Raw genomic sequence first — 106,240 nt, forward strand, 5'->3', positions numbered from 1 at the left:
AGCTCATGAATATTTAATATGACGTCATAGCAGCTCGCGCTCTCATTGGATGATTTTCACCGACCAGTTTTTGGTCGGTGAATTGGTAAAAACAATAAAAAACAAAAGAAAGTCGGTGAAATTCGGCACAGATGTCAAGAGGCCCTGTCTCGCGGCGCTCTGCTTCGCTCTCTCCCTTGCTTTGCCATGTTCGCTCGGAAAGCAGCCGACAGGGCCTCGACAAGAGGCTAGTGTATCCTGAGCCTGATGTGACCAATGTGAAGATATGTTATGCACCATATACTCAACCATCATGTAAATTATAATTCAGTTACCTTTATAAACCTTTGTGGAACACTCCCCCCCCCTGCATGAACATACACACACCCTCACACACAGAATGAAATATCCCAAAGCAGACATACAAAAAGAAAATTTAACTCACATAATCTAAAATGCATGTATACGCTAAAGAACGACATCAAAAATTGTTTATGTTATGAATTTCAATTCAACAACAAAAAAAAGAAGTTTATTTTGAGACATCTTTCACAGCAAAGACAAAATTGCACATTTACATGTATATTATATGCTCAGCTTCAAGACCATAATTCACACTGAAACATTAAAAATTGCATATTTAAGATTCAAGATTATTTCATTGGTAATATATGCATACAAAGAACTTCGGTTTCCAATGACTTTTAAATACTTACCGGACTAATTCACACCCAAACCACCACTTGTTCTATAAGCATTAGAATAAATATGATCATCAATGAGAGCATTCATTAGATAAATATGAGAAAAATTGATAATTTTACAGCCTACTGTAAAAGCACGTAGATGATAAAATCATGGAGGTAGAAAAAAAAGTATGATAAAATTGATTTAGAACTCCCTTCATACATTCCATCTTTAGGAAAAAGAGGTACATGTATTGCTTGTACTTTTTTTCCTAGAGATGGAATGAATAAAGCTCTGCTTTATCATTTTCGAAGTACAAGTTCGAGATTGAAGAAGAAAGAAGTGTCTTAAGATGGCAAGAGCTGACGTGAATACAGATACTATTGCACTAAATATTTTGATGCATAATGTATATTTACTGACCATCGACAAAACTTCTAAATAGAAGATATACTGGTAATGTTACGATACTGCAACAAATAACAATGAAAATTTAGTTTTAAATTTGATTTCCTTTTTTTTTTATTACAGGAAATAGATCATTCAAAAAAAAAAATAAACAATGATCTTACATGTCTTGAAGAGTTAGATGTGCAATCTAAGGTTATGATATAAATCCAATTCCAAGTCAGTTGGCGAAGATTCCTTTAATGAAAGTTCACAATTATGGCGATGATGTAATTGATGTTGAAGCACGATGAAAAACAAGAGTCACTGTAACGAGTTGCAATGTCTGTGAAGACGATGTTGATGATGATTAACAGTCAATTTCAGCAATCCATGGGTTGAAAAGAATTCATTAAAACAGCTTGATGATCTTGATGAGAACTGATAATTCCTCTCTCAGAGTAACTGCAAACAGTTCTTGATGGGGTGCAAATAATTTCACAAAAGATAAATGTTGTATTCCAGTTGGAAATAAACTATGCTCTGACATAAAGTCTGGCGTGAAACTCTTGAGTTCTGATCTGATGTGATGATGTCCTTGAAGAAAACTGCCAGCTTATATACATACATTTCCACTATTCTGGAAGCTTCTAGTAAAAAGAACATCCTTTTTTCTAGAATAGTCCTCTTCTAGAAGACTCTTGGATGACCTCAGTGAAATTAACAATAAACAACATAGCTAATCCTATTCTTTTCACTGCCACTAGCAGTCTATTGTCTGTCTTTGGACATTACAGAAATAACAAAGATTATTCTATCTCATTAAATAGCATGCCTAACAAAGCTTTACTGAGACATTCTGGAATATTCTTAATCATTATATGCTATGAATATCTTTAAAGGACAAGTCCACCCCAACCATTAGTTGGCTTGAATAAAAAGAGAAAAATCCAACAAGCATAACACTGAAAATTTCATCAAAATCGGATGTAACATAAGAAAGTTATGGCATTTGAAAGTTTCGCTTAATTTCACATTACAGTTATATGCACATCATGGTCGGTATGCAAATGAGAAGACTGATGACGTCATCCACTCACTATTTCTTTTGTATTTCATTATATGAAATATGAAATATTCTAATTTTCTCCTCATTGTCAAGTGAAACAAAGATTAATTCCTCCCTGAACATGTGGAATTAGTATTGTTTTAATACTACATGGTTTAGGTCAAGTTGGTCCTTATTGTCAAATCTGTAAAAAATGAAATATTGTATAATTCAAACAATAAAAAACAAAAGAAATAGTGAGTGATGGACATCATCGACTGTCTCATTTGCATGTCACTGAGATGTGCATATAAACTGTTTTGTGAAAAGTAAGCGAAACTTTAAAATGTCATAACTTTCTTATTTTACATCCGATTTTGATGACATTTTTAGCGTTTTGCTAGTTTGATTTTTCTCTATTCATTCAAATCATCATTTTTCTGGGGTGGACTTGACCTTTAAAGAGGAAATAACCAAATAAATGAATGTAATTGCTCTTACAACTCTACTTATATATAACAGTAACCCATTCAGTTTTACCATAATGGGACTGGTAGTGCATTTGACCTTTGAAAGATATTTACTTTCTAACCCATATGCTTTAAGAAAATAAGAATATTAATCTACAAAGATCAAATTTCACTGTCACTCATAGGAATCAAAACATTAAAAAAATGATTAAGCACCTGGTAAATGTTTACCAATCGTGTGTCTAGTTGTGCGTAACTTACAAAAAGCTTTATAAAACACAACCTTGTTCAACATATGCATTAGGCTGTGTATACATAGAAGTATACTGTTCGATATACAATGCACGTTTTTGAGGGTCACACGAATAGCTTGAATCGTACATTTGAGTGAACTATTAGGAAACGCTGTGTAGCTGCGTAAAGTATAGTTTAGTGGGAATCAAACTTATTTGATTTTCGTGCAGCATTTAGTGTCCAGTTTGTGGCAGCAGTTGTGCTGAGGTGAAATATGGTAAAAGTACAAATAGAATAATTTCTTGTTTCTCATTATAGCACATGTCATAATTAAGTTATCTGGCAATTTGGGATTACAATGTCAAATGACCCCCTTTTTTTCAATTGAAAGAAGATATCGTACATTTTACTCGATTTATGTGGTCTCCTCATTTTGTTTCTTTTGACCTTAAAATGATTGAAGACACAAATTCAAAATAGCTGAACTAAAATAACTAACCAGCTGCGCTGTTTAGATCTTGTTGTGCATATCTAATTACTTAATTATTCTTACAATAACCTGAAAATAATGAGGAAATACATTAAATTGAAGAAATTTTTATCTATAAATAGGCCTAAAAATGATTCCTTTATTGTTTACTTTTTATATGAGTTTACATAGCTGGGATGGGGCAGTAGAATTAAGCTACCCTTGCCATAAAAATGACGACATCAAAGCTAAAATTTAAATAATTAGGCTGATACATGTTTGAAATGTTAATTTGATAACATAACCACAGTATTTCCTACCACCCCCCAAAAAAAAATATTTAATTTTAATTTTTGGTATGTAATATATAACTCAACCCCATCTCCATCAACTAACCACATTAATAAATCATTATCAGTTGTGATAAACTGAGGTTCAATAAATTGCAAAGGTGATTTCTCTGCTTGAAGTTATTCCAAAACAAGTTTATTTTTTAATACTAATAAATTATGCGTAAAAGATGGTGTCTTTTCTTTTTTTATAGAAATAAACTTCAGGTATGAAAAAATGCTTAGTGTCATGATTGTCTTAAATTTAAGTCCAGATGAACAAACATAAAAATTACAGATACAATTTCACATAAATCATCGGCGGTCATCCGAACCGCAAACCCATTTCAGAGAAAATTTACTTCAAAATTTACTATAATTTTAACATGTAGTTCCCCAGCCGTACAACATATTCATTGCTAGAAAAATACATGGTTGGAAAGACCAAGACAATTACCTGACAATCGTATCCTTATTTTTACACAAAACCATGTAGGATCAGAAAAAATATCGCAAAAGAGCTCCATGCTTGTAATTTTGGTTTGAGCGGTTTAGATTTCCCCTGTATAAAAACGCCATAGGAGATACAACAACACTGACCGCAATTTCAATGTGCGCGGTCAGTCAAAACGTATCGCTTTTCACGTGCAAAGTCAAGCAGTGTCGATGACCGCGTACGACAGTTTGGCTGACCGCGTGCATTGGAATCGCGGTCAGTCAAAACGTATCGCTCTGCTACATTACACGTTTCCAATGGGATTTGCGCATTTTATTTAAAAAATTTATGTCATCGCCGTGAAAATCACCTCAGAAACTAAAATAAATTATCTCAGAAACTAAAATAAATTTTGTTATTAATAGAATAGGACTTGTACTTTCATTTTCTGCAAAAATTTCAAAATCGATTTTTTTTTTTTGGACCGAAATTGACTGATACAACAGTTCAGATGAACGCCGACGAAATGATAAATGACAAAGCATTATATTTTCCTTATTTTAAAGAAGAGAAGAGTCAAATCTTCATCTAAGGTATCCAATCAGACGGCGCCAAAAGAATATAAAGGACACACGTGCTACTTCATGTGACACTCCATGTTTGTATAGCATATAGTGAGTAGCGAACAGCAAATACCATATACCATGTGAACTTGGCCTTACAAACATGTTCCTAAAGTGTATGCTTAAAGGATGGTTCGGGCTGAAAGTATTTATATCTTAATACAGTAAGTAGATTTCACTGAGCAAAATGCCGAAAATTTCATCAAAATTGGATAACAAATACAGTAGTAAAGTTAATGAAGTTTAAAGTGTAGCAATATTTTGTGAAAAGTCATCATGAATATTCATTAGGTGGGCTGATGATGTCACATCCCCACTTTCTGTTTTCTTATGTTATATAAAATAATTTTTTCATTATTTCATACTTGTGTGGATAATATGTCTCCCTTATAATGAAATAAGTTGCAGCTATACATATCTAGTGCACTAAATTAGTTGTCAATCCAATTTTTCTAGTTCTTGGAGGAAAAAAATTGAATAAAACCTAATTTCATATATTGAAATACAAAAGAACAAGTGGAGATGTGACATCATCAGCCCACCTAATAAATATTCATGATGACTGTTTTCACAAAATATTGCTAAATTTTAAAATTTAATAACTTTGTTATTTGTTATCCGATTTTGATGAAATTTTCGGTATCTTGTTCAGTGAATTCTACTCTATTTATTAAGCTAAAAATACTTTCAGCCTGGACCATCCCTTTAACAGGGAACCTGTGAATATGGTTCATTCCCATCACAAGAAATTCTAACTTGTGTCTTTGATTCTTTATTTTCATGTTTTAGCTTTCTGTATTGGACAAAATTCATGGTAATGGAAAACAAAATGATGAGTATTAATATACAAATAACTATAATATATCCCTGATGGCTTGCATTAATAGAATCTAGTGCGGCAGGGGAGATGGGAAAGGAGGTAAGATCTTCTGATGCAGATTCCAGGAGTGGTTTTGATTCTTTTGTAGGTCTGGAGGGCACGGTAGGAGAACAAGGTCCAGTGATATTGTAGATTGGTCCATTTTTAAGAGGGCGCCAGAGACAGTCTTTGCACTCACATCTGTCTTTAACATGATCGATTACAGAGGAGCAGCAATACACAGAATCTGTTATGTGTAGTCTTGCCAGTATGACCTGACTAAGTGTTCCTCCATTTGATTTTGGTAAAGTTTTTGAGGGCATTTTCATTTCTCTGTCATAGCATAAGATCTCTCCTGGCATGGTTCCTTGTGGAGCCGTGCAGCGCAGTGATACCCACTCTCCGTCATTATAATCATTGCTTACTTCACATGATGCTTTGCCGGGAGGATAAGCCACTCGCAAACCGATCCTTGGGTAATCAGGTAGCATGATGCCATTCTTATATGCTGTAAGACCGAATGTCCCTTCATCATCTCTTGATATTGGCTTGATGGTGAGTTGTACAGAGCATACATTTCTTGTACTATCATTTTGGTTGGTTACAAAATATCTTGCAGGTATTTTCGTAGATTCTGAATCTGTTGAATCATAAAAGGGTATTTTGTATCCATGTCGCAAGGTGGCTTTTGTCGATTCACATGGATATGGAAAGTTCAGTTGTGCATTTTGCCCCTCAACTTCATATTGAATTTTAGCATCACATGCAATCCAACAGCCAAATATTATAGTTATGACAGGAATCAGTGAAGACATTTCGAAATTGCAGGAATGAAACTTCGGCTAACTGTAGTGGAGATCCAGATGACAAGGGTAGTGATAGTAAATGTCCTTGATCCAATTATTACAATTCTACAATAGGATGTTGCTTTTCTTCAGTCCACTGAAAAAATGATAACTTCACCATAAACTGTGTTATCATTTTTTTCCTTAGAAGACTTGATGATGAATATTGTTTCAAACCAAAAGTTTATAGATTATGCTTTCCCAATACTAAAGGACATCAAGCAGTCAAGTAGACCATTGTATGGTTCCTGTTTTCAAAGAGCTCTGTTTAGCTGAGAAATCTGTGGGAAAATAAAATCACAAAATGCAATGTTGAGCAAATAATGTTTACAAATTACCCTTCATAGTTTGGCACATCACTTCTACGCTCACTTATGTAGTCTATTTGCAGAGATAAGGAAAGACAAATTTTGTTTTCTATGAAAAGGCCTCAAATAAACATGAATGGTCATGTTTCCCCCCCCCCCCCCATGGCACATATTTTCATTCTACTGTAAATCAAATAGGTATCACTTAACTTTAATATGTATCATAATTGATTTACTTGAGTCTGAGATATCAGTGAAACAAGACACCAAAAGGCTATTGATGACCAAATTGGAGATTGCCAGCTTCATATGACACCCTTTTTCACTTACTGCGGACTTGGGGCTGATGGATGATTTTTTATTATAAAACATTTATTCATCCTGATGACATTTTAAAGTTTCGCTTATTTTCACAAAACAGTGATATGCACAACTCAGTGATATGCAAATGAGAGAGTCGATGATGTCCCTCACTATTTCTTTTGTATTTTATTGTCTGAATTATACAATATTTCATTTTGTACAGATTTGACTGGACCATATAGTATTAAAACAATGCCAATTCCACATATTCAAGGAGGATTTAATCTTTGTTTCACTTGACAATGAGAAAATTAGAATATTTCATATACAAAAGAAATAGTGAGTGGATGATGTCATCAGTCTGCTCATTTGCATACCGATCAGGATGTGTATAACTGTTTTGTGAAATAAAGCGAAACTTTAAAATGTCATAACTTTCTTATTTTACATCCCATTTTGATGAAATTTTCGGTGTTTTACTTTTAATGGAAAACAAAGTATCACTGATAAATGGCATTAGGTATGTATGATTTTAATATTTAAATTTTCACAGAGCATAGGCAGTTGAGAAGAGATAAAATGGCTACTACTACTAGTACTACGAAGTTTGATGATTGGAATGCTAAATGATATGTTCCGCATTTTTTACCCTTTACCATAATTAAAGACAGGCTTTAGTTCACAAGATGCCTTTCCTAGATGATAAGCAACATGCATGCATCAATGCATGTAAACTAATTCTTGGATAGTCAGGTAGCAGAATGCCAAAATAAATGTCATGAAGGTAGAAATGCAAAGTGAGGTGGTATATATTCAATTTTATTCACAAAAAGTCTATTATTTTTGTGCAAATATGCAACTAAAATTTAAATTTGAAGACATGCACAAAGTCTACCTTGTGTATCAACTGATCATGATTATTTTCAGAGTTACCGAAAATGAACTTACCGTTATATCAGGCTTCTGGAGAATGAACGTTGTCTTACAGCTGTAAGACAATCATTGAATATTCGTTTTCATGAAATGCTTCCCAATCGGTTGAAGGAGAATTTCTTATCGATCGTTTGACAACAGCAACAGCAAAAAAAAAAGGAATACAAAGTTTATGAATATGGAGTTCTCTGTGCATGATTGGTTAATTGGTTAGATATTAACAGAGGAGGAAAGGGGAATGTTATCATCTCCCTCTACATACTCCCCCCTTCCATGTTCTATATAAACCATCAGGTCACAAAATACAGGAAGGAAATGTTTGTGTTCATTAATTAACAAATATTCTCTGACCCAATCGATCTGATGGTTTTAGTAGCTTCTAACAATGCAATAGTGAGTGAAAATTACTGACTATAATTATTTTCATAAATTGGTTGAAAGAGAATTTCAACCATTTTATACACTTTATCAGGAGTAGAAATTCTGAGCAGTATTTCTTAGCGATAGTGCGACAACAGCAACAATTTAAAGGCAAGGAATATGAAATCATGACTGTTTGAAATCCCATTTTCTTCAGATCCTATCACTTATACTTCAAATGGGTTATTCCTTACAACTTCGTTTTATGCATAATGATGGCAATACTTTTTTATAAGAGTTTGGAATTTTTATCGGATATTAATCTCCAAAGAGTAGAGCAAAGAAACTCCTACTCTACTAGAAATATAAGTCATGTTGCCAATAATGATCTTAGGTTCTCCTATGTCTATTTTAAAAAAGATCCTGTCAATGATTAAGAACAAAATCATTGTCCTTGCCCCCCCCAAAAAAAAAAATCTATGATAGTGCTTGTGCTTTTCTGCATCTGAAAATAGGTATATGATATGTAATAATTTTTATTCTCTGTCGAAAGAAAATATGAAAGAAAGGAGGTTAGGTAAAAATATGAAAAAAATAGATAAAAATGTCAGTCTCATGCATTTGTATGGTATTGTTTAATAGTCTGATTATATCCCATTGATTTGAAAGATTTCATCCTCATCCGTTAATAGACAATCAATAATCTACTTCTTTGTTTTACTGTTTTGAAAATTTGAAAATCTCTCTCAAGCTTTAAAATTAAACTAGTTGAAAGTTACTTGATTAGTAGTCAGTCGGGAGTAACTGATATGTCTCATCATTTCTTACTAATTTCTAGTCAGACATGAATGTGATCTAGTCATATCTGAATAGAAAAAAAAAATCAAATTTGACTAAAAACTGTTGCAGTTACATGTAGCTGTTTCCTTCTAGTCATTTTCAATGAGGTTGTTTTTTGTTTTCTTTTAATTAGTGCAGCTCTCTCTGGTTTATTACCCCCCCCTCCCCCTCTTCTCTCTGTCTGTCTCTCTTTCTCTCTTCATTACTATTTCATCCTTCTGTATACTTGACATTCTCCATCCATTTATCTTTTCTGAGCTTCTACCTGCCCCACCCCTTCCTCTCTTTTTTTCAACTCTCTCTCTCTTACCCCCCCCCCCCACACATACACACCCTCACACACTTCTAATGAATACCATTTCTGAACAGTCAGTAGTTCTGAATTTCCAATAATGATGAGTCACAGGGCACAGTTTCTACTTTTGTCTAAGTAGATATTCAGTGTCTTTTGCTGCACAGACTAAAATCCAGTATAACAGCACCACATAATACACAATCCATTTTTTTTTTTCAAAAGGAAGACATTACAAGCCTCCAGCTTTATTTATTACATGTATAGGAGAAGGCCACTATTTGGTTTATACATAATTACAGCACAAATAGCCATAATAATAATAATAATATTTGAGATTTATATAGCGCATAATAGTCAAAAGACTCTCTATGCGCTTTACAAAATATATTTAATAAATAATACATTAAATCTTATCTGAATTATACAATAAACCTAAACTTTAATCCTAAAATACTTAATACAATTTAGAACAAATTCAATCAATACATAAAGTTACATCACTAATGAAATGAAAACTTACAATATTTAACAACATAATATATTTATCATTATCATTATAAAAGCCATGGCCAAAAATAATTCCATATGATTCCATTTGCATAAAAATGAGCAAGCAAATGCTTTTGCTAGTACATGTAAGCTCAAGCAATTGCTAACTGCCTGCTAGTGTTTGCTTCACGTTCAGGCTATTGTTAAAAAAATATGTATAAAGCTATAAACCCTTTGCTTGTGTTTTTAAGCATTTGCTTGGGCGTTTTTTCAAGCTCCGTTAGAGTAGCTTGAGTGTTTGCTTGATCAGGGCTTATGCATTTTATAATGATATTCAAGTTCATTTATTAAAACCAATATAAATATATATATAATAAACAATATAAAATCAATTACAAAACATATACATGTATCATAAGATGGTTAGGACCAAAATGAAGCCGAAGCTTGGGAATATTGGCCCTTTACATAAAATATATAAAATACATTATGAAAACAATGTCAACAAAATAAATTAACATGTAATCGATTAAGAAATACTTGCATACATACACAACCTAGAAACACCCATACACACACCCACACAGGGACACCCCCACACACACATACAAACAAGGACCCTATATTTCATTAAGTAATTGCTTTTTTACAGATTTTTTAAATCTAGATAAAGTAGTACTTTCCTGGATTGAGTTATGTAAATTATTCAAATATTTGATACTATTGTAGGAAAGAGATATTAATGACGAGGTTAAACTTAATTTGGGAAGATGAAATTGATTTTTCTGGCAAGTTGAATAGGAATGGACATTATAAATATGAATGAATAATTGCAAAATTTTAGAGGAAACATTTTGTTTTTGATTAGATACATAAATATTAGTGAATTAAGAATAGTAATTTTCTGAATAGGCAAGATGTTTAGTTCTTTAAATAAAGGGGTAGAGCTCGTGTTAATACTAGATTTAGTAATATAACTCGTACTGATTTCTTTTGTAAAATATGTAATTTGCCCAGGTGGGATGAATATGTATTCCCCCAGATATGATTACAATAATTGATATATGGATGAACAATAGCATAATAATTAATTTTCAACACTTTACAAGGTAGTAGTACAAATGTTAATTTTCGTAGAATACCAGCACCCCTAGCTATAGATTTAGATATTACAGATATATGTGGAGTCCAATCAAGATATTCATTAATTATGACACCTAAAAATTTTACATCATGTAATTGTGAGATTGGAACACCATCAATTAATAATTGAGGTAGTGTTTGTGGTACCCTTCTCTTTCTTTTTCTAAATAATAGATAATTAGTCTTATTTAGATTCAAGGCTAGTTTGTTAGCCTTGAACCATAAAGACACATTTGAGATTTCCCTGTTTGCTGATGAGTAAAGTGTATGTAAATTTTTTTGACTCATCGTTGCTACAGTGTCGTCAGCAAACGGAAAATTTGAAATAACCAGAAGAATGGATGATATCATTGATGTAAACAAGAGATTTGGACCAAGAACAGAGCCTTGAGGAATTCTGTGCTCTATATTCTTTACAGATGATTTTACACCATCGACCATCAACATATTGTTTTCTATTGTTAGGTAACTTGCAAACCAGTTATATGCTATTCCTCTGATTCCATAATGTTCAAGTCTTTTTAACAAGATGTGATGGTCGATGGTGTCAAAGGCCTTTGATAAGTCCATGAAAAATCCAATAGTGTAATTAGATTTTTCCATTTCCTGTTGAATACAATGAGATAAATTGAAAATGGCTAAATCAGTTGAAAATTGCCTACGAAAGCCAAATTGTTCATCTATTAATATATCATTATTTTGCAAAAATTTATTAAGACGACAATAAATTACTTTTTCAATAATCTTCGAAAAAACAGGAAGAATTGCAATGGGTCGATAATTAGACATATCACTTGAATCTCCTTTCTTATAAATGGGTACTATTTTAGAAAGTTTGAGTTTATCAGGCACTTCTCCACAACATAATGATCTATTAATACTATAACATAGAGGTTCTGCAATATAGTGAAAAGAAGACTTAACAACCCTTGATGATATCTCACCTGGCCCTGTGGACTTAGATAGTCGAATATTTGAAGTAATTCTAATGATTTCATATACGGATGTAGGATTAATAAAAAATGATGTTAATGCAAATGAGAGAGAACCCCCAGGGTGTATAGTCGACTACATGTTCATGTTTTCTTCATCGCAAGTGCAAACAAAATGCCAACTATATAAATTTATTAGAACCGAGCTAAAGGAATAGTTTAGTTTGACAGCAGGGGGGCGTTTCATGAAAGGACTTGTCAGACGTTTTATCCGAGAAGTCCCATTTTATCCGACAGTTACCATAGGAACAGTGCCTTTCAGCCGATCAAAATCATGGAAAGATGTCAGATCTGACAACTTGTCGGATGAAAATATTGATGAAACGCTCCCCAGGTCTAAGGAAAAAGGTAAAGAAACAGGTATTCACACTGCCACATTATTTGCTTTTGAGTCCTGCTTTGTTCTGTGAGTCAGCATGACATCGCTGTTGTTCAGAGTGCTAGCAGTTGCTTTCTGAATGCAAGAAAAAGGTTTAAGCACAAGTAAAGGGTCTACGCGTATGAAATAAAGCAATTGCTAAGGCATGATCTTTAGCTCTGCTAGCAATTGCCCGCAAGAAATTGCTTCTTTATATGCATCTGACCTAAATGAGACCATCATTTCATGGCTTTTTCTCCATAATAAATCTGCATCCAGTTACATCATCAATCAACTTCAATGCAACTTCAATTTTAGCCTCATGAAGCACAAAGAAGCACAGCTTGCTATCAGGGGCCCCTCCAATTAATATACTCTAACAAGAAATAACTATGAAAAAATAAATATTTACCTGGGGTGGTATTCTGAAAACGTTCTTATCTTTGTTCTTATCTTTGTTCTTATCTCAATGAGATAAGAAGACGCTAAAATCATTGCAAATCGGTATTCTGAAAATCTTCTTAACGCGTTCTTATCTCTGTAAGGACTGCCTCCTTCTTATCTTCAACACGCCCATTTTTAAGATATTACCAATCAAAATGCGCTTTATATTGGCAGTTTGACCAATAGAAGGGTTCCTTATGTGAAGAGAATAATGGGGGCTGCGCGTGCACCGTTTCTGGCGCATTGCGCGAAATAGGCATTTTATACGCAATGACTGATTATTATTTCGAGACACGTGCACAAAATAAAGAAAGAAAGAAAGGAAGGAAGAAAGAAAGAAAGAAAGAAAGAAAGAAAGAAAGAAAGAAAGAAAGAAAGAAAGAAAGAAAGAAAGAAAGAAAGAAAGAAAGAAAGAAAGAAAGAAAGAAAGAAAAAAGGTAAAGAAAGCAGTTACGAATAAAGAATAAAACAGGAAGAAAGAAAGTAAGTAGGTAATTAAGAAGACAGAAAATGGTCATAATGAAGCAGAAATTTAAAAAAAATGAAAGGATCAAAGCAGAAAACAATGAAAGAAAGAAAAGGTAAACGAAAGAAAGCAAGCAAAAAGAACTTATTAATAAAAGAAAATTAAAAAATCAAAAGAAATAAAAGAGGAAAGAATACAAGAAAGAAAAAGGAGAAATGAATAGAATGATAATCAATGATAAAATATTGAAGGAAAAATAAAGAAGGAAAAGGAATAAAAACTTAGAGGAAAAAAACCGAAAAAGGACAAAATAGAAAGATTAAAAAGGATAAAATGAAGGAATAAAGAACCAAAAAAGTTAGAAAAACGAATGAAAGAAAGTAAAAAAAAAAGAGAAAAGGAAGGAATAAAAATGTAAAAAAGTGAAGGAAGAGAGAAAAAAAGGAAAATGAAACAAAGAAATAAAGAAAGAGAGAGAGAGAAACAACGAAAGAAAGAGATAAAAGATGAAAGGAAAATTAAAGCAAAATTGAAAACTAAATAAAGGTAAAAAGAAAGGTAAATTCAAAGAAGGAAAGACAAAGAAAGGGAAATTAAAAGGCAGGAAAAATGAAGAAAGATTAATGGAAAGAATAAAGAAAAAGATTTTTAAAAATTAAGAAAGAGTAAATAAAGAACGAACGAAATAAGAATGAGCAAAAAAACATAAATAAGAATAAAGAAAGAAGAAAGTATGCCTAAATAAAGCACACATTTAGTTTCATAAAGCAGAAATAAAAAGAATGAAAGAAAGAATAAACGAACGAGCGAAAAAAAAAAAGAACCACAAAAAAAAAATTGAATTATAAGAGAAAGAAAAAAAAGAATGAGCGGAAAATGAATAATTAAGGGAAGGAGGAAAGAAAGAAAAAAATGGTACAAATAAGATGAATAAAGAAAGGAGAAAAAAAAAACAAATATAAAGACGAAAGAAAAAGAATGAAGAAGTAAAAAGATTAGAAAAAATAAAGTAAAGGAAGAAAGGAAAAGAAAAACAGAAAGAGAGAGAAAATGGGAAAGAAAAAAATAAAAAAATAGTAGAGAAAAAAAGGACAAAATCGAAAACGGAAAATAAAAAAGGAAGAAAAATAAAGAATAAATAAAATAACGCATAAGAAAAACAAGGAAGAAGTTAAAAGATTCAAAAGAATAGAACAAAAGATATAAATGAAGAAAGATAGAAAGGAAAAAAGACAAACAGATAGAAAGGAAGAAAAAGAGAAAATAAATAAATGAAAGAAAGAAAGAAAGACAGAACGAAAGGAAGAAAGAAAAAAAGGGATAGAAAAAAGAGACGGGCAAAATAAAGGGTGACATTGCTCACGGACATCGCTACCGATTTTCGACAAAGACTGCTTTGTCATGAAGGGCTTTTGACAAACTATTCTCTGCTTTCCAGAAGGCCTCTGCGTAGTGGTTGCGAAAAATACGTATGACTTTTTGGAACCGTCGCCTCATGGTGTTCATAAATCTTTGTTACGAATATACTTTGGATTATTAAAAGAAAAGGTAAACAAAAGAAAGCAAGCAAAAAGAACTTAAAAGAAAAAAAAAATTAAAAGAAAGAAAAAAAAAGAATGAATAAAAGAAAGAAAAAGGAGGAATGAATAGAACGATTATTAATGATAAAAAGAGGAATAAAAAATAAAAGAAAATAAAGAAGGAAAAAGAAAGAAACTTTACAAAAAAAAACCAAGAGGGACAAAATAAAAAGATTAAAAGGATAAAATGAAAGAATAAAAGAACCCCAAAAGAAAAAAAAATAGAAAAAACCGAATGAAAGAAAGTAATCAAAAGAGAAAAGGAAAGAATTAAAAAACTGTAAAAAGTAAAGGAAGAGAGAAAAAAGGAAAATAGACTAGAAATAAAGAAAGAGAGAGAGAGAGAGACTCGGAGAGAAAGAAAGAAAAAAAGGAAGAAAGAGAAAAGATGAAATGATAATTAAAGCAAAAATAAAGACTAAAGAAAGATCAAAGGAACGAACGGTAAAGAAATAAAGAAGAAAAACGAAAAAGGAAAATAAAAAGGCAGGAAAAATAAAGAATGAATAAAAAAAAGAAACGAATTAAGATTGATGGAAAGAATAAAGAAAAAAAAAGAATAAAAAATAACAAGAAAAAGATGATAAGAGAAGGAAAACAAAGAAAAATAAGGAAAAAAGAATTAAGGGAAGGAAGAAAAAAGGAACAAACAAAATGAATAAATAAAACAAATATAAAGACGAAAGAATGAATGAAAGAAAGAAATAGAATGAAGAAATAAAAAAGATAATGAAAAAAAAATAAAGTGAAGGAAGAAAAAAAGAAAGAGGGGAAAAATAAAGACTTAGTAAAGAAAAAAAAGGAAAACAAAGAAAAAGAAAAATAAGGAAGAAAAGAAAAGATTCAAAAGAATAAAAACAACAGATATAAATGAAAAATGAAAGAAAGGAAGAAAGAAAGACAGACAAACAGAAAGGAAGAAAAGGAGAAAATAAATACAGAAAGAAATAAGAGATAGAAAAAGAGACGGGCAAAATAAAGGGTGAATGAAAGAAAGGGTGGAAAGAATACTTGTTACTACCAGTGGCCATCGATTTTGAGAAAGAAAGAACGCGGACATCCTGAGATGTGATAACCCTCTAGCTATCTTAAATATTATCATAAATATCGTAAAGAGATAAGAAAGATAAAAGATAAGAACGTTTTCAGAATACCACTTATCTTTATTTTGTTCTTATCTTTTAGCGCGCTTTTGTATTATATGCGCGAGTTATAAATTTACGCGCTCAGCATAGGAGGGAAAGCAAGATAAGACAAAAGATAAGAACAAAAGATAAGAAAAAGATAAGAACGTTTTCAGAATACCAATTTGAGAACATGACGTAGATAAGAACAAAATTAAGATAAGAACGTTTTCAGAATACCGCCCCAGGTATTTGTATGAACACAAGGTAGTTGTATAAAGACAGTATTTTTTATAAAAGCACATCTACAGAAACATAACTCACACACAAGCACACACCCATACGCACACCCTGACATTAGTGACATACAAAAATGTACACACTCACACTCCAAACATGGCATCCCAAAGTGCAACTGAACAACTTGTCTTGAATTTATGAAATAGGTACAGTATGTTTGACATAATTTCTTAAACCGAGCCAGGGAGGGTACCGCTACTTTATATCAGCAGGTAACATATTCCATTCTTTAACACAAATTGTTTTTGAAGGATTTCAATGTAGAATTAATCATAGCAAAGGGTTGGTGAACAAGATGTCTCTGACAAAAAAATGTATTCAATTATTCTACAAAAATCAAAATTTAGAAAGTTATCTTATCTGAAACAATCAAATCTCCATACTATTAATATTTGAAGTCATAAATTTAAACCAAAAGCTAGATGAAAGGAGTTTATCTTATTTTCCTGTAGAGCATTCAAAACTTGGTGGAAAAACCTACTGAATCTGAAGGATTCCCACACATGCAGCATTCCTTTTTTTAAATACAATTTCATCAATGTGATAAAATACATTTGTCGTCTTTGGGGTATACATATAATAGTGATGCTTCTTATAAAGTGCTTTAATTTTTAACAAGTAACAAAGTGCTATACAAAATGACAAAAAACATATACAATGGGTAAAGGCGTAAAATAAAACTACACAAAATGAAATGATTCTTGCAATATATCAAAACAAAGGAGACTGGAGCATCTTGAACACATAGCTGGGCACTGTTAGTGTTTATGAGGCAATGCATTCCAATATTTTGTGGCAAACACAGAAAATGATTTATCACCTATTGATTTGAGTGTCTTGTGGGATGTGAAGAGGGATATAATGTATGACGATGGCAAGGGGGAGGGGGACCTGGTGGCTCTTTGATGAAGCTGTTTTTGATTTATGAATGACTTTATTAATGGTCGGTGATGCTTTAATTCTCCTGCTAAATGATATGCTGATCAACTTAGCACCTAGAACCTGTCCCAGTCAGTTGTATAGGTGAGACTTTACAAACAGCTTCACGAAACACCACATTGATTTTTCAATATTAATGCTAAAACAGTAAATTCAGTAAATATAGATCTTTACTGTTGTCATTTTAGCACATTTCAGTCTTGATTTCTCCAATAGGTATGCCTATACACCAGTATTATGATCCACTTCATACATGTGTTTGTTTTGCTCTTTGTGATCATCATCATCTACCTGTATCTGGGCATCATATTGGAAGTTTAAATATCGCTTCCACAGTATGAAATTACATACAAAGGAAATTAAAACCACCAGAATTAAGATTCCAATAACTATGTACAAGTATTTTGAATTTCCTGAAATACCAGTTCCTAGGTTGAAAGTGGTATTGGACTTTAGGGAGGTGGGAGGATACATGTATGTTATATCTACCAATGTAGTGCTGGAATTTGATGTTGAGCCTTGTGTTGTGTCATAGGGAAAGGTGGATGGGCATGGGTCTGGTACATTGTTTATTGGTCCATTTTGAAGAGGATCCCATAGATAATCATTGCACTCACATTTATCGTTAACCTGATCAATTGCAGAGGAGCAGCAATACACAGAACCTGCTTTACTTGCAAGTATTGCCTGGCGTAATATGTTATTACTCACTTTCGGTGAAGTCTCTGAAGGTAATCTGCTTCTGTTTTGATAACATACAATCTGTCCTTCCACAGTTCCTACTGAAGCAGTGCACCGAAGTGATACCCACTCTCCATCATTATAATCATTGCTTAATTCACATGTTGCTGTCCCTGGAGGATAAGCCACTCGCAAATTGATCCTTGGGTAATCAGGTAGCATAATGCCATTCCTGTAAGCTGTAAGACCGAATGTCCCTTCATCATCTCTTGATATTGGCTTGATGGTGAGATGCACAGAGCATACATTGCTGGCAGTACCATTTTGGTTGGTTACATGGTATCTTGCAGGTGTAATTGTAGATTCCAAATCTGTTGAATCATAGAATGGTATTTTGTATCCATGTCGCAAGGTTACTTCTGTCGATTCACATGGATATGGAAAGGCCAGTTGTGCATTTTGCCCCTCATCTTCATATTGAATATTAGCATTGCATACAATCCAACAACCTAATGTTATGATTATGATAGGAATCAGTGAAGACATTTTGAAACTGAGTGGAACTTCAGCTGACTGTACTGATGATCTAGATGGACAATGGTGATATTAAATGTCCTTGATCCAATTATCACATCATTATGCAGTTATAGATTACTTTATCCCAATGAAATGTATTAATGACATCAGGAAGTCAAGTAGACCATTCTCAGTATGATGTCTGTTTTCCAAGAGCCCTGTTTAGCTTATAAATCTGTAGGAAAATATAAAATCACAAAATGCGATAATAAGCAAATGATGTGTGACATTTCACTTCTAGGCTCACTTAAGTAAACTATTTGGAGAGATAAGGAAAGACACAAATTTTATTTTTCTCTGAAAAAGCCCCAAATTATCATGAAAGGACATGGTCCACACCCCCTATGGGTACGTGTTTTTATTCTACTTGAAATCAAAGAGGTATCACTTAACTTTATGTATAAAATTGTTTTACTCGAGTCTTAGAAATCAGCGAAACAAAACACAGACATGTGATTGATGACCTAATTGCTGATTGCCGGCCAGCTTCATATGAACAGAAATGTAAAACAGCTGAAGAAAACACAAGTTAAAGGAAATATACAAAATGGGAAAATGTCAAAATAACCATCTTACACTCTCTTATGACACACAACTCCGCAACCATAATCCATTTTTCTCCCAAACTTGGGTTGTTGATGTATAGGAGACCTGCATGTTATTGTGTTCAGAGGTCACATGGTAAGGTCAAAGGTCATTTTGAGGTCAACATTAAATTTTAGTGCAAGACTCATATGTTATTCCACCCCAGTTATTTTACAACATGAACTTTTGATACAAATCTGTTGCGTGCCCTCGCAAATCACAATATTTCTGGTTACTTTCACAAGCGAGCGAGACTGTCAGACACAACGTTGCTTATGCTGTGTTTGATATTTTACATCCTTCATTTAAATTAAAAGCTGTTTCATGGCATACTCCTTCATATAATCAAGTGATGAATTGGAATAGTGACACATACTTGTGACAGGATTTACCAAATCTTTCATTTGGTAACCACCTGTGACAATATATGGGCGATACACTCAAATGCATTGGCTTTTTGTTATTTCTACTATCCCTCATTCCTGTCTGTAATGGAATAGGACACACAAGCTACCTGTGCCAACAGTCTAATAGTTTCTAAAGCTACATCAGGCTAGAAAGCTTTCAAAATTTGTGATTATAATGAGGACAAAGGATGAAAGAGCATGCCATCAATACGGGTACCGGCATTATGATGAATGACATTTCAAAAGCAATAGCATGCGACTGACTATCGAATTATGTAGACATGGAGAATTCAACCTACCGCTTTAATAATTCCGGAGTATGGATATAAAAATTCCCATACATGTAATAATGAAGTTATCAAAACTTACCGTTTATCTGTGAATAAGGTTCAGCTTTTTTAGGTAAGAATTCCAGCTATTTCTTGGAGTATATTGACTGCGAAAGTGTACTCATGTAAATTGCGACGAGTCCCAGCAATGTACACGTGTAGGTTTTTTATTGTCCCATCTAGGTAAGCTGTGGGCATCATGCGTGCGCACAAATCTGGGCGGGCCAACGGATATCATGTGCACACTCCAATCGTAACCATTAAAATGGACGGTCCGCCCCCGTAATGTGTAGGTGTTTCGACCTTTCCATCTAGGTAATCGGTGCGCATTGTGCGTGCACACAAAAGCTGGCTGGCTGCTCTGCGTATTCCTCGCCACTCTCCAATCATCTGTAAAGCATAAAATTTAGAAACGCTCTCATGAGATAAGCGCTATAAAAAATATTGTTTTTCTTTTTGCTGTTGAATGCACCTATATGTACAGAGCTTGACAATAGATTCTGATTGATTGTATGGTATCAAACGGTGATAATTCAGCTGAATAAGTACCGCTTTTTGTAAATTTTTTTCAACAGAGGAAAATAATTTTTTGATGTCTCATTATTGAAAAGCTGTTATTCGCCTGAAGCTAGGCAGAATTTATTTAAAGTCTGGGGGAGGATTTTTAAAATTCTCTCTCTCTGCCTCTTCTGTTTTATATTTCTCTTTCTTCTCTGTCTCTATCTCTCTTAGCCTTCCTATGCAAATATTTCTATATTCCTTGTAACCCTGTCTAAAACTTTGGTAAAGTTATATGAATTATGCATTCGAATATCATCTCCAGGGTTCCCAGCCCATCAGGGAAATCAGGAAAAATTATTTTACTTTTTTCCAGTCAGGGAAAAATCAGGGAATTTGATTAAAAAATACCTCAAATCAGGGGGAAATGCCTCAAATGAGGGAAAAATCAGGGAATTTTTAACAGCCCAAAAGTCAAAAGCACGGTAGTCAGACTCTGTTGTATTTTGTTGCATATCAAAACAACATCCATTGAATGACTGGTTATGTTTATACTGACAATGCATATAAATCACTGCAACAACTTAGAAGAAATGCGAAACTGGAATAGGATTTAAATGATTATCAGGGAATTTTTAAACTTCATCAGAGAAAAATCAGGAAATTTTGTTTTCTTGAAAAGCTGGGAACCCGGCATCTTAGATTCTAATCTCACAAAAGTGCAGTGCGGTGATTCTTCGTTTTAACTTGTTTTGTTTTTAAATTTTTGATGTTTTATAGCACCCTCTGTCAGTAAAATTATTATCAAAAGAGGTCCCTTTGACGTTAAAGATCAAAGGTCATTACATGCATGAAAATAGCTCATTCTCAATATAAATAAAGAACCATTTGATGGCTGAAATTCAAACTTGGCTCACATTTGCATTGATCTGACAGGATTTAGTTTAAATGTCATTTATGTCATGGCACATTTGTCACAATAATTAATAGATCCAATTTATTAGTCAGAATTAAACTTTGGTCATGCATGCCTGTGAAGAAGAAATGATCTGAGGAGGCAATGTCACCTTTATCATTTGCAATATTACAAGTTATTAAAATGTGCAATACATTTCACACCTTGCTATGACAAGTGCATAAATGTTGACTGTGCACAGTGAAGAATCCTCGTTCATATCTCAGTTCCATCTTCAACACAATAAACCTCTTTGCTGTTTCACAGCCTTCAACAAGTCCCCGTTACGAACCAATTTGATACAAGAGTTGGTTAAATCTTGCACCCACAAACATGAGTAGTGTTTATCCCGTAACCAATGACAAATTATTGAATAGTTGTGGTGAATTGGTCAATTGTAGGGGGGTATGTGTATGACAATGCATCATTGACATTGTTTTTTGTATTATTTTTATACAAGAGAAGTCATCCTTGTTAAACCTCTGTAAGATGACTGAATTTTTATATGCATGAGGGAAAAAATTACATGGGGCCCCAGGGCTGTTTTGCCCCCAAAATTCCTAAAAGAGCTCTGGAAAATTCCCATTCACAGCAATGCTAAAAGCTTCTCCAATGCTTAAAGCTTCTCCAATAGTGCAGATTCAGTCAGTACATGTAGGTTGGAAAATGTTCATGTAAACTGGGGGGGGGGGGGGGGGCAAATTATTATTACTATAATTTTTTTTTGCCTGATGTACTTATTATTTATGTGTTCTTATGTGGGAATTATACATACATATACCGAGGTTTTTTACCTGACTGCTGAGAAAGCACGAATGCCTGTGAGCAAGCAACCAGGGGACCAAAAGCTTAAGGTCCTCTCCGAGGGACCTGGTAATGAGGATAAAATATGCCTTACCAAAGGGCACTAGCGCACCACTTGGGAATCGAACCCGGGTCACCGTAATCCGAAACCCCCGCTCTACCGACTGAGCTATCCAAATGATGAGTGCTGTTAAAGGTTGCATAGTGGATGTTGGGTTTATAATACTGTTTTACCATATTTCTCTTTTTTTTTTCTCGTTATCTCTTTCAGGAGGAAACTCGTAAGATGAGGGAAGATATCCAGCGTCGACGACAGGAAGCGGAGGCCAAACGCAAGAAGGCGGAATCAGAAAATCAGTCAATCTACTCCATTCCAAAGTACAACATTGCTGTGAGTACTTTAGCATAATAAAAGCATGGAAGAGTATAAAATTACATTATATGCTACTAATCCAGTTCTTATAGCGCCCATTACATAAGAGAAAAGAGTTATCATAGCACCCATTACAAAGTGAAAAAACTTTTTACTTCTTCTGAAAAACTTTGGATAGTCTAATTATGGCATTGGTTCCAAGTTGTAGTGATCTTTGCAATTAATAAATCTTACAAACAACAAGATCAGGTAAATATTGTATAGTATTTTCACCTTCCTCCTCTTCTTTTTCTTATCTATTCTTCTTTCTCCTCCTCTTCTTCTTCTTCTTCTTCTTCTTCTCCTCATTCATCTTCTTCTGCATCATCTTTATTATTATTATTATTATCAGCATCATCATCATTATTATTTTTGTTTTGGCTATTAAAATCAAAATTTACTATATATTTGAACAGGTTAACCAAAAATAATAAAGAGGAATTCAAAACAAGTCTAATCTGAGAAGAGTGTCGATGGCAACACATGGGCCAGGGCTCACAATTTTTTTTCTGTTTATCCAGATCTACATGTAGTATAGCATATATATAACCATTTCAGAATTAAAGAAATATAAGTCTACAAACCCATCAAGGAATAGGAAGTTTCTTGCCAGTACACCATTACATGTGTTTCAAATTCAGAGGAAATATTGTGGAACTTTTGAAACTATTACCGTGTTTACACTTGATCGGCTTTTGGTTCAGAACCAAAAGCCGATGCAGAATCGGCTTTGGTTTATCTTGCACTGCGTTTACACGCTGTTACAGCTCGCGGTGCAGAATCGGCTCGCGTGTCAAAAACCTGAAATGATACGCACACCAACAATATACGTCATAATAAAGACAACGCTGGATCCGTGCGCTTACAATTACGTCACAATGGTAAAGTAAATGAAATGCGCACCAATTGCCAAAGCAGAATCGGCTTTCTGTTTACACGTAGTAAAAAGCCGATTCTGCTTCGGCTCGCGGTTCTGAACCTACTACTTTGGTGTTGCAAATTGCTGATTCTGAACCGCGAGCCGATGCAAGTTAATCGCGTTTACACGCTATGAAAAAGCCGATGCTGCATCTGCTCGCGGTTCAGAACCGATTAAAAGCCGATTAAGTGTAAACACGGTATATGATGGATAGTAAGAAACAAGTGCAAACTGAGGATTTATTTGGAAAGAGTCAAAAATAGAGTATGGGCATGGTATCATTTATGAAAAAATGATATGGGAAAAGTTATTATTTTATTATTTTCTTTCTTCTTTCCAGGAAAGTATTACCAGAGCCAAGCAGGAGAAGATGCAGACCTCAGCCGAGATCATGGCAGAGAGAGAGAAAAGGATTGAGGAGAACTTCCCTCAGATACGCATCAGCGCCCGCGATTCTGAAGAGCGCCTCCGTGAGATTGCGGAGATCCTTCACGCCAAGCTGGTGGAGGTCTATGGTGATATCTATGACCTTGAACAGAGGAAGGAGAGACAGGAATATGATGTGAGTATAATTATCACTTTTGATTATATATATGTAAGTGGTGGTGGTAGTACAGAGCTGCCAACCAGTACGTTTTTTGCATATTATGTACGTTTTTGCAATCGAAATACGACAGTACTTTTTTTCTTTAAAAAATATGATTTTGTAAAAATAAATAATAATAATAATAATAATACAGGTATATTTACCCAGGGAAGCCGCTTCAGTTCCGAAAACTGTTCTCCCAGCGGGCCCTGCTATCATTATTACCCCGGCTTTAGCAAAATCATAATTTATTGAGAAAAATTATCTCTGAATGTTTCTATCTTGTAAAACTTACACAAAAAGGGTTATTGGATCCTTGTAATTTCAGGTAACTAGTTTTTTTTTCAATCATTTTGTTAAAACCAGGGTGAGATATACACATGTTTCAATGTTTTTTTTTTCATCTGCAAGAGCAGTGCGCATTTCAGCTTGCATGCAGCTTGAGCGCCGCGATGAGCGCGCGCGCCACGCATTTTATTATGAAATACAGTTTTTTGGGGAAAAATACATTTTTTTAATCACAGAATACAATTTTTCATTCCCAGAGGTTGGCAGGTCTGGTAGTACTAGTAGTAGTTGTGTTAGTAGTAGTAGTAGAAGTAGTCTTAGTAGTAGTAGTAGTAGCAGCAGCAGCAGCAGCAGCAGCAGCAGTCTTAGTAGTAGTAGTAGTCTTAGAAGTAGTAGTAGTAGTAGTAGTAGTAGCAGTAGTAGTAGAAGTAGTAGTAGTAGTAGTAGTAGTAGTAGTAGTAGTAGTAGTAGTAGTAGTAGTAGTAGTAGTAGTAGAAGTAGTAGTAGTAGTAGTCGTCGTCTTAGTAGTAGTAGTAGTAGCAGCAGCAGCAGCAGCAGCAGCAGCAGTAGGAGGGAGGAAAAGAAGCAGCAGAACTAGTAGTAGTATATTAGTAGCAGCAGCAGTGGGCGGGGGGGTGTCTAAGAGCTGTATAGAAAGTTGCTGGAAAATGACTGGAAACATAAAAATAGGTAGGTTTTTAAATTTTGTTTTGAAAATCCAAGCATTTGTAATGTCACTCATAATTTTACGACTAGCTTTGTGAAATAGATTTTTTTCGTTTTAATATGACATATCCCTCATATGAAAGAGGAACAGTGTTGAATGAAATTGAATTGTACATGTACTTGCTCTTCTCTCATTGACAGCTCAACGAGATGAATGCTCGCATCAAAGATCTAGTCAAGCATAAGTAAGTATTTTCATAATTCATGAAAGAGTGAGAGAGAGGGGTTGGGAAAGAGGGAGAGAGAGAGAGGTGGGGGAAGAAAGACAAGACTTCAGTTTTTTTATTTAATAAAATGTAAACTAAGATAACATGACTAAATGAAATATCTTACAAGCATCAGAGATAATTCCTGGGGACCGTTTCATAAAGCAGTTCGTAAGTTTGGAGCGTCTTTAAGAACCACTGGTGATCCTTTCTTGTGGTAAATGGTATACACATGATTTTCATTGGTGTTGATGGTACATGTACATGTAGTACCTGAGAAAGGGTCATTAGTCGTTCATAAGGTCACTCGTAACTTGCAAACATCTATATTAAACATCCCCTGGGTCCCGTAGCACAAAGGTTAGCGATTAATCGTACCCTCAATTTTCGCGATTGATTGTACATTGTAGTCAATGGAATCAGTCGTAGAAAAATGTTATACGATCATTGCTAAGCTTTGTCTTACGGGCCACTGATCTTATAGGTCTCTTCCAATAACTGCATGTACATGCTTGGATGATAATTTGACACAAATCCTGAATTCAGGTTTATTGAGTTTATATTATTACTCGCAAATTTATTTATGCAATAGAGAATGAATTTGACCTAATTTGATTGTCTTAGTTTTGAGGATATTTTCTGAATTGTTACCTTTTTATATAATTTGAATTGGCAACTAGATAATTGACGCCTCATGAGTGCTATAGTATTATTATTATTATTATTATTCTCATCATTATTATTACTATTATCTTCATCATGATCATCACCACCATCATCATTATTATTAGAATTATTCATGAATGATTTTTTTTTTATTTGATTTCTTTTATGTATGAAAATTACTTTCTTTAAGAATGAATCCTTTGTTTTTGTTCTAAATAGGACTGTGAATGTTGTTCCAACAGTTGATCAAGGGTAAGTTTGTTTTATACATGCATGTTTCTCTCCTCTACGTTATCTGCATACTTCATGTTACCTTTCAGGTAGAAATGACATAAGGTTTGTTTAAAGGGTCAACTAAACTGGGTTTCAAAAGAAAACTTATCAAACTTCACAAATGCACTACACAAAGTCCATTCAGTCAAAATGCACATAATTTTGACACAGGCTAGCTTCAATAATCTTTACTAAGCGCATGTCAAACTTAAGAGATTGGTTTAATAAGAAAGAGGCTGTAGACGCTCAAATCATTTGGTTCCGGAATCCAAAGTAAAAAAATGGCAAAAGAAAGACCTATGAAAATAAGATGGGATTAAACAAACTACCAGTTTATTAAAGTTCACAGTATGACCATCAGCACGTTTTATTGATTGCCTCAATAACTAAGAAGTTACAGAAGTTGAAATTAACTTTTTAAACACACCTATTGAGGTCAAAGAAGCATAATGCATTAATGGACTCAATAGCAGTCAGGCAAAGCATAACCATTTGGTTATTAAGAAATAGATTAATATTTACAATGTATGTATCTCTATGCTGTATGAGCTTGAATTTTTGAGATGGTTTTATTTTGCCCAGCCAACATACATAATCATTATTCCCCTGACTGATATGACCATTAATGCACATGAAAGCAAAATTAAACCCAAATCTTGAATATGAGAAGAACTTTAGGAAACTTTTGGATAAAAAGATAAGATATAAGCTATTATCTGTGCATACTGTACGTATGTAGCTTCAAGATATTCACTCAACCACATGATGGAGACTAAATAGGATTAATACACTTGTTTGTATGCTATTAGATAATTTAATTAGATCTCCATTGTTTGCACTTTAACATGTCACTGGTTTCTTAATTTGCCTGTGGAATGATTGGGAAATGAATTTCATGAGTTGTATTACTCACTACTAAACTGTTCATCGTATGTAAACTCTTATTCAATTCAATTAATTTTCTCTGTCTGATCACTATGGAAATTTGACTTGGTCGCACATTCTGATGTAAGCATATATAAAATATCAAATAAAATTGTTAAGATGTATATTAAGTACACATTCTAGCAAAATACAAGGGGCCTGTTGCATAAAACTGTTTACCTGAGAAAACTCAGGTATTTTTTACCTGAGTTTTTGCCCTGTGTTAAAGTCAATGGCAGAAATCAGACTAACCTTAGTTTTCAGTTTTTACCAGAGTTTTCTCAGGTAAAAAGTTTTATGCAACAGGCTGCTGGAGTACTGCGCAATCATTATACAATAGACTTATATTGTAAGGAAATAGATAAATGGGAAGAAAAGAAATGTTTAAAAGAAGTCAAATTACATATACATGTATGAATTTAAAGTATTGATTAAAATTCCAGTCCATACATGTATTCTAATTGTGTTGAAGAAAGTGAAAACCATGCTAGTTGGGAAAGAAAATGGATAAAGATGAGTATTCCGGTTGAAATATATGTGCTTTGCCCAATTTGAAGAAAAAGGGGCTGATTTTTATTAATTCCCTTGGAATATTATCCTTGGGCAACATTGCACTGTAGCTCAAAAATAGTTTAAAATGTTCAACAGAGTAAAAAAATATCAATGTCTTCTAAAGAACAAGAGGAAAAACATTCTACCACCTCATGACAAAAGCTTCTTATTGTGAAGCGGGGGTGGGGATAGTTTCACTTCACTTTAATAGAATTTGTCAGACATGCTTTATTTTGATTTGTACGATTTTCATAGATTCCTATTTATTAATCATCATTTTATGCTTTAATTTCATGTCATTAGTCATGCATTGGTCTGCGTTTGTATGTAATATGGCATTACAGTCCGACCTCCCTTCATGTTTGGGTATTCTCTCTAATTGCTGCTGAAACGTGGCTTGGCCTCTTTTTTTTTTCTTTATATGTTTTATTAGGTAAACAAATTCCAGATATAATAAAAAAGAAAATTAAACTCAGTAATAATATTTATATAATATTGACTGGCCTTGAGGGGAACATCAAATATGTCGCCCGCAACAGAATCATATTGGCCCGAGTCTTTAGACGAGGGCAATATGGTTCTTTTAAGGGCGACATATTTGATGTTTCCCGAAAGAAGAGCCAGTCAATATTATTATTATTACCAAAAGCTGTACATTGTGCAATTCAAGCTACTATTCGGAACAATTTATATGCCTGTTTGCTTATCACTACTTCTGATTTCAGGTTATTCACGACCTTTAATAGCAAGTAACCTTTAATAAGCAATTGTGACGTAATTGTTACCTTGCAGTCGCGCATCATGCATGGCGCACACATACACTCAACGCCTAGAAATCTTGCGCTTGGGTTACGTTTGTGTATGCACTGGCCGCACCGCGCATTGTCTACACTGCATTGTACTTTGTTTCATAAACTGGTTCCAGCCAGATTTCTGAAATACTGAAATTAGCGATCAAAATCGGCTCCTACTGCACAAGCGCATTAGCAGAAATATGGCCAATATTGCCCTCTATTTTGTACAGGATTCCTGTGGGCAAAGCCCGGGGAGGGCAACATGGCAAATGTTCCCCTCGTTGGTCTCAGATTGAAAGTAGCGAGCGAAATTTGACTATTATTTATCTGCTAAAATGCCTTGTATAGGCAATAATTGAAAGTAATCATACAGTCATCAGTAAAAAAAAAAAAAAAAAAAAGCACACACAACGAAACATTCAACCCCCCCCCCCCAAAAAAAAAGAAGGTGCTTGGCTTCTTGTAATGTGGTATCTTTAATATATGTGGAGACTGATCCCAGGGCGCCCAGCAAAAAAAAAAGCGAAGTCGGACTGTATTTGTCATCCTTAATTGTTGTGATTTGATATGATTTTTTATTGCTTGATATATTTTGCTATGATTTTTGGTTTCATTATGAGTTTTTTTTTGTCTTGTCATGATTTGATATATTTTGTTATGATTTAATATGATTTATTATGATTTATGATAATTTGTTATGATTTGTTTTGATTTGTCTTGATTTGATATGATTTGATTTGCATTGTTCATCTAACCACTAACTAGCCGAGTCAGCATGCTGAAGGAAAAGGGATTCTCTTTTGATGACAAGGTATTTAGCTTTAGTATTAATCTGATTTTCAGGAACGTATAACATGACTGATATGATATCATTTTATTGACATCACATTAAAAGAAAGAATGAAATATGCAAAACACAGTAAAGATTAAGATAATACAGGGTAAAATTATGTTTATTCATTCATTCATTCATTCATATTTTGTAATTTTTTTATTCATCTAGTTAGTTATTTCATTTTTTCAAACACAATACTCTGATCAGTAGCAAAATACTGTTGTACTTTTGGGTCCTGTTTGACATTTTTAAAAATTCATGCATCCATATATTACAAAATGAAAATCATCACATCCTAGGTATAACGTTCTAAGGAATTATATAACATTCAAGGTGAATGTACAATGCATTTTATTTTACTTTTTGTGTTCAGAATCGACAACTTCATTGATTTTTCAAAAAAAATATTTTCTTTTTATAGATCTATCTTCCTTAGATGTGAATACAGTAGGGGAGATCGGGGTTAGTTGGAACGCGGGGTAAATTGAAACATTGTAATTTTCTTTAACGCCTGTAAAATAAATTTATGCAATAAATAGAGGGCAGTATTGCATAAATTTATTTTACAGGCGTTAAAGAAAATTACAATGTTTCAACTTACCCTGCGTTCCAACTAACCCCGATATCCCCTACACTAGCTTTTACTTTCTTAAACCCTGCTGAGATATGGGTTTTGTTTAATAAAGACTTGTTGTAATCACAAATGTGCAACTTACATGTATATAACAGGGAGTGTTTCATCAACATTTTCATCCGACAAGTTGTCAGATCTGACATCTTTCTCTGATGTTGATTGGCTGAGAGGTACTGTTACTATTATGGTAACTGTCAGATAAAATGGGACTTGTCGGATAAAACGTCTGACAAGTCCTTTCATGAAACGCTCCCCAGGTTTCCTTTCAGTCAATCAGATTGAATGATTTCAGTAGCTTTAAACCGTTATTGAAAATCTGTTTCTATAATAAGTTTTATGAAATGGGTCCCTGATGCTACAAAGCTGCACAACACATTTCATCGTACTGGAACATTGTAAGGCAAATTACTGCCTTACTTTGCTTTAGTAAGATGATTTTCATATCACAAAGAAATCTTTTAATGTCACTGTGTGTCCTGGAGAACCAAAAAATTGAGTGGCAATACTATTCCAGACATGCCAACTGTTCCCTTTTTAGAGTATTTGTTCCTCTTTTTTGCTATGAAGATTTGTTACTTTTTTTAAAATTTCCAATCATGGAGTATGTATTATACACAGCGCGTGACACTAGTGCCGGTCCGATGGTCCCAGACTGGTAGAAATCACTGTCGGACCAGTAACTTGTTGCATGAAAAGAACAAGTAAATTCTTGCCTACGAGCACATGTTTAAAAGTGTGAATTATCAAGTTTTCAAGTATAGTCATTTCACATGTTTTTTCACCAATCTCACTACAACAGGCTGGCAATTGTTATGTTGAGACAAATTTTTAAAAATACTCTTTTTTGTCAAAAAATACTTTTTTTCCTTCTAAAAATCTTCTTTTTTGTTGTTGTAGAAGGTTGGCAGGTCTGCTATTCATACATACATGTATACTCCAATTAATGGATAACACCACTATGGTTGTAGGCTGCAGTGATTAGCGATGTCAAAAGTTTCATTACCGTGAGTGTTGATTGATGGGAACCTATACTTAATGACATGCTTACTTTCGACCAATCCCTTATCGAGTATGTGGAATATGAATCAACTTACTCTTGTTCGTTAGTTGAAATCTGTGTTCATCATTTTTTCATAATCTCTTGTGGTATTACTCTGTATGGCAGGCTGCAAAGCAGAAACAGAACGTTGATCTGAAGGCAAGCCTGCCCTCTAGTGGTCACATAGCTGACAGGCTTCAGAAGCTGCAAGATAATCTCAAGAAGGATGCGGTAAGGACATGAACTCTTGTTCCCATTCCACTTTAAACATAAATTCCAGTTGTGGTAGCGATCTTCAGTTCAAACAGAATCCAATAAAATGACTACCATAGTGGTTTATGTGTATGAATAAAAAGAAATGTGTGCCAAATGATTATGGTAGAAAGTGTGTAATTGCTAAGAAATTTATAAAAGGAGCATAGCATTCAAGTCAGATGTTTGGTCTCTTTCCCTAGCAATGATTATGCACAGCCCCACATGTGCTTATATGTGTTGGTGATTCTCAATGTGGTCACTTTTGATTGTAGATGTCATGATTTCACAGAGTTAGATTTTTTTTAAAACCCGATTTAGATCTCCGATGATACGATGACATGTGACTTTGATCTTACAGACATTTCCATGAAATCATTGCTTGTTTTAACTTTTTGCCCAGCGACACAGATGAACGTAAATTCATACATTTCTTGCTGATGAAAAAGGAGATGGGTGTCAGAACCACTTTGTCATGATGCCTCCGTTTTGCAATGAAATTATTTTATATATTTTTCTCAGGATAATTAGGATACGATTCTGAAGAAAGAGCCGACCAATCAATCAGTAATTGCCAATGACCAATTAAAATCATCGGTGCATTGGTCCTTTGTTCAAAATAATGACCAGGAACCAATCGGAGTGGTTCTTTCATGTTTGTAATTTAGCGCAAACCTTCTTGTTACAGGGCCTTGAACAACTGTGAGAGGAGCTTGAATCCATTTCTTTTTCAATTGTCTTTTTATTGTTTTTTCTTAAAAAACTGAAGAAAGAGCCAATCAAGTAGACGTACAGTTCTACATAACAGCTGAGAGAAAAGCTGGGATCTAGATTTTTGCAATGAATCTTTCATTTTTTTCAAAATCTTTTTCAGGAGATTCCTGATAAGACTGCTAAGAAAGAGCCGATCAAGCTGACCTACAGTTCTGCAGAACAACTGAGAGAGGATTTGGAAGAAAGCAAGAGAGAGGCGGAGAAGTTCAAGATTCAGAGGGTTAGTTTTCATTTATAAACAAAGGCAGGGTGTGAATATTGGGCTCTGACATGAGAAGGAGAATTTAAAGTGTTGCTGAAAAGTTTAAGTGAACCCCACCAGAAAATGAACATATTTAAAGTTTTCAAGTTCTGCCATGTTATAGATATTCAATTGTGAAGATAGGTGATAAAATAATGTAGTCTTAGGCCTAGTCTTGTTCTTGGCCTCAGAAGTCTAGTCCTTTGCCTCGCAAGTTTTTAAGTCTTTGGCCTTGATCTTGTTTTGTTATTCCCATTTTGATAAACCTAGATGCAAATGTTTGTTCATGTTTTTAGGAGGAGAATCGTAAGCAGAGGGAGGCAGAGATTCGTAAGATGGAGGAGCAGCACGAAGAACGAACGAAGAAAGCTGAAGAGGAACGTAAGAAGCAGATGGAGGAAAGAGAACGCTTGAAGAAGGAGAAGGAAGAGAAGGAGAGGGCTAAGAGGAATATGATGAGCCCCTCTGGAGCCCCTATCAACATCTCTGTGAGTACCCCTCCCCTCTCTCTCCCCCTCCTTTCCTCTCCCTCCCTTCCATTCCCCTCCCCATTCTTTCCCCTCCCCCCTCCTATCCTCTCCCCGTCCTTTCCCCTCCCCCTTCTTTCCCCTCCCCCTTCTTCCCCTCCTATCCCTCCCCCTTCTTTCCCCTCCCCCTTCCTTCCTCTCCTTTCTCCTCCCTTTCCCCTCCAAATCCTTTCGCCTTCCCCTCCCCCTCCTTTCCCCTCCCCCTCCTATCCCCTCCCCCTTCCTTCCCCTCCTTTCTCTTCCTTTCTCCTCCCTTTCCCCTCTTTCGCTTTCCCCTCCCCCTTCCTTCCCCTCCTTTCTCCTCCCTTTCCCCTCCAAATCCTTTTGCCTCCCCCTCCTTTCCCCTCCCCCTTCCTTCCCCTTCTTTCTCTTCCTTTCTCCTCCCTTTCCCCTCCAAATCCTTTCGCCTCCCCCTCCTTTCCCCTCCCCCTTCCTTCCTCTCCCCCTTCCTTCCCCTCCTTTCTCTTCCTTTCTCCTCCCTTTCCCCTCCAAATCCTTTCGCCTCCCCCTCCTTTCCCCTCCCCCTTCTTTCCCCTTCCCCTCCTATTCTATTGCATAGTTTTGATGGCATGCATATATATACCTGTTACAGTAGAATGAGTGAGGACAAATTTTCTCGTTTGATTTTCCAATTGAAATGTACTTTTTTGCCTTGTAGAAAGTAGTATCACAGACCAAGGCCAAGAACCGCAAGGAAACCATTGCTGACCGAGTCCCGACAATGACCATCTCGAGCACAACCACAGAGGTTGAGCTGCGGAACTTTGCCAACGACCTCTACAACAGACTCAAGACTACCTTGGGGGATGTCTTTGATCTGAATGAACAGAAGAAAAAGAATGAATACTATGTAAGTTGGAAGATGTAATTGACCTGATCCTGGGTTTACTTCCTTGTAGAGGGAGAAAAAGTCATTTTGAACTTTAGATGGTTTTCTCTTACAGGTTCTACAATCAGTGAATTGTCGACAGTGAGATTCTAGCTTTGCTTGAAATACAGATCAAACTAATTATTTGGAAGAGTTATCCTCTTTAACATCATATTGTTGATTTGAGTGTAGACCGATATCATCTGCTTTCGTTTGGATATGCCTGCAAATGTGTGTAGAATTATTAATTAACTTTCAAAGCTTTTTCATCTCTTCCTTTGTTTTCTTTTTCACAGCTGAATGAACTGAATGAGCGAGTTGATGTTGTAAAGACTCCCAAGTAAGTGACCATGCTCATGGTGGTGGTGATGATGATGATGATGGTGGTGGTGATGATAGTGATGATGGTGGTGATGATGATGCAATTGGTTGTGATGATGATGATGATGGTGGTGATGAAGGTGGTGATGATGATGATGGTGGTGATGAAGATGGTGGTGATGATGATGATGATGATGGTGGTGATGAAGATGGTGGTGGTGATAATGATGATGATGATCTTGATGGTGGTGGTAGTGGTTGTGATGATGATGATGATGGTGGTGGTGGTGCTTTTAGTGGTGATGATGCAATTGGTTGTGATGATAATAGTGATCAATGATGATGATGATGGAGATGATGAACATGATGACGATAATGATGAGGATAAGAGTGATGATGATGATGATGGTGGTGGTAGTGGTGATGATGATGATGATGCAATTGATGATGATGCTTTCTAAAATGATAATGATCAATGATGAAGATAATAGTAAGATGATTTTAACCAAAATAAGAGGAAGATATGTGTAGATGAAGAAGATGTAGAATTTAAGAAAGAGGAGGAGGGGGGCAATAAGAAGAGGAAAAGATGGATGTTGAGGAGATCTGGGGCCTGTTTAAAAAAACTTGTTATAATATCAAATTTGCAATGATAGTTAAAGCTACTGAAATCCTTTAATCTGGTTGGCTTATTGTAAATTTGTGATAGAAATTTGTGCTTTTGTTATGATAACAAGTCTTTATGAAATGGGATCCTCATTTTGTATACAAAGAACACACATGTATCATCTTGTGTTAAAATACAAGAAATGTACATTGTAATACAAGCTTTATAGATTTAAGCAAAGATGATTTTATTAACTTTTTTGTTTCAGGTCTTCACCTGTTGTGAGCACTGGAATGTAAGTATTCCTCGTTGAAGGACAAGAAATAATGACAAGTGAAATTGATTTGAATGGGCGTGATTATAATAATAATAATAATAATAACAGTATATTTACCCAGGGTAGCCACTTCAGTTCTCCCAGCGGGCCCTGCTATTATTATTATTACCCGGCTAAGCTAGGCTACCTATTCAGGTGCACACAGCCTTTTTGAGGAATTACTTCCTACCGGTACCCATTTACCTCACCTGGGTCGAGTGCAGCACAGTGTGGATAAATTCCTTGTTGAAGGAAATTACGCCATTGCTGGGATTCGAACCCACAATTTACATACTCGCTCCAAGGTTGCTAAAACAGTGTTTGAGCATTATGGAGTTTGTTTTGCTCTTGTGATGGTTACATATCGCATAATGTATTGCTGTTCAGGAATTCTTTACCACTAACTCTACTCAGAGCAAAGTATTTAGAACTGCAATATTACATGTATAAATACATCAGCTTAGAAATTTGCATATTTTCCACAAGACTCGAGTACCAAAGATTTGTTAAACCATACAAACTGCTAAATGCTCATACCAAACATCTAATATCAAATGGAGTTTTTGTATTTGTACTAAAGTACACTGTACTATATCAAATGATATCTTAATTGACAAGCCTTGAATAATGCTGCCTATATTATAGTGCCTTCATAATTGATATTAAAGATAAATTCCAGTTGTAAGAAAAATTGAAATGAGTCCAGAATCCAATTTACATGAATAAAGTGTACCAAAGAATTCTGGAAGCAATTGTGTAATTGCTGAGAAATTAGCAAAATAAGCATGAGATATGAGTCAAACGGGTATTTTTCAAAGCAATCATGTACACTGTCCCACGTATTCTTATCTGTGTTGGCTATCTACAGTGTGATTGTTTTTCAGCTTTTTATAGATTTTATGATTTCACAAAGTTCAGTTTACGTAACTGTACCAGATCTAGATCTATGATTGTTATAGTGACAATTTTGGTTTTACAGACTTTCTTGTGATATTAGTGTTTACTGCAACTATTTTCAATAATCTTTGATATCATTTTATGCTGTGTGTCACTGTGTTTTTCTCCCCAGTGTGAGTAAGTTTAAAGACGGAGGAGCGTGGTCCCCAAAGAAACAGGTGAGTTAATCCCACTATACCACAATGCAGGGTAAAATTAAACAGGGACTCAGGGCGATTCTGCTCCCAAAACGCTCAAAAACAGCCCTGGAAAGTCCCCATTCATTGCAATGTTAAAGCTTATCCACTTTTGCAGATTTAGGCAATTTGTTGTGAAAAGTAGTCCCTGAAATAAATTTTTGGTCTGTCACAACATTTTTAATAGTGTTATCTCTAGACCTAAACTCCCTTATGACATCCCTGCATCCTTACCTACATGTATGATGCTAGATTTTGATATGTATTCTTTATAAATTCACATATACAATGATGAATAATTAATTACAATCTTAACAACAGTCATTCAACATATATTTGCCAAGAAAAAATGGTTTTCAGTATGCCTTCAGCTGTTAATATTTTTTTATGGAGATAAAATTTTTAAGACCAAAATTTGCAATACATTTTTTACTATTTTGTCAAAGTGTATAATGTATGAAGACAATTATTATGTACATAGCCCTATAACAAGCGATGTATTGTATTCTGAGTTCGTTGCCCCTTTAAAGGAACAGTCTTGTCCATTTCCAAGGGGAATTTGGCACTACCTGGATCCTTTCCCTGTACAGCAGACATTATGCGATTACACTGGGAAGTCCACCCATTGCCTTTATGGTAAAGTGTCATTCGCTCACTTCCACTGGCCCAACAGTTGCCTAAGATTAAGCAAGCTTGATGGCAGAATTTTCACTGGTACAAGTTTGTTTCCCCAAAGAAATCACTATTACAGTTGTTTGCAATGTTTGCCACTAAGTTAAGGGTCAACACAAAATAATCAAATTCCCATGAAAGCTGACACCCGTATAATTTCAACCCTATCTAGGCCGGACAGGGGGGGGGGGGGCTTGACATTTCACACAATATTTTCAGAATGCGAAAAAGCTCTTGTTTGTGACTTTATTCCTTCAAGTCTCCCACATATTTTTAGTCCCTAGGAACCCCTCCTTGAGATCTCGACTGTTGACTTTGAACGTCCCCCCCCCTCGCCATATGACCTCCCACAATACCCTGGCCTAGATAGGGATAACAGTTAACGTCTGCTCTTCTTGTTATTTCAGAACGAGACTGGTAAACCGTTCAAACCCAAGGAGCTTGGTGGCATCGCCTCTGAGGGCGGGGTGCGAGGGCGCTTGGCCATGTTCTCTGGGGGAGGAGACACCACAGACTCACCCCCTAAGGTAAGCCAATTTTCCAGTGCATTATATTATACACACAGTGTACCTTTGGAACAGTTCTAGGTAAGCTAATCATCCAGTGTACAAATAATGCACAGCAAGGGCATTAGTAAGAATTATCCACATGGTGTACCTTTGAAACAGTTCTAGCTAAGCTACTATTCCAGTGTAAAATAATACACAGCAAGGGCATTAGTAAGGATTATACACACAGTGTACCTTTGAAACAGTTTTAGCTAAGCTAGTATTCCAGTGTAAAATAATACACAGCAAGGGCATTAGTAAGAATTATACATGTACGCACTGTGTACCTTTGGAATAGTTCTAGCTAAGCTAGTATTCCAGTGTAAAATAATACACAGCAAGGGCATTAGTAAGAATTATACACACAGTGTACTGTACCTTTGGAACAGTTCTAGCTAAGCTACTATTCCAGTGTAAAATAATACACAGCAAGGGCATTAGTAAGAATTATACACACAGTGTACCTTTGGAACAGTTCTAGCTAAGCTACTATTCCAGTGTAAAATAATACACAGCAAGGGCATTAGTAAGAATTATGCACACAGTGTACCTTTGAAACAGTTCTAGCTAAGCTAGTATTCCAGTGTAAAATAATACACAGCAAGGGCATTAGTAAGAATTATGCACATGGTGTACCTTTGGAACAGTTCTAGCTAAGCTACTATTCCAGTGTAAAATGATACACAGCAAGGGCATTAGTAAGAATTATACACACAGTGTACCTTTGGAACAGTTCTAGGTAAGCTAATCATCCAGTGTACAAATAATGCACAGCAAGGGCATTAGTAAGAATTATCCACACGGTGTACCTTTGAAACAGTTCTAGCTAAGCTACTATTCCAGTGTAAAATAATACACAGCAAGGGCATTAGTAAGGATTATACACACAGTGTACCTTTGAAACAGTTTTAGCTAAGCTAGTATTCCAGTGTAAAATAATACACAGCAAGGGCATTAGTAAGAATTATACATGTACGCACTGTGTACCTTTGGAATAGTTCTAGCTAAGCTAGTATTCCAGTGTAAAATAATACACAGCAAGGGCATTAGTAAGAATTATACACACAGTGTACTGTACCTTTGGAACAGTTCTAGCTAAGCTACTATTCCAGTGTAAAATAATACACAGCAAGGGCATTAGTAAGAATTATGCACATGGTGTACCTTTGGAACAGTTCTAGCTAAGCTACTATTCCAGTGTAAAATAATACACAGCAAGGGCATTAGTAAGAATTATGCACATGGTGTACCTTTGGAACAGTTCTAGCTAAGCTACTATTCCAGTGTAAAATAATACACAGCAAGGGCATTAGTAAGAATTATACACACAGTGTACCTTTGGAACAGTTCTAGCTAAGCTACTATTCCAGTGCAAAATAATACACAGCAAGGGCATTAGTAAGGATTATACACAAAGTGTACCTTTGGAACAGTTCTAGCTAAGCTAATATTCCAGTGTAAAATAATACACAGCAAGGGCATTAGTAAGAATTATGCACACGGTGTACCTTTGGAATAGTTCTAGCTAAGCTAATATTCCAGTGTAAAATAATACACAGCAAGGACATTAGCAAGAATTATGCACACGGTCTACCTTTAGAAAGCTTCCAGCTATGCCTCTGGCATTTAGGCTGTTTCAAAGATAGCCAAGTGTCGGTAATTATTCAAATGCCTAAGCGAAGTGATGTGTATTATATTTTTATATTAAAGATAGCGATATTGATCCCACTTATTTGGTAAACCATCATTCTGTCAAAACAATGACTGTGTGTAATCGAGTTTTACAGAGGTGTATCAATCAGATATGATTATTTACGTCTGGGACCAATCTTTAACATCACTATCCAAAACACATAACCAGGGTTCGAACCTCTGCATCAATTGTAAATTCCCCACGTAGCTTGGATTACAGGCGCATGCCTCATCACCCAGTTGACTGGTTAATAGAACTAGCTATTAGTACCAGTCATTCGCAAATTTGCCTGGTCGTAAATATAAATGATGGGTCACGTGACAGATTTCAGCCAATCATGTGATTAGGATCCATGTCACCATCTTGTAAATCTTAAGCCGGGGTCATAATAATAAATTTTGAAATTTGCCTCAAAATCAATTTCTAGATAGATGGCGCTATATAAATGCCTATTATTATTATAGTGTAATTATACTGCCCTACTTTATAAAAGGAAGCAAGGTATTATTTCCCATTTACAAGCAAAATGAGTCTCTGATTTTCATATATGACAATATATTAGCATTATAGTTAACTAGCCATATCTCTTAGCAGCTAGATTATAGTGTCTTTTGATACTAAGTTTTCCCCTTTGAAGAAATTTATTTGTAAAGATATAAACTCGTTCAATTAAGAAAATACCACCTGGGGTCCGTAACTCAAAGCTTAGCAATCATCGTAGAAAATGTTTTTATGATTGATTGCATTGACTACAATGTACAATCAAGCGTACGATTAATCGCTATTACCTTTATGTTACGGGATCCTGAATATGTCAATGTTTTACATGTGTGATGTATCATATTTTTATTTTACTCTTTGCCCTATCACTCTTGATTTTTGATCAATTTTTGTTTTTCTATGTTCATATTTTCTATTAGAAATCTGCACCAGCAAAAATCAACATCTACAAGTAACATGGGCAAGATGCGAAATACTTGGGAAATACTTGGAACAAGGACAAACCTAATTATTAGATCTTTTATCTTTTTATAGAAATTTGCTTTGATGTAACTATGTATTTATCATTAATATTTATCATTCCTAGAATGCGATGTTAAGATTTAATGTGTTCCAGTTTTTCAAAAGTCTTCCCCCACAATCTTTTATTGCATAATTGTTATTTAGAGCCTCATATTGATATTTACTATTCATAAATACCAATGTGGAGATTGGGATTTGCTTATCTTAAAATGATGAGATGAACTATTTTAAAGGGGTAATGATTTTATTGCCTTTAGTGAGTTAGCATTCTTCATGAGAATGTCATGGTATGAATTTCAATCGAATTTCAGGGGACTCTTTTAGAGTTATATTATTACAATATCTGTGAGTATGATTCTTATTATATCCCTGACAATAACCTTCTTTTTATTTTATCACTTTTAAAAGCTTACTTTAGGTGTGTAAGCTAAAGTTAATATTGAGGTCAATAGCTGCTTTTTTTAAATGATACGAAGTGCGTTTTATAATTTTCAGAAAGGAGGATTTATTCTACATATTCTCAAAAGCAAGGCTACTTTTTTTTAGATAACAAGGGTATTTATCACATCATTGTTCAAAGTTTTAAGATATTTCGTAATTGCTAAAATCTGTTAATTTCAGGATAGTTATTCAGTATAATAACTGTTGCAAGTTGATTTTCCTCACCTAATATTATGCAGAATGTTCATTCGATATAAAGCTTGATTGATTAATGTATACAGAAAATACTGCTACTACATTTGATTAGCATTGCATATTATGTATTTATCTTCTATCCATTCTCTAATTGAAAATATATGTATAACAATCATTTCCAATTTTTGACCATTTTAGTAACAGTACTCTTTAATAAGAAGATTTAGAAATGACCAACATTGGTGCTAGCATTTTAGTTGAAACTGTACATCTACATGTATGAATATGTTACTTTCTATCATTATTGTTATAATTTCAAAATTTTAGAAACATGATATAGATTTTAGATGCTATGTGGTTTATATTCACAGTATTATTTGATTATAAATGGATATTACTCAGAGTACATGTATTAAGAGTGACCTTGCATTGGTGCTAGTCTCTAGATGAGAATTTACTAATTCTATTTTACTTTTGTATTTTTAAAATGTAATCATTTTATTAATTGTAGATAATGTTTGAAGGTCTACAGGGGTAAACAATGTGTAAAGTCCTTGAAGGACTGAAATACAAGTGGATAGAGATACATGTAGAAGTGAAATTGAAAGGCGAGAAAGTGGAGGTTAGGAAGTAGAATATTCTTTTCAGTCCTTAAAAGAACTGTAAACCTGGGCCCCGTCTTACAAAGAGATACGATTGATCCAATCAATCGAAACTCTATGGAAATCCATCAGTATCATAATTTTTTCTACAGGAAAATTTGCAAAATGTCCTTCGTAAACAAAGGCAGACACACCAAATTGTCAAGAAAACAATGAATTTATGTAATATACATATCTAGAAAACATTTTGAACAAACATGCATTTTAGATGTTGACATTGCTGGCTTTCCATAGTTACGATTGATCAGATCAATCGCAGCTCTTTGTAAGATGGGGCCCAGAATGGGTGGAAAGCTTGAGTAGTAGGCAGGGTGAGAGGCTTTAGTCGAAGGCTTGAGTAGGAGGCTGGTTGGATTGGAGAGATTGAGAGAGAGTCTCTTGAGTAGATGAGAGAATGGAGCTGTCGAGCAGAATCAGAAGAGAAGACTTGACGTTTCTGACAGAGTGACTGCCCATCTTCCGCCATTGTAATTATATTCATTGTTCCTTTGAAAGCAGGATATAAATGTAGTTAATGCTGCGGTAACACCAACGAAACCGACTCCAAACCGACCGATGGTATGTCATTGGTAATAACGTAATAGCTTTGATCGGTCTAGAGTCGGTTTCGTTGGTGTGACTGTAACCGAAACCGACTCCAAACCGACCGATGGTACGTCATTGGTAATAACGTAATAGCTTTGATTGGTCTGGAGTCAGTTTGGTCTGTGTAACTGTAGCATTATAGTATGTGGCACTATGTGCTGTTATAGGTTTTTACAGTATTATGCAACTAATTACATCAAGTAGATGTGCTACATGTAACCCAGAAAAACATGAAAAATATAGTAACCACTTTAATAGAGACTATTAAGAGTATTCAGTTGTGTATTTTGTTCGAATTCAAAGCTACTCATACAGTGCATCTCCGAAAATAAAACATTTAAAATTTATAGGAAGATTTCACTGTCATCAAACATGTTTTGAATTGAAGTTTGACACTGCTTTTCTATGAAATATTAAATCGTTGTGACGTGCCAAACACATCCGAGCTTGAATTAGATAGACTAGTTTAACCTCCATTTCCATTTAATGTACCCGCTCTGGCACTTTCATGTACATTATGCACAACACTTATATTGAAATACCAGTAGCAGTTGTGTGTTCGTGATGATGCAGCGCATTCAAGGATATTTGCAATGTGTCGATTGCTCAGAGTTGCCTTGACATTAAATCATGAATAACCCAAATGCCTGCATTGCTACTAACATCACAAATTTAAAACTGCTTTTTTACTAAGATGCACTGCACAATATTTGAGTGATCTTGCCGTCTTGTTTTAGTCGGTTTATCAGCCCCCTCCCACCTCTTTTTCTATCCCTCGTAACCCCCCCCCCTCCCCTCTGTGTTGTATTTTTTCTCCTTTGTGCTAAACTTACTTTCCCATCCTTCACTTGTCTTCTTCCCCCTCTCTCTTTCTTGTGGCTTTGTTCTTTCCTTCTCTCTTTCCACTTCCCCCTCTTTTTTTCTTTTCTCTCCTCTTTCTTCCTCCTTTTTCCTCTCTAAGCTGTTTTTTCTTGTTCTCTCCTATTTCTCGTTCTCTCTTTCTCCTTTCTGCTGTCTCCCATCTTTCTTCTCTCTCTCTCAATCCTTTCTCCTTCCCCATTTTATTTATCTTGTGATTGACCTCTTTGTTTAATTAGAGGAGAATAAAACCCTAAAAATTCTTTTTTTAATATAAAAAATGTGAATAAAGAGAACAAGTTTTAAAAAGAGTTCTATCAAAACAGAGCCATTAATAGAGAGAGTTTGGCCAACCCTGATCCAATGGGTTACTAACATGGCACATAATGCTTTGTAAGGAAAGCCCATTCAAAGGGCAATTCTATAAAATTATCAACCTTTTTGTACGTCCGACCCCCATTTTTCTCAAGTCTTACTTCACTTCATAAACTGACCGAATCAAGGTCCTTTGAGAACATAACAGACTGCCAAAAGAACAAGAAATCGGAGACAGAAAATTTTATGAAGGTCCTGTATATAGGGGATAGGACGAACATATTTTATGGAATTGCCCCATGTTGGGAATCCATTGAAACCGAGTTGGCCAAACTCTATCAATTTGGCTCTGTATAAAACATATTTAAGGGCAGTCCTCTAATGACAGGTTTATTAGAACAACTCTCCATATATTTTTTTCACAATATTTTATATTTTGAATTTTCCCTCATTCATATCAAGGTAGAAGTTGCCTCCTTAGCAAAAAAATATATCATTGGAAAATGTTTTAAACAGCAAATAAATTTGAGTTCACAAAAAAAAACACTAAAGCAGCATCTAGAGAGAATGGAGAAAATATGACATTTTGTGTACGAGAAAACATGCCATTTTGAATCAATGTTGCCAATTTGAAGGATTTCATAGAAAGTATATAAGTCAAGACTTATGATTAAATTTTGAAAACAGTTAAATGGGTATTTTCCCAGGTTTTGGTTCTATAAAGTGGAATCCAACTCAAATGAAAAAAAAAAAAATATGTAAAGAATAAATAGTTTAGAACATAGTTTATAATTATACTGAAAGACCAGTTTATTGCACTGCAAATAAAATGAAACATCACATGTAAACATCTATTAAAATGCATTGATAAGAGCTTTGTGAATACATTTACCTAACTGACAATATAACAAAAATTTGTAAAAATGTCTTGATTACAGTAGAAAAATAACAAATGCTCCAACATAAATAATGGGAACTCAAAATAGAATGAAAGAGTGAGACAATTTACAAATCCTTGTATGAATATAATAAATCTAAAGCAAAATTTCATTGAATACAACTTACATAATCATTATTATACACTATTATCATAGATATATACTATACACATACAGAATCTCTCCACAACTTGAATTGGCGAGGAAGAAAACAAATATATTAACTACTATATGAATATGTACTTTATTATAAAAGATCCTGGGGGATGTTTCACAAAGTGTTAAGTGTGACTTTGAGTCGTGCTTTAATATGGACGCGCACATGATATCTAACGCGCAATCTTATTGGATTAATACAAAGTAGCGTGTGTCCTGTTAGCATGATTTGACCAATTCGGTGATGCATTATATATACCGCATGCAATTGGAAATATAGACGGTGCAATTCTAAGACATATATATTTTAATCTTTGTGAAACACCCACCGCCCACCCCCTTGGTCTTTCTCTACCTGAATATAAGCTCTCATTTACAGTTATACATGTATACTACCCAAGGGAGTAGAGTTACTGGGTAAGCCCTCGATTATACATTGTCAGGAACACTCCCCAGGGAGTGGAGATAGTGCCCAATAATCATATATGAATGCAATTAACAAATCAGCAATATCTGCATTTCTTGCTTTAGTATTACATTCAAATAAACAAAATATCATTATTTTATGTCGTGCATTCACACAAGCTTACACTACACATTTGAGCAAGTATCACAATAAGCTGTGACAAAAAAGAATTTGAGACAATCTGTGCACCACCTCCTTACACTTTACTTAGCACTACACTATAGTAATAAGGGACAATTGATGTCCTGGGGGTGTTTCACAAAGATCTAAGTCGCACATAAATGCCTCGTTGCGTTCGGTATAAAAGGTATGACCGCACTGGTCAGATCCTGCAAAGAGGACTTGCACTTCTGCGTATTGATCAATAAGATTGCGCGTTGCATATCATATACGCATCAGCATTTAAGTGCGACCTAAGTCATACTTCAATCTTTGTGAAACATCCCCCTGGTTTTATTGTTACATTTCTTTTGTGATGGCAGTTCCATTCTGAAGACTAGTATTATTCATCATTGTAATCCATATTTTATGTCTCCAATCCCAGTTCTTAGCTATATCTCATCTTAAAAAAACATACTTAAGCTACATTTTTTCACCAAAAATTACACTCAACTTATGAAATGCCCCAATTTAAATAACTGCTTTAAGTTACTGTTTCGCTTTTTTTCCAAGTCCGTCATATATTAAAGCAGGAATTAATATCCTTGACCTTGGCAAGGCATTTATCTACATCTGCCACTCTCCACCCGGATGCAGTAAATGGGTACCCAGTAGGAAGGAATTCCTTGAACGCTTGACCACCTGATCAGGTTGGTGTTTCATAAAGCTGTTCGTAAGTTAAGAGCGACTTTAAGAATGACTAGTGATCCTTTCTTATGCGCAAAACCCTTGCCAATGTACGTTTTTATGTATACCATTTACCATAAGAAAGGATCACCAGTCGTTCTTAAAGTCGCTCTTAACTTACGAACAGCTTTATGAAACGGCCCCCAGGGCAGCCGTGCTAAAGCTGGGGTAATAGTATGCAGCGCTTAAAAACATTGTATTAAGCGCTATATAATAATTATAATAATATAGGTATATTTACCCAGGGAAGCCACTTCAGTTCTGAAAACTGTTCTCCCAGCAGGCCCTGCTATTATTATTAGCCCAGCTTTAGCTGGGCTGCCTCGGCGTTCAAAGCATTCAAGGAATTTCTTCCTACTGGGTACCCATTCACCTCACCTGGGTTGAGTGCAGCACATATGCTATATGAATGTTGCATATTATTATTATCAAACTACATTATGAAATAGCACTAAAGAGAGTGAAAACACAATAATGAACAGGAAGGTAAGTCATAAAGCTGTTCGTAAGTTAAGAGCAACTTTAAGAACGTCTGGTGATCCTTCCCTATGGTAAATGGTATACACAAAAATGTTAATTGGCGATGGTTTAGCGTGTAAGAAGATTCACCAGTCGTTCTTAAAGTCACTCTTAAAGGACAAGTCCGCCCCAACAAAAAGTTAATTTGAATAAAAAGAAAAATCTGACAAGCATAACACGGAAAATTTCATCAAAATCGAAAGTAATAGAAGAAAATTATGAACATTTTAAGTTTCGCTTAATTTCACAAAACAGTTATATGCACATCCTGGTCGGTATGCAAATGAGGAGACTGATGACGTCATCCACTCACTATTTCTTTTGCATTTTATTATATGAAATATGGAATATTCCAATTTCTCCTCATTGTCAAATGAAACAACAATTAATTTCTCCCTGAACATGTGGAATTAGCATTATCTAATACTATATGGTTCAGTAAAGATGGTCCTTATTGTCAAATCTGTAAAAATGAAATATTGTATAATTCAAACAATAAAAAACAAAAGAAATAGTGAGTTAGGGGCAACATCGAAAGTCTCATTTGCATGCCACTCAGTTGTGCATATCACTGAAGTGTAAAAAAATATATATATATTTTACATCAAAATACACAGCGTTAGGCTAGTTTGATTTTTCTCTTTTTATTCAAATTAGCATTTTTCTGGGGTGGACTTGACCTTTAACTTACGAACAGCTTTGCGTAACAACCCCTTGCTCTGTTACTTTGAAGATTTCTGAGCCAGTCATCTCCTAAAGTCTTCATTTATGAAAGGTTTCATGAAAGAAGGTCTTGTCTTATCCATACTTGATTATCTCTTATCTGCTTCTTGGGACTTCCCTGTACAGACAGAATGTAAATACCATGCCAGCCAACTGAAAACAAAAATAAAAGGGAAAGAAAGAAAGAAACATTGATGAAAGGTACAAGAAATCAGATCAAGAAATAGGGATGTTTGGTCAGTAACTTCTTTTGATTTTTCATATAGTCAATGGAACTTCCCCCAGTTACAATAGGTCTTTGATGCATAATTACCAACACTCAAGAAATTTACGATCCTCATCATCTAATCTCTTACAAATAATTCCAGAATCCAGATGCTAAGAAATCATGCGGGGAACGAGCCTTTGCTCATGCAGGGCCTACCCTGTGGAATTCTCTCCCACAGAGTTTGAAAACCCAGACTTCAGTGACCACCTTCAAGGGCAACCTGAAAACACACCTGTATAAGAGTATTTTTTTATAGACATTGATTTATTGTTTAGACATGTATTACGTGTAAATAGTTTTTGTTGTTCTGCTCTGAAGCGCCTTGAGCATCTTATCAAGATGGAAAGTGCGCTTTACAAATCTCATGTATTATTATTAGTAGTAGCAAGGCCCCATTGTACAAAGAGTTACGATTGATCCAATCAATCGTAACTATGGTAAGCCAGCAAAGTCAACATACGAAATGCATGTTTGTTCAAAAAAAATTATAGATATGAATGCATATCCATAAATTCATTGATTTCTTGACAATTTGGGGTGTTCTTCTTTGATTACAAAGGACATTTTGCAAATTTCCTATAGAAAAAATTATGACACTGATGGATTTCCATAGAGTTACGATTGATCGGATCAATCGTAACTCTTTGTACAACAGGCCATTTCAGCTTTGAAAAGATCAAGTTTTGAGTCACTCTAATATATTTTCTGGAGTGGCATCTGATCGTCAGTATCAGGGATGTACATGTAGTCAAGGTCAGTAGTTCCAAATCACGAAGCCACTGGAGAAGAACCTCCCATGAAACTTTGTACACTTGACCGAGGCCGAGTCCAGCAAAAATAGGCCTCAAGGCCGGCCTTGACTACATCCCTGGTTATCATTGTAACTCATGTACATTCCAGAAGGAAAACAAGGGTGCTGGCTAGACCTGATAAACCAGTAAAATTCAACTGGTAACTCTGAAAATTGAATATACATGTACTGGTCCAGTTATTTAACCCTTTAGCACCTGAACCGCCCGAGACCGCCCTTCCTATTACACACTGAACCGCCCTTAACCGTCCGTACGTTTTCTTTGCGCTATAGTATCTCTTGTCTATGATTTACCGTGGTAATATTGCGTGTGAATACCGTATAGGTTGGCTGCTACATAGATCTGCATAGAAAAGTGTTTGCTCCTATTGAGTATAATAGAGAAAAACCGATTGACATGCATCGGTGTGTAGCAAGTTCCAGACTGTTGCGCAGTCGATCTCAGCAAAGATGGCTGCGTCCATGTCTCGGAAAACCACTTACTTTGCCGAAGAAGCTCGGGCGTTGCTATACATGTATGTTCATGAAAACGTTGGATATCACACAGAGTGACATCTAGATGTGAGTTCGAATTAATTTTTGACATATTTGATCCAAGATTTGGCGAAAAATTTAGTATTCTGTCAGTGATACTTTACATTTTTTTGAAGGCGTGGGACTGGGGCGGCTGAAACCCGAACTTTTTTTTTTTTCTTCTCGCTCTGCAAACGATTGTCAAAGGTCAATATTCGTATATCTGATTGAACTTTGCCATGTACCATTCTATTCAACAGGTCCTATGCTACAAAATAAATATAACTTGTAATGAACAAAAGTAAATTTATAAAAAAATATTTCAATTTGTTTGGAACAATGCCTACTTATTACCAGTTTTATTGTTTCCTCCAGTGAGTAATTGCCATTATGCATAGGAATCTGTAGGTGCTAGAGGGTTAAGCTGGACAATCATTTTTTTAATGTTCAAATTTTAATGGCTAATTGGACCAGTATAATTCTAAATGGACCAATGGCAAACATACTGGGTGAAACTGCAGTAACTGGATAAGTAACAGTTTGATTGGTATAATAAACTGGAACAGTTACAATTCTAAATGGTCAAGATTAACTGGACCAGTCATTTTTTTTTTGCTGGACCAACAATAATTTTACTGCTCAGATATGACTGGATGTACATTGTATGAGCAACAGGCAACTTTGCCTCCTAAGACAAATCTGGGCCCCGTCTTACAAAGAGTTACGATCGATCCGATCAATCACAACTATGGACGGCCAGCAACGTCAACATCTAAAAAATGCAAATTTGTTCAAAATATTTTCTAGCTGAGATGTTCATCCATATATTTATCGTTCTCTTGAAGATTCAGTGTGATTCTCTTTGTTTTAAGAAGTTTGTGCGAATTCCCTGTAGAAAAAAATGACACTGATGGATTTCCATAGAGTTACGCTTGATTGGATCAATCGTAACTCCTTGTAAGACAGGGCCCTGGTGGGATCTGTTCATCCTGGGAGACATTTGACTTGCATGTTTTGTGTAATCTAGTTTTAAAAATTCCTTTGACTAGAGTGAATATTGGATTCATAGAAAGTCAACTTAGGTCTACTAAATGTTTGTTTGCTATAACGGAGGTAAAAAAAAATAGGTCCGTCTTTTTTTCCTTCTCATGTGGATGATGTTCTACACCAGTAAAACAAAAAGTAGACAAAACAGTGAATCTGAAGGGTTCTTCTCTCTCTCTGTCTTTAAAATGTTCCCAGCTTTTCAAGAAAAAAAATTCTGATAATTATTTAAACCCATTCCCAGTTTTGCTTGTTTTCTACAATGTAAGTTGTTGCAGTGAATTACATGTATTTTCAGTATAAAAACAATAATGTAAAACTAATTAGTACCACCATAATGAATGTTGTTTGATATGCAACAAAATATAACAGAGTCTGCTTTAGTAACCCTGTATCTATTGAGTTCTACTCACATGTAAAACAGATATACAAATCGCTACACCTCCAACGACACCTCCATACTCTGTGACACGATTCTCTGTAGCTGTGAGGCACCCCTGTAAAAGTAAAATATTATAGATTGTTGAGATGATTTTATTATCACCCATATCAAAACAAGTTGAAGATTCTACAACCGCTTTGTCTACACAATAGCTTCATGCCACATTGTCTGGTCCTACATGTACTTCATTCACAATTGGAGTTCATCTACTAAGAATTTGGTCTAATGTGCAGGCGTCATGGTCTAATGGTTATGACTCTGGTCTTTCAATCTGATGGTTCGATTCCCAGCCATAGCGTGTTTTCCTTCAGCAAGAAATTCACCCACATTGTACTGCACTCAGCCCAGGTGAGGTTAATGGGTACCTGGTAAGAATTTATTCCTTGAATGCAGTGCATGTAACAGCTGCTCTGCTAAAGCCAGGGTAATTATGCTGCATTACTGTAGAGCGTTTTTTAGAGACTTCAGATAACGTAAGTCTTATTAGTGCTATGCAAATAATATTCTTATTATCATTAATTTCCAAATAGTCCATTCACCATTTTATCTAATTTCCAAAATAAGGCTATCCCTTTTCTGGCCAAATATCCACTTGGTCTAACACCATCAAGGCCCGTATTCTGAAGTCAGGTATAACTTAGACCATGGTCTAACTCTGTGTTAAAATTATGGGAAGCTAAACGTTTCAAAAATGTTAATAATGAACCTATTTAGTAAGTTGTATGTTTCTTATGTTTACTGTGCTCTTTCTTGATTCATCGATGGTGAAGACAATCATTTATTTATACTTCCTAGACAATTATGAATGATTTGAGAGCCAAATGAGCTGAAATATGATATCTCTACCGTTAGTGATTTATGTAACAATTGGCTATCCATACTTAAACCACAACTTTAAACCTGAGTTTAAGTTAAACTCGACTTCACAATATGGGCCTTTGGGTATACAGTCCATTTGGTATAAGATTGTATATTTTATTGTGACGTCATCGGTTCAGTACTCTAAGGGCCTTTTCACAACACGAGAGTCTTGAATCATCATTGTAACGATGATTGCAATTCGTCTGTAGAATCATCGTACCATTCACACGCTCCCTCGAAAGCTAAGATTTGAATTCGAATTCCTGAGCGAAGGCGGTATTGTGTCCTTGGTGACTTATCAATCAAAGCACTGCATCGCAAATACAAATCACAATGAGAGCATGACAATTGTATTGAAAGGTCACAAAAGCTCTACCCTCAAAAGATGTTTTGGAGGTCAAGCCTTTCAGACGTAAAATTCGTACCGTAATTCGAGTGAAACTTAACTGGAATTCACCTCCGGAGTAGAATTTGAATTCATGATTGTGATTAATAGCGTTCATGATTCTAGTTTGGTTTCACACGAGCTAAAAATTTGTCATTAGAATTATTTTTCACTGGAACCATGATTCAAATTACGATTTTGATACCGTGTGAAAGGGCAGTAAGCTATTATTCTCCTCACCACATCATGTAAGTAGAGTCTATACAGATTCTGGGGCCTCTCCAACCGGCAGATGATGGGGTCAACGCCCTCTCGACAACAGCTTAACGGCACCACGTTGCGGGGTTTTAACGGTGATTGGTTCAGCCAGAATGCCGTCATTCGATACTCAATCACTGCTGCTACGACATCTCCGGTTATACCACAGCACCGAAACTATGAGGGAGAGAGAGGGAAATAAGATATAGTAATTTTGACTACTTATGAACTCCTTATAAAATTACTTAAAAGGAAAATAATTAGGTAAAAAAATACCTGATATATATGTAAAAATTTCATAGACTTTATTTTTTTAAATAAAAAATAAACACATAACTACTACATTTATCCTGAAAGAATATTCTTCAAAATAATATACCATTATTTTTATGTAGGATATCGCTGCTCGGCTGATCAAACCTTGTATCTCAAATTTTAATAATAATAATAATATACAGTTCTTGTATAGCGCATATCACATTATGAATAATGTCTCTATGCGCTTCCAAAGGATTTTGATATTTTTACCCCAGCTGTAGCTTGGCAGCCGTAATTACTAAGATAACAGCGCACGTACACGCATTTCAAGGAATAAATAAATTTAATGGTCTGATGACAGCTAGATTTTAGAGTTGTAACATGGGTGACAACCTTCTTTTGCCTTGAAAGAGTTCTTCACAGGTATCAGGAGACTGTTTTCAGACAATGAGTCTGCCACAATTGCTATATTTTCAAAATACAACCTTTTCTAAGGTCAAAATTGTTGAATTTTGAGATACGAGGTTTCATCAGCCCAGCCACGTTTTGTTTACAATTGAATAATCTGGAGGTATTCTTTGCTGTGATGTAAAATTTGAATTGTGCCAAAGTAAGGTATGAACCCATATGTCCATGAAGTCATAATTGTACATGAGTAGCAGTAAATTTCATTATAAACTATATGTCTATTAAATCAACATAATGTAAGAATAGATACTAAAACAGGGGGGGGGGTTATCTAAAAATTCTCATAATTTGATTGATACTTAAGGTAATTTCCATGAATCTATATAAATCAGTTTTTGATGTGTGAAAGTTTTTTCAACTCGTTCATAAAAAATGCACTCACCCTTTTCTGTATAAAATCATATGCCTCTGTGTATTCCTCCCCACCTTCTGCTCCGTAATTATCTCTCAGCGACCACGTCAAGTTCTGCTCCGTTTCAGCCTGAAATATTGTATGAAATAAAATTCACTTGATCATTAATAAATCTTGATTCATCAATATCTATTAAAGTGGCCCATTTTCTGAAGCCCATGCAGTTTAACTCAGGCCATGGTCTAACTTTACGCAAAAATTATTGGCGGCAAAATTTTCAGAATTTGTTTAGGTTGTAAGTTTTATATATTTACTTTGTTCTTTTTCTCCTTATTTTAATTGTACTAGTAAAAAAACTTTTAATTAGTACTTTCATACAATTATGAATTATTCAAGTGTCAAATGAGCTGAAAAATTGAGCTTCTACTTTTAGAAATTAGTGCACATTTGGCTATCCACCTCTACATTCTTTCAAGTAGACCAGAGATTATTTAAATCAAGCTGGGGAGCATTTCTTGATAGGAATTTTCTGACATTTGATCTGACAAAATCCTGTTTTATCTGACAGTTGTCATATAAGCAGTGCTTCTCAGCGAATTAAAATCAAAGAAAATTGTCAGATCTTGACAACTTGTCGGACAAAATTATTAATGAAACATTCTCCTGGACTTAAGATTATAAGTCAATGACACCAATGTATAAATACCACACAAGGAAACAAAAAAGAAAAAGATGGTCTGTACAGGGGAGGAGGGGGGGTCATCAACATTCGTCATTTGTCAACTACGTCACTGGTTGACAACTTGTACGAGGTTCGTTGGCCTCCAACTGCTACTATGGTAACTTTCAAATAGTCATGACTTGTCAGTTCAGACAAGCTTCAGAAAAAAAACAGTTCCCTGGACCTCATAACATAAAGCTAAGTAATTGATCATGAGGATAATGTCTATGAGTGATGCATTGATTATTGTGTATGATAAATCATAAAAATCAGCTCTGTCATCAATTGCTAAGCTTTATGTTACAGTGACCAGGGCTCCGTAACACAAAGGTTAGCGATTAATCACAAATTTGCAAGATGGATTCTGACTGGTTCCTAGTCGGTCTACTGAGCAAATTGCGCATGCAACGGCGATTCCTGATAGGCCATTTTATTTAGTGATTAATCGCTAACCTCTGTGTTACGGGGCCCTGGACGGGTTTTCTTTTATCATTGAATACTCAAAGAAGAACCAGTTTTCTCACATGTAGTATATTTGATACATGTACTAATGTGCAGTTATAATCATAATCCGAACACTTCATTTCTGAAAGACACAACATACTTGATTTCAAAACTTGAAATAAAGATACTCACGCTTGCTAAGAATGCCAGCCCCAAAATGCCTCCAGAAAACTCCACCACAAACACTAGCAGAAGGAAGTAGAAATACTGCAAGAAAAGAGAAAATTACAAGAAAATATGAAAATTAATAACAAAATGAATATTCAACAATCAAATTGTATAATTATTCAAAAGGAAATAAAGATCTCCATTTATTAACAATGGTCTTATAGGCCCAAATTCATAAGGGTGATTTAAAAAATCATTTGTTTATGCAGATATCCTGTATAAATTATGCTTTCATGTATATTAAAAAAATGTCCAATGCTGAGCTTTTTGTCGCTGTACGCCAAATTAACGCCTGTTGCCATGGTTGGGCATGCATTCTTATTAACAAGTTAACTTTTCAAAAGCCACCTTTTTTAATTCGGGCAATAATGTCTCTGCATGGTAAAGCCAAGATTTACATTATTGGAGCAAAAATATGAACTGTTTGAAAATAAAATGAAATACAAAAGGGGATTGCATGTGTTGTTTGGTAGTTGCCATTAGATTGGTAAAGTTATCATTATAGTAACTTTCATAAAATGAGGGCCCTGAGCTCCATAACACAAAGATTGAGCACTGGACAATTTGTATAATTGGTTGCAATTGATAACTATGTACAATCAATCATCAATGTCTAAGTTTCGTGTGATGGGACCCAAATGGAATCCCAAAGAAGGAAAAATCTGGAGTAAACAATTTGTTGTTAAATAATAATAAATAGGTTCATTATTGCGGACTGAAATAATCGCTAGAGGGTATTCATTTGTCTCGCAATCTACTATGGTCAACAAGGAAATTCGTGATCACTCTCGCAAAAAGTGTTCACTAGCTTACAAGTTCACAAGCTTTCGAGTGCCGCTGCAACTCTTTATCAAGTGACGAAAATTATCTGATAACGTAGTCTATTTATACCATTCCCCAGGACCATACTTGCGTACGGTCCTGGGGATTGTAAGCTAGTGAACACTTTTTGCGAGAGTGATCACGAATTTCCTAGAAAGCTAGTGAACACTTTTTGCGAGAGTGATCACGAATTTCCTTGTTGACCATAGTAGATTGCGAGACAAATGAATACCCTCTAGCGATTAATTTGTTGTTTGTTTATTAGCATAATCATAAGAAACAGTGCTTGGGAATTAAACCTTGGAGACTAATGGGCCGTCTCATACTTCCTTTATTTAGCAACGTGCATTTATATATAGACGTCTTTGCCTCAACTGTCGGAACTAGTCAAGCAAGGTCAGACTGTCATTGGAGGGAGAACCTCGTACCTCAATGAAAATTACAATTTTGTTTTAAAGGGGGAGCTCAACCTGACATAAAATTGGTTTTAATAAAAGCAGAAAATGAGAGAGAAATATTAATGAAATATTGATGAAAATTCATCAATGATTAACAGAGTTGAGAATTTTCATTTCACAATAAACATGCAAGCAGCCCTTCATTACACTGTATGTCATGTAATATAAATTCCATAAATTGATATTTTTCCTGGTTTGGGATGACTAAAATTTTCAACAAATGATATATTGTGAATGATAATGAATATAATTTGCAATTTTTTTTTTAAATAATAAATTATTGAATTCAAATCAAATGTGGGAGCAACTTGCATAGGACATCACAAAATTAGAAATAAAAAATATCACACATGTTGTTCCGTCATTCTTTGTTGAAATTTTCCTCAAACCTTCTGTATTATTTAATTATTCTTTCTCTCTCTTGCTTGTTATATACATGTTTATTTATCTATCCCTCTTTCTTTCCTTTTCTTTGGCTTTTATGAAAACAATGTGAATTCCTGTCGCAAACCTAGCTCTCTATCTAAAAAAAGAAACTGCTATACTATTTCAACACAGGGAAATACATGTAACTCAAGCAAATTATAGCCTCAAAATGTCCCCAAAAGACCCCGGCCCCTGAAACTGAAATACCCATAGGGCCCAATGTAATTGTAATGCAATGTGGACAATTTAGTTTTTTTTTAGCAAGCTCAACAAGTAGACTAATTTTTCCCCTGCATCAAACCACAAAGGGTAATAATAATAATAATAAACAGTTCTTGTATAGCGCAAATCACAATATGAATGTCTCTATGCGCTTCCAAAGGACTTGGATATTATTACCCCAGCTGTAGCTTGGCAGCCGTAATTACTAAGATTACAGCGCACACGCATTTCAAGGAATAAATTCCTGCCAGGTACCCATTCACCTCACCTGGGTTGAGTGCAGCACAATGTGGATAAATTTCTTGCCGAAGGAAATTACGCCATGGCTGGGATTCGAACCGACGACCCTCTGTTTCAAAGTCCGAAGACTAATCCACTGGGCCACAATGCTCCACTAATTTATATAATTTATATCATTAGAAAGTGAAATGTCAGCCCTTTTTCACTCTCCATTTAACTTCTTGAGGTACAAATGCCTTGTCAAGCTATCAATGCATCTTATTCTAATGCTATCTGGCTATTCCACAAGTACTTCTCGACAACGTAGCATCAACGGTTTGCACTGCTGATGATGAGTAAGCCAACCTATCCACAGACGTCCTGACAAACCGCGTCATGACCTCATATCCTCTGAAATAGTTCTGAATCATGCGCTCAGTTAGTCTTGATCTCAAAGCCCTTGTTTGTTTTATGTTATATTACATACTCGGCCTGGAATGATATCTGAATGGCTCAAAATAAATCAGAAGTACTAGACAATCACCAGTGGCGTACCTAGGATTTTCCACAGGGGGGGGGGAATTCGTCCGCCAAAAAATTTGACAAGCAAAAAAAAAAAAAAAGAAGGTATTCAAGACTCGTCAGGGGGGGCAGGGATATGTCCCTTGCATGGGTTGTGACTCGCCAGGGGGGGGCAGTCTGCCCCCCCCCCCCCCCCCCCCGTAGGTACGCTAGTGACTATCACTAAGTTTCAGTAGTTGAGGTTTTGCAAAGTATTAACCTCCCTACCCCCTCATTGAGAAATGTCTGTGAAATTCTATAACAAAAGTTTTGCATATATGATCATAAAAAACAGTTGAACATCTACCTTAGTCAGAATACAAACCAGGGAGCCAATGATTTTTGTTTTAATTTTATGAAATATGAACAGAAAATCAATTCTTAAAGATTTGATGATAAAGAGAACCCCCCTAAAAATAATCATAATGATTTTTCATTATCCATGAGAAATCAAACATATTTTTAAATTGAAGGAAAATATGAATTATTTAATATCTATTATTTAATCTTAAAAGAAAACAAGTGAGAGTGTGACATCATCAGCTCCCTCATTTGCATATCATCAAGATAAATTCTATGGCCCGTATTCTGAAGTCAGGTTTAACTTAGACCAGGGTCTAACTCTGTGCTAAAATTATGGGAAACCAAAAGTGTCAAAATGTTTATTAGGTTGTAAGCTAGTGAACACTTTTTGCAAGAGTGATCACGAATTTCCTTGTTGACAATAGTAGATTGCGAGACAAATGAATACCCTCTAGCGATTATTTCAGTCCGCAATAATGAACCTATTTAGTAAGTTGTATGTTTCTTATGTTTACTGTGCTCTTTCCTGATTCATCGATGGTGAAGACAATCATCTATTTATACTTCCTAGCCAATTATGAATGATTTGAGAGCCAAATGAGCTGAAATATGATATCTCTACTGTTAGTGATTTATGTAACCATTGGCTATCCATACTGAAACCACAACTTTAAACCTGAGTTTGAGTTTTAAACCCGACTTCAGAATACGGGCCTATGGGGTTAGCCTATTGAAGACATGCTGATTATAATATTGCACAATGCCTACTTAAACAGCTTTGTTGAATAGAGCTCTTTCTTTCAGTTCATGCAAATGAAATCTTGTATCATCTCACTCGTGCCTATTTGTTATTTGTAAAACATACATTCTAGATACATCATCTCTTTATCATCTTCAATGCATCCTTTGCTCTCAGAAAGAAGAGCAAGTTGAACAAAAACTTAAACATTTTTGTAATAGACGGGTCAATATACGACCAAAAATAGCCTTACCCGGAACAAATTGCAACAAATGATTTTTCAACGGTATTTTGTACTATTTGACCTCAGGAATAACATACTAAAAATCTACCAAAATCCGCATCCGGGAAAGGGGTTATTTTCAAGATGGCGTCCAAGATGGCCGCCATTCACTGAAAATGGATACAACTGACGCATCATCCACCCTAGAATCCTATTTCGGTCCATATTCCATGGTCTGGGGTACAAAAATTGATTTAGGCTAGAAAGAATTATAAGCCCTCCAATGTACCAGGCAAATCCAAGATGGCGCCCAAAATGGCTGCCGTGGGCTAAAAATCCACAATTCATCTAAATTTGTTTTTTATTCAATGGTTTTAAGGGTGAAATAGTACATTGAAACAAGTTACAAGGACAGCCAGTGGTCTGGTGTGTCCAAAAATCCAAGATGGCTTCCAAAAATGGAGTTTAAAATGGCTGTTGCTACTTAAAAAACCGACATAGTTTGCTCAATGTCCAGAAATATGATTTTTTTTTCTATACCATGGTTAAATGGGTCAAATAATACATTGGGACAAGTTACAAGAAAAAGTCAGTTGGCTGGTATGTGCAAAAATCCTCGATGGATTCTAAAAATTGATTCTGAAATGGCTGCTTATACTTAAAGCGGACATAGCTCATTTCATTTTGGACTGGGAAATGTGCTTTTGATGTCTAAACCACTGGTTTCAAGGGTCGATTAATATATTAATATAAGTTACAAGGACAGTCAATGGTCTGGTATGTCCAAGAATCGAAGATGGTGTCCAAAAATTGGTCTTTAAAATATGCTGCTGATACTTAAAGCGGACAAAGTTCATTTCATATCGGCCTGGAAAGGTGATTTTGGTGTCTTAACCACTAGTTTCAAGGATCAATTAATACATTAGGGCAAGTTACAAGGACAGTCAGTGGCCTGGTCGGTCATAAAACCTAAGTTGGCTTCCAAAAATTGATTCTAAATTGACTGCTGCTACTTAAAACGGACATAGCTTATTTCATATCGACATGGGAGATGCGATTTTGGTGTCTAAACCACTGGTTTAAGGGCCAATATAATACATTAGGACAGGTTTTAAGTGGTCTGGTATGAACAAAAATCCAATATTTTCATTTCATTTTCATTTATTTATTCCAAATTCTCATTAAAAAACATACAACATACTTTCTGATCAATAGTGGCTTCCAAAACTTGATTCTAAAATGGCTGTTGATACTTAAAAGTGGCATAGCTCGTTTTTAAATCTGCCTGTGAGATTAGGACAAGACAATGGCAGTCAGTTGCTTAGTATGTCCAAAATTACAAGATGGCTTCCAAAAATGGAGTAAAAAAATGTCTGATGTTACTTACATAAGGACATAGTTTGTTTATTTTCTGTCTGGGGAATATGAGTTTGGTGTTAAAAGCATGGTTTAAAAGGGTCAAGTAACACACTAGGGTAAGTTACAAGACCAGTCAGTTGTCTGTATGTTAAAAAATCCAAGATTACTTCAAAAAATGGGGTGTAAATTGACTGTTGCTGTTTAAAAGTATGCATAGTTTATTATAAATACACCTTGGAGGTATGATTTTGCTGTCTATACTAGAGTTTACAGGGTCAAGCAATACATTGGGTTAAGTTGAAAGGACAGTCAGGTGTCAGGTATGTCCAAAAATCAAAGATGGCTTTAAAAATGGGGGTCTTAATGACTGCTGTTACTTAAAAGTGGATGTAGAACATTATAAATACACCTTGGGGATATTATTTTGGTGTCTACACTAGGGTTTCAAGGGCCAAACAATACTTTGGGACTGGTAACCATGATATGCAGCAATCCATTTCGCCTTAAAATCCAAGTTGGCTTAAAAATGGGTTCTAAAGTGACTACTGTTACATAAAATATCTACCTGTTAGAAATAATCTTGGTGCCTACACTTAAATGAATGGGGACAAGTTATTATATTGATGAGTTGGTAACAGCACCCATTTTGATGAAATTTTAGAATCCATCATGGATTCTTTGACAAAATGGGGTACTAACCATCCTTGTTACTTGTCCGAATGTATTATTTGACCCTACAAACCACAATTTGGATACCAACATTATTTCTTGCAGATGAATATTGTAGAACTCTGACCACTATTGAATGATATGAGTCGTTTTAGATTCCTTTTTGTAAAACCCTCTTGTGTTTTAGGCAAACCGGACAACTGCATATCAATGTAACCAGTCCAAACGTATTGTTTTAATCATGAAACCATAGTGTGGACACCGAAATCATCTCCTAAATGGATTTTAAATGAACTATGTCCATTTTTGAAATGTAACAGCAGTCATTTTAGACTCCGATTTTTGGAAGCTTTCTTAGATTTTCGACATACTGGACCACTGACTGTCCTTGTAACTTATTTTCTGCCTTTTGAAACCATGATATAGGCAACAAAATCATATGCCCTTGACGAATAAAACATAACTATGTCCATTTTTAAATACCATCGCGGCTAATTGATACTATTTTTAAGCCAACGTGGACTTTTGGACATACTTGACCACCAAACGTCCTTGTAACCTATACCAATTTATTATTTGACCCATTTAACCATGGTATAGGCACAAAAAAATCATATTCCCGGATATTGAACAAACTATGTTGGGTTTTTTTTTAAAGTAGCAACAGCATTTTTTACTCCATTTTTGAAAGCCATCTTGGATTTTTAACATACCGGACCACTGACTGTCCTTGTAACTTGTCCCAATGTTATTTGACCATTGAAACCATGGTCTAGACACCAAAATCATATCTCTCAGGTTGATGTGATATGAGCTATGTCGATTTTAAGGATTAACAGCCATTTTAAACTCAATTTTTGGAAGCCATCTTGTATTTTTCGACACACCAGACCACTGGCTGTCCTTGTAACTTGTCCCTACGAACCACTTCATCATTAAAACAATCGAATGGAAACCAAATTAAAGCCACTTAAGTAAGTAATAGATGAATTGGGGATTTTTTAAGACTACGGCAGCCATTTTGGGCGCCATTTTGGATTTTCCTGGTACCCTGGAGTGCTAATATTCACTCTAACTTGTATAAATAAATTATTTTACCCATTGGATCATGTAATATGAATCCAAATAGGAGTCCAGGGTGGATAATGAGTGAGTTATATCCATTTTTAGCGAATGACGGCCATCTTGGACGCCATCTTGAAAATAACCACTTTCCCGGATGCGGATTTTGGTAGATTTTTAGTATGTGATTCCTGAGGTCGAATAGTACAAAATAACGTTGAAAAATCATTTGTTGCAATTTGTTCCGGGTCAAACCATATATTGACCCGTCTATAACAGACCAACGGACTAACAGACATGACCTCACATCATAGCACAGCTACTATGGCCCGTATTCTGAAGTCAGGTTTAACTTAGACTCAGGTTTAAAGTTGTGGTTTAAGTATGGGAAGCCAAAAGTATCAAATTTATTTATTAAGTTGTACGTTTCTTATGTTTACTGTGCTCTTTCCTGATTCATCGATGGTGAAGACAATAATCTATATATCTTCCTAGACAATTATGAATGATTTGAGAGCCAAATGAGCTGAAATATGATATCTCTAACCGTTAGTGATTTATGTAACAATTGGCTGTCCATACTTAAACCACAACTTTAAACCTGAGTTTAAGTTGAACCCGACTTCAGAATACGGGCGTATAATTCTATATACTCTACTGTGCAGAATACTCGGTTTCAAATTATTACCCAAGCTGTGGCTAAGCCACCATATAGGTGCTAAAGCATTCAAGGAATAAATCCTACCGGGTACCCATTCACCTCACCTGGGGGCCGTTTCATAAAGCTGTTCGTAAGTTAAGAGCGACTTTAAGAACGACTGGTGAACCTTTCTTACCAGTTGAACCATCACCAATAAACATTTTGGTGTATACCATTCACCACAAGAAAGGATCACCAGTCGTTCTTAAAGTCACTCTTAACTTACGAACAGCTTTATCAAAACACCAAACTGGGTCGAGAGCAGCACCATGTGGGTAAATTTCTTGCTGAAGGAAAATATGCCATGGCTGGGAATCGAACCTACGTCCCTCAGATTGAAAGACGATAGTCGTAACCAATAGACCATGACGCCCCATCACCCTTCTGGAAACACATATTACCCAGGAATCATATGTACCAAGTGTCGACGATTGATGCAGAAATAAAGAATCGAGAGCAAGTTGAAAAAAAACTATATTAATCATCTTCCATGCATCCTTTTTACATAACATTCCAATTTCTCCACTCCCTGGTGAGGATACAGATATTCACCATCTGTAAAAGGCACTTGTGTTCTAGATGTAGTCCAATGCACTCAAGTAGTGACAATTATGATCATGAATCCACCTCGGACAATGGCCTTTAAATAAGTGCCCCACAGATATGCCACTTTCTTCACTCCCTGGGGAGCATTTCACACTCACCATCTTCAAGAGTCACTTTTTTTTCTCCAGACAAGCCCCTCAACACCCCAGCAGATACACTATGAGTACCAAGCTACCCACATCTGACATTGGCCTTGGACCACAAACATGCACTTTCTTCATTCCTGGGGAGTATAGAGATAATCGCCATCTTCAAGAAGCACTTGAAGACACTTCCAACACATCCACTGACATTTATCAGTATCATGATTCCACCTCAGACAATAGCCTTAAAATAATTGCTAAACAAGTGTTCATGGCCTTCTTCACTCCTTGGGGAGCTACACTCGCCATTTTCAAGAGGCACTATTTGCTTAATATGCTCCAACAAATTCCTATCATATAAAGCTTAACACGTCTAAAGCACTTGACAGATCCGTCATTACCCCCATTCATATCATTCACATTTAATGTACACACACATATTTTTGCCCACTCCCTGGGGAATATATTTACACTTAACATCTTCAAGAGGCACTTAATTGTTCTCAAGACGAGCTCTGACGCTTCCCAGGAGAAACACTGAGGATCATGATACCATCTCGGACAATGGCCTTGCCCCACAAACATGCACCTTCTTCACTCCCTGGGGAGCATTCTACACTCACCATTTTCAAAAGGCACTTGTTCTCCAAACGAGCTCCGACACATCCCAGGAGAGATACTATGAGGATCATGATTCCACCAAGGACAATGGCCTTGCCCGCCATCTTGAATAGGTCGTTGCCGAGGAGAAGCGCGACCTGCTCATTGATGGGGTCTAGCTGCACCCATACTCCGATCGCTACCATCGCGACACCTGTGAACTATGAAAAAGATAAACATTTAATTTGTTTAGGCGATTGCACATCACTTAAATGATCAAGAATTAAGAAATGCATAAATCTAATTATATACGTCAGAATAGCAATTTGACAGTCGGTATTTGTACAATGCATGTTCGATTTGATAAGATATTGAAAATGGCAAATTATCTGGTATTAATTCTGTTACCCCGGTTAAATATGACAATTTCATGTTTGTAAAATGAAAGTGTTCAAATGATAGATCAAACATGATTTCTCAGTAAAAGATAAAGGGGAAATGGGGCACAACACTTCACATGTTGGTAAAGGCCTTGCCCTTGTGGAACTACCCTTTTACATGTATACTAAAAAAAAGTCATACTCACCACAAAAAAGACATTCAGACAGTAGAGAACGACCCGATAGCACTGTCCATTCTCTGATAACGGTGGTTTTGGAGTCGGAGGATCTTCTTCGATCTCCATCACGAGTCTCTCCTTTGGAGCTATGGTGGCGGTTGTTCCTTCCTTCTGTCAATCAATAAGTTTCTCGTTCACTTTATCACAGGACCAGCCCAGAGGCTCTCTGAAATCCTTCACTGACTTGTCTCTTTTCTTTTCTACTATCTGTCAATCCGTGAGTCACTTGTTCCCTCTTTCAAAAGTCCAAAGTCAGAAATTCCCTGAAATCCCTTGTCTTGTCTTCTTTTAGTTGGTTCTTCCTTTCCTATCAGTCAATCTGTGAGTCAGGCGTTCCCTCTATCACCAGACAAGTGGCAGAAACTATCTTACAATGTATATCCTTTCTCGACCTGATGTTTAATTAAACTATATATCCTTTCAATCACAAGAAAATTCACATTGATGTTCTTCCTTCCTCCTTCCTTCTGTGGGGTTTAATTATTCCTCATCAAATGATATCAGTATTATTTTATTACTGTTGTATCTCCTTTCTATATCTGATGTGGGTTACTTTGTCAATTGTTCCCTCAATCACAACAAATCCAAATTACAATGCATTCCCTGATCCTTCCTTCAAACAATCTTTCTTTGATCGTTCCTTCAATCACAACTTCTCCTTTATCTTTTAATCAATCGATTTTATAAATAATAAGAAATTCATTTATTAAGATTAGATAGTTGTTTCCTTTTAATTGACAGAAGATCTGTGTTCATCTAGTAATTTCCACTTTTTCTTTACTTTAATCAGTTAGTTGTTCTGTCTATCAAAACATCAGATCTCATAACTTGAATTCAATTTTTCTGTCTGTCTGTCGTTCTCCTGATCGGACGCAATAAACTAAATGTTGTTATACTCCTTTATTTCGTTCCACAGTGGGCACTGGATGGTAATTTCCTGTATAAATAGTCAAAATTTATGAAAAAACACATTATGAATTATGGACTAACAAGAATATAATTTGGAAACACAATTTCAAAAATGCTTGTACCTCAATATTTTGGAATGTACACAATGCCAATGCCTTAATTAGTATAATATTCAAACTCAACATGCTACATATTCTACATTTAAATATTTCAAAGAAGGGAAAGGAAGTTTTTGGTCAATATAATTCCTATTGTGAGTGGTTTATTACATGTATATATATACAAGTTAAATTGTCATACAGAAATGTCAAATTATGATGAAATACTAAAATCTGAGCATTAAAGAGACACATAAACATTCAAATATAAATTACAGAAAAGTATTAGAATAAAACTTGAAAGCAAAATACTTTTAAACATTGCATGATTTGACATTTAAAAGATATTTGACATTCCTTTTTTTAAAGATTACATTTATACTTATTTCATTCAGTGTTCTTTAGAAGGAAAACTTACATGTATCAATACATGTATCTTCCAAATTAAGGGCCCCATGTGTATTCAAATTACAATACAAAAAGACACCCAACAAAGCATGAGATGTATGTATTGAAAATAGCAACATTTGTTCAGATAAAATATGGAAGATTTTAATCTAATTATCAAATGTCATATCTCTATTTCTATACAAGCCACATGTACTTGCGTAGGGCAGGTAAAGACCTGCATAGTATTTGAAATCTAATTAAGCAAGTCCTGCAAGCACATTCACCTGTATACAAACACAGGTAAAATAATTTACAAAGGGGTACTAAAACAAAATGTTATCAACTCACCCTCTACTTCTGCTGTTCACTATAAACCACCATAAAACTCTATTCTTCCTGGATAACTCAGCAACAAAATATCACATTATCAAATCCAAATAAATCCACAACAGAATAGCCCTTCCGGACCTTAAAGTTCAGCACCAATCAGGACATTTGATGGGCAGAAACTTCAAGTTTATTACTTTACAGTCATTTGGGTGTAGCATAGCTCAAGTTCAATTCATGCAACTACATCTAGGTGTATACATAACTTGTATACTATTGTACAGTGTCGGTATGTACAACGTATGACGCATCTATCAGCGAGTTTACATACAGAGTTTTCCCTCGTAACCCCCTTCCTCGTTCCTACGCACTAGCTAGACTTATTTTTTTCTTGGGTTATAAGCTACTTCCTCTCAAGTAGGAAGTGTGTATGAAAGGCACAAAAGCCCCCCTCCTTCTCTTTAAAGCTAAATTACAGTAGTTGCAGTAAAACACTTATTTCGTGAGAAAGTCTGTAAAACCAAGGTTAAGTATGACTATATCATCGTGGATCTAGATCTGGTACAGTTACATAAACTGAACTTTGTGAAATCATAAAATCTAAGCTGAAATACGATCACACTGAAGATCGCCAACATAGATAGGCACACGTGGGACAGTGTATTATTATTGCTGGAATAAAGACCCGACGGAAGTGACCGAATCCGCGCTTATTTTGCTTATTTCTCAGCAATTACACAATTTCTTCCAGAATCCTTTGGCACATATTTTTTATTCATACAAACAGACACTTGGGTGGTCATTATATTAGATTCTGTAAAAAGTCATTTTGAGATCGTTACCAGAACTGGAATTTACCTTTGATCTGAGCCTTCAATTTCCTCTCTAAGAATACATGAAATACTATACACAGATATTTCACCTAATGCTGATTTCTTCCTTCCCGGATATTTCTTAACTTCATAATGATATCAATTTGTCTTTTTACTGTCTTTAACAAGATATTTTTAGTTAAACTAAGAAATTCTCTATTTCATGTATTTGCACAAATTGATGTTTCACTAAGCCCTGGGGAAGAACATGATGGCTGGGGTAGACTCCATGCATAGATGAATAAAAATAAAAATAAAATTTGTCCTTCATCCTACGTTTGCATGTTCTATTCATTAACACGTCACCTGATCTTTTGGGGAGTTTGTAATCATAATTTCAATTACAAGTCTCATTTAAAATTTTTGCCACCATTTCTTTGGGGTTTTTTATATTACATTCCAATCTTATATACTCTAATATCTTCTCAATTCTTCTTATTGGTTAATCCTTGAAAGTGTTACCTCGTATTATATACATTTATTTATCATTTACAGCAAATGAGTTGCCTATTTGCAAATAGAAGATACCTTCACACCAGGCTATATATAAAATATCTCAACTTCCTGATGTTTTTCTTTTATTGGCCCAATCACTGCAATGTTTCATGTTCTATCATTTAAGGCAAGGTGCTGTCTGTTTACAAACCTGTATTGAAAATTTCAATATTATAAAAAAAAATACATATTTAATCTTCATTTGTTCATCTTTAGGTTATTCATTTACTATCATTCATGGCAGATGAGTTGCCCGATTGCAAACTAAGCCTGCCTTCACACTCTCAATGAAGCTTTCACATCTCAATATCCTGATACGTTCTTCCTAGTTTGACAGATTTTGACCAACTTGTCGACTAATCCAGGATAAACGATGATAGCATGTCACACGGCTGAACAACCAATCTCATGGAGCTATAGAGGACATGTGACTCATGTACATATCGTCTACATACACTCGAGGGATTTCTATACCCTTTAGATGATCACTCGTACCTACATACTTTCTCACTCTCCCCTCTCCTTCTCTGTGTCTTTCTATCACTCACCTCCTCTCCCCCTATACATGTATATCTTTCTATCTTTCTCCTCCTCTTTTCTCCCTCACTCATCCTTTATTCTCTCTCCCCCTCCCTCACTCTATCTCTCTCTCTGCAAGTTTCTATCATTAAGTTTCTCTCGTCCCTCTCAATCTCCCTTCTCTTGCATTTTCTTTGCTCACTCTCTCCCTCTCAACCCCTCTCTGTATCTTTCTATCACTCCCCCTCTTTTCTTCCTTCTCTCATCTTTTCTTCTCTCTCTCTCTCTCTGTCTCCCTTTCTCCCCATCTTGTCTTCACCTCGCTTCGTATTCTTTCATCCCCTCAAATTATCTTTTTCTCGGACTGTCTTTTCCTTGTTCATTGCTCTTTCTCCTCTCCCCTCTCCTTTTCTCTTCTATTCCTGTCTCTCTCCCTCTCCTCCTCTTCTTCTTCTTCTTCTCCTTCTCCTTCTCCCTCTTCTTCTTCTTCTTCTTCTTCTTCTTCTTCTTCTCCTCCTCCTCCTCCTCCTCCTCCTCCTCCTTCTTCTTCTTCTTCTACTTCTTCTTCTTCTCCTCCTCCTCCTCCTCCTCCTTCTTCTTCTTCTTCTTGTCAACTCCCCTCCCCTCTCTCTTTCTCCTTCCTCTAGAGCTGCATTATGAGTGCATTTTACCCCTTTTTCCTTCCTGAGTAGACAGACTTAAAGTTTGATATTAGCTTTGGAATGACGATCATTACATATCATCACTCTTTTCATGAAGTTGCCCGTTTTCATGTGCATAAACAAGTGCTATTGCATACAAATTAGAAATAGTTCATGTCAGTTGCAAAAACTGTACACAACATTCGTTTACTTTTAAAATCAATTTAAATAAATCAAATACTATGCTCATAAATGGATTGTAGCAAAGATAATGATATATTCTAGTTTCACTGAATAAATGATAAAAAAGCCCAACTTTTGAATTTACAAAAAACCTTGAAAATAGTGAAAAGGCTAATTTTTGGAAACACAATCCTAAAATTGATTTTCCATCATAAGTGTAACAGGGCAGGTTGTAAAAAATAGAGACCATATGTGAAATAAAATAATAATACCTTTTTGTACGTCTGACTCCCATTTTTCTATATTCTTGATCAACTTCATGAACTGTTCAAGTCATGATAATTTGACAGTATTACTTATTTTCATATTAATAATAGAAATATCAGTTGAGGATGATCCCACATAAAGGGGTGCGGGAGGGGAGGGTTAACGTCCATTCCATACTTTAGGGAAATGGCCATATGATTAAATTAAGTTTATGGAAACAATTAAAAAGTAAATTTTCCTTTAAACGGTACGTTCGTATCTCGATCACAATTACCTTGGAGAATTGCTATGAGTACTCTAAATGTGAATAGATGATAGGTGGAAATATGTGTGAATATATCAATTATCAACATTTATTGATCATTCCAGGAGTTTTATTAAATTCCTGGCAAAGATGTACAAAAATTACAACTGACATTACACATTTATCAAAGTCATAAATACATTTATACCCCTTTCATAAACCCAATAAAACCCAATTATGCGGCTAATAGCAGCATAATTTGGTCGTAAAATCAGAGGAGGACAAGAGTTATCCGCATTATTCTGATGCTGCTATTATCCGCATAATAGCGGCATCGGGACAAGATTTTGAGTTTATGAACGTATTTCCAAATAATGCGGATAATTGCCATGGTGCGGTCCCAAGGTCACCCTTTTCCAACACAACCGCATCGGAGGGGGCGTGTCCAGTTGTCATGACGATTATCCGCCTTTTTCAGGACGGGCGCTCGTAAAAATAATGCGGATAATTTTCGGAGTTTGTGAACGCAATTTTTATTGAATTATCCGCATTACTCTTAGGCGGCTACTTGGAGGATAGGTTTTATTGGGTTTATGAAAGGGGTATAAGATAAAGTCTTATACACCAAAATTGTCCTGGTGTAAGAGGTGCTCCAGAGGGCGGCGTTGGCCCGAGTGGTATAAACTGGAGGTAAATACCAGTGAATACCACCTTAAGAAAGTGAGAAATAGTTGGAAATGCAAGGAAATACTAAGGATTATACAGATATACTCAAACGTTAGTGAACCCCAACCATAAAATGCACTCCTTCATGCTGAGTGTTGAATGTAGACAACAACACTACAATGTTTGGCGAGCCCAGAGAAACAAACTTTACTGAATGTAAAATTTGATCACCTGACTTTACAATGAAATATCTAAAACATGACAGAATTTCAACACTTTAAATACGTTTATCTTCTGGTGGGGTTCACTAATCTTTGAGCACCACTGTACTTCTTGAATATTTTTTCAAGTATTGCCCAACTGTTTCTTGATTAAATGAATTAAAATTTGCCTGTACCTCCCTGTACATCTGAACTACTTCCCAACATTAACAAGTTTTTTTCCAGTATTTTCCACCTAGGCGGGAACTTTACTAGGAAATATGCCCACCCTGCCATATGGAATAAATCATCCAAACTGTTAATTTTTAAAAGAAACTTATGACGATGACAGTATTGAGGTAAATGACAAGTAAAATAGTTACAAATATTTGAAATCCTAAAATTGCTGATCATAAATATCTGATAACATGTACATCCACATATTCACAATGTTTATTAAGTTAAGAACTTTGAAATATTTTTTTTGCAAAGACTTATTAAACATACAACAGATTTTTGTAATCTAGATGACTCTACCATTTATTCTTAAAATTTGAAATCCTTGTCCATTTTCCCTCAAACATTCAAAATATTATTGTTATTTTCACTGTTTCTTTCCACTTTAAAGTGCATAAAGTCTTAGTTTTTTTTTCATTTTTTGTTGTTATTTGTTTAGAGGGGGTAAATATTCTCAGGTAGGACTATAATAATCCTTATCTAAAAAATAAAATATGATTTTTTTTCTTGGTAATCAGATAAACACAGTGAATAATTAAATTCTACATTAAAAGTGCAGTTTTGGCTTTGTCACATTTTCAAGATTATACACAACACCTTTTTATATTAATGTACATGTACTAACATTTCTCTATCTAAAAAAAAATCCTGAATGTGAAAAAGAAGGCTAAATGTACATAAATATTAAATATAACAGACACATGATGAACAGAAAGACAATGCACTTCCAATGATTGTAATGCACTGACACTACATATGTAGGCAAACTTATTAACCCCCTTTGCCCCTCATATTTTGACAATTTTTGTGAAAATCAGTAATATTACTAAATGATTCCAGTGGTATTAAAAGTTCACACATTACAATTGAATACCAACTGGTGAAAACTAAATGATTCATAGTCCATCCAAAACTGCAAATTTTACACAAAAATTATATTTTATTGCAGAATAAAAGGGGGTTGAAATAATTTTGCATGCAACTGTAGACCATTCTTGAAACACAAACAGCACTTTAATTTTTTACTATAGGAGGGAATTTCATGAGACTTTTTTAGTCAATTTTAATAGTGGAGCGGGGGACAAGATAACACTCTCTTTTAGGCTCCTGTAAAGAATTGAATATCTCGGGGAAGAAATGCCTGTCCCGTCCCCCTTTTCCCCGGACTGTCATAGCAAAGTGGACACCATGCTCAATCATGGACTTCAAAGCGTACCAACAACAAACAATTATCCTCTGATCTCAGAAGATCGTTAACGAGTATCTTGTTGTGTTTTGCACACCCTGAGTAATGCCCCAAATATTTTATTTTCATGAAAGTGTGAAAAATATACACATACCATATTATATTCTGTTGAAATGTATACCTTTCCTCTGATTTAGGATTTTTTTTTTGGCATACTTTTCAATGAAAAAAAATCCAATCCTCTTTACATGTCATCAAGAGCCATCAAGTTGTCTATCATCATCATCCTCATCATTATCATCCTCACCATCATCATCATCACCATCATCATCATCACCATCATCACCATCTTCATCATCTTCATCATATTCATCATCTTCATCATCTTCATCATCATCATTATCATTATCATCATCATAATCATCATCATAATTATAATCATCATCACCATCATCACAATCACCATCATCATAATCACCATCATCATCAACAAGACAGACTGACCCCAATGACCTTGCAGAGTGGGGTCAACAGGGGTCATTGACACAAAGCTTTAATAGCAATGATTATAGAACAATTTTTTTATGATTGATCACAATGACCACATTGTATAATCAATCATTAAATTCAACAGTATGATTGATTGCTAAGCTTTGTGTTGTGGAACCCATGTCTACAACTGGTTTGACTGATCGAGTAGAGCTCTAGATTGCAGTGTGGAAACTTAAAGGAGAATGAAACCTTTCGAAACAAGATAGCTTGTGTGAAAACAGAAAAATCAAAGAAACAGATCAATGAAAGTTTGAGAAAAATCGGACAAATAATGAGAAAGTTATGAGCATTTGAATATTGCGATCACTAATGCTATGGAGATCCTCAAATTGGCAATGCGACAAAGATGTGTGATGTCACTCGTGAACAACTCTCCCCATTACTTTAGTATATATTTCACTTAAATTGCCTCTTTTATCACATCTATCAGTAGATCATGTGTTCTTTCTATAGGAGGCATGTCATACAGATCTTTAAAGAATACATCATGGATAAAGAGTTTGTATCACCATAAGATAAAGCAAAAAGAGACATTTTGAGGGTATTTTATAGTCCATCAAAGGGAAAGTTGTTCACATGTGACATCACACATCCTTGTCGCATTGCCATTGGGAGGATTTCCATAGCACTAGTGATTGCAATATTCATATGCTCATAACTTTCTCATTATTTGTCCGATTTTTCTCAAACTTTCTTTGTTCTTATTCTTTGATTTTTCTGTTTCGACACAAGCCTACTTGTTCCAAAGGTTTCATTCCCCTTTAATATCAAATGGTTTACATTAGAGCCCGGCGCACACTACACAATTCGTTGCGATCCGATTTTCAACAAAAATTGTAGTAGTATTCGATATGAACATTTGAACCTGTAAAATCTTAATCAAATAGTGCTATGAATAATGAAATAAAAATCTTAGTCTTTTTCAAGCATCCCAGAAGGAATAATTACACTTTATTAACTCTTAGAAACATAAAGTATTAAGCACTATAAATGTAACTACAGTATTATAATTATTATAAAAGTGCAAATTCAAGTCCAAATTGTAATGACATTATCATAAACTACATGTGCAACTCCATGTACAACTCCAAGTCAATTTGGACTTTATTCTGACCACAAGTCTTGTAGAATCTTGTTTTTAGTATTCCGAGCAATATGCCAATCACTTAAATAAATTCACCTCTCTGCATTTTTTGCAGTTAATGTGAAATGCAAACTGTTTAATAATTGCATCTTATCAGATCGCGTAGTGTGCGTAAGGCTTAACTTCCCATGTTCAGGCCAAGACATGATGCCTAGCACCAAATGGCATAAATCTCAGGCTAATCTTAATCCTAATCTTAGGCTAATCTTGCCTTATCCTCTCTGCTGCTCTCCTCCGCTTGATACCAAGACAAATAGAACCACTGGGACAATGTACATCCACTGTAAGTAAATAATAAGAAAATTAAAAATTAGCTGATTTGGTCATTTACTACTAATAATAATATAGGTATATTTACCCAGGGTAGCCACTTCAGTTCCGAAAACTGTTCTCCCAGCGGGCCCTGCTATTATTATTACCCCAGCTTTAGCTGGGCTGCCTAGGCACTCAAGCATTCAATTAATTTCTTCCTACCGGGTACCCATTCACCTCACCTGGATTGAGTGCAGCACAATGTGGATGAGTTTGTTGCTGGAGGAAACTACGCCATGCATGGGATTCGAACCCGCGACTAGAAGACTAATCCACTGGGCCACAACGCTCCACGACTTACTGTGTGTGGATGATGGGATCAAGGTTTTGGAATGGTCTAGCAACATTTCTTCACTCTTGCAAACAGTTATTCACTCACCTTCATACAGGGCTGGTCACATGGTATTTTGATAGGGGGCATGATCAAATGACCAAATTTAAACTAAAGTTACACAACCATTATCTGTTTCCGTTTATGTTAACTCCTGTAGGAACTCGGCTGGACAGCTTTCTGCTGGTATAACGCCAAGCTGGTATAACCAATTACCTAGGAAACATTTTACGTTTAAGTTAATCAGACATAGTGGCTTACCTTTATAGACAACAGAAATTACTCTTGGGTCTTTTTATCAAAGTGGAGACAATAGCAGAGCAAGGATTCAAATAAATGATAATAAAATAATATAGGATTTGTATAGCGCACGTATCCACCTTGCTAGGTGCTCAAGGCGCTCCTATATTACCCCGGCTAAGCTAGTCTACCGATTCCGGTGTGCAAAGCTTTTTGAGGAATTACTTCCTGCCAGTACCCATTTACCTCACCTGGGTTGAGTGCAGCACAATGTGGGTAAATTTCTTGCTGAAGGAAAACATGCCATGGCTTGGAATCAAACCCACGCCCTTCAGATTGAAAGACGACAGTCTTAACCACTAGACCACAACGCCCCCACTCATAAAACCTCACAATTAGTCTGATGCTCTAACTACTAGACCACATAATCCTTCCTTATTCCCTTCTTTCTTTAATGTCTTTCCTCTTCTTCCTCTTTTTTTCACTAGCTGAATAATCAAAGATGGTGGTCCCCCCCCCCCCCCCCCCCCCGTAGAGCCATCACTGCCATTACCATAAAGGTCAAGTCCCCCCCAAACATCCTGTTGATTTCAACTTTAAACATAGAACAATCAAACAAGCTTAAAATTCTGAAAATCTAATCGAAATACGATGTACACAGAGTTGCCAACCCTTACAGAATATTAATGAGATGTGTTCTAATGTAATATCAGGGTTTACTTCCCGATTGAATGATTGAGCAAAAAACTTTTGTTATTTTAAATGTTAACATGTTTTGTCTGGTAAGAAAACATTTGGTTCAGCCGTTTGGTTATTCATATTGTAATTTCTTATCTGATTAATATTCTGTTACAGTTGGCATCTCTGTGTACATGTAAAACAAGCAGGTACTGACTTTAAATTTTGTTTATTTTCACAAAACTGTCATGTGCACAACAGATGATATGTAAATGAGTCAATGATTTCGCACACTCATGGTTTCCTTTGTATCTTATTCATGAAATATCAGACTTTACATTTTAATTTTTAAAGATTTGATGAAACATCTTTTCACTTACAAACCACAAATTGAAATACATGTAGTGCTGATATTTCATATTCCAAGAGAGAGCAATTTCTACACCATTGAAGCAAACAAATTTCTAAAATATCATAAATTATGAACATAAATCTACTCACATATTTTGCCAAAAATGATCTATTATCTGGTCCTTTTCCTTTCTCCTTCATCACTCGTTCATCTTCTAATTTCCTCACATATGCTTGTGTATCAGGGCTAGATAAAAGATACAAATAATGAAAGAAATTATATTTCATATTCGTACTACAAAATTAAAGATTAAATACCAGTTGCGGGTACAATTTCAAAATGAGTTTGTACAGAATCCAATAACATGACCACCCAATTGTCTGTATGACATAAATGAAAAATGTGTTCTGAAGGATTCTGGGGGGAAAAATGTCTAATTGCTGACTAATAAGCAAAATAAGCATGGCATTTGAGTCAATTTTCAGGTCTCTTTACCAGTCACTAACAATACACTGTCCCATATATGCTTTTCTGTGTTGGTGATCTTCAGGGTGATTGTTTTTTATCTTAGATATCATTATTTCACAGAGTTAGGTTTATTTAAAGTACCATATCTAGATATACTATGATTTCAGACTTTATCATTAAATCAGTGTTTACTGAAACTACTTTCACTTATTTAAAATAGGAGAACATCTGGTAAATTAAATTATCAATGTTAATCAGCATCTCTTCCTCCTGCTTTAGTATTTATAAATATACTGGTATGTACTCTAGTAATTATTGTAGGACAAAATCTAATTCACTTTATACAACAAATTGTCTTTGAAAGATCAAAAGTGTTTTACTTACCTAGGACCAGCTGTCGTGACTGAAAGCGACACACTTGTATTGAAGTAATCTAAGGATGATAATGATTCGCTAGAGGAGTCGAGGTCACATGACCCGTACATTGGCACTAGAGATACCCCCAGAACGTTCCCTGATTGGTCAACGCTGACGGTGATGTTGTCAGATAATCGAGACTGTAAAAGTGCACACTGTAACAATAAGGAAAGAAAAAAATATTGGATATTACTGTATTAATTATATTCTTATTTCATATGACGCTTATTGGAACAAGTGCTTTACATATACACCACTACCAAGCTCACTGGATTCTGGCATTCTTACATGAGGCATACATGCACAATCTCCACTCCCTGGGGATCAAGTATTCCTAACAATGATGCTTAGCCAACATCATTGGCTTTGTATCCTACCAGGTACCCATCTAACTCCCGGGTGGAGAGTGGCTAAGTGTGCATTGAATTTGATGCCTTGCCAAAGACGCTAGTGCCTCACTGGGATTTGAACACATGACCCTCTGTCTACAAGGCGAGAGTCAGAACCACTACACCTTGACACTTCCATACAAATACTCCATGATATCAATTATCAAAGTTGTCAGGCCACAGATAAGTGCACTGAACCACCAATAGAGAAGCAAGATGGCAGAATTAAGCCATTGCTACTGATTCCCTTCACATTACTTGAAATGAATTTTTAATTACACTACTAAAAATAATATACACAAATTGGTATAGCTCAGTTTTCATATGAAATATATTCAGCTGCACTGGCTGAGAGCTCTGTTTACCAGTACATAATTCTATGAAAGTATTTTCTCAACTGAACAGATATGTTTTTGATTTAGGTTTTCTAAAATCTTAAAAGATTTTGTAAATATCTTAAAAGATATTTAGCGACGGAAGGCATCTTTTCTCAGCTGGAAGGCTGCTCCTAGTTTGTGGCAACAAAGGCACATTCATGATCACCAAGTGTGAATCGTGTATTGCTAAAGGGAATCTTGTACAATATAAATTCATCTGTGAAACTGTGCAGGCTTTGACGGAAGAAATACAAGAGGATACAGTTTAATTTACAGAACTTGAAATGTTCTTACCGCTCTGGTGAAAGTTGAAACGAACCGGAGAGAGCTATCATCAGGGTTTGCCTCAAGACTGGTTGGCACTCGTATTCTATAGATGCCATCATGTTTGGCTAAATCCTGCCAAGAGATAAATTTGGAATTGAATAAGAGGTTACAGGCAACTTTGGACAAGCTTCTGTGAATGGGGATTTCTAGGCTCTCCCCCTCCACCCTCCAAGGTTCTTTAAAAGAAACCAAAACCCAAGAAGATAAGCAATCTTATTGGAAAGGGTAAAACAAGAGGAACCATTTAAAACAAGTTTCATAAAAATCGGTTGTGAAATAAGCAAGCTATGGACGTTTAAAACTTTCTATGGGGATCCTAAAATTGGCAAACATGCTTCAAAATGGCTGATTTTGTGGACCACTCTCCATTTGTTTTGTACACAAATTTTCCCATTTATTTTACATATTTCACATCATCCCCTCCTGATCTTGACATATGTGGTGTGAATTATATTTTCCCATAACATATGTTATGCTCAGAATGAGGCAATGTGCAATTTAAAAGACAATAGGGAAAATCTGAAAAATTGTGTACAAATCAAATGGAGAGTTGTCCACAAAATCAGCCATTTTGAAGCACATATGCCAATTTGAGGATCCCCATAGAAAGTACAACAAGACTTTTTAAATGTCCATAACTTGCCTATTTCACAAGCGATTTTGATGAAACTTGTTTTAAATTGTTCCTCCCATTTTACTCTTTCCAGTAAGATTGCTTCTTCTTGGGTTTTGGTTTCCTTTATTAAAGCATTACAGGCAGGGGAAAATTCACCCCGGGGCCCCCCATGTAATTTTTTCTGTTATCATTTTCCTTTTCTTTCTCTTCCCTCTAAACATCCTCCTCTTCATCCTCATTCTCCCCTTCTCATTGCTACCATCATTATTATCATTTAATACTCCTACTCTATCTTCTTTTTACCTTCTTATCTCTTTCACATTAATAAACTGATTTTGAAATCATCAGTTTTCTTATTTTCCTTTTCAAAGAACAGAATAGTGATAATTGTCATTGTCATTGATAATAATCAATGTTCATTATTTCCCAAGCATAAGACAAAAAACGAATTTAACATTATCATGTTACCTTTAATTTCCTTTTTTCTCCAGCAGTTAGTGCAGCCGTCTGTACAAACATTCCTTGACTCTCTCTGTTAGATTTGAAGCTTAATGTTCCTCTGGTCCCAAACTTAGGTGACATTCCTAAAGAACATCAAAAGAAAGATTGGAGATTTTCAATTTCAATTTCTTTCAATTTCTCATATTTTTTCTCCAGCAGTTAGTTCATCAGTCTGTACAAACATTTCTTGTTAGATTTGAAGCCTTTGGTAGCATTTCCAAAAGTAGTAAGGACATGGAAATAAAGATCTTGAATTCCAAATTCTGTTTCAATTTTCCTATTTTGATTTTGAACTTTAAAGGTCAAGTCCACCCCAGAAAAATGTTGATTTGAATAAATAGAGACAAATCAAACTAGCAAAATGCTGAAAATTTCATCAAAATCGGATGTAAAATAAGAAAGTTATGACATTTTAAAGTTTTGCTTATTTTTCACAAAACAGTGATATGCACAACTCAAATGAGACAGTCGATGATGTCCCTCACTCACTATTTCTTTTGTTTTTTATTGTTTGAATTATACAATATTACATTTTTTTTTATAGATTTGGCAATAAGGACCAACTTGACTGAATCATTTAGTATTAAACAATGATCATTCAACATGTCCAGGGAGGAATTAATTGTGTTTCACTTGACAATGAGGAGAAAAATAGAATATTCCATATTTCATATAATAAAATACAAAAGAAATAGTGAGTGGATGACGTCATCAGTCTCCTCATTTGCATACTGACCAGGATGTGCATATAACTGTCTTGTGAAATCAAGCAAAACTTTAAAATGTCATAACTTTCTTATTTTACTTCTGATTTTGATGATATTTTCAGTGTTATGCTTGTTGGATTTTTCTCTTTTTATTCTAATCAACTTTTTGTTGTGGTGGACTTGTCCTTTAAATATTACACATTTTTAGGTGTAATATAACGCTACTTTATTTTTTTTTAAATTCTTACAGGGTTCGCTGATTCTGCGAGATTCAAACCTGCACCAATTAAAGCATCTATAGCGCTGATAAACTTATTGCACCATACCAGAGGAAATGATTGTGGGGACGAAAGTTACACTATATACTAAATATTTTGTGTGGATATGAATATTCATGAGATGTACTGGGCTCGGCTCTGCTTAGCAAATTATCAACGGAAGCTGGAGAATTTGAGAACAAATCAGGAAATCTCACACAAAATAATGAAAACAAAAGAAATATTAAGAGACCTATGACTCAGGGTCTTTTTTGTGAAAGTGGGACCCATGTCAAAGTATCTTTTTAATGAAAAGGGGGCCCACATCTAAAGATCTTTCTTAAAAAAGTCATCTTTCCAAACAGCATACCCCTGTATACCCAATATATGTAAGTTAGTACCCCTCCCTCCCCCCGGAAATATACACACCATAATTATCCCCATCGATTATTCAGCAGATTATCTTCAGCACACATACCTTGATCAAAAGAATGCTCAATCACAAGAACGTAAGTTGACAACCCTTCTGGATCATGGATGGGGAGCTTGGGTTCAGCAACCTTCATGGGGGAAAAAAAAATCATTCTACTGGAGCATTGGATAAAACAATGTAATCAATTGCGAGTCAATCTTGGATCACAAAATCGATCATAAGTCTTGCAATTAATTTCAAATATAGACCAAAAGCTTCAGTCTCTGTACACTGCCAATTGGTTGATCTGCTGAACATTGTTCTTCCCCAACGTTACGGACACGTGCGTCTTGTAACGTTGGGGAAGAACAATAGGAAACAAGATGGCGGCGTAAACATCGGGCAAGTCTCTTCCATCTTTTCATAATATTTTTCTCATTTTTTTGATGAATTCTTGTTTAAAAATAAAATCGATAGCGTAGAAAGAAATGTCGGAAATTAAGTTGTATCCCATGTACATGATTTAGGGCTAGATCTTAGTTTTAGAAGGAAAGTAGAAATCTCGGGGGCGAAAGTTTCAGGTTTTTGGGTGGTGCGTGCAGATGTATGGGAAGCAATTCCAGGCTCCGTTGAGAGTAAGCATACGTTAGTAAATGATTTTTACTCTCTAGAAGTACGAGCCTCCAGGGCCAGGCTACTCTCCCATCATTAAAATTCATGCCCATTGTCTTGACTTTGTACACAACGAGCGCACACACACTGACCACTCACACGTATTGCGAGGTTAGTATTACTCGCACCATGAACCGCGTTTGGCAGTGGATCGCACGTGCTGCAATCCCACGTCTGGAGTCCAAAACACACGACTTCTATGCCATGGCTAGTCTTGAGGACGCAATGATGATGACTTTTAAAATAATGATATATACTTCTTCATCATTGACGTCTTGACACTCTCTCCATAGTCTCATAAGCGACGGTCCAAAACAAAGATGGATTTCCCTAGGAAATCCATCTTTTAAAACATAAATGAATTCAAATTTATGAATTTTATTGATTTTTACACCTTCCTACGAAATAATAAACAAGTGGAATGCCTCTGGCCGTCTCACCTGCATCACGCGATTCAATATAGCAGCAGTGCTGATTTTGAAAACTACTATAACTCGCACAAGATGTTCAGTGATACTTGGTTACTCTTATTTCCACGTTTTATGAACTAGACCAATACACTTATAGAGATATGATGGCAATTCAACAAATACCCCCAACGTGGCCAAAGTTCTTTGACCTTACATGACCTTTGACCTTGATCATGTGACCTGAAACTCGCACAGGATGTTCAGTGATACTTGATTACTATTATGTCCAAGTTTTATGAACTAGACCAACACACTTTCAAATTTATGGCTGTAATTCAACAAATACCCCAATTTGGCCAAAGTTCATTGACCCTAAATGACCTTTGACCTTGATCATGTGACCTGAAACTTGCACAGGATGTTCAGTAATACTTGATTACTATTATGTCCAAGTTTCATGAATCAGATCCATAAACTTTCAAACTTATGATGGTAATTCAACAGATACCCCCAATTCGGCCAAAGTTCATTGACCCTAAATGACCTTTGACCTTGGTCATGTGACGTGAAACTCATGCAGGATGTTCAGTGATACTTGATTAACCTTATGTATAAGTTTCATGAACTAGGTCCATATATTTTCTAAGTTATGATGACATTTCAAAAACTTAACCTTAGGTTAAGATTTTGATGTTGATTCCCCCAACATGGTCTAAGTTCATTGACCCTAAATGACCTTTGACCTTGGTCATGTGACATGAAACTCAGGCAGGATGTTCAGTAATACTTGATTAACCTTATGGCCAAGTTTCATGAACTAGGTCCATATACTTTCTAAGTTATGCTGTCATTTCAAAAACTTAACCTCAGGTTAAGATTTGGTGTTGACGCCGCCGCCGCCGTCGCCGCCGCCGCCGCCGTCGGAAAAGCGGCGCCTATAGTCTCACTCTGCTATGCAGGTGAGACAAAAATTGATATAATACTGCTAATTATTAATAATCACGTAATAAATTTTAATATTTGTAAAATAATATTTTTATCTATAAATTGTTATTCAAAACAGCATTGCGTATCGGAAGTACGTAATACATAAGCGGTTCAAGGGTCGTCGCCATTGTATTTGCGTTGTTTACATGTGGATCGAGGGGTCTACTCGACATCAGTCTGGTAAGAAACCTTAATTTTTTATACTTTTCTAGTAAAATTTTTTAAAACCTTCCTACGCATTAGGCGTAGGAAGGTGTAAAAATCAATAAAATTCGTCAATTTAAATTCATTTATGTTTTAAAAGATGGATTTCCTAGGGAAATCCATCTTTGTTTTGGACCGTCGCTTATGAGACTATGGAAAGAGTGTCAAAACGTCAATGATGAAGAAGTATATATCATTATTTTAAAAGTCATCATCATTGCGTCCTCAAGACTATGCCATGGCTTGATTTTTCTGTGCACGGGCGGCATGTAATGAACCCTTGCCTTGGGCGACACACTGTCACTGACATGACTGACAGTGACACACAGACACTCATTCAATGAACAAGGTTATGATATAACCTTGTTCTCAGTTATATCTCGATGTGTGGCAAAATAAGGATGGCAATGTTTGGCTTATTTTCTCTTTTTCTTTGGGACAAATGCTTGTTTTTTTTACACTGACAGTTTCCATTACACCTATTCGTCAAACAACTTGGCCCTTAAGTAAATTTGATTCTTTGAATTATTTTTTTTAATTAAAAATAGAGATAAAAAATGAAAATTTTCTTGCCATATTATTTTCCACCAATAGAGGGCGTACACAAAAAATATGCCCAAATTCAAGTATTTGAGCGCTCTAGTAAATACAAAAATTATTCCCAAGTTACAAATGAAAAAGAAATTGCAACTGTATGGAAATTAGTAATTTTGGTCACAAAAGTGATATTTTAATGATTTTTTAAAGTGTGTGCTCTGTACAGCATTGGCATGCCATAGTCCTACCTGTAGATTCCCCACAGGCAGGATGGTTGCAGTGAACAAGTGCACACAGACAGTGACACACAAGAGAGGTGACTTATCATGCTATTAATTATTTCAGGATAAGGCCGTAAAAAATCACATGAAATATTGGCGCACTTTCAACTCATTCATGCATGTCTGGCCCACTGTGCGACGCCGCGAGGGCGACTGGCGACATCATGCCATGCCCATGGGCATGGCCCAAGGGGAGGAGTAGCCGCCGGTGTAGCGGCGGATTTGGTTCCACCGGCGGATACCGTATCCGCCGGCAGATATCGCTCTAAATGGCCGATATCGTTTTTAATCGGAACCATATCCGCCGGGTTTGACGCGGCTTGATGTTTGCAGATTTGGTTCCTCGGCGGATTTGGTTCTATTGATTATACGTGTAATATTGATTTGGACAGACAACCTCGGCAGCGCGCGCATGCGCGGCTCGGCAATGTCGATCGCAATGGGGGGGGGGGATTTTCGTCCGCCTTTAGTAATTTTTTATTCAGGGGCGGATCCATACAGCTTTTGACAATGGGCTCGATGGGGGTGAGGATTAATAGGAGAAATATTGTCTCGATATTTCATGTATTACGTAGACCTATAGCTGACACATACGCAAAACTATGCTATTTATTATTATAAGATTTTGATGAAATTTTCATCATTTTGTTTTGTGAATTTTTATACTATTTTCAGTCCGCAGTATGCATCGATCTCTTTAACTGTGCTTTTTCACACCATGTTTAGTGTCAGTTTGCCAGACTGTTTGGCGAAAATTTGCACCCCATATAGGCCTATAGGTTTTTGAAACTACAAATGTTTAGAAAAATTCCAACAAGTTAAAATTTTCATATTTCAAATAAATGATGCAAATTAGTGTATGAAAATATGTTTTGCTGTTTACTCATATTATTGCTTGTAGAATGCTAATTTTTGGTGAAAACATAAATTTGTTATTTCTAACAAACATAAAAAAAGGAATGTCAGAACATGATTAATTTCTTATGTAGTTTATTGAAGGCCTATTTTTTAATTGTCATGTATTTTTTTAAATTTGTTTTTTTTTATTCTTTTTTTTCAATGTTAAGGAATCTGAATTAATTGATTTGATTTGATTTGATTAATTGTTTTTTTCTGCATCCATGGAACATTCGTATAATACATTTTCCATAACATAATAAACATAATATTATGTTAGCATTTTTGGCATGAATCATAAATAAAGTTTACTAAAAAAAATAATTCCAGACAAAAATGATGAACTACCAAATTATTATATGATATTCACAATTTGCAGGAGAAGGATTGTCATCATAAGCAGATTGCTTGAAGAAAAATGACAGTCCCAAACTAAAACTAATTAAATTAATTAATACATTTATAAAGCAGAATGGGCATATATTTTTAAATACGAAACATCAATTCATGCGATATTTTTAGTACGAAGATGAAGATGATAAAGGTGAGGGTGACGGTGATATGATGATGATGATGATGATTGAAAGGGACCAGAAGATCACCCTGACAAAAGTTAGATACGCCACGTACTGTTTGGTGCTCCCTAATTTACCTCTCAGTCATCTAATTTTAAGATCAATATGGGATCTTCAGTGAAATATAATTTCTCCTTTATATCTTTTGTTTCTTTTACTATACCCCTCCTAGTTTTCATCTCTTTATTTTTTTGCCTTTCTTTCTGTCCCTGCTCATTTCGCCCCTTTTGCCTCTTTTCCAGTTTCCTATATCTTTCTTGCACATTATGAATATAGGAGAAATAGAAAGAGGAAGGGGAGGGAGAGAAAAATAGAAAAAATATACGAGAAAATGTGGAGGAAATAATAGTAATACATTGGAATTTCGTAAATCAAGAATTTCATTTGCAGTGATCACTATTTATACTTGACTTTAGAAAGCTTATTACAAATACTGATTTTAATTATCGAAACTGCCATTGTTTGTCTTTATTTAATACTCTGTATCAATCATAATTGATGCATATTGTGCCCAATTTATCCCCAAAATTGTAATAAGAAGGACTTTTCATACTGCAATTAATTAATAGGTATAAAATAAATTAACAAATGCATGTTATTTGATTACAAGCATTATCATATCTTGGGGTAAATTCTTTGTATACTAGTAGTGCAGTAGACATTTAAAGTTGAATGAAGACTAAATGTGGACTATTTAAAGACCCAGACCAGACCCCAAAAGTTGACAAATCAGTCAAATCGAAAGCTATTAATTCAAACTAAAAACAGAAATGCAAGTTTAATGCAGTCATCGCTTACAGCTGAATATTTTGCTTAAGAATAACTCCAACTTTATCGGGTTTCGAAAATATACTTTCTTGTAAATATGCTTTCACCGGCCTCGCACCGAGACCGTGACGTCTTGTAGTGTTAGAAGTGGTGTAATTCCATAGAGTTGTAACAAGAAAATGGGTTATTTTCCCCTTTCAGATTACGCATTTTATTTCTTCTCTTCTATCACATAGTCATAGAGATATCATAAATATCTTTTTCTGCAAGCTTTAATTGATGAAATCTAAGTTTTCTCGTACCACGTGACGTATGTGAATGAAGGATATCGCGATAGCGCAAGAACGATATCTTCCGAAGAGAGTGGCCTTTTTTGGTACTGAATCCGCCGGAGTAGAACACGATCCGCCGGCGGATTTGGTGCCTAGAACAGTATCTGCCAGGCGCAGGATCCGCCGGTACACCGGCCGGCGAGCCCGGCGACGGCCGCTGCCCTCGGTCGATTGCAAAGTTCTTCATTAATTAAATTTAAAACGTGTTTCTAGATATCAATTTATCATTTAAATCGTCAATATTCAATCCAAAATAAACGTTTGATATTTACCTTCCGATTTCCATTGCTTATTGAAACAAAAGATGCAATCAATAGACAAAATTGTAAAATATACATGGTAATTGCAGGAGAAATTCTGAGAGTCATGGGGGCTGCCATCTTGAAGATGCCACTCTTAAATTAACGTACCGTAGATGGCGTCAACAGTTTGTTTCTTCTTGCCATAATTTATGATTGTAATAAAACGGGAAGACGAGACAGATTGACAAACGAATGGATCGAGTGATGAGTCGACTAAATAAACGATCGAGACTGATCTATTCAGGATTAAGATAAATCAGCCCATCTCATTTATAATTCGTTTTCTGCACTGGGTCGCAGAGTCGCAGAACCGGGGGGACACCGGCCCCCACACACTTTTTTTCAATTAAACATGTACAGAACTTATTGACCCCTCCCACCCGGCCCCCCCCAAAAAAAAGGTTTCACGACTAAGAACAAATGAGAACAAAAAGAGAGGAATATTAGGCCTAGATCATTTTCCAGATATCATGTCAACATCATTATATCTTTACTTTAATAGGTCGAAATTTTTGTTCCCTCGCTAATTCGCTCCATGCACGGCAACCATTTTCAGAACTTTAGCTCCCGCCCATTAGCGTTCCTAAGGAGTCACAACGAGTCACAACACATGCAAGGGACGTATCTCTGTCCCCCCCCCCCCCCCCCTGACGAGTCAAAACTGATCCCTGACGAGCTAAGTGGGCCCCTCCTTTGGACTTGAAGACCTTTTTTTTTTTTTTTTTTTTTTTTGCTTGTCAATTTGATTCTGGTGCGAAATGTCCTTTATTTGTGGTTGGTGCGAAATGTCCTTTACTTGCGGTTGAAGACCTTTTTTTTTTTTTTTTTGGCGGACGAATTTCCATCCCCCTTTGGAAAATCCTAGGTACGCCACTGCTCCCGCCTTTAACTGACCCCGTCAAAAAGTTTGGCCTAATGCGCCGCTGCCACAGAACAGCGGGCGGGCGACGCCAAGGTATAGTTTGACGTGGGGGGGGGGGGGGGGGCAGTGGTGTGACGTACTGAGGTGAGGACATTTTTTTGTTCGATTTAATAATATCAGGGGTAATTGATACAGATTTGCTTTGTAAACTCAGCACTCTATTTTTTTTACAATCTTCTTCCTCCTTTTTTTTTGTATTCTTCCATTTTTTCTCTTTCTCCCTCTCTTTTCGTTTTCTCCTCGAAAAATCAGAAAGAAGCGGTCGCATCTTGTAACGGTGCCTCTGACACAGAAAATCAAATATTTACCAAAGTCAGTACTAGACTATAGCTAGACCTACATCTATTTTGTGTCTGTGTTTAGAGACCTTGTATTTTGTTTTCTTTTCTTTTCAAAGTATTAAACTGAAAGGGCGGTTCGTTTGTAATGTTTAAGTAGGGTAGAGTTGAAAGGTGCAGTTACACCTGCGCCCTCAAAAATGAAAAGGTATAGTAAATAGGCCCTATACAGAATAGCGCAAAGTTGTGTTAAAGTATCTCAGGACGTATGGCGGTTCAGTGACATCACTATTCAGTTTCAGTTTTCATTTCTTATTTTTCTCATTTCCAACAAACACTTCATACTTATTTCAATAAATTTAACAAAGTAAAATAATCTATGCGATATAAAATTTCAATTATGAATTATTATTTATATAACCCCTCACCCCAACCCCCCGACCTTGTTCCACTTCTTGTTTCATATACAGTGTAAAAGATATTGGGTAAAATTTTAACCAGCACGAAAGTTATGACTTGTGTCCAACCAAGTTGGGGCAGTATTTAACCCAATGCGGGAAGCATATTGTCCAGTAAGTAAGGTTAAAAAAATAACCAGCAATTACTTTAGAATGGGCAAATTTTTCATCACACTGGATAAATAAAAATGCCCCAAAGAAATGCCCAATGTTGGTTGGACACATATTAGTTACGCTCATGGAGCATTTTTACCCAATATTTTTGAGAGTGTAAAAAATAAGTTTGATTTGGGAAAGCCCCAAAGTGTATCGAGGGGCTTTATACTTTCAGCTAGATCTGCTATAGTGAAACTAGCTACACTAAGCAGCTTATTAGACCAATAGTTGAATGATTAGTTATACCCATTGAACGCAGTGCATTAAAAACACCGTCACTCTCGCCATGCCAGCTCATATCTGTCTGATTTTGAGAAACCGAGACATGTCGAGATCAATCTTGGTTATTGAATAGACGTATTAATTCGAGTGAAATAAACACGAGAATAACTACTGAGCATGATTTATCAATGGTTCTTGCCAAAATGAGGGTGATTTTACGGTCGTAATGTTGTTGCGAACTTTTCATTATTTTGTTAGAGCCCCTTGTTATGGCTTCCTTGACCAGTCGATGCATTGGACAAATGAATTATAAAGGAATTTATTAAGGGATTTTTTTTTTGTGGAGGGGGGTACAAAAAGAAAAAAAAAGAAGCAGACTCCTTTGATTGTGGAAAAATAGGTGATGCACAGTGAGACCATGAATAGTTCAATTTATTGTTCCTTGTGCATGATAGAATCACAATTCCTTATACTTTAAAGGGGTGGTCCAGGCTGAAAGTATGAATAGCTTAATAAATAGAGGAGAATTCACTGAGCAAAATGCCGAAAATTTCATCAAAATCGGATAACAAATAACAAAGTTATTGAATTTTAAAGTTTAGCAATATTTTGTGAAAACAGTCGTCATGAATATTCATTAGGTGGGCTGATGATGTCACATCCCCACTTGTTCTTTTGTATTTTATTATATGAAATTAGCTTTATTCAAATTTTTTCCTCCAAGAACTAGAAACATTGGATTGACAAATGATTTAGTGCGTTAGATATTTATTGCTGCAACTTATTTCATAATAAGGGAGACATATTATTCAAACAAGTATGAAATAATGAAAAATTTTGATTTTATGTAATAACATAAGAAAACGGAAAGTGGAGATGTGACATCATCAGCCCACCTAATGAATATTCATGACGACTGTTTTCACAAAATATTGCTAAACTTTAAACTTCAATAACTTTATTATTTGTTATCCGATTTTGATGAAATTTTCGGCATTTTGCTCAGTGAATTCTACTCTATTTATTAAGTTATTCATACTTTCAGCCTGGACCACCCCTTTAAGGGACCTCGACAATGCGGGGTTAATTATTTTGATTGAAAATTATGAAGGAGGTCTAGTGATGGTGACCTTTTAAGTAGTTCTGTCCCGCAAGCCATGTATGGACCTACTACTCATTTTTTTTTTGCTCACTAGGCTATACATAGCTCATTGATATCATACTCTCTATAGTCTGTATGCTTATTTATGGAAACTCTCAAGAGACTGAAAAATTAGGGCGATAGGATATTATATGAAATCTTCTTTTTAGGTCACTTTGTTTGGTATCCTTGACGTGCCGATGACGGTATTATTACACTCTTTATTTTTTTTCAAATAGTTTATACAAAGCTGCTTACTATATGAATCTAACAGTAGGTCTTTATACAGTTTAAACAATTGTTTAAATTATCAAACAAAGTTTCATTTCCGATATGTAATTCTTAATGAATTAAGCATAGTTGTTTAACGGTTAAACAACTGGTAGGTTCATGGTAAACAGCTTTGTAAAAAATTTGAACACCAGTTTTACTGTGTAAAGACTTTCGTAACAGCAAAAAGAAAAAGACACCTTTAATATTTGAAAAACAAAATCTTTAATTGTGAAAAGCATAGGCGGCGATTTCGTGGTAATTATGAGGAGAGGGGGGAAATTACCCTCTACCATTGACTGTTGTCTCCTCCCCCATCGCCGCCAATGGTGTATTCTATTTGGGCGTTGCATGAAACTTATATACGCTCAATTTCAGATCAACTATTTTGTAAATCAAACATGCTTAAATATGGGACTTGTAAACACTTGATTTGGAAGACTTGCAATACCGAATAAGTTATGTTATGTTATGATTTTCACAAAGAAATTGCGAAAAATGAATATGGGTTATACGATTTAGTTGCTCAATCAAATAATCCGAACACGAAGCGCGAGCTAAAAAAATTATATTCCGACTTGAAAACTAGACATTCTATGCACTTTTTTATCCATTTACAAGATGGGTATCTAACTATAAAACAAACAATGCGAGCGTCAAATGCGAGCTGAAAAGTTTTGATATTCCGACTTAAAAAAAACTGAACAATCAAAGCACTTTTTAATAAAGAATTAATGTATTTCAATGACAAACAATGTATATATATATGTACAAACGTGAAGCGCAGGCAGATTGTCGTTTATAGATTTAAACCTACAAACGGGAAATTCTTTCCACTCTTTGTAATCTTGAAAAAAATTGTATTTTCCTAACTAAATGCGAGCGCGAAGCGCGATCTGAAAATTGGCCTATCGATCTGAAAACTGGACATTTTAAGCAAGTTAGCCCAAGCTGAAGTTTTTATAAACTGACTCGAAAGGGAACATGTTAAGTTTTGTTTGACATGGAGGAAAATAATTATGAAGAGTATGGGTATAAGTGCGAGTTATTTTCTTTTTTGCGATAACTGGACATTCTAAGTACCTTTTGTAATGTATGAACACGATGCGTATCTAATTATGCAAGGCGATGCAATTATTACAGGTAGGCCTTCTGACCTGAAAAGGGGGCGTTTCAAGGACTAGCTGTTTGTGAAAAATCATGCAGACGATACCTATCTTGTTCATCAAATAGTGCGAGCGCCTATACCGCGAAAAAAAAAGATATTCAGCACTTTTATAAAACTGATGCGTATCTCGCTGAAACAAAACTATTAAATTAACCCCCATTCTCTTGAGTAAATTATTATCTCTTTGAAGGCAATGAGAGCGTGAAGCGCAAGAGAAATTTTTACTTTTATATAATGACCTCAACTTTTTTCATTCTATTTTCTTTCTCCTCTGTATTTTTTCCCTCCTCTTCTCCCCTCCTTCCTTCTTCTTCTCCTGCTTCTTCTTTCCTTTTTTCCATTCTTTTTGCGTCAGTGGGGGGCGGCTCCTTAGCCCCCCCCCCTGGTTTCGCCTATGCAGTTGACCAAACTCAACCAACAAATCCCAACTGAACACTCCCTGTACACGACACACCCTTCCCCAATCACCAAGCTAATGTTCGCTAAGAATAGTAGAAAGTGACGAAATAGCGGTTCGCCGATTACGCAATAATGCAAGCTCCTATGCTCATGAATGAACTGAGAGAGATCGCCACATGACGAAGAAGAAAAAACCTGAAGTCATGCGCCGGTAACCTTTTTTTATTTATTCACCTGATTGTTTCTTTTGTTAAAATGCCCTTACCACAAAGAGTGGTGCTCGTATCCATACCTTTCTATTATACTTCCCGCGGTGAAGATCTGGCGGGCCATTAATGTAGGCAGTGCAGTGGTGTGTACTTAACGCACGGGGCGGACACTTATTTCTGTATTTCTGTGGCGCCGTATATACATGTGTGGCCACTTACGCAGCGATACCCCGCATTGTATGCGCTAGTATAGGGGAGAATCCTGTTCCAAGTCGTCGTCGGCGGTGGATTTCTGGCATCAACCCCAGGTTCATTTACAGGGAGATTCCGGGAGCGGGCCAACTCGCCGCACGGATTGACGAAAAAGACGATTGGGGTAAGAAATCCAAGCAAATATGTCGAATTAGATTGGAATGATGACTGAAAATAGCAGCACTTTCGTTTGATTGAGGTTTCGTCGTGATCGACACTTTCTCTATATATGTGTATGCTTATTACAGCATTTATAGGGGGTGGGTGCAATTTGCATATAGGCCTACCACTTATTCTTAATCGCTTAACTGCCCGAATGGAGTTTTCTGGAATGGTAAAAACATTGCAAATGCATGTTGACGAAGGTGTAGAAATGTAGATCTTGACTAAAAATGGAGACGATGGTGATGATGACGCTGCTGAATGCTGATGATGATAATGACGACGGTGATGATGACGGAGGTGATGATGAAAATGGTGATGATGGTGATGATGGTGATGATGATGATGATGATGATAATGATGATGAAATGGTGATGATTGTGGTGATAATGATGATGAAATGGTGATGATTGTGGTGATAATGATGATGATGATGGTAATGATGATGATAATGATGATGAAATGGTGATGATTGTGATGATGATAATTATGATTATGACGATGGTGGTGGTGCTGGTGATGTTAGTGATGACGACGGTGATGATGATGGTGGTGATAATGATGGTGATGATGATTATGACGATGGTGGTGGTGATGATGGTGTTAGTGATGACGATGCATGGTGATGAGAATAATGACGGTGATGATGTCGATAATAATTATGATAATGATGGTGATAACCGCAAGATCGAATATGCAGTGCGTCCCACAAATAACGAAACCGAGATTTATCGATGATTTATCATAACTTAATCACAAATACAATAGACAAATGACCTACCAGTGTAAAGCTTAGAATCTCCTCTTTCATCTGCAATTACTTAGATTATTTCTCATTCACGCATGAGTGAGCAAAAACAATTTGAAGAGGGGATACCAAAAAGTCATTTGGCGGGCTGTATCTGGGTTTCAAAATAAAACCACATTTAAAAAAAGTTCAATATCTGCTCTTTAATTTGATCAGGGACCTGGGAAGCGGGGGTGCTGGGGGTGCTGAAGCACCCCTAGAAATTTCCCTGGGGGTGCTGCGTGTATTATTTTCCATAGGCAGCACCCCCACGAAATCCCCCCCTGTATTTTTATAATATGTTATAATGTACATAATTATTACATCCGACAATCGCAAATCATTGTACATAGTCTTTCACATATTCCAATAACATCCCTCCTGTAACGCGACTCAATCAAGCTCCGGCACTCCGATACAGACGTGGTCGCGCGCGACACGTGATAACCATAGTAGTTTACACCCTACTCGATAGCAGGGAGGGACATATGGGATATGGGTGTGGTTGGACCAGGGTTGGACTTAAAACTTCCAGGTTTTATGTCGAATCAAGTATGCGCGCGCCCCACCGCCCGTGTTTTGTATTAACTATTACAAGTCAGACAATAGAAATCAAATTTCACAGTCTTTTTCGCCCTGCCCCATGGCCTTGGGAAGCGGGGTGCTGGTGGTGAAGCACCCCCAAAATTTGGGGGTGCTGCCCGGGAGTGCTGCATGTGTTATTTTCCATAGGCAGCACTTCCTAGAAAGCTAGTGGTAGGTATGATAAATTACAGAAATGTAATCAAAATGAACGACGTTTTGGAGACCCCCCCCCCTGCCCTTCAGAATTTTCCGACACAGTACTTAACATAAAAATAGTGTTTAAATTCACCTTTTTTCAGATCGGAATATCAAATATTTTCTGCTCGCGCTTCGCGCTCGCATTATTGATTTTTATAATAACAAATGTATTTAGAATGCCCAGATACTAGTTTTAACTCTAAACACGCGCACGCATGTTTATTCAGATACGCAGCTTGTTTTGGGGGTACTCCGGGCTGAAAATATTTATATCAAATACATTTTATAAAAGATAAATAGATTTTATGAAAATCTGATAACAAATAGTTAAGTTATTTAATTTTAAAGTTTAGCAATATTTTATGAAAATGGTGATATGCATGTCATCATGAATATTTTATAGGTGGGTTGACATGGGCGGAAATCTGTCCCCAAAGGTAGGGGGGACGAGGGCCTGTAAAATTTGACAAGCAAAAAAAAAAAAAAAGGTTATCACCATAAATGTAAGGTCATTTCAACCCTAACAAAATTTGACGAGCCCCCCCCCCCCCCCCCCAATAAAAAACAGGTTTTCACCCAAAATGTAAGGTCATTTAGTCTACAATTTATGTATTATTTCGATTGTAAAGTTTGTAAAATTTGATATTGTGTCCCCCTATTTTTTGGTAGGGGGACACGTCCCCCTGTATCCTCTGGGATTTCCGCCCATGTGGGTTAAAAATGTCACATCCCCACTATCCTGTTTCTTGTGTTATTACATGGAATCAAAATTGTTTCATTTTTTTTCATACCAGTGTGAATGATATGTCTCCCTTATTTATGAAATGAGATGCAGCAAAGAATATCTAATGGACTAAATCAGTTGTCAATTCAACTGTTTTGGGTTCTTCAAGGGAAAATAATGAATAAACCTAATTCTATATAATAAAATTCAAAAGAACAAGTGGGGATATGACATCATCAGTTTGCTCATTGAATATTAATGAAGACATGCTTAAAACTGTTTCACCGGAATAATGCTAATCTTTAAAATGCAATAACTTTGTCCTTGTCGGATTTTTATCAAATCTTTATTCTTATGTTCGTCTGATTTTTCTTTATCTTTTCAAATCATATTACATTCAGTGCGGAATTTCAGATCATAATATCAAAAAAATTCTGCTCGCGCTTCGCGCTCACATTATTAATGTCAAAATATATCCGACTACCCATCATTATCTTGATTTACAAAACATGAATAGAATGTCCCGTTTTTAGGTCTGAAATCTCAATTTTGTTTCCGCTCGCGCTTTGCGCTCGCATCAATTGTATAGTTATATACCTATCCTCTTCATGATTAGAAAAGTGCTTAGAATGTCTCGTTTTTTGGTCTGAAATCTCAATTTTGTTTCCGCTCGCGCTTCGCGCTCGCATCAATTGTATATTTAAATACATATCCTGTTCATGATTACAAAAAGTGCTTAGAATGTCCAGTATTTAGGTCGAAATGTCGGATTTTTTCATCTCGCGCTCGCATTATTTGATTGTTGATATATGTATCGTCTTAATGGGTAACTGCAAACAGTCCTTATAACACGTCCCTTTCGATCAGGCCAGAGCGTATATAAAACTATCTGCTCGCGCTGATCACGTTCGCAGTTATTATTTGTTACATACGCATCTTGTTCAGGACCACAAACATAGCTCAAAATTTTCAATTTTCAGGACAAAATACATAAAATTCCCCCCCCCCAAATAAAAATAGCTCGCGCTTTGCACTCGAGTTATCTAATTATGTATCTATGTTCTTTTATAAGAAGAAAGCTAAGAAGTGACTGTCATATATATATGTATATATGTGTATGTGTTTGTGTGGGTGTGGGTGTGTGTGTTAGGATGTGTGTATGGGTGTGTGTGTGGTACCCTATTGTGTGTGTGTGTGTAATTATGGAAAACTCAATTCTGTCCACCCCCCCCCCCCCCACCATTGAGGAGAGATTTCAGCACCCCCACTGAAAAAATCGTTCCCAGGTCCCTGAATTTGATACCTCAATTTTAGAAAATGGTCAAGAAATAACAAAGTTCTGGTTATTTGAAATAAGGCTTGAATTTCATAAAATGAAGAGGTTTTACAGGCTAGCGTTTAAACTCACTCGACACTCCGTTTTGTTGACGATCAGCCATGCATTAAGTCTTTTGTTAACTGTGCGATAGCTTCTGTGGGAAACCGGTGAAAACACGTTTATTTAATGAAATTATGGAAATACAAGCATTTTTTCGAAGGACCATAACTTTCTTACTTCTTGACCATTTTTGTGATTAAGGTAACAAATAAAAGAGCAGATATTGAACTTTTTAGGCATGTGATTTTCTTTTTGAAATTCAGATACCCCCCGCCAAATAAGTTTTTGGTATCCTTTCTTCAAATTGTTTTTGCTCACTCATGCGTGAATGAGGAATAATCTAAGTAATATCAGATGAAGAGGAGATTCTAAGCTTTACATTGATAGGTCATTTGTCTATTGTATTTATGATTAAGTTATGATAATCGCTAAATCTCGGTTTCGTTTTTTGTGGGACGCACTGTATAGGCATATTATTTTGATAGGAGTATCAAGTTGTTTAGATTATCGATAATAAAAATGAATTGGAAACGAACAGGGGGCCCGGGGTTTCTTGTTTTCTTTTTCAACATTTTCGACCCCTCCCCTCCCATATCACTCGTCATACTTACCCCCCTCTCACTTTTTTCCCTATAGTATACCGCTCTTTTGAATTGGTGAATTATTTGGGGAATGCCCCATACTTTATCCTCACTATGCAAACGCTGTTGAAAAACTACCGGGAAGTCTTGCGAAATTATTGATATCTCCCCCTCCACGAGCCACAATTTCCTCTTTTCCAGCAGTAGGCCTATACATACTCACAGGCCCACATTAAGTCTAAATCGCTTTGCTGAGCCTTTTCTCTTGGGAAACCCGTACATCAAGAAGAAGTGCAGTGGTAAACTTATTAAAAAAATATATAATACTATATGAGTGTAAATATTTGGACCTCATTGGTACCAGGAGTGAGTACGGAGAGTAAGTAGTAGATTTTCTGAAGGCGTTATTTTTCTAATGTTCAGAACCATTTTCCTCTTTCTCAATTAAAAGCATATTCGGCGATGATTCTGTTCCATTGACGCATTTTGATTGGGCAACTAAATAATGACGCTCCATGAATTTCCGGTTGGATGATAATAATAGAGTTATAGTTTTTCCACGTGATGCATTCTCAGATTTTTTTTCCAACCTAAAGTTCAGTCTACATTATGAACATGATAGTAGCACTTTTAAAAATAGTTTAGAGTTCTTGAGAATTTGAGATGTACTTCAAAATTATATACAGACTTTGATAATTCATTCATCGAGATAACTACTTTATTGTTTAATGCTTTTCCTGGTTTCGTATTATTTTCCACGTCTTGCATTCTTCTTTAATGAGAAAAGCATTGTCATAATAACTATTGTGAAATTCGAATAGGTCCAGTCTTGTTCACTTTTTATTAAAAAAAAATCATCAAAATAACTTTCTTCTTGATATGTTTCCGACCGACAAAATTGTCTAAACCAACTACTTTATTGGTATAAGAATCAGGAAGAATTTTTGTTGATTTTTGAACATTTTTATCGGTGGGAAACAAAATTTGAATTAATAAATTATTAATTAATCCATTTATTCAATCAACCATTCTCCATCTATTCACTCGGTCACCCGTTCGTTCATTCATTCAATAATTCATTCATTATCAAATCATTCATTAATCTATTCTTTGAATCAACCTTTCTCCATCTATTCGTTCATTCAATAATTCATTCTTTATCAAATCATTCATTAATCCATTCTTTCAATCAACCTTTCTCCATCTATTCGTTCATTCAATAATTCATTCTTTATCAAATCATTCATTAATCCATTCTTTCATCCATTCATTCATTCATTCATGCTATCATGCATAAGAAGGATAAAGACGGAAGTATTGGTCTTAAAAAACATTTTCTCTATGTTAAGGTGTGGTCATATACCTGACCCACTCGTTTTAGAGGGGAACCGAAAGCTCTTACTGTGAGTCATTATGGAACGCCACAAACCACACAATAGAGTAAAACGTCTTCCTCTTTACTGCCTTTGTTCCATAAAAGGAAGCGATTACAGTACTTCTGAAATTCAGATGAATAATACAATAGTTCTGCGAAGGTTATCGATTCGTGTGGCAAAGCGAAGAGCTCTTCAAAAACAAGGCTGGCTAAAATGACGAGATTATAGTAGTCAATAGTGAGTGCAACTATACTTTATTGGTGCGAACGAAAATTGAATTATTTCGTGTAAAATTATTCAATGGATGGTCGAGGATCATGAGTCTCAAGTTTCTGGATTGTAGTTCGACAAGAACGAGCATGTGTTGTATAGGGTATTTTCGCTGTAATGAATTAAGCACACTGCAAAAACTCCGGTGTTGATTTAACATCAGCCCGGAATCTGTTTGTCCACACCAGAGAAGTATTGAAACAACACCAGTTTGGAATCAAACCGATGCTGTTTTAACACTAATTGGTGTTGTATAAACACCTATCTGGTGTTAGACCAAAACGATACTGGTGTTGTTTAACACTTCTCTGGTGTGGACATATATAGATTCCGGGCTGGTGTTAAATCAACACAAGTTTTTGCAGTGCATATTCACATCAATTAGTTAATGAACAGAAATTTGCCTTTCTCCGCCATGCCATACATAATATATACACAACCATTCGGATGAGCCGCATGGTAAACATTTAGGTCCATTATTATTCATAATTTACAAAAGGGATCAATGGACGGTCTACAGGTGGCCATACAGCACATAGTGCACATTGAGAGTGTTTGTGTAAGTTATAGCATCCTTTTAATGTGGAAATGCTAGACCCATTGTGTGCGATTGGTATAAAAATGATTGTCCTCTTCAAGTTGGCTTACAGGGTAGACTGCGGGGGGGGGGGGTAGAAAATAATATATATATTTAATATATATTCTTTTTTTGGGGGGGGGGTCTGTATAGTCTCATTAAAACGATGAAAGAGTCGCGAATTCCGATTTTGTGAATAGGCTAAATTATGGAAGTATTATCTGCAGTTTAAGTGAATCACGTAATTAAGGTAAAACGCTATAAGAATTGAGTAATATCCCACAAGGTTTTCTTGAATAAACGGTAAATCAGCATTCTGTGTGTTTTGTTTTGTTCCCTTTCATTGACTTCTCAGAAGAAAGCCATTCCATTGAAGAGGAACGACGATGATTGTTTGGTGTCAAAACATTGCTATAAAGTGATGATGAATTACCAGTTAACCTCTGTTGCGTTGTGACGCCTTTTTTTAACTTCAATAAAGCCCCCCCCCCCCTTCTCTCTCTCTCTCTCTCTCTCTCTGTCTGTTGCATTGTGACGTCTTTTCTAACTTCTATATACACCCCACTCCCTCCCCCCTCTCTCTGTCAACCACGTAATTTGCTTACAATAATGTACTTATTTTACTTGGATGTAGAGACATAAAGCTGGAAGCATATTTGCCCCTCGTCAAAATTAATGATCTCTCTCTCCCCCTCCATCTATTCCACTGTCACATTACATCTCGTTCTTTTCTCTCTCTTCCGAGCTATCTATATTTTTCGCCCCCCCCCCCTTTCCTTGCTGGAAAGAACCCAGTGTGCCTTGGTGTGTTCACAGTGTGGAACACAATGTGAAATCATCTTCACACTGGTAAAATGTGAGCATTTCAACAGTTTAAATCACACATTAAATAGTTGATCAGGGTTGTGAACATGCTGTGAGCAGTCAACCTGTCGAGGTGTCCACAGTGTGAAAATATCTTCACACTGTTGAATTTGAGCATTTCAAAAGTTTAAATCACACATTGAATAGTTGACCATGTGAACACCCTGTGAACAGTCACCCTATTGACGTGTCCACAGTGTGAAAATATTTTCACACTGGTAAAATCTGAGCATTTCAGCAGTTTAAATCACACATTGAATAGTTGATAATGTGAACACGCTGTGAACAGTCACCCTATCGAGGTGTCCACAGTGTGAAAATATATTCACACTGATGGTTTTGAGCAATTTGACAATTTGAATCACGTTTTAACAATTACTCTTCATGAACACACTGAATACTCACACTGTGGAATTATCTTCACATTGTGACTTTTGAGCTATTTCCCAGTGTGAATCGCATCCTTGTAGGATCAAATTTGTTAGCACACTGTGAATACATTAAAGTTGTCCATGTAGTGTGAACATTTTGACAGTGTGAGTCGACTGTGTGAACACGCTCATTATAGAGGTTTTTCAACAGTGGAAAACAAAATTCTTCAAACTTACCAGTAGCGATCATTTTAACACTGTGAATTACATGTTCACATAGTGTGCTGTGTGAACACACTGTGGAAGCACTGTTAACACTCTGAACACACAATTAATCCCACTGACAATTCCCTGGTTAAAACACTGTGAACACACTGTGAAAATACTGTTAACACACTGATAACACACTTCACACATTGTGAATATACTGTTAACACACTGTGCATCCATTATTAACACACTGTGAACACACTGAACTCACACACTAACAAACTGTTAACAAACTGTGCCTTTGTTATTTCTACCAGGGACACTCTCCTCCCCAATTCACATTCTTATCCTTCATTTCTCCTATCTCCTTCTCCCTACTTCCATCTTTTACTCATTTTCAAAATAATATTACAAAGGTCAATTAGGATTCAACAATGCGTATATCCCTTTTTGATAAAATTTCAATGCGTGCTCTTTCATCCGGTTTATAATTCGTATATACACAATTACGCGTAAGAATAATATTGCCCATTGCCTAATTTATTTTTCAATGTCATAAAAAAGTAACCATTTTGATAAATTTAATGAGCGTATACCCCCTTTGTGTAAAATTCAATACCGGGCCATACAGTTTTCTCACGACGAATATTTCAAATCCTTTTTTAGCGTGTTTAGGTGTGTGAGGGAGTGTGTGTGTGTGTGATTTATCAAAATGTTGGTCGTCTGCAATTGCACTGTATCTGAGAATGAAGGAAGTGTTCCATAAATGGGAGCTTTATTTCAAATTGAAGATAATTATTTAGCACTGTCCAACGATTTAAAAAGGTGCGATCTATCTATTCAACTTAATATTTCTTACATGCATATTTTATCTTATTTTTCCATGTACTGTGTAGTCTTCTGTAAGAGAACGTAAAGCATGTTGAGTGTGTGTGTGTGACATTTAAATAATTATTTCATATATTAACTTACTTTACATTTTGCCAGGAAACTTTGTTGAGAGAAAGATTTAATAAATATATGCATGAGTGGTATAATTAGACTCTAATTTCCAAGGATTTAAAGTCAACCTAGACCGACTCTGAATAGTGGCCAGTCGAAAATTGAATTTATATTTTCGATCCCAAAGATTTATTTTTTTTAATTTGGAAGAAATTGAATTCAAATCCAAAAGTTTGTATATAACTCTTTAATACTCGGCTGGTCGTGTTGTCCTTGGAATACATGGGTATTTTTGTAAGTAAAGCAAGGACTTGCATACTTTTCTTTGAACAAATATCGGGTTTGGGAACTCTTCGTGGTCACTCGATCTATTGTTTTCTCCGTCTTTTTTCTTTGCAGCATCGGCGGGAATTCCAAAAGCATTGATTTCTCACTGATCATACTCTTAGGCAGCGTTCCAAATAAAATAATCTCCCCATTGATAATTTAGATTAGGTTTTTACAAGGGTCAACATCCGAAGGATATTGTAAATACGCATTTACTAAAATCCATAATAAAGAAGTCATTTGCAGGTCATCTTTATAATGCACACGTTACTGGTTTACAGTTAAAGAGAGCTTTGCCTTTTTGTAAGATCTATACTCAGATAATCCAAATTAGGATCATCAAATGAAAATAGTAACATATACAATTCGTTTTGTAGATGCTAAGCTTACGTCTCATTTAGACTCTTGGATTCATCGAAACAAGATCTACGTGTCAGAAAGCTCTTTTTTCTTTATATATTATGTAAATCGTTTTGTCATTACGTTGGGCCACAATGTTGTATGGCATCAGTCGGCTCGAGTCTGGTGGTCCATTGTATAAAGATCCATTATTTTGTTCTTACTTTTCACTGAAAGTACATAATAAAAATAGAGAGACTTTCCCTCTTACATGTCTTAGAAATTCAGTGGTACTGACCTGGGGAGCGTTTTATGAAAGGACTGTCAGACGCTTTATCCGACAAGTCCTGTTTTATCCGACAGTTACCATAGTAACAGTGCCTCTCAGCCAATCAGAATCAATCAAAGATGTCAGATCTGACAACTTGTCGGATATAAATGTTGATGAAACGGTCCCCTGATACCATGATTAGGGGAGATAATTATGATTGAAATCTCTTCTTTATTCAATCCAACTCGTCGTCTGGCGTGATACACGAACAAAGTGTGGTCAAATCAATCTTGTGCACCTTACCTTTTTCCCGCGTTGGAGTGGTGACGTGTTGGATAGTTAGATAGTAAGGTGGATAGTAATTAGATTTTTTTTTCATATGTATAAACTATGATTCTATAAGAGGTTTCATTCCTTCTTGTTTGATTTATTGATATGGATGTGTCGATATTCATCTTGAAATGAAACCTTTTTTTTTTAATCATGGAAAAAGACGGTGTTTTGGTGGGATCAAACTCTTAAGTACTCTATTGGTTTTAGCTGAAAGCGATTTTCAGGTGGGGTAATATTGTGCCTAGATAATTCGAAGGCCGTTTTAGGAGAATAAAAAACAAATTTTGTTTAAACACGTGAATTCAAATTTACCTTTTACTTATAACCTAAACTCGTCATGATGGGGTGCATTATTATCATTTGAGGATTGTAGATGGATCTGTGGGGGTGTGTCTGTGGGTGATGGGGGTGAGGCTATATAGGTGAGGTATTGGACTTCCATTATCTATGATTTCGCGATACTTTTATTGGGCGAATGGAACTAAAAATGCCTTTAAGTCAATTTTGATAGTTTGTGACGAACCAGCAAAACCGCAATATCACTCTTTACATTTTACGTTTCAAAATCTGGCTGAGATTACCACCATCCTCCCGTTCTTGGATCCCCGTTATCCCCCCCCCCTCACTCTCTCTCTCTCACACGTACACCCTCCCTCCCTCTCTCTCTATCTTTCTGTCTTTCTGTCTTTCTTCCGTTCTCTTTGTTGACCCATCTCACTCTCTCTTTCTACCATAACAGGGCATAATGGGTGACCCAATAACTCACTATTTAAACACGATTCCCTGAGTATTATGCAAATGAAGAACAAAATATAAAATACGTTTCACTAAACCATGTAAAAAGGGTTTACACACAACGATCGCACCTGTATCACCGAGTCTTGTATAGACAGTGATTTGGGCAGGGGGATTCTAAATAATTTCCCCCATTGTTGGTGCAGTTTCAGAAAGTGGAGTGTTTCCTTGTGTGAATGTAATGTTACCTCAGGCGCGGATCCAGAGTCGGACTTTACGGGGTGTGAAAACATGTCTAAAAAAAGTTTCAGAAAGTGGAGTGTTTCCTTGTGTGAATGTAATGTTACCTCAGGCGCGGATCCAGAGTCGGACTTTACGGGGTGTGAAAACATGTCTAAAAATTGACATGCAAAAAAAAGTATGAAAAAAAAGGAGGAGAGGTCATCAGCCCACAGTGAAGAGCACTTCGTTTCCCGAAATGTTGAAAAGTAAAATGATAAATGAGCGCCCGCACCCCCACCCCCATGCACACGCGCCTGTTTATGGTCGTATGGCGCATGGGTTAATCCAAGTAGAAAAGAGATCGAGGGGTATTTCTAACCCCAGACACTATGGCCCGTATTCTGAAGTCAGGTTTAACTTAGACCGCGGTCTAACTCTGTGCTAAAATTATGGGGAGCCAAAAATTTAAAATTCTGTTTATATTGCATATTTCTTAGGTTTTCTATTTTGTTTCCTTTTGCTTAATTCATAAGGAAGAAAAATACTTCAGTTATCATTCCCAGACAATTATGAACAATGTGGGTGTCTTGTGAGTTAATAAATTGAATGTGTATACTGTTAGGGATTTGTGCTCCAATTGGCTCTCCATATTTAAACCACAACTTTAAACCAGGGTTTAATTTAAACCCGAGTTCAGAATACGGGCCAAAGTTTTTTGCTGGTCAAAAGGGAATTTGTCTTGGAAATTATTGCGGGAATGTTGATAACTTTGTTTTCTTCCTTTTTTTTTGGGGGGGGGGGGTGGTATAGGGCTTATAAATTCCTTCTGAAATCTGACCAGCGGCTAGTTTGATTTCTCCCTCCAAGGAGGTAAACCACACTTTGGGACCTGCGAAGTTCGGTAGCCAGCCCGACGTTCGTTTAGTGGCAAGTTGCTTTATCACATACTCTTATTTCTTGGTAATAAGACATTTTAATAAGACGACTGGGCATTGTGGCGTGCGCCTGCAATCCAAGCTATGTGGGGACGTTACAAATTGATTCAGAGGTTCGAGCCCTAGTCACGTCTTTCGGATGGTGACGTTAAAGGTCGTTCCCAGACGCAAATAATCATATCTGATTGATACACGTCTGACGAAACTCAAATAAACAGACACACGCAAATACTTGATATCACGAAATCGAATAAAGTAAATGATAATAATCATATAGCGCTTAATACTTTCTAAGCGCTTTACATTGTAATTATGATATTTGATATTTAGTGAAATAGTTTATATCAATACATCGTTTAATTATGAATACTTGATAACTGCCAATAAAGAATTAAAATGAGAAAACGAATTACCATAAGTAGATTGGCATACGCTGGCCTAAGAAACAGATGTAACACCATCTCCTACGGAAAAAAGTAGAATCAGGGGCCTGTTCCATAAAACGTATTAGAACAAAATTGTAATAACAGTTTACAATTACTAAAATGAGTGGATACGATTGGCTGATGGTATGGCAATTGTGAATTATCAAATATTTATGAACCGGTTCTAATGACGTGATAAGCATATATTTGTATAGATTTGAATGAACCCGATTTTTATACTTAAATTGTATAACCTTTTGGATTGTATCATTTTGTATGTGTCATATTGTAATATCGCTTTTTGAAACAAACATTCTATTTCCGATTGTTTTATGAGCGGCATGTGTATCAATAATCTACACTGTACACTAAAAAAAATCAGTCAAAATGACTAGTTGACAGGGTCAGCTGTGTGTAACTGGTATTCTAGTCATATTTGACTATTTTCTAGTCGTATTTTACTAGAACAGTTATTTATAACTAAAATATATGTCAGAAGTGTAACTAGCATATCAGTTGCACCCAGCTGACTACTTGTCTAGTCAATTTGACTGATTTGTTTTAGGAGTGTACAAAAACGTTGTTTAAACCTTTTAAGCACGTTGTTTAACACTGCCACCTCAACAGATATTGTTTAAACTTTCACACAATAATTTGTTGCTTTAAAGTTTAAACAACTTGTTTAAAAGTTTGTAGTGACGGCTTAAACAACGTGATTGAAAATTTAAACAGCGTTTTTACCTTGTATCCGAATGTGTATGGACAAACCACAGAAGACTGTGTATATATGGAATCCCTATACAATATGAGTTCCCCCTTCTCATCTATCCAACGAGGCTCTTGACAATAGCATGACCTTACTTTCTCCCACTTTAATGCTGAGAAGGTAAACTCTTATCTTCTTCACAGAATACGCTCCATTGCGAAGTCGTACATGTTTGATAAAGGAATCCAGTCAATTAGGGCATTTATTATTCTATAATTACGTTTTACCTTTGGAATCGGCAGAGCAGACAATGGTGTACCTTAATCGGCGACATTAAGCAGTTAAGGGCAGCCGATAATTTGCGCCCCTTCCAACAGCTGAACCAAGAAGGAACTGCTGAAATAATGTCCCAATCTTTTACTCCAGTAACTTATTTGGCTGTTAATGAGATTAAACTTTCCATAAAGGTAATTTTCACCCTTTCCAAATCAAATCCCCCTTTTGCTCTTCCCTTTCTGCTGAATTTTACACTTTCCATATAGTCCAGGAAAAATAAGGTTTGACCGCAAACAAATTGCAATAGAATTTTTTTCAACGCAATGCATTTCCATGAAGTCCCCAAAATGACATACTAAAAGTCCAGAAAAATCCATTTAGTGGAAAGATGTCTAATTTGCATAAATCCAAAATGGCGGCTACCATAACAATTTTTGATGATTATTGATAGTAGTACAAACATTGTTTTGATCATAGCACTTTCAAAAATCATGATAAAAGTAGAAACTTTCACCAGTGTTATATCTTACTATAGGCTTCATTTCAAAATCAGAATACGAGTCAAATTTGACCTCCGCTGACCTCTAGAGGTCAATGACCTTAAGGTCAACGACCTCTAAATATAAGAAAATTGATGCTTTGCATCATTGGTACATAATAAATTTGGTTATAATGAAAACAAAATGATTCAATATCGACTTTCAAGGTATCTTGATATTTTAGAAAGAATTTGGTGGGTTTTAAGTCTTGACCTTTGACCCTGGAGAGCTGGAAAAGGTCAATGACCTTAACATTTTAGAATATTGACAAGTAGCATCTCTGATTTATGAACAGGCTTCTAGTGTAAAAATTGCAATACAATTATTTTTAGCACGATGCATTTCCATGAAGTCACCAAAATGACATACTAAAAGTCCAGAAAAATCCATGTAGTGGAAAGATGTCTAATTTGCATAAATCCAAAATGGCGACTATCGTGAGAATTTTGATGATTATTGATAGTAGTACAAACATTGTTCTGATCATAGCACTTTCAAAAACTATGATAAAAGCATGAAACTTTAACCAGTGGTATATCTTAATTACCATAGACTTCATTTTGAAAGCAAGATACAAGTCAAATTTGACCTCTAGAGGTCAATGACCTTAAGGTCAATGACCTCTAAATATCAGAAAATTTATGTTTTGCATTAATTAGTACATAATAAATATTGTTATAATGAAAACAAAATGATTAAATATTGACTTTCAATGTATCTTGATATTTTAGAAAGAATTTGGTGGGTTATAAGTCTTGACCTTTGACCATGGAGAGCTGGAAAAGGTCAATGACCTTAACATTTTAGAATATTGACACGTAGCATCTCTGATTTATGAACAGGCTTCTAGTGTAAAAATTGCAATTCAATTAATTTGAGCACGATGCATTTTCATGAAGTCACCAAAATGACATACTAAAAGTCCAGAAAAATCCATGAAGTGGAAAGACATCTAATATGCATAAATCAAAATGGCGACCATCATGAAAACTAGTCATGATTATTAGTACAAGCACTGGTCTGATCATTGCACTTTTAAATATTATTATTAAAGCATTGAACTTTCATCAGTGTTATATTTTACCATGATTTTATGCTTCATTTCAAAATTAGTATGCAAGTCCGATTTGACCTCCGCTGATCTCTAGAGGTCAAATACCTTAAGGTCAATGACCTCAAAATATCAAAAAATGATGTTTTGCATCTGATTAGCTCATTATAAAAATAGTAATAGTGAATACAAAATTATTCAATATTGACTTCCGAGGTATTCTCGGATTTTAGAAAGTATTTGGTGGGTTATAAACTTTGACCTTTGAACACTGGAGAGCTAGAAAGGGTCAATGACCTTAACATTTTGGAATATTGACGCTAAACATCACTGTTTTATGATAAACAGGCCTCAAGGTGTAAAAATTGCAATACTCTTTCTTTCAACACATTGCATCTCCATGAAGTCTCCAAAATGATATACCAAAAGTCCAGAAAAATCCAAGTGGTGGAAAAGCGTCTTATTGGCATCAAAAGTGATCCAAAATGATTAATCGTAGTAGTATAAACACTGGTCTGATCATAACACTAAGAATATGATTTAAGCGTTAAACTTTCATCACTGTTATATTTTATCATATAGATTTCATTTTAAAAATCAGATGCAATTTAGTATTGACCTGTGCTGAACTCTAGAGGCACTGACCTAAAGGATTATTGACGTCGGAATATCATAAAAAATTATGTTTTGCATCATAATAATTCGTTAATTTATAAGGTCCCTTGATACATGAGAAAATTTGCGATTATTGAAAGTTGTGACCTTTAACCCTGAAACTTTCAAAGTTCAATTTATTTAGAATATTAAACTTAACTAGTTTACTATCCAGCTTCTGCTGAATAGAACAACCCAGTACAAGATACACCAAGGTGGATATCTTCCATGGGACCAGTCCAATGGAGACTTCACCTGGATATTGAAATTGAAGGAACAAATAAGGGAAAGGCAGCACGCTTCGGTGACACCACTC

At 35.6% G+C, this 106,240-nt stretch overlaps 3 protein-coding genes across 6 annotated transcripts; 1 reads left to right on the forward strand and 2 right to left on the reverse strand.

The window, feature by feature from the left end:
• The first annotated feature begins 22,350 nt into the window (after window positions 1–22,350).
• LOC129268228 (troponin T, skeletal muscle-like) lies at window positions 22,351–42,048 on the forward strand. 2 transcript variants are annotated; one of them, XR_010294652.1, is made up of 15 exons: window positions 22,351–22,466; window positions 23,747–23,968; window positions 25,148–25,191; window positions 26,098–26,130; window positions 29,187–29,232; window positions 31,056–31,160; window positions 32,056–32,175; window positions 32,493–32,684; window positions 33,382–33,573; window positions 33,888–33,931; window positions 34,788–34,814; window positions 35,905–35,950; window positions 37,048–37,167; window positions 39,802–41,212; window positions 41,484–42,048. XR_010294652.1 is itself a non-coding variant. In XM_064104766.1 (14 exons), the coding sequence occupies exons 1-14, from the start codon at window positions 22,362–22,364 to the stop codon at window positions 39,835–39,837; spliced, it is 1,332 nt and encodes a 443-aa protein (XP_063960836.1). In that variant the 5' UTR covers window positions 22,351–22,361; the 3' UTR covers window positions 39,838–42,048. The 2 variants fall into 2 exon arrangements, 1 of the variants encoding a protein (XP_063960836.1); XM_064104766.1 differs by having other exon boundaries at window positions 39,802–42,048.
• Window positions 42,049–46,534: 4,486 nt separating this feature from the next.
• LOC129268227 (CD151 antigen-like) lies at window positions 46,535–65,341 on the reverse strand. The gene is made up of 8 exons (XM_064104767.1): window positions 65,078–65,341; window positions 63,300–64,269; window positions 62,737–62,934; window positions 53,626–53,700; window positions 52,299–52,397; window positions 51,173–51,367; window positions 49,658–49,741; window positions 46,535–46,761 (listed from the first exon to the last, which is right to left on the reverse strand). Exons 2-8 carry the CDS (start codon window positions 63,396–63,398, stop codon window positions 46,705–46,707), a joined length of 807 nt encoding a protein of 268 aa, XP_063960837.1. The 5' UTR covers window positions 63,399–64,269; window positions 65,078–65,341; the 3' UTR covers window positions 46,535–46,704.
• A 3,023-nt stretch (window positions 65,342–68,364) lies between these two features.
• On the reverse strand, window positions 68,365–84,718 carry LOC129268226 (ER membrane protein complex subunit 10-like). 3 transcript variants are annotated; one of them, XR_010294654.1, is made up of 8 exons: window positions 84,582–84,718; window positions 78,713–78,794; window positions 77,238–77,353; window positions 76,121–76,225; window positions 75,028–75,215; window positions 74,325–74,421; window positions 71,899–72,543; window positions 68,365–71,307 (listed from the first exon to the last, which is right to left on the reverse strand). XR_010294654.1 is itself a non-coding variant. In XM_054905802.2 (7 exons), exons 1-7 carry the CDS (start codon window positions 84,687–84,689, stop codon window positions 72,475–72,477), a joined length of 765 nt encoding a protein of 254 aa, XP_054761777.2. In that variant the 5' UTR covers window positions 84,690–84,718; the 3' UTR covers window positions 69,818–72,474. The 3 variants fall into 3 exon arrangements, 1 of the variants encoding a protein (XP_054761777.2); XR_010294653.1 differs by having other exon boundaries at window positions 69,803–70,924; window positions 71,030–72,543; XM_054905802.2 differs by having other exon boundaries at window positions 69,818–72,543.
• Window positions 84,719–106,240: the final 21,522 nt, after the last annotated feature.

Source organism: Lytechinus pictus, chromosome 9, assembly GCF_037042905.1.
Source record: "Lytechinus pictus isolate F3 Inbred chromosome 9, Lp3.0, whole genome shotgun sequence".
Lineage (NCBI taxonomy): Eukaryota > Metazoa > Echinodermata > Echinoidea > Temnopleuroida > Toxopneustidae > Lytechinus > Lytechinus pictus.

Excerpts from the sequence above, each read along its gene's own strand:
- LOC129268226 (XM_054905802.2), bottom strand. The coding sequence starts at position 84,689 with ATGGCAGCCCCCATGACTCTCAGAATTTCTCCTGCAATTACCATGTAT. Across the intron at positions 76,226-77,237 it reads GAGAAAAAAGGAAATTAAAG|GATTTAGCCAAACATGATGG; the intron begins GTAACATGATAA and ends ATCTCTTGGCAG. Across the intron at positions 72,544-74,324 it reads GATCATTTTTGGCAAAATAT|TGGATGTACATTGTCCCAGT; the intron begins GTGAGTAGATTT and ends ATTTACTTACAG.
- LOC129268228 (XM_064104766.1), top strand. The coding sequence starts at position 22,362 with ATGAGGGAAGATATCCAGCGTCGACGACAGGAAGCGGAGGCCAAACGC. Across the intron at positions 23,969-25,147 it reads AGGAGAGACAGGAATATGAT|CTCAACGAGATGAATGCTCG; the intron begins GTGAGTATAATT and ends TCTCATTGACAG. Across the intron at positions 33,574-33,887 it reads AGAAAAAGAATGAATACTAT|CTGAATGAACTGAATGAGCG; the intron begins GTAAGTTGGAAG and ends TCTTTTTCACAG.
- LOC129268227 (XM_064104767.1), bottom strand. The coding sequence starts at position 63,398 with ATGGAGATCGAAGAAGATCCTCCGACTCCAAAACCACCGTTATCAGAG. Across the intron at positions 52,398-53,625 it reads GGCTGGCATTCTTAGCAAGC|GCTGAAACGGAGCAGAACTT; the intron begins GTGAGTATCTTT and ends ACAATATTTCAG. Across the intron at positions 46,762-49,657 it reads TTTGTATATCTGTTTTACAT|TTGGCTGGCATGGTATTTAC; the intron begins GTGAGTAGAACT and ends TTTTGTTTTCAG.